The 144,179-nt window shown below is 43.3% G+C and overlaps 2 long non-coding RNA genes and 1 other non-coding gene across 4 annotated transcripts in view; all 3 read left to right on the forward strand.

Annotated features, from left to right (window-relative positions):
- LOC134347571 (uncharacterized) overlaps positions 1–1,737 on the forward strand; it is a 1,763-nt gene extending 26 nt beyond the window's left edge. Inside the window, exons 1-3 of the long non-coding RNA XR_010018197.1 lie at positions 1–130; positions 698–838; positions 1,247–1,737. The exon at positions 1–130 is cut by the window's left edge and continues 26 nt beyond it. This is a non-coding gene — a long non-coding RNA (uncharacterized LOC134347571). The remainder of the gene's footprint in view (positions 131–697; positions 839–1,246) is intronic.
- A 23,320-nt stretch (positions 1,738–25,057) lies between these two features.
- Positions 25,058–94,496, forward strand: LOC134347572 (uncharacterized). 2 transcript variants are annotated; one of them, XR_010018199.1, is made up of 4 exons: positions 25,058–25,142; positions 26,119–26,237; positions 40,702–40,796; positions 94,061–94,496. It is a non-coding gene; the product is annotated as an uncharacterized LOC134347572 (long non-coding RNA). The 2 variants fall into 2 exon arrangements; XR_010018198.1 differs by lacking the exon at positions 94,061–94,496 and adding an exon at positions 61,929–62,029.
- Positions 94,497–124,824: 30,328 nt separating this feature from the next.
- Positions 124,825–124,926, forward strand: LOC134348812 (U6 spliceosomal RNA). Its single transcript, XR_010018488.1, has one exon. It is a non-coding gene; the product is annotated as a U6 spliceosomal RNA (small nuclear RNA).
- Positions 124,927–144,179: the final 19,253 nt, after the last annotated feature.

A 144,179-nucleotide genomic window follows, 5' to 3' on the forward strand; every position in this document is an offset into this window, starting at 1 on the left:
GGCGGTGTTGAGGCTGAAGCTGATTTGCATAAACCCCAATATAACAGCGTGGCCTCAAGGCGATAGTCGTCAGTCTTCCGTGGAGAGAGTTACCGGCTTTTTTTTTCCAAAAAGGGAATATTGCCGTTTGGTAAGAGGTTATCAGCAATTTGTCGTTTTTTTTTGTTTGGTTTACTAATTTAACTTGTAGAATATTACTCAGATTTGCAGTTTCATTTTTCACCGGCATGTTCTTTGTCCAGCCAGCTGGCGCGAATGATAGTTTAGCAATTCGCAACGCGTCGGTTCTTTTGCATTGTGTTGCATTTTTGCAGATAGTGTTGGATTCTTTAGCAAGCGGTTTTTTTAAAAAAAATAACTTCAATAGATTTATTTTTATGAAAAAGATGTGGGATAAGGCTTGCGGGTGGGTATTAAAGGGATAAGTAACACGGGAATGAAATATTAAGAAGGGAAAGAGTTGGGCCAACAAAATCTTGTATTGGAGAGTGGTGGTGGTACTTGTAGAGGAAACTGCTTGTATTCCTATCGACAATGAGTGGTGACCGCCTTGCCCACATAGCCGCTGTGACTGCCATCTGAGCCAGGAAGTGGCCGGACGCGTGGGCTTGCAGCGCTGCATACCCGTTAGGAGACGCCGTGCGCCCTCGAACTGCCACAGAACGCCCCTCAGGTTAACGCTTATGTTCTGGTGCAGGTCGCCAGCCCTCCGAGATGGCAGACGAGGAACCCAAGCACACAATCGGTAGCGATCTGCAACAGGAGATCACTGGCTTCAACAAGGAGAAACTCCAACAAATTAAGACGGAGGAAAAGCTGAATTTGCCTGATGCAGCCAGTGAGTGGAACTAATGCAGAACCCCCTTAATGGGAATTTTTTTTCAGGGGTAGTGAGCAATTTTTTTTTTAAAAAAGCATTATATGCATACTTAAGTTTCTTTTGTCATGCCTAGACTTTCACAAGCCTATAGTTAATAAGTGGTTTACTCAGAACAATGAGCACTAACTGAATTTTGGGAGGGCGTTTTGCCGTTAATTTTTAGCTAAATGGGCTTTGGGGGAGGAGCGGATAACATGGACCTTGCCAGACGCGGTGATGTAATGGCATGGCCCTATCATCTAACTTCTCTAATCTCTTTATCACATTGTGGTTGCACCCCCTTCCAAGAATGTTCCTTCCCCTGGATTTTACTGGGTGGGGTGCCCAGGTTGGATGTAAAATTAACCCTTCTCTGCTCTCTTTCAGCAATCGAAGCAGAAAAGAAAGCAGCGAAAGAAGCGTCAGGACAATGAGACGGCTTTCTAATTCGTGCTGTACATTCCACAAGCATTGCCTTCTAGCTATATATCTTTGTAAAAGGAAAAAAAAACCCCTTTTGGATGCGGTGTGATGGGATTAAGTGAAATGGCTGACTCTTTCCCCTTCCCACTTCCCCTTTCATTGTTTCTTCCCCGCCCTCATTTTGTTTCTTCCTGGCCTTGTTTTTTTTAAAAAAAAAACACGAATTGGAACTACTGACCATCTGACTTGGCTTGTCTTCTGATGGCACTAAAGAGCTTGCATGTCAAGAGGAGCCTGGAAAACGACTGCAGGAATCTTAACCAAATGTCTGTGAATGGAGCAAAGCTGCCAAGGGCCTGTGTTCTGTTAAATCGAATGTAGAGTGCCATTTTTGTTAGGTTCCTTGGGTTGCAGAGTAACTGTTTTTGATATGCAAATAAACATTCAAAATTGAATTGAGTTGTGCTTTGTTTTTAATTTATCTTTATGGTTACTTGATGCAGTTAGATGAGTAATGATTGATCAAACTTCCAGTGTTTAATAATGCTGTACCAGAAGTAACTTGATGCTGTGTAAGTAAACATCCTCTAAAGTTAAAGTTGTAAATTCAGATGATTACAGAACTTTGAAGTCAGAAAGCACGTGTTACAAACTAGCCTTCGATTTTCTTTCTTTCTTTCCCCTTCCATGATTGCCTCTGTGGGAGCAGTGAGTCATAAAACAGGTCAAACTGCTGTCATCTGTTGCTTTGGTCAATGCTGTAAAATAGAACTTTATTCTTCCTAGTGCCAAATGGAAGGTGGTAGTAAATGGGTTGATTTAGAATTTTTAATTGGCACTCATTGGTTTATTCAGTTTATTATTTTGTAAGTCTAGTATTTCTAACTAGAGCATTTTATGCAGATGTTACTGATGGAGAAATTAAATAATGTGGCAACTGAATTTAATGCATGCATGATACAGTTCTAAACTGTGACTTAATGACAGAATATTTTCATTTATTTACTGCCTGTAATTCGGCTATCTGAAAGCTCCATGGGGGGTTTTTGATGGTGGTATCTAGTTTATAAATTGTATGCTTTAGGATTAGGCTAAGTAAGTACACCTCTTCCAATCACAGTGGTGTCTTGCCTTAATTCCAACAAGGGCGTGCATTAGTGGGTAGGTGCTCAATGGCGAAAAGGAGTACTCAAAATGGATGGTGGGGATGGCTTCCTTAACCGAAATTGAATTCAGTCTGGTGGCAACCACTTAACTCTCCGGAGTCTGGATATCACACTTCCTGTGAGGATTTAAAAGTGTTTCTGCTTCTCAATTCTGCCTGAGGAAATCTTGGTGATGGATATCATGACAGAAGTCCCTCTTGAAAAGAGTGCATTGTCTACATGAGCTTTGCATACTAGACTGAGAAGAATGCATTTCCCAATGTGAAGACTTGTGTTACCTGTTGCAGTAATCAGCTCCATCTGCAGCAGCAAAGTTCCTATGCTCCTTGTGTGTCCATTTAAAAAGTCTAAAATGGCAGATGTGTGTTACAAGGTGCTCTGAAATTACTACAGTGAGCAGGTAATTGATACCTTTTGGAATTTACTCTAAAGCCCTGCAGGTGCTGTCATGAAAAATATTAAAGGAGGTGATTAATTTCTGGATTATGTGGGGATATTTGGTTATGGGAGGGTCAAGTGTGAAAGTAGAGCTGAGGCCAATGGTCAGATATGTCTGATACTGTTTGGCATAGCAGGTCCTAGTGGCTATGTGAGTCTTGTTTGATCATATTCTGATTGATCCCGAATAATAAATAATGCATATATGGAATGCTCTGCCCCAGAAGGCTGTGGAGGTCAAGTCTGGATGCTTTCAAGAAAGAGATGGATAGAGCTCTTAAAGATAGTGGAATCAAAGGTTATGGGGATAAGGCAGGAACCGGATACTGATTGTGGATGATCAGCCATGATCACAGTGAATGGCTCGATGGGCTAAATGGCCTACTCCTGCATCTATTGCCTATAACCTTCCATTCCTACATAGAGGCAACAAAACCAGGATAAGGCTTTGAATTATTCATTGCTGATTTCCTAAAGTTTTTCAGGAGGAAGCCATGTGCTAGTTCTTGCAGATGACTTCACTACCTTCTCGAGTTGCAAGGGCTTCCATTTCCTTAAAAGCAGATGAGTGTATGATTCCCAGCAGGACTTGATGCAGCACCATGTGTGCATCCCCTGCAATTGCACAATGTTTTTAATGTTGTGCCAGTCTTCCATCTCTCGTTTTGCTATGATAGATTAAGTACGCATACTGATGGCTTGGAAACAAGGATGAGCCCCAGTAAGTTCATAGCTCCTCTGAGAAATCAATGTTACGTAGTCTACACTCAACGCAATGGATGCTCTACCTTTGAATCTGGATTAAGTCTGCATTTTATTAACAGTTTTGGTTGCACACGCTTTCTTACAGTGTGAAGCTAATTGTGAACTGATGATTTTGTCGTCTTATCAATCCCATAGTCAAAATGTGGTAGTAGAATAAAGCCCTGAAGTCCACAAGATTGTAGGCTTCCCCAAAGACCAGTGGCCAGCAGAAAGCTCATCTTCTGGGTTTACTTAATCAGCATTTTGTTTTTGGTTTCTTTCCTGCCATTGGTGCTACTTGACTTTCTGAGTTCTTACAGGGGATTGTGTGTTGTTCCAGATTCCAGCATTTGTGGTTTCTTGTGTCTCGTGTTATTTGGCAACATTAAAGAGATTGTGACAGAGCATTTTCATTCCTCTTTCATCAAGCTATCCTGCTGTTACCTTCCCAATTTGTAACCTTTAAATAAGCAGTTTGGTGAAGAGGAGCCCTGAACTTTTAACGAGACAATACTAGATACATTTGTTTAACAGCTCAGTCCACAGGTACTGCAGTTGACCATAACAATGATCCTCATCATCTTCACTAGACTGAGATATCGGCTTGCCCAGAAAAGAATATGAATTGAATCTTGTATCTACTCCCAGGATACATTGAGCAGTTCAGGGAGTGTGTGTAACTAAATCAGTTTAATAGCAAAGCTAGACATTTTGTAGCACAGTTGCCACTATCAGAGGGATGAGAAATAAATACTCAAGAGTTTGCAGCTTTGCTGGTAGGCTGAGGAAGGCACAGTATGAGCTTCTCAATTCTGAAGTTTCTGTTAAATTATCAGCTTCTGTAAAACGACAGCATGTAAAGGATTGCAGAAGAGGATGCTAATCACAAGGTGCTTGCAAATTTCAGTTATTTTGGTTCATTGATGTCCTTTTGATAAAATACCACTTCCTCAACAACTCCATTTCCTTAGCAACTAAAAGAAAAAAAGAAAATTTAGCTGCTATGTCAAAGGAACTTCTACTGGTTTAGCAATCAACTGAGTCACTTGCAGAAACCAGTATGCTGGTTGAGAAGAATTGCTTCTGTGCACTGAATACATGTTTTAGAATGTCCTACACCAACCACAAAAATCTACTTCCTTATTTGGTTGTATGATAGTATTTGGCAGAATAAATTGGACTGCAATAATTTTTAAAATTTATTTCTATGTAGTCATTGAAGAAAAGGTATACAATCATATAATGGTGTTGGTTATGTTTGATTTAAGTGCCATTCTTTGCTTTATTTTAAGAGCTACAAATTTTTGTGAAAACTTGGTGTCTTGACATAAATGGCTTATGGTATTTTAAACCATAAGGTTTCTGTACCGGAATAGAAGTTATAAAGAGTTAAGTTTTTTTTAAGCTGGCCTCTTTTTCTATGGACAAAAAGGCAAGCATCTACTTCCTGAGTTTGATGTGTGGTGTCGTAGTTAAGCAGGAATAAGCATGTAGTTGACAATTGCTGGATGTATGGATTGTTGCCAAGTGGAGATATAAAATGGACAATAGGTGTTTTTTGAAGAAAAGGGTCAGAATTGATGATGAAGTAACAGGGCAGAATGAGAGGAAATTCTCTTCTTGCTCAACAGATGGCCAGAGTTGAGGGTGACCTTGTTTCCACTAAACTTCTAAGGTTTCTGAGCTGGTTGATGAAGCCAATGTGGGGCCTGCGACTCGGGGCAAGTGGGCAGTGGGAGAGGGGATACTGTTCTCAGTAGGATTTTGTGTGCTCCTGATGATGGGTCTCAATGCCTAGAATCCGATAGCAGCTGCACTGGTTTAATGAGTTCTGTCCCATGCATGTTGCATACCTCACCTGTATAACTCAGCAAAAAAAGCTTGGCATTACTGCTTAATACATATCTGAGGAAAGGAATTCCTGTTGACGATGGGGTGACCTGTTGTGGAGTGGAGTCACAAAGGCACAAATGTAAAGAGATATAATGCGTTTGTAAGCTTGAGTATGCAGTGATGTTTAGGTAATATTCCTACCTGAAACAATAGGCAATATTATACATTATACCTGAAACATTAAGGCAGTGAATTTGCCATTTTGCATGCCACAACCCTGAAGAGACCCCACCACCCCTCCACCCCCGGACTGTATAGAGGGAGAAAGAGTTTAAAAGGAGTGAGTGGGGGCAGTTGGTATATTTTGCATGCCACAGTCCCAAGGAGAACCAGATTGCATACAGGGAGAGGGTGCTTAAAAGAAGCAAACAGGGACAGCACATTTTGCGTTGTTGTAATTCCTGAGGAGACATTGGATTAAGCATAATTAAGCACTTGGCAAACATCAATAAAGAGAGGTAGTTTTTAAGCAAAGTGGCTATTGTGTGAGTAAGCCAGTGTTGGAGTCGGGAGTTAAGGAGAGGCCTAGGCCATAAGTAGATTATATTTTATTATTTCTTCATTTCTTTCTTATTTCACATTTAAGCAGTGAGGATGCTAGAGAGGATAGTGCAATGCTCCTCTTGCGGGATGTGGGAAGGCAGGGAGACCTCCAGTGTCCCTGGCAGCTATAACTGTAAGAACAGCATCCAGCTGCATCTTCTAACAGACCATGTTAAAGAGTTGGAGCTGGAACTGGATGAGCTCTGGATCATTCAGGAGGCTGAAGTGTTGATCGTTGATAGACAGGACATACAAGGATGCAGTTACACTCAAGGTGCAGGATACATGTAACTGTTATGATTCTGTGGTTCTATGGTATGACTGTCAGGAGGGGGAAAGGGGATAGACAGCCAGTGCAGAGTACCCCTGTGGCTGTTCTTCTCAACAACAGGTATACTGCTTTGGATACTGTGGGGGATGAGGGGGTTTGGTTTGACCTAGTGGTCATAGTGGTCAGTTCTCCGGCACTGAGTCTGGCTCTGTGGCTCAGAAGGAAAGGGGGAGAATTGGCAAGCTATTGCCTATAGGGGATATATTTGATAGGGTAACAGAAAAAAGGTTCTGTGGACAAGAACAATATTCCCAGATGGCTTGTTGGCTCACAGGCGCCAGGGTCAGGGACATCTCGGATCAAGTCGACAGCATTCTTAAGTGGGTGGGTGAGCAGTCAGAGGTCATGGTCCATGTCAGTACCAATGACAGGGGCAGGTGTGGTGATGAGGTCCTGCAAAGTGAGTTCAGGATGTTAGATACAGTCGATGTTTCGGGTCGTCTTCCCATAGATGCTGCCTGGCCTGCTGCATTCCACCAGCATTTTGTGTGTGTGTTGCTTGAATTTCCAGCACCTGCAGATTTTCTCGTGTTCAGGAAGTTAGGTGTTCAGTTAAAGGACAGGACCTCCAGGGCTGTGATCTCAGGGTTGCTATCCGTGCTATATGTTAGAGAGGCCAGAAGTAGGAAGATCATACAGTTTAACACTTGGCTAAGGAGTTGGTGCAGGAGGGAGGGCTTCAGATTTTTCGATCAATGGGCTGTTTTCCAGGGAGGTTGAGACCTGTACAGAAGGGAGAGTTCAGACATGAAGTGGAGGAGCCTAATAACTAAGCAGGAATGTTTGCTTGAGTTGCATAGGGGGCTGGGCATTGAAACTAGAGTTGCAGGGGATGGGAACCAGGATGCCAGAACAGAAGTGGAGTTGTTGCAGAGAAAGATGTTGCTAAACCTACATGCGATTTCAGGAATCAAAAGGTCAAGCTTGGTGGGACTAATGTCCTGAGCTTCATATACCGTATTTCAATGCAAGAAGTATTGTAGGAAAGGTGGATGAGCTTAGGGCATGGATTAGCATGTGAAATTATGATATTGTAACTGGGAGTTAGCGAGACTTGGCCGCAGGAGGAGCAGGACTGGCAGCTCAATGTTCTGGAGTTCCTTTGTTTTAGACGTGATCGAGTAGGAGGGGTTTAAGGAGGAGGGCAATAATGACAGATGGAAATTAATGCAGACAAGTGTGAGGTGTTGCACGTTGGGAGGACCAGCCGTGGTAGGTCTTACACAGTGAGCGGTGTGGCACTGTGGGGTGCGTAGAACACATGTGTCTGGAAATGCAGATCTTAGGTACATGGATGGAAAGGGTATAGAGGGTTATTGTCCAGGTGCAGGTCAATGGAACTAGGCAGATCAATGCTTCAGCGTGGATTGGATGGGCCGAAGGACCTGTTCCTGTGTCGTAGTGTTCTACGACTCTGTGACTAGAATGTTTACAATAATCCCATGGTAGTGGAGCGGTTAGCACAGCGCTATCACAGCTCAGGGTGTAAAGTTCAGTGTTTCATCCCAATGTCCTCTGTAAGGAGTTGTATGTCCTCCCCACGGAATGCATGAGTTTTCTCCAGGTACTCCGGATTCCTCCCACAGTTCCAAGACTTAGAGGTTAGTAGGTTAATTGGTTATTGCAAATTGGTCCATGATTAGGGTAGGGTTAAATCGGGGGTTGCTGTGCGGCATGGTTCGAAGACCTGGAAGGGCCTATTCCACGATGCATCGCTAAATTCTAAAAGGATTCCAATTTTATGGGTTTGCAACCTCCAAGCGTGTTGAAAAAATGTGAAATGATTACAAGTACCCTTCCTGAGTTGTTCACCACCATACCCATGGTGAACAAGTGGTTCATCTCTCTAATCAAGTAAAATCAGACTCATTAATATACGAGCAACACACATCAAAGTTGCTGGTGAACGCAGCAGGCCAGGCAGCACCTCTAGGAAGAGGTGCAGTCGACATTTCAGGCCGAGACCCTTCGTCAGGACTAACTGAAGGAAGAGTGAGTAAGGGATTTGAAAGTTGGAGGGGGAGGGGGAGATCCAAAATGATAGGAGAAGACAGGAGGGGGAGGGATGGAGCCAAGAGCTGGACAGGTGATTGGCAAAAGGGATAAGAGATGATAATGGGACAGGAGGTCCGGGAAGAGAGACAAGGGGGACGGGGGACCCAGAGGATGGGCAAGGGGTATATTCAGAGGGACAGAGGGAGAAAAAGGAGAGTGAGAGAAAGAATGTGTGTATAAAAATAAGTAACAGATGGGGTACGAGGCGGAGGTGGGGCATTAGCGGAAGTTAGAGAAGTCGATGTTCATGCCATCAGGTTGGAGGCTACCCAGACAGAATATAAGGTGTTGTTCCTCCAACCTGAGTGTGGCTTCATCTTTACAGTAGAGGAGGCCGTGGATAGACATGTCAGAATGGGAATGGGATGTGGAATTATAATGTGTGGCCACTGGGAGATCCTGCTTTCTCTGGTGGACAGAGCGTAGATGTTCAGCAAAGCGGTCTCCCAGTCTGCGTTGGGTCTCGCCAATATATAAAAGGCCACATCGGGAGCACCGGATGCAGTATATCACCCCAGCCGACTCACAGGTGAAGTGTTGCCTCACCTGGAAGGACTGTTTGGGGCCCTGAATGGTGGTAAGGGAGGAAGTGTAAGGGCATGTGTAGCACTTGTTCCGCTTACACGGATAAGTGCCAGGAGGGAGATCAGTGGGGAGGGATGGGGGGGACGAATGGACAAGGGAGTTGCGTAGGGAGCGATCCCTGCAGAATGCAGAGGGGGGGGAGGGAAAGATGTGCTTAGTGGTGGGATACCGTTGGAGGTGGCGGAAGTTATGGAGAATAATATGTTGGACCCGGAGGCTGGTGGGGTGGTAGGTGAGGACCAGGGGAACCCTATTCCTAGTGGGGTGGCGGGAGGATGGAGTGAGAGCAGATGTACGTGAAATGGTGCTCCCGATGTGGCCTTTTATATATTGGCGAGACCCGATGCAGACTGGGAGACCGCTTTGCTGAACATCTACGCTCTGTCCACCAGAAAAAGCAGGATCTCCCAGTGGCCACACATTTTAATTCCACATCCCATTCCCATTCTGACATGTCTATCCACGGCCTCCTCTACTGTAAAGATGAAGCCACACTCAGGTTGGAGGAACAACACCTTGTATTCCGTCTGGGTAGCCTCCAACCTGATGGCATGAACATCGACTTCTCTAACTTCCGCTAATGCCTCACCTCCCCCTCGTACCCCATCTGTTACTTATTTTTATACACACATTCTTTCTATCACTCTCCTTTTTCTCCCTCTGTCCCTCTGAATATACCCCTTGCCCATCCTCTGGGTCCCTCCCCCACCCCCCGTCTTTCTTCCCGGACCTACTGTTCCATGATCCTCTCTTATCCCTTTTGCCTATCACCTGTCCAGCTCTTGGCTCCATCCCTCCCCCTCCTGTCTTCTCCTATCACTTTGGATCTCCCCCTCCCCCTCCAACTTTCAAATCCCTTACTCATTCTTCCTTCAGTTAGGCCTGACGAAGGGTCTCGGCCTGAAACGTCGACTGCACCCCTTCCTAGAGATGCTGCCTGGCCTGCTGCGTTCACCAGCAACTTCTATGTGTGTTGCTTGAATTTCCAGCATCTGCAGAATTCCTGTTGTTTGTCATTAATATACCAATCAGTGAGACTTAATGGCAGCTTTACCTACTCGGATGTCACAGCCATCATCGTCGTCATTGTGGCTATCCCTCGAGGCCGAGGATGATGGTCTTCGTTCTGAAGAATTGGCCTACAGAGCGCACACACCTGTGTGTGTATTTGTTTAACGTGTACTTAATGTTGCACTCCAAGAAGCACACAATACTTCACAAATCAACCAACTGACTCCAATGACATGGAAACCACGACGATTGGAGCTGATGGATTTGTTGCAGCCTTCATCTGCCTTCACAGCCGTTGAGTTCGAAGTAACTTCATCCGCTTGTTCCACCATTGAGGTCTTGGTTGGATTGTTCTTTGTCAGGGACGTCACCCTCGACTTTACCGCCATGGGTGACCCTACCAGGAGCATAGCTCCAGACGGCATTGCTCTCGGGATCACAGGACCACACAAGCTCCTCCACCATGACAAGGTGACAATCCATGTCACAGCCATACCTCTCGTTGACTACAAAGACATTCGCAATCATTGTCAATGAGTGACAATCAAAAAAGAAAACACCCAACACAAATGCAGTGAGACCATCACTGGTATCCAAAACAGATCTTCAAATTAGATCAGTTAACCACACTCAGTACGAGAGCATAGATCCAAATGACTAGATGTGATCTGGATCACATCACTTCCCACTGGACATTTCAGAGTATTCAGTACATGATCAAAGGATTAGCCAGGCTTCTACAGAGAAAGAGAAATCACTGAATGTAATTGTTTTCATAGACACATTTTTCAAACTAGAGCATATTGTTAAGAACTAAAGAACAAAATGTGATGGAAACACTGAGCCTGTCAGGTAGCATCTGTGGAAAGGGGAACAGTGAATATTTTGCACTGAAGACCAAACAGCATAATATTTTTACTAAATTACAAGTTTTCCACAATGTCTCACATTCTCCTGATTGCCAGTGCCCAGCACGATGACCACTCCACTGCAACTTAGGAAATCCTGGGCAGCCTCTACTCAAACTTCCAACCAGTAAAATGTGAAAATGTTGAAAACACCTATAGCTGGGTAAGTTACGACCTTTTCCTGTTAGACTGTTCGAGGAAACCTATTTTTAATTCTTTCTTACTTCTCCTAGTATTTATATATTTGTACATCTGTGCACTTGAAATGCTCCTGTGAAATGTAAATTCCTTTGGGATCAATAAAGTATCTATCCAACTTAACGTGATTTAGCTATGCCATGATTTAGCTATGCCAGTTTCTGTTCAATTCCATATATCAATTTATTCCATTTTAAAGATCTATCACTCCACAAGTAAACATATCCGCTGTAGTTACACTGATTATTTTTCCATTCAGGGAGTGGGGCAAGGAAAAATAAATAAACTGAAACAGCATTAAACAGTCGTCTTTAATTGCTCTTTACTCTTGTTTGTTTGCCCATTTCAGAGTAAGTTGAAAGAGGCAGTTGTAAGTCAACTATATTGTTTTATGGGTCTGCAATCAAACATAAGTTAGTCCAAGTAAGGATGGCAGAATTACTTCCATAAAAAGAACAAATGAATTAGCTGGATTTTGTAATTTGATATCTTAAATCACAATTATCAGTGTAGCTTGTGGTTGTGGGAGGGGCTGATAGCACTGTAAAATAATGATGTTCAGGTAACTCATATGTTTTGTTTCAGGCTGCTTCCAGGGTATTTCAGAGACTCTTCTGTTTGAATTGTGTGCACACGAGGAGACCATTCAGCCTTTGGGTTCCATTTCTTGATATGCTGCACTCTCTCACTCAATATCTGTCACTCCTGTTTTGATTCCTGTTTCCACTAACCGGCAATAGCCACTTAACCTACAAGCGCACCTTTGAGAAACAAGTGCACCCAAAGGAAATCCTTTGGGTGATCTCAAATGAATGCAGTGTGAATACTGAGGTTTTGTGTAACATATTCACCTGGGAACCTTCATCTCCAAGATACTGAAGCTAAAATAATAATGGAAAGTTTATTGATTTGTTTGTTTGCATGTACCAGAAACTCCAAAGGGATTCGGCAAAGGGAAAAATGGAAAACTTGGTACAGCAGTATGAATAGATTCTGCTTATTTGCTGTCAAGTTGAAGTCACAGTGTTTATTTACATTGGAATAATAAGATCCACATATGAAAGTGGTCAAAGTGGTAAGCAAACATTTTTGTTTCATTTTCATAACATTTTATTGGTTTAACTTAAATAAGGCAAGAATGCCTAAAGATGAAGGTATCGTGGACCATGTCTAAATGTTTGAGTTCAACCTCTTGGGTTTTTTCCACGTGAACATAGGTAATATTTAAATACAAAGAGTGGTTTCTCTTCTGAAGATTGACAGAATTGATGAAAGGAGTTCTTAAAGGCATATGGACAATATCTTTTACACATGCATGCCTTCTGGGGAACTTGTGGTCATGTTGCGGTGCAGATCTTGATCTCATCCCATACTGGATGGAATCCAGAGATACCCTAACAAGAAGATATCATTTCCCTCAGTGACTATAAAGTGAGCAGTATATGGCAGAGTTAAAACCTTGCATTTAGCTTAAACATTGAGTGTTATCATTTCCACAGTCACCAGACATGCCAAGTACTTTGGTGAGATACTTTTCTTTTTATTCGTTAATGGGACACCAGATTCAGGTAAGGCCAGCATTAAACAGTTACCCCTAATTGCCGTAACTTTCGTGTTTGTTTGCCTATTTCAGAGTAATTTGAAAGAGGCAGTTGTAAGTCAATTATATTGTTATATGGGTCTGCAATCAAACATAAGTTAGTACAAGTAAGGATGGCAGAATTACTTCCTTACAAAGCACAAATTAATTAGCTGGATTTTTTATAATCTGATATCTTAAAGCAGGAGTACCCAACTCTTTTTATGCCAATGAGCCTTATTATTAACCGAGGGGTTTTTGGATCCTTTGTTGGGAACCTGTGCCTTAAGGTCACAATTATCAATGTAGCTTTTGGTTGTGTGAGGGGCTGACAGACCTGCAAAAATAATAACTGTTCAGGTAACTCTTTATGTTTGGCTTCAGGCTACTTCCAGGGTATTTCAGAGACTCTTCTGTTTGAATTGTGTGCACATGAGGAGACCATTCAGCCCTTTGGGTTCCATTTCCTGATTTTGTTGCAATCTCTCACTCATGCCTGTCACTCCTCTTTTGATTCTTGTTGCCATTAACCCACAGTAGCTGCTTAACCTACCAGCACACCTTGGAGATCGGGACAGAAACAGGAGCACCCGAAGGAAATCCAAGAGATCAGAAGGAGAACATCTGAACATTGCCTGGATGGCACCTGAGGTCAGGATGGAATCTAAGTCCCTGAAGCTATGATCACGGCAGCAGCATTAACTATTGTGCAACTGTGCCAACAGATTCATAAATAAGAGCAGCATCGGGTTTAGGTTGCAACATATTGTGCTTTATTTCTGATCATTGATGAGGTGACCGACCTCATCTGAAGTAATTGTAGTTCATTACAGTTCGGTGTATTAAGGAGGAGGGTGGGCGGAGATAGTACTAGTTAGCGCTCAAGCCCCTCTCTACTAACCACTGGCTGACTGGAAAGTGCAGACGCTGAGAGCAAATGGGGACACAATAAGGCTGGGCATTGCTGCAGAATATGTTGAATATTTTACTGGTACTCACTAAGCAGTGAGGAATGGACACTTGGGTGAGAAGCTGAATGGGTGGGTACTGTCGGTGAAATAGCATATCAGTTCAAATCAATTTCTTCAGAGGTGACAGAGGGAGATAAGCATATCCAATATTTCAGGCTCCGAAAAGTAGAGGAATTAGATCAAACTTTTGTTACATTCTTCTTTACTGACTTCTGGTTGTTTCCACAGGAAAGCAGTCTCTAATCTTTGCAAGAAAATTTTACTCACGAAATGCTTCCATTTAATGAATATGTAGGTTGCCTCTCTTATCTGGTAATCAGCAAAGTGATTCATTTGTAAACTACAGCCCTTACTATGCATCATCAGGGTGAGTATGTTCCTATTATGTCTCATCACTGCCTGGCTGCGTTCGTTGTACAGTTGGTAGAGATTCACAGTGAGAGCTCCTGTTGAGTTCCAAGATCAACAGAGGACCAGGCCAGAAATCACCTCAGGTGCCCTTTATTTTCACCACTGATCAGTACAAAATGCAAAAGAAGACAGGAAGGAGGGATATTATTATATGTACAACCTCCTAATGTTATTAAGAAGCACATCCTGTGATACCTCACAAACTATGTTACGAAAGTAAATTAAAAATAATTTAAAATCATGACTGAAGGGCGTCAATGGTAAGCAACACACATAAAAAATGCTGGTGAACGCAGCAGGCCAGGCAGCATCTCTAGGAAGAGGTACGGTCGATGTTTCGGGCCGAGACCTTTCGTCAGGACTAACTGAAAGAAGAGATGGTAAGAGATTTGAAAGTGGGAGGGGGAGGGGGAGATCCAAAATAATAGGAGAAGACAGGAGGGGGAGGGATGGAGCCAAGAGCTGGACAGGTGATTGGCAAAAAGGATATGAGAGGAACATGGGGCGGACAGGATGCCAAGGGAGAAAGAAAGGGGGAGGGGGAAGCCCAGAGGATGGGCAAAGAGTTATAGTGAGAGGGACAGAGGGAGAAAAAGGTGAGAGAGAAAAAAAATATAATAATAAAAGATAAATAAATAACGGATGGGGTACAAAGGGGAGGTGGGGCATTAACGGAAGTTAGAGAAGTCAATGTTCAGGCCATCAGGTTGGAGGCTACCCAGACGGAATATAAGGTGTTGTTCCTCCAAACTGAGTGTGGCTTCAAACAACAGGAATTCTGCAGATGCTGGAAATTCAAGCAACACACATCAAAGTTGCTGGTGAACGCAACAGGCCAAGCAGCATCTGAAGGAAGAGGTGCAGTCGACGTTTCAGGCCGAGACCCTTCGTCAGGACTAACTGAAGGAAGAATGAGTAAGGGATTTGAAAGTTGGAGGGGGAGGGGGAGATCCAAAATGATAGGAGAAGACAGGAGGGGGAGGGATGGAGCCAAGAGCTGGACAGGTGATAGGCAAAAGGGGATACGAGAGGATCATGGGACAGGAGGTCCAGGAAGAAAGACAAGGAGAGGGGGGGGACCAGAGGATGGGCAAGGGGTATATTCAGAGGGACAGAGGGAGAAAAAGGAGAGTGAGAGAAAGAATGTGTGCATAAAAATGAGTAACAGATGGGGTACGAGGGGGAGGTGGGGCCTTAGCAGAAGTTAGAGAAGTCGATGTTCATGCCATCAGGTTGGAGGCTACCCAGACGGAATATAAGGTGTTGTTCCTCCAACCTGAGTGTGGCTTCATCTTTACAGTAGAGGAGGCCGTGGATAGACATGTCAGAATGGGAATGGGATGTGGAGTTAAAATGTGTGGCCACTGGGAGATCCTGCTTTCTCTGGCGGACAGAGCATAGATGTTCAGCAAAGCGGTCTCCCAGTCTGCGTCGGGTCTTGCCAATATATAAAAGGCCACATCAGGAGCACCGGACGCAGTATATCACCACAGTCGACTCACAGGTGAAGTGTTGCCTCACCTGGAAGGACTGTTTGGGGCCCTGAATGGTGGTAAGGGAGGAAGTGTAAGGGCACGTGTAGCACTTGTTCCGCTTACACGGATAAATGCCAGGAGGGAGATCAGTGGGGAGGGATGGGGGGGACGAATGGACAAAGGAGTTGTGTATAGACATATCAGAATGGGAATGAGACATGGAATTAAAATGTGTGGCCACTGGGAGATCCTGCTTTCTCTGGCGGACAGAGTGTAGGTGTTCAGCGAAATGGTCTCCCAGCCTGCGTCGGGTCTCGCCAATATATAGAAGGCCGCGCGGGAGCACTGGACGCAGTATATCACCCCAGCCAGCTCACAGGTGAAGTGTCGCCTCACTTGGAAGGACTGTCTGGGGCCCTGCATGGTCGTGAGGGAGGAAGTGTAAGGAGATGTGTAGCACTTGTTCTGCTTACAAGGATAAGTGCTGGGAGGGAGATCAGTGGGAAGGGATTGGGGGGGACGAATAGACAAGGGGGTCGCGTAGGGAGCGATCCCCGCAGAAAGTGGGGGGGGGGGTGGAAGATGTGCTTAGTGGTGGGATCCCGTTGGAGGTGGCGGAAGTTAGGAAGAATAATATGTTGGACCCGGAGGCTGGTGGGGTGGTAGGTGAGGACAAGGGGAACCCTATTCCTAGTGGGGTGACGGGAGGATGGTGTGAGAGCAGATGTATGTGAAATGGGGGAGATGTGTTTGAGAGCAGAGTTGATGGTGGAGGAAGGGAAGCCCCTTTCTTTAAAAAACAAGAACATCTCCTTCGTCCTGGAATGAAAAGCTTCATCCTGAGAGCAGATGCGGTGGAGACGGAGGAATTGTGATAAGGGGATGGCATTTTTGCAAGAGACAGGGTGAGAAGCGGAATAGTCCAGGTAGCTGTGAGAGTCAGTAGGCTTATAGTAGACATCAGTGGATAAGCTGTCTCCAGAGACAGAGACAGAAAGATCTAGAAAGGGGAGGGAGTTGTCGGAAATGGACCAGGTAAACTTGAGGGCAGGGTGAAAGTTGGAGGCAAAGTTAATGAAGTCAACAAGCTCAGCATGCATGCAGGAAGTAGCGCCAATGCAGTCGTCGATGTAGTGAAGGAAAAGTGGGGGACAGACAATAGACAATAGGTGCAGGAGTAGGCCATTTGACACTTCGAGCCAGCACAGCCATTCACTGTGATCATGGCTGATCATCCACAATCAGTATCCATTTCCTGCCTTATCCCCATAACCTTTGATTCCGCTATCTTTAAGAGTTCTATACATCTCTTTCTTGAAAGCATCCAGAGACTTGGCCTCCACAGCCTTCTGGGGCAGAGCATTCCATACATCCACCACTCTCTGGGTGAAAAAGTTTATTCTCAACTCAGTTCTAAATGGCCTACCCCTTATTCTTAAACTGTGGCCTCTGGTTCTGGACTCACCCATCAGCGGAAACATGCTTCCTGCCTCCAGCATGTCCAATCCCTCAATAATCTTATATGTTTCAATAAGATCCCCTCTCAGCCTTCTAAATTCCAGAGTATACAAGCCCAGTCGCTCCAATCTTTCGACATATGACAGTCCTGCCATCCCGGGAATTAACCTTGTGAACCTACGCTGCACTCCCTCAATAGCAAGAATATTATTGAGATGTTATCAAGAATGACAGATACCAGTATAGGCTTGGAACATGGATTGTTCTACAAAGCCAACAAAAAGGCAGGCATAGCTGGGACCCATACGGGTGCCCATAGCTACACCTTTAGTTTGGAGGAAGTGGGAGGAGTCAAAGGAGAAATTATTAAGAGTAAGGATTAATTCCACTAGACGGAGCAGAGTGGTGGAAGGGGGGAACTGGTTAGGTCTGGAATCCAAAAAGAAGCGGAGAGCTTTGAGACTTTCCTGGTGGGGGATGGAAGTATACAGGGATGGGACATCGATGGTGAAAATAAAGCGGTGTGGGCCTGGGAACTTAAAATCATCGAAAAGGTTCAGAGCGTGAGAAGTGTCATGAACATAGGTAGGAAGGGATTGAACAAGGGGAGATAAAACAGTGTTGAGGTATGCAGAAATGAGTTTGGTGGGGCAGGAGCAAGCTGAGACAATGGGTCTACCTGGACAGGCAGGTTTGTGGATCTTGGGTAGGAGGTAGAAACGGGAAGTGCGGGGTGTGGGAACTATAAGGTTGGTAGCAGTGGATGGGAGATCCCCTGAGTGGATAAATTTGGTGATGGTGTGAGAGACAATGGCCTGGTGCTCCTTAGTGGGGTCATGATTGAGGGGTAAATAAGAGGTATCCGCGAGTTGTCGCTGTGCCTCAGCAAGGTGGAGGTCAGTACGCCAGACTACAACAGCACTCCCCTTATCGGTGGGTTTTATAGTAAGGTTAGAATTAGTGCGGAGGGAGTGGAGAGCAGAGCGTTCGGAAGGAGTGAAGTTGGAAGTGGAACAAGATGTGGTGAAGTCGAGACGGTTGATGTCCTGTTGGCAGTTAGCAATAAAGAGATCCAGAGCAGGCAGAAGACCAGAGCGGGTTGTCCATGAAGAGGAGGAGGGTTGAAGATGGGAGAAGGGGTTATCGGTGGGAGTGGGAGAGTCCTTGCCGAAGAAATAGGGTAAAGACGGAGCTGGCAGAATAGAGTTCAGCATCATTATGAACGCGGAACTCGCTGAGGTGTGGGCGAAGGGGGACAAAGGTAAGGCCCTTACTGAGGACAGAGTGCTCTGCCTCAGGGAGTTGAAGGTCGGAGGGTATGGTAAAGACCCAGCATGGATGAGAAGTGGGATCAGAGGGGAGAGGGGAAGGGAGGCTGGTGGTGTCAGTGGAGAGGGGAATGTTGGGGTGAGAGGAAGAAGGAGCCTCCGAGGGCCCAGGAGTAGACGATGGAATGTGAGGGAGACGGGGTTGCAGAGTGGTGGTGGGGGAAAAGGAGACGGGAGTCACAATAGCAGCACGTGAAGACCCGGCCTGGAGTTCAAGGCTGGAGTCTTGAGAGCTAGGATCAGAGGGGGGAGGGAGGTTGGTAGTGTCAGTGGAGGGGGGAGGGAGGTTGGTAGTGTCAGTGGAGAGGGGAGGGTTGGGGTGAGAGGAAGATGGAGATTCTGAGGGTCCTGGAGCTGACAGTGGGATCTGAGGGAGGCGGGATTGCAGAGTATTGGTGGGGGAAGGGGAGACGGGTGTCACAATAACAGCACATAAAGACCCGGCCTGGAGTTCAAGGCTGGCGTCGCAGTTGGTGGTTGCGCAATCGCTTTGAAGGTGTCCATGGTCGTTGCTGGAGTCCGGGATTTGAATATGCCCTGGGGCGCTAACACTGGAGTTGTAGTAGAGAGGACCAATTATTTTTTTGGCATTGCATTTTCTTTTTTTGACTATCTATGGGTTATCACACTGTACTTGAACCAAATTTCAGCAATGTTCATCAGTTTCTTCACTCAGTGTCCTTGTAAATAAACTGCAGGAACATATCAGAATTCTTGAAGTGATTCCTTATTAGGATTATCAAATCTATTAAGTTAAATTGTTTCATAATCTTTTAGGGTTTTACCCAAAAGGTCACTTCTCAATACTCTATTTATGCTGCTACCAACAGGAAGAAGGTATAGGATCCTCAAGGCTTGCACTACCAGTTTAGGAAAAGTTATTACCCCTCGACCATTGGCTCTTGAATCAGAGGGGATAACTTCACTCAACTTCATTTAACCCATCACTGAACTGTTCCCATAACCTACGGACTCACTTTCAAGGACTCTTTGTCTCATGTTCTCGATATGTATTGTTTGTTTGTTACTTTTTCGTATTTACAAAGTTCATGGCTTTTCCTCACACATTTGTTGTTGTCCATCCTGTTGGGTGTCGTCTTTCAATGATTCTTTTGTTTTTCTTGTGTTTACTGTGATTGCCTGCAAGAAAATGAAGCTTTGTGTTATGTCTTGTAACCTCAGAAACTAAATGTAAGAAAAACAAGGGAGCCAGAGATAAATGTGTCTACTTCATTTTCACTCTGGTAGGGCACACACTTACGACATGGTGATGTAATGATGTATCCCCTTCACGTACATTTTACATATAATCCATAATGAATTATGTAAACAACAAAGAATGCTTAATCAAAAAATATATTTACAATATTACTCAAATACTACTGAAATATTACATACACAACACTCCTCCTTGCTTAGTGATAAATTCCAACACAATATAGAATACATCTCAACTCATGCAATGCATAGTAAATTTTATATTGTCCCATTCAGGCTTAAAAATTGAGTTGCTGAGCAATATTTCTTACATTCGTGGGATAAAATCTTTCCTGACCAGGGGGTGGGCAGTCACTTTTGTTGGCAGGTGAGTCTTGTGGCTGTGAAACAATCTCAGGCTCTGGGGCCTCCTCTGTGGTGGTTGTAGGAGTTGACTCTGGGACTGCAGGAAGTGGTTCTGACAGCTCTGGACACCTTTCTTCTCTAACAATTGACTCTGCTCTCCTCAACAATTCAATGTGTCATTTCCAGATAACATCAGACACGTAGGAGAGTGGTCCAGTTCTGTCCTTAATTTTTCCAAATGTCCATTTTTGATCACCTTTGTAGTCAGTCTCTCGCCAGGACTGCTTGTCCAGGACTGAAACATTGAACCTCCTTGTTTGAGAAGCCCTCAATTTGTCTCAGCTGTTTGCCTGCGTACTCCTTCTGAGACAGGGTTTGAAGAGATCCAAGTGTGAGTGCACGGGACAACCCAGGAAGAGCAGAGCTGTTGGTTGTGGAGTGTGCTGCATTGCAATATGGAAGCAGGAAATTGGTGAGCTTGTGATTCAGTGTTGGTGTAGTGTTTTCTGCTAACAGTGTTCACAGTGCGTTCTTCAGACTGGACAAACATTTCTGCCAAGCCATTTGTAGCTGGGTGGTACAGTGTAGATGTAATAAGTCTTATTCCATTCATTTTCAGGAATGACTGAAGCTGTTCTGCAACGAACTGCTGTCCATTGTCACCAACTTGTGTTCTGGAACACAAGTCCTTGAGAAGAGGCTTCTCAACACATCAGAAGTGTGTGAGGCTGCGGTGCCGGCTAATGGGAACATGTCTGGCCATTTGGCAGCTGCATCCACTGCTACCAAGAAATTTGAGTGGTCCAGTAAAATCCACACGGATCCTCCGGCAGGGCATTGCAGGCCATTCCCAGCAATGGGGAGGCACTGTCCTTGGCATCCTGAGCAGTGCTTGGCAAGCTGCTCGATCTGCTGATCTTTCCTCAAGTTTCAATTTCCTGCACAGTCCTTATATCCTCTAATTATTTTCATGCCTCAGGGATTTGAAACCATTGGACAGCTGGCCATTCCCCTGATTTTTTACTCCTAGTTCCTGATTCCTCAAACTAGGAAACAGTTATGTCTCAATGAAGTCACCACCCCCTTCTAATATTTGTCTAGATTACTGAACTGTTCCTCATGGGGCACGATTCTGCATTCTGTTACTGTTTTACCTTGTACTTTCTCATTGCACTGTGTAATGATCTGATCTGCATGAACAGAAGGCAAGACAAGCTTCCCTGTACTTCATTACATGTGATGGTAATAATAACCCAATTCCAATTCTAATTCCATTTCCAAAATGTTTAATGTCGCTGGTGTTTAGGGCAGCAAGGAGATCCTCCACCCCTGGTAGTGTTCAGGTCTTCCTTCATCATGTCAATAGCCTCCTCTCAGTTTTCTCTCTGTCACTCATGCAAATCCCGGGAGGAGACTCAGTAATGCCACCGCACTCAGACGTAGGATGATTCCTCATTGCTGCTTCCATGACAATTTTGTTTTACCAGTCAGGGTTGTTAGCCCTGATCTGAACCCCTGAACCTGGAGGACCCGAGGACCACTTTTAGTCTGGCCTCTACCCTTTGACCTGTTTGGCATGGGTGACCCTATCAAGAGCCAAAGCCTCAAAACTTGACTCCAGTCAACACACCGCTCCAGGTCACTGAGGCGTATAAGCCTCCAAACCCAGTGACAAGGTTGTGGTCCTCTTGGAGGCCATTCCCAAAAAATGACAGAGTAGCTTCAAGAACAGTGAAGAAAACCTTTGGTACAAGAAATCAAACCAGCAGCTAGAGTCATCATGCTATACAGAATACAAGAAGGCCTTTCAGCCCGCAGAATTCATGCTGATCATCCCACGTTAATCCTCATCGTTATTCTCATCACCTCCATCCAAATGTTTCGACTCCCCTGCACACTGGGGTCAATTTACAGTAGTCGGTTAATCTGTCAACCCACAAGTCTTTGGAATATGAGAGGAAACCATGTAAAGAATCAATAAGGAGTCTGTACATTCTTTCCGTGCCCAAGTGGCTTTCCTCCATGTGCTCCAGTTTCCGCCCATATTCCAAAGATGTAAGGATTATTTGGTCAATTGGTCACAGGGGTGTAATTGGGGAGCATGGGCTCGTTTAGTTTGAAGGAGCTGGTACCATGCTGTGTGGCTAATTTTTTTTTTAATAACAGTGCACCCAGAGAAAACCCACATGGTCAGGGGGACAACGTTCAAACTCCATACAGCTGCAGAATTCAGCCTAGGTCACTGGCACTGTGAAGCACTGGTGTTCTGCTGTGTCTTAAAACAAAAAGGTTGATGCATGTATTTAAGACAGGTACATCAATTCCATCATTATATTTACTCAGTTCGGATTATTACATGACAATCTGTGTCCAGGACACATTCCAGCTACTGTAACACCCAGCAGTCCTGGAAGGCCTCCAAAGCGCAATCAGACTCGATATGCTTCTTCTCCAGGGACACCCAATGACAGACATACTCTTAGAAGAGCAGCAGCCGGTTAGCCCTCAATGCCCCATTGCCTGGCCACCTTGAGTGGTCCAGGTGGCCGACTCATCGAATACCGAAAAATTAGGAGATCGTGGGGCTGAACTACAAGCAGATCTCGAGGAACAGCCCCTTTGAGTGTGTCAGGAGAGGCTGCCACTCCAATTCTGGCTGCACTTCACCCATGCGTGTCCTCCTCCAGGCCGCAGAAATGGCAGCTGAAGCAAGGAGTGTGCGAACAAGCATAAAAAAACCTTTTGCATGGCGCTGCCCTGTGTACACCTCTCTACCCCAGGAATCCCATGTAAAGGGGGAGGCTTTTCACATGGAGAAACCCTCTTCTGTGACCCACTCCCCACTTAGGTATAGCATAGTACTACCACCACAGCAGACAAAAGCAAAATAGTGCAGGTGCAGCCCAATGGGAAGTGCCTCCATGTGGCGTGGAAAGGCATGGAGGGTGCTTCCGAGAAACAATTCATGTTTGGTGGGACTGACTTTCAAGGAGGTTTTTGTGCTTTGGACCCATGAGCAATTCACATCATCTGACACTTACAAACCTTCTCATCATTGATTGTGATGGGATGGCGAGAGGCTTTCCTCATGAGCCCCAGTGCCATGGTGTTTGTTTCCTGCTCTTCACCAGGCCTCACTGGTAGTGAAATTACCTTCACTCATCAGCGAGGAACTCCTGCTCCCTGACGGAAGGTGACCATGTCGCAGACTCCGAAAAGGTCCTGGTGGAAGACAGGCAACTCCTGCAGAACAGAGCTGCCGCTGCCGCTTGCCGATGGGTGCAGCATATCATGCTGAGTGTCCACAGCAGAAGAAATAAATCACAAGCCCACATCGTCATGGAGGATGCTCGTTGCACAGGTGGGGAGACACTACCTAGGTTCAGACACACGCCAGTGTCTGACTGACCCTCCTTGACCAGGAGACTCAAAAGTGTGGCAAAGGCTCAGCGGAAACCCAACAACTTTTTCTTGGTCTTGGCAGCAAAGGCATGGCGCAGGACTAAAGTGATCAACTGGTACCAAGGCATGGCTGTTACCAGTTGGTTTACAGCTGACTCTCAGCCCCTGGACGAATCGGAGCAGTCCTAGCCCAGTGGTGACTCTCACTTCTACCTGCTACTGACCAACCTCGAGTCTGTATCATTTCTCCAATTGTGATCCATTTGATCTTATTGGTGGGAGTTCAGGAAATCTGCAGCCCCACACTTAAAGTCATGCTACAATTGAGACATTAACAATTGAAATGTGGATTGCTCAGTTACAGTCCAACGCACTGCAGATAAATGCAGAAATTAGCAGACGGGGAGTGTGTTAGCTCCTGATGTGATGGAAAATCAACCCCATACCCCCACCACTACTGCTATTCACTCCAAATTCTTACATGTCTGGACATTAAAATGTCTCCCTCCTCATCTGCTCAATTCCCTGGAGCTAATCCTTGGAGCAACACCATGATTAGAAACAAGAGCTGAACAAAGTGAAGAGGCCAGAGGCAAACAAAAGGAAGTTTGCTCCTGCCACGGATCTGTCCCCTAAGGTCTTGTGGCTTCACAAAGCAACAAAAGACACGGGCTTTGAAACGGATTCACAACATGCATGGGATTTGGAGCATGTTTCAGAATGTGGGTTCCGTACATCTTCTAACTTATCAGGCAGGGAAATGGTTACTCTTTTCTGGGAGGCTCTGCTCCAGTAGATGAATACGCCAGCTATACATTTACTTCACAGTTCCTCAGCCAAAATTCTTCCATCCACATTACAAATAGATCCTGTCAGTGTTTCTTACTGTCTAATTTTGGCTGTAGTATTTGTAAATGTGTATATATCTTCTCTTCAAGTTTATCTGCTCATAACAATGTTACCAGAAAAGCAGCCAGATAATCAAATTGTGTAGCCTAACCAATTATCTAGCTTTGTCTGTACAATTTTTGTTTAAAAAATATATACATTAATCAATTTGACCTTCTGCATTCAATACTGCATGTATTCAAATGTATTCTTATCATAAGATCAAGGAAGGTTACAGAAACATTGTTTCATTCAGAACTCCTGTCTTTTTTCAAACTTTTGTCACATTGAAGAGAAATTTGGATACACTTGGAAGTCTGTATGGATAAGAGGTGTTTGAATGCTTGTAGTCTGCGTGCAATAGATAGGACTAGGCAGAAGACCATGTCCATATGGACTAATTGGGCCAAATGGCATGTTTCTGAGTTGTAGTGCTCTATGACTCTTATTACTTATCGTTATAATTATTATTTATTATGAGTATTATTATTATTATAAACCAACTACCTAGTCTCTGCCAGTCTGCTGCACAACTAAAGGCAGATGCTAATCCTAGGTGCACTCAAACTAATGTTTGTGCCATTTTAAGGAATAGGCTATGTTTACTTTGAGCAGAGAACAGGAGCATTTATTCAGCGAAGGTCTGAACTGTCACAACCCCAAACGCCCACTTATTGTTCAGTGAGGTTAGTGAAGGGTTTAACATTTAGAGTTCAATATTCGCAGCTGTGGTTGCAAATGGGTCAGCTGCACCCCGCAGGAGCACATTGTTCTGTGACATGCCATCGAATTACTTGGGCAACACACACAAAATGCTGGTGGAACGCAGCAGGCCAGGCAGCATCTATAGGAAGAAGTACAGTCAATGTGTCGGGTCGAGACCCTTCATCAGGACTAACGGAAAAAAGACACGGTAAGAGATTTGAAAGCAGGAGGGGGAGGGGGAGACCCGAAACGTCAACTGTACTCCCTTTCGACGCTTCCTGGCCTGCTGCGTTCCACCAGCATTTTGTGCATGTTGCTTGAATTTCCAGCATCTGCAGATTTTCTCATGTTTGCATTAGAATTACTTGGGTGCCTGTTCTCCCAGACATTAGTCTTAAATGTGCAGATGGTGGGCTGATAAGCAGCACTGAGGCAGACTTAACCCATTATGACCCAATCCAGGTCCAGTCATTGGGCATAGGGTGCATTGTGAGGACTATTGTGCTGTTCACATACCTTATGTGCATGGGTGGTGTCTCTACCAAGCAACAGGAGAATCAAGTGAGAGAATTTTGTCAAAATTCAAAGTGCAAAGTACATTTATTATTAAAGTATGTATACATTATGCATACTTGAGATTCATCTCCTTACAGGCAGCCACAAAACAAAGAAACCCCAAAGAACCCGTTAAAAAAACACTGTCAAAGACCTAATATGCAGAGAGAGAGGAAAAATCAAATTGTGCAAACACTAAAAATCAGCAAATAGCATTTATATTGTAAGAGGGTTCTCAGACATAAAGCCTGGAACAGCCAGAGCAGATCACCGCCTCAGCCTCAGTGCAGTGCAGACTGAGGGAAATATTGTGGAGCAGTCAGCAGGACCAGACCCACCCTTGCAAGGGGAATTAAATTCAAAATACAGAGGTTATGTTTCAGTAATGTAGGATTCTGCTTCAGTAATAAAGGGTGCTGATGAGGGTCATGAACTGTTAATCCGTAGGTGATGCCTGACATGCAGAGGTCCTCCAGCATTTTGTGTGTGTTGTTAAAAAGTTGGGGAATCATTACCAATTCAGGCTTGGAACAGGGACTGGTTCGTGTCATCAGCAACATGGCAGGCGTAACTATCCTGACCAAGGGTCCCAGTCCAGATGTACTGTAACTGTTCATTTCCCTCCATAGATGCTGCCTGACCTGCTGAGTTCCTCCAGCATTTTGTGTGTGTTGGTCAAGATTTCCAGCTTCCGCACAATCTCTTGTGTCTCCAAAATTACAGAGCAGATATTGAGATGACTTCACTGGTAGGAGGAACTTAAATTAAGGGGGTGGATAAGGGAGGTAGTTACTTCCAATTGAGGTGTGGAGGAAATTCTGCTCAGAGGGTGGTGATGTTTGTAATTCTTTATCTTTCAGGTTGCAGATGTTTGAGGCTTTTAAGGAAGAGATGTGCTTTAAGATTAGGGGTCTTTAGGCTCTGTGGAATGGGTGCTCTAGAGTTGAAGCTGGGGGAAAAATGCTATGATACTGTTGAAGAGCAGAGTAGGCAGCCTTCTTCTGCAGAATCAGAATCAGGTTTAATATCATCGACATATATCGTGAAATTTGTTAACTTTACGGCAGCAGTATAATGCAATACATAATAATAGAAGAATACAATGGTGTCTAGTGCTCATGATAGAGCTGGCTAAATTCACAACTCTCCGCAGCTTACTCTTATGTGCCAACCTTTCTGCCTTTTAAGCACCCAATTCCTCACCCCTGTCAGAGTAAGCAGCTCCCACAGTGTCCTCCTCAGCAATGATGGACTGAAGGCTCGTTCTGGCCCCAAGAGACTAGTCTAAGGAGGAGGAGGAGGAGGAGGCAATGGAGATGACTAATAACAATGTCATGACATTGGCTCTTGCACAGTGGCAGGGCCTTGCTATTGCACATGAACAACTAGTGGTCCCAATGACAACCAAACAGGCTCTTAATCTTCAATCAGGCACTAAAACTGGGGAAGGAGAAAGTTTCAGAATTCACAAATGGAGTATTACATAAATTATAAATTGTGACATGCATAGAGCGTTCATTACAAGACATCTGATTTTAAAAAAGGATTGATTTATGATTTGCATTGCTCTGCTGAAAAGAAAATAAAACATCTCAAATGGTAACAGACTTTGAATAAAACCCAGTGTCAATCAGCAAAGTCTGAAAGGAATTTCCTTTGGAAGACTTATTCACAGCTTTTGAGCACATGAGCATCCCGTCACACTGACACTGGGAGCTCCCAAAGCCTTCAGCTGCTGCTGGCATTCCTCTCTGTCAAAACGACTACTGTTTGAGGAGGTGAAAGGCAGGTTTTGAATGGAGTATTGTTTCTAAGACAAATACAAGTCTGATCAGTTTACTCAGGCACAGGCAGTTCCCTGGATTCTGGGGCTGGAGAAGATGAGAGAGGCATCAAAGGCAAGATCCGTGAAAGAATGGGCTTTCAATGATGTGTCTGAGAGACTCCGCTGTATCTGTGTACTCAATGTGATACACATTAAGGATGTCTTTGCACATTATCCCTGTTCATTTTCTCCACGCAAGCTGTAAGACCACAAGACATAGTTGCAGTATTAGGCCATTTGGCCCATCAAGTCTGCTCCATCATTCCATCACGGCTGATTTATTATCCCTCTCAATCCCATTCTCCAGGCTTCTCCCCATAACCTTTGATGCCCTGACTGATCAACCTTCACTCTAGATATACCCTATGAATGGCCACCACAGCTGTTTATAGCAATGAATTCCACATATTCAACTGCCTCTGGCTAAAGAAATACCACCTTAGCTCTGTCCTAAAAGGACGCCCTTCTATTCTGAGGCGGTGCCCTCTGGTCCCAGGCTCCCCCACTATTCGAAATATCCACTCCACTTCCACTCTATCTAGGCCTTTCAGTACTTGATAGGTTTCAATGAGATCCCCTTCTCATCCTTTTAAACTCCAGTGAGTATAGACCCAGAGCCATTAAAATGCTCATTATACATCTCCCAGTAGCCACCCATTTTAATTCCATTTCCTATTCCCACTCCCATTCTGATATGTCCATCCATGTCCTCCTCCACTGTCTTGATGAGGCCACACTTAGGTTGGAGCAATAACACCTTATGTTCTGTTTGAGTAGCCTCCAATCTGATGGCATGAACATTGATTTCTCAAACTTCCGGTGATGCCCCCAACCCTCCCCCTCACCTTCACTATTCCCCATTCCCTTTTCCCTCTCTCACCTTATCTCCTTGTGTGCCATTCACCACCCTTTTGTGCTCTTTACCATTTTCTTCCTTCCATGGCATTCAACTTCCCAGCTCCTAACTTCCCTCCCTCTCCAGGTTTCACCTCTCACCTGGGGTTTCTCTCTCCCCTTCCCCCACCTTTCAAATCTACTCCTCAGCTTTTGTCCTCCAGTACTCCCAAAGGGTCTCAGCCCAAAACGTCGACTGTACTCTTTTCCATAGATGCTTCCTGCCCTGCTGAATTCCTCCAGCATTTTGTGTGAGTAGCTCCTAATACATTAACTCTTTCATTCCCAGGATTGTTCTTGTGAACCTTCTCTGATGCCAGTACATCTTTTTTTAGATAAAGGGCACATACAGATATGTACACACATAGACTGCCACACATACACACACACAGACACTAAGACACACATATAAATCAGAAATGGTTACGTGGATCTTCATACAATCTGAGGATAGAGAGGTTACAATCGGTTTCAAGGTAAGTTCAGGGGGACACATTAAGCTGGTCTGACTTTATAACAGAGGGGCCTTAACAAAAATAATAATTATCTTTAGAAAATCAGGCTTTTCGCCTTTGGTTTACTTTAAATAAACCTCCATCTCCCTGAGAACATTAGTCATTTTATACAATGGGTCTGGTAACACAAACCAGGACACCCTGGGCTCAGCTAACATAGCCATTGATGAAATGGCAGGTCAGGGAATTTGCCTCAGTATCCCGGTATCAAGACAGAGAAAAGCAGTCATTCATCAGACAGCCTGGATGGAAAGTGAAGATGTGTCCTTGCCAGATGAGGACCCGATCAGGCCTAGCTCTGACGCCCTTCACAGTCGAATACTCTGCCAGCTCTCATTAGCCAGACTCACCCGTGATGGAGTTATTGAATTGTTGGCCAGCTTTGTGCTTTGTGGAGGCGAGAGGATTGGACAAGCTGCTGCAGAAGAGAAAAGAGTAAATAATATTGGCCACCAGCCTGTTTCCATTGAACTAATCAACCATGCACAGCACAGCCACGATCAATTGTCAGTCTCTGCTCTGCCTTCGTTTTCCGATGAGTTCTCAGACTGTTTTGGAGGACTGTCCATGTATCACCAATGGCTTCTTTGGATATGTTGAAAATTAGTCAGTGACAGACAGTGAAGGAAAAAAATAGAGAAAACCATTGCAAATTTCTAACACAAAGTAATCTTCTTTGGGAATGATTCTGAAGCACGCCTGTTGCTATTAAAAAACAATGACTGCTGAGCAAGAAGTGAGAAGTCTGAACAAACTCGTTGGAGTTTATTAGGATTTGTAGATAATGGGTTGAGTTTAGGACAGTGAAGAACATATCTTCAACTGCAGTAATTGATCAAGTGGCAGCTGAGATATTACAGAGGTCCTCCAACTCACCCCACTCTTAAAAGCTGCCACTGGAATCATCTTTGTGCCACATCCTCTGTTAAATAGTAGCTTTACATTTTGAGCTGGTCCTGTCTCAGAGCTGTAGCCAATGCCTGCAACAAAGAACCGCTACCCAATTATTTCCAATTGAGTAAAGTCACCTATGGCATTCAAATGTGATTCAGAATTCTTGCCACAACTTGTATAATTCTAAGCAGTATTACTGTGTAAGCTGGTTTATTATTGCCACATATACCAGAATACTGTAAAAATCTTGTTTTGTCTATATCCATACAGATAATTCCATCACAACAGCGTATTGAGGTAGTATAGTGGAAAACAGAATGCAGAATAATGTGTTACAGTTACAGAGAAAGTGCAGTGCAGGCAGAGAATAAAGTGCAAGATCATTATGAGGTAAATTATAAGGATGAGAACCCATCTTATCTCACTGGTAGACTGATCAATTGTCTTATAACAGTGATACAGAAGCTGTCCTCGAGCCTGGTGGTACCTGCTTTCAAGGTTTTGTAACTTCTGCTCATTGGGAGGGGTGAAAGAGAGAATGTCTGGGATGGCTGGAGTTATGGATTATGTTCACAGCTTTAATGGTGCAGTGTGAAGTATAAGCAGAGTCCACGGATGGGAGGTTGCTTTCCCTGATGTGCTGATCTGTGTTTTACAAAATCTAGGGACCAAAAAGCTGGGAAACAGAGTTAATTGATGACTTGTTGACCAAAAGTGTTTTTTTTGCAATTTGTGCCTCAGGGTACAGAGAGTGGAAATATCAAAGGAGACTGTAGTGCTCAGAGTTACAATTAGACAAAAAACTCATTAGAACTTTCAAATCCCTTACTCACTCTTCCTTCAGTTAGTCCTGACGAAGGGTCTCGGCCTGAAGCGTCGACTGCACCTCTTCCTATAGATGCTGCTTGGCCTGCTGCGTTCACCAGCAACTTTGATGTATGTTGTTAGAATAGAAAGTTGTGAATAGTGTAGAGTGGGTAATTGCAATTATCCATCTTAACTCTATGTTCAACGTTCATTCTAAGTGAAGTGAGAGCAGGGTGTTGTGAACTAATAGCTGTTCTGAGATCACTCATTTTGCACTACTACATGTAGTTGAAAATTTCTCCACTGAAACGCAGGATAATTGGCTAATCTGTCATGTCAGCTTGATGAAATATTACACCAGCAAATCAATAGGAAGAATGGCCCAGAAACAATTGGAACTCAATCTACTTTCTGAATAGTTTTTCACTTCTCACTCAATGAGCTCTCCATCTCAGGAATCAGACTTTTCATCTTTGCTGCATCATCTCTCAGGCAAGTATATCCTCAGACACAGAGACCAAAGCTGCCTTCCAAGAGCTGTCTCCATGATGCCTTGATAAATTTTAACTAGACTTTCTTCTCTTGAAGAAGTCTTTCCAAGTCCGAAGCACCTCTTGTTTTCCTGCACGTTGACTTCTTATATTTCCAATGCTGCACGCACAATCCTTCTATTCACCACCATTCCCACAACAAATGCCATGAGACTTGGCAACAATTTGACACTAATGTCCTAGAAATTTGACCAGAGAGAATCCAGTACATTTCTGAGACTAATGTCTAACTAACAATGGGAAAAATTGTCAGGTACATTTTAGACTCAAGAAATCAAAGCAAGTTCAAAGCATAGGGCACTCCTGCCTCTGGTGAATGGAATACTGTACTCGTTGAGTAATGAGATATAATTTGTGATCAGTTTGCTGTTGCAAAGGTTTCAGGGATACAAGCTGAGCTGTTCAGAAGCCCTCAGGCTGCTGCACGCCAGCAAATTGCTCTGTTACCTGAACAGGAAGTTACCAAGTGTGAGCAAGCCACTCACTAACAGGAGCAGAGAAATTGTCTTCTCTTTCTTACAGGAGCCGTGACCTACTAATATGACTCCTCCCAACTTGCTCATTCTTGTCTCCCTCCCCTTCCATCGGGTGGAAGACAGAAAAGCTTGTGAGCACATACCACTAGGTTCAAGAACAGCTTCTTACTGTATAAGACTCTTCAGCAGACATCTTATATGGTAAAGAACGGCACCTTTTCTGACCACCTGCACTCCACTTTCTTTGAGTGTAAGATTCTACTTTCCATTTGGTTATTTTTTTTCCTTTTGTACTACCTCTTACTACATGCAAATGAAACCTTTCCCTGTATATCTGTATATGTGAAAATAGTAAACCAAATATTCATTCTTGCCTGAAAGAATTGGTTGATTTTACAATCCAAGGATTCTCAATCCAGGAGGAGACTATTTGAGTCACATCTTGCAGGTTTTTGTAATGGAACCCTGTAAAAACATTCCTTTCCCTCTCCCATTGTATGAGCACTGAAATATCTATCCCTTTAAATTGTGGAGCTCTTTCTCTTACTTCTGCAGTCTTCTCTCCTCTGTGTCAATATGACATGTGCTGCAGATGTATTATCTGTTGCCTGGGGTGAAGACACATGGTGGAGTGGGGGGGGGCTGCCTTTAAGAGATGATACCAAGATGTTGACAGTATTGTCAAGCTGAATGTAACCCAGCTAGGAACCAGGTACTGTAGATCTGATTGTAACTCATTATTCTGGATGAAAACACTGGAAATGCCATTTTGGCCACTGTCATGTTTTTCAGCTTGAATCTCACTGTAGTAACGATACTGTGCAAAATACTGTAGTAGTTTTGAACACTGAAAGAGGGTGAGATCCAGACTCAAAACTTCTGATTCATAGCACAGTGCCTATAATGCGAATGCTTATGCTTAAGAAATAAAACCTATATTTACAATATTAGAAGGCTTTTTTTAAAAGCCCAGGGAAATGCGACGTTTTGCAGAATGCATGCACAGGAAGTGTTTGGCTGCAATAAATTTAGCAACTCAAATGACAAGGTAGTGTGTGGGAAGTTTGAGCAGCGGAATGTGGCCAGTTCTGCACTGCAAAGTGAAATAGTTGTCATACCTAAACCAAACAGTTCAATGTGATATCTTAATGCAGGAATGAGGAAGCACTGAGTCTTGCAGAAGTGAGAAGGTTGCTCATTGAAGTCAGATGCTGTGTGTGACAGTGAATACGTGTTGTACATTGAAGAATGAAAGCCAAGCCATCTGCAGATCCAGAACTTTTATTTTCTGGCTGTCATACACTTGTTAACAACAGCAATTACTGGCCTTCACAATGTTCCTTAAATACAGAATAACATCCAAAGCATTTAAAATTATTACAACGTTTTGCCTTCCTCTTTTCCCCAAAGTTGGTGAATCCCTGGACTTCTCTACCCCGGAGGGTTGTGGTGGCTGGATCATTGAGGGAATAAAGAGGAAGTAGATACCTTTTAGAAAGATCAGAGAACTGAGGGCTATGGAGATCTGGCCCAGAGGAAGAGCAGAGACATGGGACAAAACAACTATCACAGTTATAGAGTATTACCACATAGAAAAAGGTCTTTCAGCCCATCTAGCCAATGACAAACTCTTATTCTCCCTAGTCCCATCAACCCACACCTGGACGATAGCCCTCAATACTCCCCCCATCCATGTATCTAAACAAATCTCTCTTAAATCTTTTAATATAACCTGCATCTACCACATATGCTGGCAGCTCATTTCATACCCCAACATCTTCTGAGTGAAGAAGTTTCCATTCAGGTTCACCTTAAATATTTCCCTTTCATCCTTAACCTATGATCTCTAATTCTACTCTCACCAAACCTCAGTGGAAATAGTCTGCCAGCATTTACCCTATCTATACCCCTCATAATTTTATTAAATCTTCCTTCATTCTCCAATTCACAAGGAAGTTAAGCCCTAACCTATTTAACCTTTCTCTCTAACTCAGGTCCTCAAGTCCTGGCGGCATGCTTGTAAGTTGTCTCTGTACTCTTTCAATCTTATTGATATAATTCCCTATAAGTAGGTGACCAGAATTGCACATAGTACTTCAAATTAAGCCTCACCAATGTCTTATGCAACTTCAACATAACATCCCAACTCTTGTACTCAGTAGTTTGATTTATGAAGGCCAATGTATCAAAACCTTTCTTTATGACCCTATCTACACGTGATGCCACTTTCAAGATATTATGGACCTGTATTCCCAGATCCCTTTGTTCTACTGTATTCCTCAGTGCTCTACCGTTCACTGTGTAAGTCCAACAATAGTTTGTCCTCTCAAACTGTTACACTTCATGCTCGTCTAACATTAAATTCCATCTGCCATTTTTCAGCCCATTTTTCCAGATGGTCCAGATCCTACTGCAAGATTTGATGGCCTTCCTTATTGTCCACTATGCCCCCAATCTTGGTGTTCTCCACAAATTTCCTGATCCGGTTAACCACATTAATTTTGATAATAAACAAAAACAGACCTAGCATCAGTCTCTGCAGCACCCAACTAGTCACAGACCTCCAGTTAGAGAGGCAACTATCTACTACCATTCTACCATCTACTAGCTCAGAACTATAGACTCTAACGAGTAAATGCAAATACATAGAAATTTATCTTCGATCTCCCTCGTCTCTCTGACCTCCATGCACAGATGACCACACTGACCTTCAGTGTGGTCATCTGTGCGAATTCTGTCCACCACTAACCATTTGCTCTTAATGTATTTGTTGAAGCCTTTGGGATTCTTCTTCACCTTGTCTGCCAGAGCAACCTCATGCCTTCTTTTAGCCCTCCTGATTACCCTCTGAAGTGTTTTTTTGCATTTCTTATACTGCTCAGGTAATTCATTTGTTCTTTGGTGCCTGTACCGGCTATGCACTTCCTTCTTCTTAACCAGGACCTCAATGTCTGTCAAAATCCAAGGCTCCCTAAGCGTATTAGCCGTGCCTTTTATTCCGACAGGAATGTACAAACACTGTACTCTCAGTATTTCACTTTTGAAAGCCTCCTATGCACCAAGCGACTCTTTGCCAGAAAACAATCAATCCCAATCCACATTTGGCAAATCCTATTTGATGCCATCAAAATTGGCCTTTCTCCAATTTAGGATCTCAACCCAACAACAAGCCCTATCCTTCTCTATAATTGTCTCGAAACTAATGGTATTGTGAGCACTAGTTCCAAAGTGTTCTCCTCTGCTCACTTCTGTCGTCTACCCTGGCTTGTTGCCTAATAGGAGATCCAATATCCCACTCTCTCTAATTGGGATCTCTATATATTGATTAAGGAAACTTTCCTGAACACATTTGACAAATTCTATCCCATCCAGTTTGTTTACAGTAAGGGAGTCCCAGTCAATATGTGGAAAGTTAAAATTATCTACTATCACAGCCTTATTTCTGTTATCTCCCTTCAAGTATGTACCTCTAAATCCTGCTGGCTATCAGGAGATCTATAATATAGTGTCATCTATTAACATTGTCATCCCTTTCTTATTCCTCACTTCCACCCACCAGTAGATGAACCCTTTAGTCTGTCATGTCTCTTGTGACATTTTCCCTGACTTGTAAAGCCATCCCTCCCTTTTAATGTCTCCAACAACAGAGCCCAATATATAGATCTGCCAATCATGTCCCTACAGCAGCCAAGTCCCTCTAATGGCTACAATAGTATGATTCTACACTCCACGCTCTAAGCTCATCTGCCTTACCTACAGTACTTGCACCAAAATAGACACAGCACAAACACTAGTCCCACCTTGATCAACCTTTTGTTTCCTGGCTTTGTATGTGGGATTAACATCTACATTCCCCACAACCAGTACACTATCTGCCCGGTCACTCTGGTTCCCATCCCCGTGCAACTCTAATTTAAACCCTACCCCTCCCAGAGCTGTACCGTCAAACCTTCCTAGATCAACATCCCGCTCCAGTCAAGGTGCAAATTCTCCCACTTGTACAGGTCCCACCTTCCCTGGAAAAGAGTCCAATGATTCAAAAATCTGAAGCCCTCTCTCCTGCACCATCACCTCAGCAACACGTTAAACTCTATGATCTTCCTATTTCTGTCCTCACTACATGCGGCATAGGTAGCAATCCTGAAATGACCACCCTGGTGGTCCTGTCCTTTAACATAGCACCTAACTTCCTGAACTCACTTTGCAGGACCGCATTGCACATCCTACTCAGGTCATTGGTGCCAACATGGACCACAATCTCTGGCTTCAAAGCTTCCAAATTGGGAATGCAATGTACTCAATACAACATGTCCCTGACCATGACACCTGGGAGGCAACATACCATCCAGAATCTTGTTCTTGTCCACAGAAGCTCCTGTCTGTTCCACTAACTAATAAATTGCCTATTATTACTGTTCACTTCTTCTCCCCTCTCTTCCCTTTTGAGTTACAGAGCCAAACTCTCTGCCAGAGTCCTGACTGCTGTGGCTTTCCTCTGCTAGGGTGTCCCCACTCAACCACTATCTAAAGTGGTAAACTTGTCATTAAGGGGAATGGCAGCAGGGGTACCTTTCATTACCTGCCTATTCCCTTTCTCTCTCCTGACAATCACCCAGCTACCTGCTTCCTGGGACTTAGGTATGACTACTTCCATGTAGCACTTACATATCACTGCTCATTCTCCTGAATGATCTCTAGGTCATCCAGCCGCAGCTACCTTTCCCTAACAGAGTCTGCCAGGACTTGCACCCAAATGCATTTCTCGTAGATGTAGCAATCATGGAGATTGGCAGAGCGCACCACTGACCTAGGATCCATTCTCACTACTCTAGCTTGGCCCTAATAAATAAAGAAATAAAAACTTGATGAAAACCTCAACTTAACTTCAGTCTCTCTTTGCTGAAGCCTCTTGAGCCCAAGCCTGGCCCATCTGCCTGAGCGACTGGTTTTAAGGCACCCGTACCCACCTTTGCCCTTTTTCCTGTCAGTAGAAACAGTTCCTCCAGGCTTAGCTAAGCCACACATGAAGGTCAGGAGCTGGACTTGGTTATCAGAGGCTATTTGACACGCACACCATTTGGAGCATTTAATAGGTAATGGGAGTTTATCTCCACAATGACAATCTTAAGGAACCATTCCATACTACAAGCACTGAAAACATACAGAGAATTGTATGTAGTTTGGTTTTGATTGAAAAGTTCTGTATGTTATTGAAAGTGAAATTTACCTTTGTTCACCAGTGCTAAACATATGTGAAATTACAGGATTCCAGTTGGACACACTTTCCACACATTCAGTTGCACTGAAGTCAATAGAACTGAATGTGTATGAGATACGTTGGCCAGTATTTTGGCCAATGACAGCTCACAAGGACTTATCGGCAAGCAGCCAATGAAAATCTCCCCCAAAATACTGTAGGAAAAACAGTAAGAGTGGCCACTTTTAGTTACAGTATGTAAGAAATATTTCTCCAGTCAACGGACAACAGATTCCACTCTAACTCCGAAATTCACAGTTGTTGAAGACAATGGAATGAACAGAGCACATACTGTATGTGTTTATTATTTAGCACTGCAAACTGCAGATGAATTTCTAGGCACTGACGCATTAAAAATAGTTAAAAAAAAAGACGTGCAATATCAGGAAAACTTGATGCTACATAATTGCTAAGAGAATGGAAGTAGAGTCAAGGAACTTCATTTTGAAAGCGATTTCACCTCATCTAAAATGTATTACAAGACATCTTACGACTTGATTAGATTGTAACCTGATCTGAGAATGCTGTCTCTTCTTGAAATTGCCAAAGTTCGCAACTGCAGTTTTACTTTTTTGCAGCGTTCCCAAGGTAAAAGAGCAAAACAGAAGCAAGGTCAAAATATAATTGCTGACCTGATAGGGAAATAAAGAGAGTGATAGTAATTGGGCCTTTGAAGTTTGTACATTGTAGGAGGTACAAACCTCATTCAAGTCTTCATTGCAGATCTATAGATCAGAACCTTGCAATTGGAAGGGTTAAGAGTTGAGACTTTGTGATGTGGATTCACTATGGATGACTAACTATACACACTCCGCTTGGAATTTCTGTAATTTCCAAATTTTGATATATTTTTTCAGGAATTTTTGATACCCCATATAATTTCCTGAATATCACACACCTGTGACTGGATTTTCAATGGGCGGGCATGGTAAACTGTACAGTGTTTTCTTCAAAAGCTTGGTGTCAGATAAGTGCTAGGAGTGGAATGGGAAATCTGCCCAGACACTCGGAGAGAGTAACATGGAGCTGCTGTCAACAATCGACCATTTGTTGCATTGTGATAGTGGCTGTGGAAAAGACTGCCGAATCAGGACACTGTGAGGAAAATGTGTGACCTTACTGATTGCACACGGTGATCCAAGAAATTCAGTTCTTGAAAGTACGAAAGTTGTCCTATTGTCCTGTTGGCCTATTGGCCAAGCAGCATGTAATCTCAGCAGAGAATGGCAACAAGCTAACAGATCAAACTGATTTAACAAGAACAACAGGAATTCTGCAGATGCTGGAAATTCAAGAAACATACATCAAAGTTGCTGGTGAACGCAGTAGGCCAGGCAGCATCTGTAGGAAGAGGCGCAGTCGACGTTTCAGGCCGAGACCCTTCGTCAGGACTAACTGAAGGAAGAGTGAGTAAGGGATTTGAAAGTTGGAGGGGGAGGGGGAGATCCAAAATGATAGGAGAAGACAGGAGGGGGAGGGATAGAGCCGAGAGCTGGACAGGTGATAGGCAAAAGGGGATACGAGAGGATCATGGGACAGGAGGTCCGGGAAGAAAGACAAGGGGGGGAGGTGACCCAGAGGATGGGCAAGAGGTATATTCAGAGGGACAGAGGGAGAAAAAGGAGAGTGAGAGAAAGAATGTGTGCATAAAAATGAGTAACAGATGGGGTACGAGGGGGAGGTGGGGCCTTAGCGGAAGTTAGAGAAGTCGATGTTCATGTTAGCGAATGGTCATGTCTGCAGCATTTTAAAGGAAGTGGCTCATCATTACCTTATTAATGGGAATTTTCAAAATTAGATTCAGATTCAGGTTTATTTATCATATGTACATCGAAGCATACAGTGAAATGCATCATTTGCATGAACAAACAACACACCCTAGGATGCGCTGGGGCAGCCCACTAGTGTTGCCACAAATTCTGGCTCCAACATAGCATTGCAGAATGCATGGTAGAACAACGGAGAACACAATGAAATAGAACATACCAAACAACAAAGCAAGAACAGTACAACAAACTCTTGTTCCTCTGTCCCATTCACCCACATGCATACACAGTCCTCCAACCCCAGGAGAGGTCATCTTTGGCCTCCAGCCTCCAACGGACTCATAGATTGACAGATATTGGGCCTTTGACCTCCCCAGCAGATGCAGAGAGATTTGCAGATTTAAGGCTCTGTCCATCAGACCTTAATTCTGGACCTTTGATCAACCTTTAGGCTTTGGTCTGGACTTACATTCAACCAACAGGTCTGAAGCTTCAGTATCGACACAGGGCTCACTGAGGATGAAAAATGAGGACCGTGGAGGAGGTCCCGAACTCCAGGCCTCTAATGCCAGACCTACCAATGAGAGACCCAAACACTAGGGTTTGAAACCTGGTCTCGCCGCTTTACATATCTAGAGGGTCACCATCAATCCTGCTTCCTGCATGCATGGAACTCCAAATGACCTGCTGACCTGGGGAGGTCTTCCAGCCCTTGTCTTCGCTGGCCTGTAGTCCCAATATCTGACCACCTCCATGTCGCTGGCCTTTGAACTTGGAACAGAAGCTTAGACTCCTGCCAGTCCTTTAATTCCCTCACATCCCTGTCCCTAAACCATAACCTGCTTCCTAACTCCAATCCCTGTCCCAAAAGCCATCCCAATAAAAGACAACTAAATCTGAGCTGTAACCTCGACAGTATCTGTAGCTAGGTGCCATCTTGACTGGACTTACGTTATTAGGTTGCAGGAATTACGGTACATTACAAACCGCCCACACTCGTGATGCTAATTTACCAAGAATTAAAGAAATGCTTGCAGCGAGTGGTGAAAAATATATTACTAAAAACTTTAGAAAAGTTTTCAAACATTATGCTACTAAATACATGGCTCCAAATTCTGTATACTGACGTTTAGCTATGGCTATGGAACAGAACTGAGACATGATTAATACAATAAGGATGTTGGTTACGGTGTTTAGGCTGGTTCCTCAAGGACAAAATGAGCCGAGTCATAAGTGCTATGCACAGGAGCAAGCAAATGTTTTACAAATAATGACGAGCAATTTCTTGCAGCTCCATTGGTTCACTCCACACCAATAGGCTTGTGTTTTTTTTGTCTGGTTTGATCTGTCAGGAGCAGTGATTGCTTAATATCAACAGCTCTCATACACTACTTGGGGGCTGTTACCCTCTAATACCTTCGTTAAGTTTCTTATCCACATGTGGGTCTGACAATATCAGCAGGCTATCTGCTGGTCATCCATTCTTCAGCCAACATCTTTTCCAGAACAGGTCACTGACTAAAAGCCCAAAATAGTGTTGCCCCTGACAATTTCCCCCACCTAACTAAGAATGCCTTGCGTAATGTACTGCTTCTTCCACTGCCCTGATTGTCAACTCCATTATAACTGATTCAAATTTTGGATCTGGTTTGCAGGTACATATTAAGTTACCCACAAAAGCATTACACAAAAAAATCATATTCTGGGAAAAATGCACAAAAAGACAAAATGTTGATACCTGCAGGCATGGTGCATCTGAAGATAACATAGACACACATCAAAATTACTTTGTATAAATGAGCTGGAAGCAGCTCGTTCCCGGTAGTTGTAACAAAATGCACAGCCTTGGAAGGAAGTCTAATTATATAAATTATGCATCAGAGAGCAAGAGAAACATTTTTACTTGCTGACTTCTGAGCTTAACAGGCTATTGCTCAAAATTGGATTGAGCAGATGAGAGAGATAATGGATAAATGGATAAGAGGCATTGTGGGTAAATGTTCCCTCAGGTATGGCTAAATGTGACTGTGTCTGTACCTTTCGGTGTTAGATAGTGTCATTATGATCGGAGCCTTATATACAGGAATATGCGACTATAATAGTGTCATTCAGACTGTCACCTTTAGGTACATGCAAATATAATTTTACCTGTAACCTCTGATCCAGGCAAAGGTAATTATAACTGTACCTTCACATGAACTAAATGTGGTTCTAATTGTACCCTCAGGTGGAGGTACATATCGTTATGGTGGATCAGGGTTACATGTAATTATGGCTGTACCCATAGATGGAAGGTGTACATGCATTGTGACTGTTACACAGGTAAGGTTAAATATAATTCTTACTGTATGCTCAATTGATGATGAATGTGGTTAAGACTGGGCTGTCAATTAGTGCCAGATGTTAATATGATTTTTGGTATTAGTTTATTATAATCACGTACTGCGATACAGTGAAAATCTTTTCTTTGCATGCTATCCAGGTGGATAAAATATTAGTTTTATACATTGAGGTAGTACAAAGGGAAAAAAATACAGAATGTAGAATAAATTGTTGCAGTTATAGAGAAAGTTCAGTGCAGGTAGGCCAATAAAATGCAAGGGCCATGAAGTCGTAGATTGAGGGATCAAAAGTTTATCTTTTTCATTCACGATACCTGTTCAAGAGTCTTATAACAGCAGGATTGAAGATGTCTTGGTGGTATGTGTTCTTAAGAGAATGACTGAGTTTGGGAAATGTCCTTGATTATGTTGGTTGCTTTCCTGAGGCAGCAACCAGCGTGGACAGAATCAGTGAAGGACAGGTTGGTTTCCATTATAGATTGGGCTGTGTTTATAACTTTCTGCAATTTTTTGTGATCTTGGGTAGGGCGTTTGCCATGATAAGCTGTGATGCATCTGAATAGGATATCTTCTATAATTCATCTATAAAAACTGCCTAGGATCATCAGGCAAATTTCTGAGCCTCAGAGGAAGCTGAGGTGTTGCAAAGCTTCTGGAAGCAAAACTATATCCTTAATGGACTGGTTGGACCTAGTTATAATCTCTGTAAATGTAACAGGAGAAGAGTGAATATGGGGTCAAGTGGGACTAAAACCAAATGATAGGCTGAGGCTGCAGAGAGGAATAATCCCTCTATAAAGGCAAGTGTTCAGTGACTGAGTAGAGTACAGGGTACAGGCAGATTTGGGAAAAACAACTGGTCTCAAGGCTAATATCTTTTTTCTGAATTCTAGCCAATGGGTATAAGTAAAATTCTACAGTAATTGTTTGAGAACAACAACAACTCACACATATAAACCCAAGAAAGTCTGCAGATGCTGTAATTCCAAAGCAACACAGACAAGATGCTGGAAGAACTCAGCAGGTCAGGCAGCATCTGTGGAAATGAATAAACAGTCAATGTGTCAGGCTGAGGTCCTTCTCCAGGACTGAAATTGCACATCAATGGCATCTTTGATGTAGGAAAGTGCACCAATATATTTTGTGCAGTGAGTCACATAAAGAGATATTGGGATCGAAAGAATCAATAGGGTAAGCTTTAAGGACAATATTAGAGCAGGAACGAAAAGTCAGGGTGAGGTAGGAGGCATGAGGTAGGAGCCCTTCATCAGAAATGGAATGGAGAGAAAAGAAGCTTGTTAAACAACAGAGGGGATTGGGGAGGAACTGTCTCTGACCGTGTAAAGGCAAGGTGACCATGGGGACAAGCTGTAAATAAGATTCTCTGGTCAATGAATGAGAGATTAAGAAGGTAGACAAAATACTGAAGGAATTGCAAAACGTTACATCCTTTTTACCAATATTGTCTAAGATGGGAAAAGATGAGAAGTGCTTGCTTGATTGCTTATTGATCGAGTGTTTTCTTTGTCTATATATGTTCATAAGTATTCACTTTCTCCTGATTGATTGCTCTGGCAAATGCTGAATCATTTTTGCTCCTATTCATGCACTGTGAGGTGTGGACAGAAATTGTTTCCATACAATGCTTGTTTACAACTGTAATGGAAAGAAAATGAGGAACAACATGGAAAGGAAAACAAAGCACAGGGTCACCCAGCAAGAAGCAGATGCTCTTCCCACCAAATGTCTCATTGTGGTGGAAGAATGTCCTCCACTCAGTTCAGTGCAGGATCGAAACGATTCTCCTCAATTGTGCAAAGTAAAATATACCAGACAAAAATTGTGAATTGAGATACACAATTTACTCATAGATGGTTCAGATTTAAGAGGCAGCAAGAAGTTTGGATGTGGACACTTATTAATCTCACCATTGGATTGTCCTCCAGCCATCAATCCGAAGCTCCTGTCTGTCTATGCTCAATGTCGTAGCACAGTATTATTCAACTGAGCACTGTGCACTTGTGCAACATTATACACAATGGTGACCAGGCACAAGTTCAACTATTGGAGGTAGGGACATGCATAGGAACCTGCTGGCTTCTAGAAGAAACCATGCACGTCATTTAATTTTAATGGGGTGAATGTGCCCATAACCTGGTAATGAATATTCCTTACAGTTGCATATTGAGAGAGGGGAAACATTTGAACCTGTTTGCCAAATCCCCCTTTCAACAAATGTGACCATATACATTAGCCTAGGGCTTGAAGGCAGAGGTACAGCTCCTCCCATATCATCACCAGTAGAAATGTGCAACACTAGGTGAAGGTTACTATTGTAATCCACCAACCACTTAGAACTGTTATGGACATATCTACATACCCCTCCAAAGGCCGTCAGATTTAAATTCCCAAGGATGACTCTGCTAAGCCTATTGTAATAGATGCACCTTCAAAAGTTGTTGATGAATTCATCCAATCAAGCCCTCCTCATGTATTGTTGTGTTGGCTTCCCTAATTTGGAGGATCATTGTGTTCAATCGTAACCTTTAACTGCAGGATGCAATAGGAAACTATTAGGAAATGGTTGTTTTAGAGCCTCAGCAAGAAGGAGAGCAGAGAAGCCTTTGGAAGGAGTTTCTATCTTGGACTGATATAACCGAAAACACAGCAGATAAAAAAAACCAAGGCGCTGGAAATAAAAACTTGGTACATAATGGTTCCCTGGATGTGAACCAAGAATAATGCAATCTGCATGATTATGCAACTATCTTTGGAGTCTGTGCAGATGTTTCCCAAAACAGCAACTTCCAAATTTTACCAATATTATTCTTTTAGTAAGACATGAGTATAAGTCCTTAATATTATGGGCAAATGTGTTCATTTATTTTTCTTGTCTGATTATTGGGAGGAGAAGGGAATATATAACCCTGCTTGCTAAACCAACCCTGCCTCTGTCCACAACTCAACATCACCCTGTCCAAGGGGGCGGAAGCAGTGGCCAGTTCCTTCCCCTCCAAAAGCCAGCTGCAAAGTACGCTGCTAATGCAGGACTATAATGGTCCATGCACACACCCACCCCTGATAACATTATGGGCGCACGTGTGTTCCCATCCAAAAGCAATAAAATTTAAATTCCCAATCCCAGGAGGTTTGTGTAATGGAATCATGGAATAATTCACCCAGCTCAGCTGTATAAAAATGTGAATCAATGCTGTTTCTAATTATCTAAACACACCATTGATCAGTAGCTTGAATATACTGCTGAATATCCTATGGCACAAAGCATACACAGTATATTGGAGGGAGCAATCTATGTAATGGATACTTTCGTTTATCTCCTAAAATATCTTGTGCTTTTTACTCTTTCCTCCTTTTCCTTGTTCCCAAATCTAAACATCTCCAAGTATGAATTTGGAATTGATTATCAGAGATTGCAGAAAGCAGGAGAAACTGAAATAAAAATACGATATATTTTAGCCTTTTGTTTTAATATTCAGGACAGTTTAGAACATATTTAACCATATACTTATAATACATATCTGTTTTAACAAACGATGTGATAATGCACAGCTTAATCCAACAAAACTGAAATAAAAGGCAACAAAACAAACCCAACAGGATGTTATATAAATCATGCCTTGGCTCAAAGGCCAGGGACATTTTACTAATTGGGGGAGGGGTGGAAAAAATGACATTTCAGGCCTTCTCTTCCCACAGGAGAGATGCATCATTTTCCATTGGGGGAGAGAGGTTACAATGAGCAGCTAACCTCCAGAGCAAAAAATGCCAGGCTTTTTTTGTATTTCTTTGAATATGTACTCTGTGATTGGATGAACTTGCTGGTCTAACTGATATAAATTGCCAAATAATGATCCTCTCTGTGGTCACCGACTTCTTCTTCTTTCACTGTGAGAGACATTTTTCTTTTAATATGATAACAATAATTACTTAAGAGCTCCAGTAACATTTGGCTGTTGCTTTACCAAGCTAATATCAATTTTAAAAAATTACATTGACATTTTCCAATCCATCAGCATGGGCCAAGTAAACATTTAGTATTTTTCATTTGTGTTAATGTGAAAAGTTTCCTGAGTGCCGTCTCTGAGCAGAGCTTCCTGTCTCTGAGCAGAGCTTCCTGGCAAGCTTCATTCCTGCAAGTGACCTACATTTATAATTTCTGCTCTTCAGGCTTGTCCTGATCCAACAGGGCTTCTTCTGGACTGACTCCTGATATCAATGACCAGAGTTCTAAGAAATTGCATTTCCTGACGTGTTCTGCTGTCAAGAGTTAATCTAAGTTTTTCTAACTTTTCCAGTCTTTCAGAGCAACTTTATTTATGCTTACTTTAAAAGAAACTCACTGCATGACAATTCACCCAGAAAGATACAGAGTAATTTCTTCCAAGTTTATGAGCATGTGCTTGACCTTTACTTTTTATTTTCATAGTCTAACTAGTCGCAGTTTAACGTATTTCAGGTTTACACTACTTTATGATGGGCTTGGGGGGAAGGGGGGGTTTTGTGATGGAGACATTAAACATTTCACATAGTTTGGGGATTTGACAACGAGGCCGAATGTCTTTTCCAATCATCTGCCCTTTCTAAATACGTTACGCTCAGATGCAGATGAGCTGAGCAGTCTAAAGGATTTGGGAAATGACAAAACTGAACAGCAATTACAAAGCTGTAAAACAAGCTGATGAGATGTCGTCCTAGAATGTCAAGTGAAAGATCAGGGAGATACGGTATCATAACAGGAATGGTCTCAGTGTTGAATCTTTTCTGTCAAGCGGTTGTTCTCTCAGGGATTCATTTGGACTATTTTAAAATTATGTGCAATGTTCCAACAGCTCACCGCTCAAGCTGCTTCCAGCAGAGCAAGTCGTTGCGTTGTCTTACCAGCCCCAAGTGTTTCACAATTCTCGATGTCTACACCCACACCTCAATGGGCTGGATGGATTTTGCTAAAAAAAACTCAAGCACCCATACTTTCTGGGAGCCACTATGAAAACTTTAGAAAAACTCAGCAGATCAGGCAGCAGGTGTGGGAAGAAGAAAAGCCAATGTTTCAGGCCTGTGGCCTTGCCTCAGTGGTTTTTAGACAGCCAGAGTCACCCCACTTTCTGCAGAATACATCCAATTTAAATCCCATTGCAACAGATGCAATGAAAACCAAATAGGTTCTGCAATTGTCAGACCAGATTCTCACTGTATAATATGCACAAGAAGAGACCAAAACTAAAGTCTTCTCTGCAGCTCAAATATAACACCCTTATTACCACTGAATCAGATTTCCAGTCAGAGATCCAAGGTTCACAGCACAAAGTAGAGTGAATTTCAGTGCCAAGACACACAGCTTATTTGCACATCAATATACTTAAGTTGTGGGGGTGAATTTCTATTGGGCTCCTGACGAGGTTGAGCAGAAGGTTATGTGGCCCTCTATGGGGATGGGGAGGAGAATGAGTAATTTCTGCAGAAAGTTTGCTGTATAGCTTGATTAGGAAACTATAATTATGTAGGTTGCCTTATGATCTTAGGACAACTTCAACCTTTATTAATACTTATTGAAGAGCAGTTGCTATTTTAAAATAGGACTACTTAAACCTAGCAATTTTCCAAAAACAGCAATGTGACAATGAGCTAGTAATTTATTTTTAGTAAGATTGCTTGACTGATAACTATTGTCAAGACACCAAGAAGACTTTCATTTTGCTTCTTCAAGTGGGGGTCATACGATCTCGTAAGGGAACAGATGGAGACTTACATATACACTGCCCCATTTGAAGGATGGGATATTTGATACTGCAGCACATTCTCTCAATACTACATCAAGGTGTCATCCTAGATCATGCACCCAAGTCTCTGAAGTGGAACTTGAACCAATGCTTTTATGACTCAGAAGCAAAATCATTACTTTGAGTCATGGCGGGCATCTAACTAATGTCAGGCATCTTTCACTCACAATGAGAGAGGCATAATGGAATAAAGGGAAAAGCTTGAAATGGAGAATTCCATTATGTCCCAAATACATTAAAAGACATTAAAAATGAAGTCCATTCTATGCACTGGGAATGATGGATATTGAGTGATATTTTTGGACTGGTGGCACAGTGAGATCAGCACCGGGTTCGAGAATGGAGGTTCCTGAGTTCGATCCAGTGACAGACCACCCCCGTGCATGCTCTCCATCCGCGCCAGGTTGATGTCGAGCTCGCAACTCGGCCTCGTAAAATAATACTGCGAAATGTCTGTGTGAGGAGTGGTGCCCCACACAGCCTTCCGAACTGCGCCTTGTAAGGCATGAAAATGCCCGACACTGGCCTCTCAGGTCTAAGTCGACGTCATCATCATTTGGACAGAGAGGTATTATGTGGGAAGGACGTTGTCCTTTGCAATTATACGCCAAGCACTGTGCTTATCAAAATTACACTCATTTGACACCAAGTAAATGCAGTTTTTATTGTAATAGTGAGCCATACAGTTTAAAAGCATTCTGCATTCACTTCCTGGCCTGTGGGATGGAGAAGATAAAAGCACAGCCAAAGCACCTCGCCTTTCTCTGTATGTCTGTGCTCATAGAAAGTGAATGAACAGGGTTAAGCGGCCTGGAACTAAAACAAAAATTCTCCCCTCTTTGAAAAAGTTCTGAGGATTTCTTTCAAAATTCTCCAACTATCTGCTGTGGAGGAAAATGTATTTATTAAATAGCAAGCTGCTAATAAAGCTGTCGATGTTGGTCAGGCCTTAACTGTTTGATTTTCAGTCACAAGCTGCATATCTAAGCATTCCATTTATGCTGTAATTGCAACTGTTCCTGGAAAAACAAGGAAGGTTTATTAAGCAGCATTACAATATTATCTTCATCTTTTTCTTCATGTTCTTTTATGCATTCTTTTCTCTTTCCTACTTTTTTCTTTCTCTTGCTCCTCTCTTTACAGCTCGCATGGGAGATTTCCAAGTGCTTTTCTTCGTAGCCATGGAGATAGCCTGCCCCAGTATTCATAGCTAAAGTAAGACTACCCTTTTGAAACTATTGACACAGCTCCAAAAGGCATGCCAAGAACTACAATTGGACTTGTGAGATTGCTGAGGCATGGGAGAGTTAATCAGAATCTCACAATGAAATCGCGAGGTGAATATTGGCATAAATGCTGCTGTATCCTTAAAAGAAATGTATTTTACAAACTTTCCACATATCTACATCTGGCAAGTTATATTTTATATGGTAAACAATGTCCTATTAAGTTACCATAGTTAATAATTAATGGAATATCAACAAGCTCTCCTGTAATATTTCAGACAGACAAAAAGGGGTCATTTCAATTCATGTCTGCCCTGTTACACTCCTTCCTGTTTTCTGTGTTATATTCCTGCCTTTCACCACAGCTTCATGCCTTCTTTCTGCATGCATCTCTCCCTTATCTGTTTTTGTCCAGGGTGCCCCTTTCCATGATCTGTCTGTGTGTTGTCTCTTTTTTCCATTTGTCCAGCCACACAAATCCAGGCAAGTGTGAAGTGTTGCATGTTGGGATCTCAGACATAAAGGGAAGGTACACATTAAAGGTGGTGTTGATGTACAGAGGGACATTGGGGCCCAAGTCTCTAGCTCCCTAAAAGTAGCCGCAGAAGTTGATAGGGTTGTAAAGAAAGTGAATATCAGGTTTGACTTTATGAGCCAAGCAGTGAGTTGAGGAGTCAGGAAATTATGTTGCAATCTTACAATACTCTGGTTAGGCCACATCGAGAGTACTGCATTGAATTCCGGTTGCCCCATTGAAGGAAGGATGTGGAGGCTTTGGAAAGTGTGCACAAAGGCTTTACCGGGACGTTTCCTGCATTAGAGGGCACATGCTTTAAGGAGAGGTCAGATGAACTTGGGTTGTTTTCTCTGAAACAGCGGAAGCTGAGGGAAACCTGGCAGAAGCTTATAAAGTGATAAGACAGCAGTTTTATACGACAGGCATAGCTAGAGTAGATAGCTTGTATCTTTTCCTCAGAGTCATAATGTCAAATATTAGAGAGTACGCATGTAAGGAGAGTGGGGGAGTATTCAAAGGAGACATACAGTGCATGCTTTTGTTTTACGCAGAGAATGGTGGATGTCTGGAATATACTGCCAGGGGTGATGAGGGTTCAGGTATGATAGGGGTTTTTAAAAGGCTCTTAGATTATGCAGAGAATAATTCTGCTCCTATATCTTATGGTTTTGCGTATATGCAGGCAGAAAGGATTAGTTTAGTTAGTTTGGACAGCATCATTGGCTGAAGTGCCTTTCCTGTGCTGTACTCTTCTCTGTCCTATGTTCACACACTGCTGGACTAATCTTATCAGATTTGGAGATAGCAAGTCGTGTACTACAAGCAGACAGTTGTAATCTAGATCTAAATAACTCTGCTTGTTTATTATTTTTGCTATTAATTAAACAGAAAATACTAACTGTATTTTACTTAAGGGGAAGTCAGAAGGAAGTCACACAATGAAGAATAGTGACTACATCTACAAACCACAAAAAGAGCCTTTCACTAACAGAGTATAAAATATTGATTCGCCGGCGACAGCGTTTTGTTTCAAGTTATTCTGGTTTACGTCACTCGTGGTTGCTTGGCGTGGGGGGGGGGGCGCTCCGCAATACCAGAATGAGAAGTTAAACCACTGGCGATACACAGGCATTGCTTTGGGACCTGGTTGACCTTGGGGGGTGCCATCTTCTGCCATTCTTATTTTTACTTTAATCTTCAACTGGCTAGCAATTAGCAGTTTCCATTTTGAGGTCTTTAATGCCAGATTTGTAACAGCTAACACTGGGTCTGAGATTGGGAGAGCTCCTGATTATCATAGTAGAGAAAAAGTCAGTTTAACTTCTGTGATTTCATATACGTGCCAGTAAAGGGTTCCTGTTCAAGGAGAACAGCAGGAACTGAGTGCTTGGATGATGCACTTTTTTGTGTAAGGACAGATTAAGCAAGCTGGACGTGTCCTGTCTTGCGTTTAGAGGAATGAGAGGTGTGCTGCGGCTTTGCGATTCTATGCTGGTGTTGGTCACTGAGGCATCGCAGGAGAAAACAGAATATCATGATAAGCGGATGGTTGGAGGTCTCTACTTGGACACCCCCCCCCCCCAATGGCTTGGGAGAGTTTGCTGCCGATTCTTGAGTTGGAGAACTTGGGGGAAAAAAAAGCGAAGTGGCAGACTTTAAATTCGCAATCAACGAGTTGTTTTTCTTTTGTTTTGTTTTGTCTCTGGGGTTTTGCTATTGCTTACTTGGTGAGTGGAAGGTGCTGAGGCTTGTTGTTGTAGTAGGCGGGGAAGGGGGAGGGTTGACGCTTGCAGCTGCTTGTCAGTGGGAAGGAGGAATGGGGAGCTTCGGGGTTGTAACGCTTTGACTGTCACCCATTCTTTGAGGTACCCTTCTGTTTTTGTGGATGTCTGCAAGAAGCAAGAATTTCAGGATGTATATTGTATGCATTCTCAGATACTAAATGGAACTATTGAACTAAATTTATTGAAACATGCAACATTCCTTTGGGACACAGCCAGTGGATGGAAGCAGGGATAACTTTTCCCCTGTCTCATTCCAGAAGGCTAATCAATTCCTTGTTTACTGGCAGGAGGCAAGCACAAATTAAGTCCTGACCAGGTGATGAAACATACACAATTTGTCAGAGCCATAACAGGATCAATATGGAGCTGATGTTTTCCTTGGCTGCTGTGTTTAGACCCAAGGGTCACAGTCTCGAAACAAGGAGTTAACCATTCAAAACGAAAATTGTGAGAAATTTCTACACCCAGAGAGATGTAAGTGTTTGGAATTATCTACACCAGGAGGTTGATAAGGCTCAGACACTTGGGAGATTATGTATCAAGTGAAATCAATGGTCAGAGGGGTAATGCAGGAAACTGGGTGCTGAAGCTAAAGATTGTCCTTGATTGTGTAGAGTGCCAGAGCAGCTTTAGTGGCTTACTGCTGCTTATGTTTCTTGTATTCTAAGTTATATTCTTAAGAAACAGCAAAATTGTTGCTATTGAGGACCTTAATGAGAGCTCAACGCAATAGTGGCCATATTAATTTTGTAAACAGGAAATATATCTTTCAGTTCAATGTCACACATCGACTTGAGCTGATTTGTTACCTTGTGACTGGTGCCAGCTATGCAAAGAAAAATCCTCTTTTAATTCAAGGGGTACTATCTTGATGGCACCAACTATTGGCATGAGTTCTCACCCCCAAATCTATCGGAAGCAAACAACTACGCAAAAGCCCAGGTGATTGGCATCTTCACCACCAAGTCCCAGAAGGAAAGGAGAATAATGTCCAGAATGCGATGACGATCATCAGCAAAAATACAATTCATCAAACATTAGGTTCCGATTGATCATTAATGAGGTGGTTATAATTACAAAGGGCACTTACTGCATCAGCAAATCTGCTCTTCACTATTGGGAATCTATGGTTGATTACTATAGCCAAAAGCTTTTGCGAACTTATTCAGGGCTTAATATCAGGGCATCTACAGGTCCTTGACTTTGTGAAGACTGAAATTCCACCTTCATCAAATCAACTCACCGTCATGAGAGGAACCGGGGAAAGTCGTATCTTAATGCCCAGATTAGAACACTCCGGGCAGCTCACTGGCACCTGATACCCGAGCTGAGACTCGGCTAATTAACTTAATGCATGGATGGACTGACTACCACCAAGAGTCTTAAGCCTCAACATGCCCATGACTTTTGAAAATAAAAACAAAGTTTTGAGGGGGAAACAAGTGAGTTCATTCTGGAAAAGGCCTGAGAATCCCTGCTCCCACTTCTCCCATCAACATCTACTTCCCAGTGACCATAGACAGCTAAAACTCTCCTCTGTCAATAGTTACAGAGAATTGATACACTACCTCAGTCGAATAAGGCTCTAACTTGCCTGGGGCATGTTGGAGAACTCACTGGCTTTAGTTACAGATTCATAGGTACAGTATATAATCTAAGCTGAGCTATTAATTCCCAGCAGCAATGGCACAATCTTGGAGTGCCGAAACGGCTCTCACCGGTTGATCAGATGTATGTTCAGGCACCACTTCAGAGAGCTTTACCCATAGCCGGGCTGATAGTCCAGTACAATGCTGAGGGACCACTGCTCTAGTCATGGTGCTTTGATTCACAAGGAAAGTTACGCCAAGGCCTCAACGGCCTCAAAAACAGAAAATGTCAGAAGCACATCAGGCGGCATCTACGGAGAGGGAAACGGTTAATGCATCCTTCATCAGAACTGGGGAAAATATAATGAACATGTGTTTCAAGCCTCCTAGGGAGGAGTGGTGGAAAGAAAAACTATAATTTCCACTGAGGTTGGGTGGGACTACAGCTGGGTGTCATGGGTTAAGGGTGAAAGGTGAAAAGTTTATGGGGAGCATGAGGGGAAGGTTCTTCACTCAGAGGGTGGAACATGAGGGGAAACTTCTTCACTCAGTGTGAAACAAGCTGCCAGCACAAGTAAAACATATGAGCTTGATTTAAATGTTTAAGATAAATTTGGAGAGGTACATCGATGGTAGGGGTATGGAGGACTATCGTCCCAGTGCAAGTCAATATGGGTAGGCAGTTTAAATGGTTTGGCACAGACTAGATGGGCCAAAGGGTCTGCTTCTGTGCTGTACCTTTCCATGACTCTATGATTCTATGATAGGGTGGAGATCCTTGGTTCTGGATGGAGGGAACAGAAACAAGCAGGCATGTTAGAAGAACAAATACAGAATGAAACTAATATTACAGTTTCTGACCCTCCCTTTCTCTGCATCTTCAAAGTACATTTATTTGCTCAGCTTTTAGATCTAATGAAAAGCCATTGAATCCTTCTCTCTTGCTCTCTCTATAGATGCTATTTGATGTGCTAAATCTTAATAGTGATTTGTACATTCATTTCCGATTTGTAGTATCTGCGTCCTTTTAACTCCAAAGACTTGTCTGCTTTCTCAAAGAGATGTAGAAGATGCCATTTCAATATCACAAAGATGAAATTCATGGTGCCCTGGTGGGCATTATTTGTTCTCCATTTGCACATTGTTGTTTCTAAAGTCAGACTGCTCAGTTCATATTGGTTGCTACATAGAAGAATTTTACTGCCCTTTGAGGCTCTAATTTAAGGATATTAATGAAAGTCTATTAATATGCAACCTGTTTCACCTTTTTTACAAAATCTTAACCTAGCTGCTTGTAATTCAAAAAAGGCCACTAGCCAGCTGACAGAGTCAAAAAAATCTACTCATTAAGTGAAGAGTAAATGTTCAGCAGGGCAGTTAGGGGCTGTGGAGAGAGACAAAGAGTTGACATTTCATGTCCATTACCTTCCGTTAGAACTGGGAAATATTAGACGTAAAACATATTTTCAGGTACAGAGCAGGGTTGAGCTTGAGACTGAGGGGAGGGGAATGGGCTCGGGAAGATTAGATTAGTAGAAGAGTAGAGGAGAGATTTTATAGACAAATGGGCAATAGTGTAAATTGCAGAAATTGATAAGAGATTAGGAAATTATAAAAGTTAAATCTGGAGAAGGTGTAAACGCAAGAAGATGAATAATAATCTTAAATTACCATAAGAATAAACCTTTAAACCGAAGTGTTTGATGGCCCTTGGCCTGTCTTCACTGGAATTCAGAAGAATGAGGGGGATCTCATTGAAACTTATCAAATGTTATAAAGGCCTTGATATAATAGATACAGAGAGGGTGCTTCCCATGCTGGAGGGATCTAAAAGCAGAGGGTACAGTCTCGGAATAGAGGGACGTCTATTTAGAATGGAGATGAGGAGGAAATTCTTCAGCCTGAAGTGGTGAATCTGTGGAATTTGTTGCCATGGGCAGCTGTGGAGACTAAGTCATTGATTATATATAAGGCAGTGGTTGATAGATTTTTGATTAGTCGGGGCATGAAGGGATATGGGGAGAAGGCAGGAGATTGGTCTGAGTGGGAAATGGATCAGCCACGATGAAATGGCGGAGCAGACTCGATGGGCCAAATGGCCTAATTCTGCTCCAATATCTTATGGTGTTACGGTCTTATATATGCTGAAACATGAACTTTGAAAGAACATAGGGATTGGGAGCAGGGATCAGCCTCAAGGTTGCTCATTTGGAATTGCTAAATATCTGGGATTGTTGAGTTCAATATTAAGTCTCACTCAACAGGGAAAGACATCTCCTTGCACAGTGACAAAGGATGATTTTTGACCCGACCAGGCAATGATGATCTCATTGCACATGTACCAATTTTATGTGGCTTGATAGGTAAATGTGGAGATGATATTCCCCAGAGCTGGAATCCCTAGAAGCACGGGTAAATCTCTCAAAACAAGGGGCTGATATTTAGCACTGAGGTGAGAAGAAGCTCCTTCATCCAATGGATCTTTGGAGTTCTCCACCTAAGAGGGTTGTAGAGACTCAGTAGCTGAGTCTTTTCAAGACCAGAATTGATGGATTTTAGATGTTAAGTAACTGAAGGGATATGGGCTTCATGTAGGAAAGTGCCACTGAGGTAGATGGATTTGGATTCCACTGAAATGCAGAACAGGCACGGGGGACCAAATGGTTTACCCTTGCTTCTATTTCTTCTGTTCTTACCAAGACGTGGTATCAGGACTTTCACTGGCTGTGAAAATGCCATATCACAGTAATTATCCTTCAGACATATTTCCTACCCAAATAAGTTGGAACACGATCCATATAGGCGTAGGGAGTGAGGAGAAGTGACAGTCTCACTGAAGTCTGAGAGACAAATTTCTGAAAAACTCTTTTGATGCAGATAGAAAGGTATCTCATGATAGACAGCAAACAAAAAAAACTCAGCTGAGAAGTGACTCTGGAGTTTAGTTTATTAGACTTTGATGTCATGTGGAAAAGGGTTGACTTGGTGAAGTTTATGTAGATTTATTACAGATACAAAGTGGTCATGATTCTTCTGGAACTATGGACTTTGACAATGCTTTGGCAGATACTTTGGTTTGTGCACACTCTACATTTCTTCAAGGAGGGAGTTCAACTGGAGCAGAGATTAAATAATGTAGACAGGAATGAACTTTTGAAATAACTTCTGGCACGTATAATCTTCTCGGCTGGTTTGAGCCAATTTGGATTATTTGAGAGCATTTTCTGTTTTATTGCCTAATTTTTCTGCCTTTCTTGGGACTTATAGGATTTAGGAAAAGGGTGTAGGGTATGAGGGGAGAGTGGGAATTATCTGGTCAGACAGTTTGATCAAAAGTCTAAATTAAGCTTTCTACTTCATACATGACTGATACCCAGAGAATTCTTCAGAGAAATATTTTTATTTAAGATGATAAATTTTGGGGTATTTTAAACAAGCGTATTTTACTATTGAAGGATATTAGATTAATAAACTGTACCATTTGGATTTTCAGTAGATTAATCATCATCACTTCCTCTGACAGCATTTTTTGTGCAGTGATGTAACTTCTAAAACTTTGGCATGGCGTTAATTGTACTACTATCCAGAAATTCAATTCTTCCACTTGAGGATATTAAATAGTTTCCAGCAAAGCACAATTCTTTTAAAAATATTGGATCAATTCAGCTCAATTCTAAACGGCCAAAGGAACCTTTTTGGAGTCAGGGTTCTGAGATTTGAATTGTGATCAAAAGCGATATCCTGCAGACGGCTCACGAAATTACTACTACTTCTTCTTTTCAATATGCTTCTTCTCCTGAAGTGCGACCCATTGCAGTCTGTAACTTCCATTTTGATGACGTATTTTTGAGCTGACTGAACACTCTGTGACTTTTGCATCTCTTGGGGAGTTTGGCAAGGATTAGAGTGAGTGTGCAGCCTAAGCTGTCACTTCTGGGCCATTTTCGGGGAATCTACAGTTTGATGTTTAGTATTCTGTGTGTTAATTGTTTGCTCTTTGCACAACTTGTTGGTTTTCTGGGCATTGGGTATTTGATACTTTCTTTTTATAGGCTCCATGGTGTTTCTTTGTTTCGTGGCTGCCTGTGGGGGGATGTATTGTACATACTTTGATGATAACTGTACTTTGAACCTTTGAACCTTTTGAGCAGCTGAAGGCCCTAACTACACAGCTGTTGGAGCACTGCAGTAGCTTTTTGTTTCTTTTTAAACACTTGTAAAACCACAGAAGAATGGACATTGTTGCTGAAGGTAAACATTCCAGGGATTCCTTCCATTGTGAGTTCCATGCTGAGTTCTGCTTATGATGCACTTCTTTACCCACTTTTGAAAAAATACCTATACACTCACAGGACTGTTACAGGTAATAGAACAACGCATGCCAGATTTTAAGTAACTTTTGCTAGATATTTTGGAGCAAGCTAGCTGGGGGCAGACACCAATGTCCACTTCATCATTGTCCTTCAACTGAAATCTTCAACAATAACTAAAGCCCAAGACCTCCAGCACAGCTCCCTGGGCATTGCATATTTTTAAGCACTGTGGAAATGTCACCTTACACTCTTTTGAGATTGACCTATGTTGTGCCTGAGGGAATTGGTATCTTTGCTATCTGTTCATCTATAATATTTTCAATATGATAAAATATATCATTTTGTGTTAAAAAAGAAAAGAAAAATTCGGAGTGGTTCAGTGCATAGGATGCAGCTGGCCGTCTATATTTTTGCACATTATGTCATTAGTTACTTTGTCAGTCTCCTACATTCAAAGACATCTGCAAGAGACAACTGTGTTACACAGCAGTATAATAAAGCCTCTCCCTTTCCCCTCTCCATATGAGCAACAAATTCAATATGATAATCTCACATATATCCTCCTGAAGGTTTCTCCAATAGGCCGAGAAGAATTCTCTGTTCGGAGGAGGTGAATGAAAATTAACAATATGGATATACAGTGTGCAATGAGAGCTCAGCTTCTGTTTAAATGAAGAAAAATTTGAATGATCCACATTATTTTGCCTTTTCTGGCATTCCTTCCTGTATTTGCCATTTTGCATGCAATTTTCTGCAAGAATTTGATGGTCTGTTTGTGAACTTTCTGTGACATCTTTAATCACATTGACTACTGTGCCCTTCATTCAAGAACAACTCCACCAGTCTGACTCCATCTGTTTGAGTCAGACAACACAGAAAACAGAACAGTACAGCCCAGAAACAGGCCTTTTGGCCTACAATGTTGTGCCAAACCCAATAACAAGTAAATCAGAAACCTCCCAAAATCAAATCCTTCTTACCTATGCAAGAGGGATTATCCCTCCATCTTCCTCACATCCATGTGCCTATCTAAACGTCTCTTAAAAGCCTCCAGTGTATTTGCCTCTACCACCATACCAGGCAGTGCAGTCCAGGCATCCACCGCACTCTGAGTGAAAAACAAACCTCTCACATCCCCCTTGAACCTACCCCCTCTCACCTTCAATGCATGGTCTCCAGTATTAGACAATTCTACCCTGGGAAACAGATAATCCCTGTCTACTCCATTTATGCCTCTCATAATCTTGTAAATCTCTCTCAGATCTCCCCTCAGCCAGAGAGAACAATTTAAGCTTGTCCAACCACTCTTGATAGCGCATGCCCTCTAGACCAGGTAGCATCCTACCGCATTCAAATGGATGGAGCTGTACGAAACCAGTGGGCATGACTGGTGACGAATATCAAACTTCACTGATTGTCTGAAAACAAACACAGCCTCTCAAATCCTAATCCACACCTGGCAGCCTTACTTCTTTGCCAAAGAAGAGATAAACGAAGGACATAAAAGTACAGCTCAGGAACAGGCCCTTTGGCCCACAATGACAATGCTGGCCAAGTTAAGTCAAATCCCTTCTGGCTGTACATGGTCCAAATCCCTCGAATCCCTACGTATTCATGTGGCTCTCCAGGCATCAAAGCCTGCAAGGCAAAAGTCTTCCTGACTGGGGAGTTTCACTGAAGTGTTCCCTCAGCATTCAATGTGCTGCTAAAGATGCCATCAGCTGCATTCTCCTCTGTCTCCACCAAAGTGTAACCTAATATCTTTCACAAGACATTGTGGAAGACCACAATGGTAAAACCTCACGCATGCTAAGCTCGTTGACTTCATAAACATTGCCTCCAATTTTCACCCTGCCCTCAAGTTTACCTGGTCCATTTCCGACACCTCCCTCCCCTTTCTTGATCTTTCTGTCTCTATCTCTGGAGTCAGCTTATCTACTGATATCTACTATAAGCCTACTGACTCTCACAGCTACCTGGACTATTCCTCTTCTCACCCTGTCTCTTGCAAAAATGCTATCCCCTTCTCGCAATTCCTCCGTCTCTGCCGTATCTGCTTTCAGGATGAGGCTTTTCATTCCAGGACAAAGGAGATGTTCTCCTTTTTTAAAGAAAGGGGCTTCCCTTCCTCCACCATCAACTCTGCTCTCAAATGCATCTCTCTCACTTCACGCACATCTGCTCTCACCCCATCCTCCCGCCACCCCACTAGGGATAGGGTTCCCCTTGTCCTCACCTACCACCCCACCAGCCTCCAGGTCCAACATATTATTCTCCGTAACTTCCGCCACCTCCAACGGGATCCCACCACCAAGCACATCTTTCCCTCCCCTCCCCCCTTTCTGCATTCCGCAGGGATCGCTCCCTACACAACTCCCTTGTCCATTCGTCCCCCCCATCCCTTTCCACCGATCTCCCTCCCGGCACTTATCCTTGTAAGTGGAACAAGTGTTACACATGCCCTTACACTTCCTCCCTCACCACCATTCAGGGCCCCAGATAGTCCTTCCAGGTGAGGCAACACTTCACCTGTGAGTCGGCTGGGGTGATATACTACATCTGGTGCTCCCAGTGCGGCCTTCTATATATTGGCGAGACCCAACACAGGCTGGGAGACCGTTTCACTGAACACCTACGCTCTGTCCGCCAGAGAAAGCAGGATCTCCCAGTGGCCACACATTTTAATTCCACATCCCATTCCCATTCTGATATGTCTATCCACGGCCTCCTCTACTGTCAAGATGAAGCCGCACTCAGGTTGGAGAAACAACACCTTATATTCTGTCTCGGTAGCCTCCAACCTGATGGCATGAATATTGACTTCTCTAACTTCCGTTAATGTCCCTCTTCCCCTTCTTACCCCATCCCTTATTTATTTATTTATTTATTTGTTTGTTTGTTTGTTTTTTTATTTATGTATTTATTTATTATTTTCCCTTTTTTCTCTCTCTGTCCCTCTCACAATAACTCCTTGCCTGCTCTCACTATATCCTCCTCTGGTGCTCCCTCCCCCTTTCTTTCTCCCTAGGCCTCCCGTCCCATGATCCCCTCCGTTCTCCAGCCTTGAATCCCTTTTGCAATCAACTTTCCAGCTCTTAGCTCTATCCCTCCGCCTCCTGTCGTTTCTTGTCATTTCGGATCTCCCTCTCCCCCTCCCACTTTCAAATTTCTTACTATCTCTCCTTTCAGTTAGTCCTGATGAAGGGTCTCAGCCCAAAACATCAACTGTGCTTCTTCCTATAGATGCTGCCTGGCCTGCTGCGTTCCACCAGCTTTTTGTGTGTGCTGCTTGAATTTCCAGCATCTGCAGATTTCCTCATGAATGGTAAAACCTGTTGGATTCTATTCAGGAATAATCCAGTCTGTTCTCTGTTCATCCATCACTGTCTGGTTTGGATCAGCTACCAAACAAGACAAGAATAGATTCCAAAGAACCGTCAGGGCTGCGGAAAGGATTATTGGTGTGAAGCTGCCCTCGATCCAGGACTTGTATGCATCTAGAGTCAGGAAGCGAGCAAGCAGCATCATTGTAGACCCATCACACCCTGGACATCACCTGTTCCAACTCCTTCCTTCTGGTAGGCGCTTTAGATCACTGTATGCCAGGACAAATAGGTACAAGAACAGTTTCTTTCCGTATGCCATCAGTCTTATGAACGCTTGAATTTTAGTCTATTATAAACCAAGTCCACCTGTACATACACAGGTATACATCATTGTATGTAGTTCACGATTATTTGCACTATTGTTTGCTTTTTGATTCTCTACAGCGAGAGCTCAGGGAAACCGGCAACAAATTCGTTGTATGTCCACATACTTGGCGAAAATAAAGGATTCTGATTCTGATTCTGATTCTGATTCTGATTTAAACAAACATTATGTACTCAACAGTGTCACTGTAGGGCAGACTATATAATGCATGCATGTAATCCCACAAAACAACACTTAATATACTGTAAAGCACAGACATGACAAAGTCTGCAGATGCCGGAAATCAAAATAACATGCACAAAATTGCTGGAGGAACTCAGCAGGTCAGGCAGCATCTATGGAACAGTCAACATCTCGGTCTGAGAGCCTTCATCAGGACTGAGACGGAAGGGGGGAGATGTCTGAATTAAAAGGTGGGGGATGGAGGAAGGAGGCTAGCTGGAAGGTGATAGGTGAAGCCAGGTGGGTGAGGACAGGGTCAAGGGCTGGAGAAGAAAGAATCTGATTGGAGAGGAGAGAGGACAATAGGACAATAGACAATAGACAATAGGTGCAGGAGTAGGCCATTCGGCCCTTCGAGCCAGCACCGCCATTTACTGTGATCACGGCTGATCATCCACAATCAGTATCCAGTTCCTGCCTTATCCCCATAACCTTTGATCCCGCTATCTTTAAGAGCTCTATACATCTCTTTCTTGAAAGCATCCGGAGACTTGGCCTCCACAGCCTTCTGGGGCAGAGCATTCCATACATCCACCACTCTCTGGGTGAAAAAGTTTTTCCTCAACTCTGTTCTAAATGGCCTACCCTTATTCTTGTCTCTGGTTCTGGACTCACCCATCAGCGGGAACATGCTTCCTGTCTCCAAGCGTGTCCAATCCCTTAATAATCTTATATGTTTCAATAAGATCCCCTCTCAGCCTTCTAAATTCCAGAGTATACAAGCCCAGTGGCTCCAATCTTTCGACATATGACAGTCCTGCCATCCCGGGAATTAACCTTGTGAACCTACGCTGCACTCCCTCAATAGCAAGAATGTCCTTCATCAAATTTAGAGACCAAAAATGCACACAGTATTCCAGGTGTGGTCTCACCAGGGCCCTGTACAACTGCAGAAGGACCTCTTTGCTCTTATACTCAATTCCCCTTGTTATGAAGGCCAGCATACTATTAGCTTTCTTCACTGCCTGCTTTACTTGCATGCTTGCTTTCAGTGACTGATGTACAAGAACACCTAGATCTCGTTGTGCTTCCCCTTTTCCTAACATGACTCTATTTAGATAATAATCTGCCTTCCCGTTCTTACCACCAAAGTGGATAACCTCACATTTATCTACATTAAACTGCATCTGCCCACTCACCCAGCCTGTCCAAGTCACTCTGCATTCTCATAACATCCTCTTCACATTTCACACTACCACCCAGCTTTGTGTCATTGGCAAATTTGCTAATGTTACCTTTAATTCCCTCATCTAAATTATTAATATATATTGTAAACAGCTGTGGTCCCAGCACTGAACCCTATGGTACCCCACTGGTCACCGCCTGCCATTCCAAAAGGGACCCGTTAATCGTTACTCTTTGTTTTCCGTCAGCCAGCCAATTTTCAATCCATATCAGTACTCTGCCTCCAATACCATGTGCCCTAATTTTGCCCACTAATCTCCTATGTGGGACTTTATCATAGGCTTTCTGAAAGTCCAGGTACACTACGTCCACTGGCTCTCCCTTGTCCATTTTCATAATTACATCATCAAAAAATTCCAGAAAATTAGTCAAACATGATTTCCCCTTCATAAATCCATGCTGACTCAGACCGATCCTGTTACTGCTATCCATGTGTGTCGTAATTTCATCTTTTATAATAGACTCCAGCATCTTTCCCACCACCGACGTCAGGCTAACCGGTCTATAATTCCCTGTTTTCTCTCTTCCTCCCTTCTTGAAGAGAGGGGCAACATTAGCCACCCTCCAATCCACAGGAACTGATCCTGAATCTATAGAACTTTGGAAAATGATTACCAATGCATCCATGATTTCTAAAGCCACCTCCTTAAGTACCCCAGGATGCAGACCATCACGTCCTGGGGACTTATCAGCCTTCAGACCCAACAGTCTATCCAACACCATTTCCTGCCTAATATAAATTTCCTTCGGTTCATCCATTACCCTAGGTCCTTTGGCCACTATTATATCTGGGAACACACATCAAAGTTGCTGGTGAACGCAGCAGGCCAGGCAGCATCTATAGGAAGAGGCGCAGTCGACGTTTCAGGCCGAGACCCTTCGTCAGGACTAACTGAAGGAAGAGTGAGTAAGGGATTTGAAAGCTGGAGGGGGAGGGGGAGATCCAAAATGATAGGAGAAGACAGGAGGGGGAGGGATGGAGCCGAGAGCTGGACAGGTGATAGGCAGAAGGGGATACGAGAGGATCATGGGACAGGAGGTCCGGGAAGAAAGACGGGGGGGGGTGACCCAGAGGATGGGCAAGAGGTATATTCAGAGGGACAGAGGGAGAAAAAGGAGAGTGAGACAAAGAATGTGTGCATAAAAAAGAGTAACAGATGGGGTACGAGGGGGAGGTGGGGCCTAGCGGAAGTTAGAGAAGTCAATGTTCATGCCATCAGGTTGGAGGCTACCCATACGGAATATAAGGTGTTGTTCCTCCAACCTGAGTGTGGCTTCATCTTTACAGTAGAGGAGGCTGTGGATAGACATGTCAGAATAGGAATGGGATGTGGAATTAAAATGTGTGGCCACTGGGAGATCCTGCTTTCTCTGGCGGACAGAGCGTAGATGTTCAGCGAAGCGGTCTCCCAGTCTGCGTCGGGTCTCACCAATATATAAAAGGCCACATCGGGAGCACCGGACGCAGTATATCACCCCAGTCGATTCACAGGTGAAGTGATGCCTCACCTGGAAGGACTGTTTGGGGCCCTGAATGGTGGTAAGGGAGGAAGTGTAAGGGCATGTGTAGCACTTGTTCCGCTTACACGGATAAGTGCCAGGAGGGAGATCAGTGGGGAGGGATGGGGGGGACGAATGGACAAGGGAGTTGTGTAGGGAGCGATCCCTGCGGAATGCAGAGGGGGGGGGAGGGAAAGATATGTTTAGTGGTGGGATCCCGTTGGAGATGGCGGAAGTTACGGAGAATAATATGTTGGACCCGGAGGCTGGTGGGGTGGTAGGTGAGGACCAGGGGAACCCTATTCCTAGTGGGGTGGCGGGAGGATGGAGTGAGAGCAGATGTACGTGAAATGGGGGAGATGCGTTTAAGAGCAGAGTTGATAGTGGAGGAAGGGAAGCCCCTTTCTTTAAAAAATGAAGACATCTCCCTCGTCCTAGAATGAAAAGCCTCATCCTGAGAGCAGATGCGGCGGAGACGGAGGAATTGCGAGAAGGGGATGGCGTTTTTGCAAGAGACAGGGTGAGAAGAGGAATAGTCCAGATAGCTGTGAGAGTCAGTAGGCTTATAGTAGACATCAGTGGATAAGCTGTCTCCAGAGACAGAGACAGAAAGATCTAGAAAGGGGAGGGAGGTGTCGGAAATGGACCAGGTAAACTTGAGGGCAGGGTGAAAGTTGGAGGCAAAGTTAATAAAGTCAACGAGTTCTGCATGCGTGCAGGAAGCAGCGCCAATGCAGTCGTCGATGTAGCGAAGGAAAAGTGGGGGACAGATACCAGAATAGGCACGGAACATAGATTGTTCCACAAACCCAACAAAAAGGCAGGCATAGCTAGGACCTATACGGGTGCCCATAGCTACACCTTTAGTTTGGAGGAAATGGGAGGAGCAAAAGGAGAAATTATTAAGAGTAAGGACTAATTCTGCTAGACGGAGCAGAGTGGTGGTAGAGGAGAACTGATTAGGTCTGGAATCCAAAAAGAAGCGTAGAGCTTTGAGACCTTCCTGATGGGGGATGGAAGTATATAGGGACTGGACATCCATGGTGAAAATAAAGCGGTGTGGGCCAGGGAACTTAAAATCATCGAAAAGTTTAAGAGCGTGAGAAGTGTCACGAACATAGGTCGGAAGGGATTGAACAAGGAGTGATAAAACAGTGTCGAGGTATGCAGAAACGAGTTCGGTGGGGCAGGAGCAAGCTGAGACAATAGGTCGGCCAGGACAGGCAGGTTTGTGGATCTTGGGTAGGAGGTAGAAACGGGAAGTGCGGGGTGTGGGAACTATAAGGTTGGTAGCAGTGGATGGGAGATCCCCTGAGCGGATAAAGTCGTTGATAGTGTGGGAGACAATGGCCTGGTGCTCCTTAGTGGGGTCACGATCGAGGGGTAAATAAGAGGAGGTATCCGCGAGTTGTCGCTGTGCCTCGGCAAGGTAGAGGTCAGTACGCCAGACTACAACAGCACCCCCTTTATCAGCGGGTTTAATAATAATGTTAGGATTAGTGCGGAGGGAGTGGAGAGCAGAGCGTTCCGAAGGAGTGAGGTTGGAATGGGGACAAGGTGCGGTGAAGTCGAGACGGTTGATGTCCCGTCGGCAGTTGGCAATAAAGAGATCCAGAGCAGGCAGAAGACCAGAGCGGGGTGTCCATGAAGAAGAAGAGGGTTGAAGACGGGAGAAGGGGTCATCGGTGGGGGTGGAAGAGTCCTTGCCGAAGAAGTAGGCTCGGAGACGGAGACGGCGGAAGAAAAGTTCCGCATCGTGGCGAACACGGAACTCGCTGAGGTGTGGGCGAAGGGGGACAAACGTGAGGCCCTTACTGAGAACAGAGCGTTCTGCCTCCGACAGTTGAAGGTCGGAGGGGATGGTAAAGACCCGGCACGGATGAGAGCTGGGATCAGAGGGGGGAGGGGGGAGGCTGGGTGTGTCAATGGAGAGGGGAGGGTTGGGGTGAGAGGAAGATGGAGCCTCTGAGGGCCCAGGAGTTGACGGTGGGATCTGAGGAAGACGGGGCTGCGGAGTGGTGGTGGGGGAAGGGGAGACGGGAGTCACAACAGCAGCACATAAAGACCCGGCCTGGAGTTCAAGGCTGGAGTCGCAGTTGGTGGTTGCGCGATCGCTTTGAATGTGTCCATGGTCGTTGCTGGAGTCCGGGTTTTGAATATGTCCTGAGGTGTTGGAGCCGCCGAGATCAACGGCAGGGGCCGCAACCGAAAGTTCATGCCTGCTAGCGTCGGGGCCGGCAGGCTCTGGAGTCCGTAGATGTAAGATCTTGCGATCTTTGCCTAACATGACAAAGTCAAAGAAACGGCGATTGCAGGCGTGGATCCGACGGAGGATGAAATAGCGGGTAGGACCATTACAGACGGCGAAGAAAGTGTCCCGAAGGTGTGGAAGGGTCTGGGATAGGGACACCAAGTACCTCCTCATGGCGGAGAGCGTCGCCTTCAGAGCTTGACGGGAGAAGCGGCGAGAGGCAGAGTCAATGAAATGTGAGTACCTGGGATCCTCAGAAGGTCCAAATTGAGAGGCTTGGAAACGAATCCTAAAGCCAACTGGAGTAAGTTAGCGACGGAGGCACGTTCCAAGAAAGGATACATGGCTGTGATAGCGAGTTTGAGTCAAAGTCTGGTCGAAAAGTTGAAGAGCTGAAGAAATCACAGATGGGGAGCAGTGAGAGATGGTTTCACTGAACTCCCGTCGAAGAGAGGATCTAAACTTCTTCGGTGTAGGCATCACCGGAAGAGGCTTCGCAGTAGTGAATTTAAACGCAAACAACAGGAATTCCGCAGATGCTGGAAATTCAAGCAACACACATCAAAGTTGCTGGTGAACGCAGCAGGCCAGGCAGCATCTATAGGAAGAGGCGCAGTCGACGTTTCAGGCCGAGACCCTTCGTCAGGACTAACTGAAGGAAGAGTGAGTAAGGGATTTGAAAGCTGGAGGGGGAGGGGGAGATCCAAAATGATAGGAGAATCTGGGAGATTGTTTGTGTCTTCCCTAGTGAAGACAGATCAAAAGTACCTGTTCAAATCGTCTGCCATTTCCTTGTTCCCCATAATAAATTCACCCATTTCTGTCTTCAAGGGCCCAGTTTTGGTCTTAACTATTTTTTTTCTTTTTCACATACCTAAAGAAGCTTTTACTATCCTCCTTTATATTCTTGGATAGTTTACCTTCGTACCTCATTTTTTCTCTGTGTATTGCCTTTTTAGTTAACTTCTGTTGCTCTTTAAAAGTTTCCCAATCCTCCGGCTTCCCACTCGTCTTTGCTATGTTATACTTCTTCTCTTTTATTTTTATACTGTCCGTTACTTCCCTTGTCAGCCACAGCCTCCCCTTACTCCCCTTAGGATCTTTCTTCCTCTTTGGAACGAACTGATCCTGCACCTTCTGCATTATTCCCAGAAACACTTGCCATTGCTGTTCCACTGTCATCCCTGCTAGGGTATTGTTCCATTGAACTTTGGCCAGCTCCTCCCTCATAGCACCATAGTTCCCTTTGTTCAACTGTAATACTGACACTTCCGAGTTTCCCTTCTCCCTCTCAAATTGTAGATTAAAACTTATCATATTATGGTCACTACCTCCTAATGGCTCATTTACCTCGAGGTCCCTGATCAAATCCGGTTCATTGCACAACACTAAATCTAGAGTTGCGTTCTCTCTGGTAGGCTCCAGTATAAGCTGTTCTAAGAATCCATCTCGGAGGGACTCCACAAACTCCCTTTCTTAGGGTCCGGTATCAACCTGATTCCTCCAGTCTACCTGCATGTTGAAGTCCCCCATAACAACTGTAGCATTACCTTTGCGACATGCCAATTTTAACTCTTGATTCAACTTACACCCTACGTCCAGACTACTGTTTGGGGGCCTGTAGATAACTCCCATTAGGGTCTTTCTACCCTTAGAATTTCTCAGTTCTATCCATACTGATTCTACGTCTCCTGATTCTAGGTCCCCCCTCGCAAGGGACTGAATATCATTCCTCACCAACAGAGCCACCCCACCCCCTCAGTTTGTCCTTTTGATAGGACGTATATCCTTGAATATTCATTTCCCAGGCCCTGTCCTGGAGAACGGGAAGAAAGATGGGCACAAAAAGGGAAAGTAATAGGTAGGTGAGAAGAAATGAAAGGTCAGTGTGAGGAATAGAGGGGTGGAGGAATTTTGTTCACTGGTAGAAGTTGATATTCATGCAATCAGGTTGGAGGGTACCCAGATGGAATATAAGGTGTTGGTCCTCCATCCTGAAGGTGACCACAACATGGTGCAATCAAAACCTAAGGCCTAAGTAGATCTGAAGTAGATTAATTGCTGAAATGAAATGTAATGTAAATGAATGACAGATGACACTTGAAGATAGTTATCTCATATACCAACATAGCTGAAAAGTAATTCTGCTTCATCCATATTCAGTGAGATGTACTTACTTTACACATTCTTTTTAGGGGCTTTCGTTTAAGATAGTGATGAAATCAATGCTCACACTGCAAAATTTGTTTAATTCCACTTGCATTTATGTGGAAGAGATACAAATTCTAAGAAGCACCCCTTTGCAGTTTTTAAAATAAATGATGTCAGTGAGTGCGATTCACAAAACTGCAATCAGTGGCAGTTTGTTTACTGGCTTCTCGGAATTTTGGCAGAGATACTGTTCAGTTACAGAGAAAAATAAACACTATAGTGTGATGCAATTACTTTAAAATAATTTTACTCTCTGTAGAACGGGATAACCATGGTGGGTGGGATTGCATTGGTAGTGTTCATTAGACTAGTACTAATTATGACTTGTTTGTATTTCTTGGAAGGATGTGGTACAGTTCTTCCTTTCCATAACTCTTGGTACACGTAGTATCATTGGAATTCAGTACCCAGGAGGACATTGCAGGGGTTAGTATATCTATGGATATGAAAGGAAAATGAGGTTTGGGTTGGGAAATCAGTCACACTATTATGGAATAAAAAAGGTTCAAGGGGCTAAGTAGTCTATTCATGTTTCTATTTCTTATAGGTGTGTATGATACATAAAAAGCTAATGTTACTTAGCAGTGTGCAGAAATTCACATGTCCACAAATTTCTTTTTATTCAGTACAGTTGTATCTGTGCTACTTAAAGAAGGCAGAGGATGTGTATATTACTAAATTCCCATTCGTGCTTTCTTTCAAAGCCTGAGGATTCTATCCATGCCTTTAAGCCATGTGAAATTGTAACCTTTCAGCACCTTGAGGGTGTCATAATTAGTTGACTCAACCTTTCCCACCTCTTGTAAGCAACAGAAGAACTCTGGTCCAAAGGGCAAGAGTGCCAGTTCACAAGGTCCACATTGGTAGCAGTTTGCAGATGGGGAGCAGTAGAAACATTTCTTTGCCCTCAATACATTGCCTGATAATAAACAGTTCTCTCCCTGCTAAATACAGAACCAGGCAGCTTGTGAGATGGGAGTTGCTAGGAAGATGGTATCAAGAAGTACAGTTATAAAGATGAAATTTTGTCATCAAACTCAAAGGATATCCAAATCAGAATCAGAATCAGGTTTAAAATCATTGGTAAGTGTTGTCTTAGCAGCAGCAGTACAATGTAATACATGATAATAGAGAAACAAAACGAATTACAGTATATATAAAATACTTGAATAAGTGGTGCAAAAATGGAAGTAAAGGAGTAGTGAGGTAGTGTTCATGGGTTCAATGTCCATTTAGAAATTGGATGGCAGAGAAGTAGTTGAGAAAAAGGCATGACCTGGGTGATGGGGATATTTAATGTTGGATGCCCTCTTTTTGAGACATCGCACCTTGAAGATGTCCCGGATACTACGAGGCTAGTGCCCAAGATGGAGCTGACTAAAGCCCAATTTATACTTCTGTGTCAAATATACACCGTAGGTACCACATACCCTACGCCGTAGGGTGACGTGCACCTCCCCAAAAAAAACTCACGTGTTGTGGCGACGCAGACCACAACGACTGTGATTGGTCCACTTGGTAGCATCGCATTTCCGGTTGCTTTTCTCCGCCATGTCTGCACACTGATGCGAAATAAATGGTTGGAGACAATGAACCAAATTGTCGAATCTACCTGCCGACATCCGAAAATATTTGAAATGCATCTCCTCGTCCATGTCGCTCACGAAGAAACTCAACACAGTGACATAGAAACCCCACCACCAACTAACGTTTTGGCGGTGAAATGCAGAGCGACACAGACACAACTACGCATGCTCGCTACGGCATAGGGCTACGTAAAAGTATAAATCAGGCCTATGGCGTAGGTTATGGCGTAGCCCGTACGCACAAGTATAAATCAGCCTTAAGTTTACAACTCTCTGCAGCTTACTCTGATCCTGTGCAGTAGCACTGCATACCAGATAGCGATGCAGTCTGACATTAGTAAATTAGTGAACATTAGTAAATTACTGACATTAGTAAATGCTATGTTTTTATGCTTTTAGTTCAGTTTTAGTATCTTGTTTTGCACACAAGCCCTTCTCAAGGAAAACTCTCTCTTCATTAAAATACTATTTACTATTCATGAATCACAGTCAGGATAGTGATACTGCTGTGTACATTGTCGGGCAGTTCAAATCCATGGTACTGTGAATGTGTTTAAGAACGTCACTTGGAATCTTTGCACTATTATAATGATGTACACTAAACAAAAACATTAACTGTGCCACAAGTAGAGATAACACCGGGTGGCTACAAATTCTGGCAAATTATTTATCCATTGCTGCCAAAATCACTCTCAAATACAGTTCATTTTGAGTTGCATAGGAACTGTGGGAACTCTACTCAATGGCAAAGACGTGCTAATCTTGTCAAACCCAGTCATGAGGTCAAGGGTCACATTAAGGAAGGGCAAGGGGTCTGACCGTTTGTCAAGGGTGTAACGGGGGCTGGAAGGCTGGGGAGGGATGTCAGAGTCATGATCAAAAGCATTAGGGAGGGTTGGGATCCAGTGGATGTGTGGAAGGTGTAGAGACACGGTTACAATTTGTCCTGGGGTCTGTGAAGGGGGAGCCCAAGGAAAAGCACAGCTGAAGGAAGGAAGTAGAGAGTAGCTATGTAAATGCATAACGCAAAGCCCAGCCACCTGAATATGGTTTCAAACACCAAGACCTTGGAAGTAACATGCAGGGCCCTTTCAGTGACATCCAAATGGGAATTGAATGCCATTAGTACCCTGTCCATGTTCAGGCACTGTTGTGAGTTGGAATTCCTCCATTATAAAGGAACTACAATGCCCTACCTAAAACGTATGGTAAGAACTTGATCAGCGTGCTAATTAAATTTGATACTGGAGAACACTTAAGCATGGAGTGATTGGATTTCCATCCCAGAGTACAATAAATCACTCTTGTGCCCTCACTTGTGCAACAATGTTAACTCAGAGCTACAAGATATATAACTCTGGCATGGAAAATCAGGGACGTGTCAGCTCACTAAAGGTAGACACTGCATCTCTACAAGACGCAGACAGGTAATAATTAAAAGCCAAGCACAAGGAGGCAGGGCCTTGTTTTGTGTGAGTTTTCACATCCTTCTCAACAGGAATTACTCTGTGGACTAACACACATCAATATAACTAAAGTAACATGCACAAAATGCTGGAGGAACTCAGCAGGTCAGGCAGCACCTATGGAAATGAATAAACAGTTGATGTTTCGGGAAGGGTCTTCGCCCAAAACATAGACTGTTTATTCATTTCCATAGATGCTGACCGACCTGCTGAGTTCCTCCAGCATTTTGTGTGTTTTGCTTTGGATTTCCAGCATCTGCAGTCTTTCTCATGTTTATCAAATGTAACTAACATTTCTTGGACCTAAAGGGAGTTAACGTTGCTTTTGGATTCCTGCTGAAGTCGATATTGTGCCTAATATTTTTATAGAAAATGCGTTTCATGTTCTGTAGCCGATCCCATTCACCTTGCAAAAATATATGTGGCAACTTCATCACTGCATGCAATTCTACATAATAAATTGACTTGTATTTTGACCATTTAGTGTAACAACCATCAGGATGAGATTACCTACTTATTCATTTAATTTATTCATGGCGGGACACATTACAGGTCTTTATCACAATGGAGTATCCAAATAGCTCAGTGTGGTCAGATAGCAGCTTATAAAATGTCTTCAAAAAGGGGCACTACATATGCTTTTCCATAGGCCAGGAGTTTGGCAGTGTGAGAGAGGAGGAGAATAATCAGTTTCACATGGCTATATGGCTTCATGAACACATGAATAGAGCAGCAACAGGAGACCACCAGGCCACTTTACACAGCTAGAGTAGTATCAACTGATCTTCTGTGCTGGTTCTCTATAACATTTTTAATTCCCTAATCTTTCAAAAACCTATCCACCTTCCCTTTCAATATCCAAGTGACAAAGGAACTTCTTCTCCAATGCAGACAACTTAAGGGTTGAGGGACCAATTATGCTTGAGGAAAACTTTCTCATTACATTTGCCTCTCCCCAGAAGGGTGTCCACCTTGAAAGATGGATGTTCTGCATGAAAACCGGTGCCTCTTAGAAAAGAAGAAACAAAATGGAGCCTAGTAACCACAACCAGCTCTTTGTTAGGGGGCTGATCACTATGGAAGTCTTCTGGCTGCTGCTTTTGCAGAATGTCCATTATTCACCCTGCTTCCCTACTCCCCAAGCCGGAGATGCTGTAGTTGACTCTGGCCTACAACAGCATTTGGAGTTGTGTATGTGCCCTGAGGTGACAGGCTTGTGCTGTGGGAGCATCCGGCCTTGGCTAAGGAGCCTGACGACCACCAGGAATCCTGGTAGATGTCAGGCCATATCAGACAGTTCACAATCCATCTGACTAATGCCCGCTCAAGAGGAGGAGAGGAAAGCCTTGATCTAAGAATTACGTATGTAGTACATTCACTAAACAATTCTAAGTGTGACAAGAATTATTTTCATAGCTTTGATTTGAATGTCTACAGCTTTGAGCTTCTGCAACTAAGTCGTTCCATTCTCAGTTTTCAAAGATTATACATTCAATCATTAATTGGATCCAGTGAACCATGAATATCTTTGGGATGACGCGTGTGCATTGAGCGCCAAGCCCAGAGAGCTGGCAAATCTCAATCCGCTAGCAGGAATGGTTACATTATCTAGTCCCTAATGCACTGCTGTTTTGTTCCTATTTACGCCCCTGGTGATCTCTAGCTGTTGCTTCGAGTGAGCCTCCTCAGTAAGAAAAGTGTAGATATCCCCAGTCAGCATGCCATGTGCCACTTTAAAATGTTGCTGAAAACCAGGACTAACGAAGTGCAGGGTGCGGTGGAGGACAACATTTCATCCGAAGCTGACTACGAGGTTGGGCTGATGCTGATTTTATTCAATGCAATAGCTTTGAGTGGACCATTAACCCATTCTTCAAGCAGAAAAAAGCTGAAGGGACCAGGTACAAGACTGTTTGGTTGAGGGCAAGATGACACAGCTACTCCCCTGATTCCTCAGATTCAATGTACCTGTGTCATTTCTTAATGGTACATCTCCTCAGACATACACCGAAGTGGTGAAAAACTAGCCATAGATTTAATCAACATTACTGCTAAGCATTATTTGGCTGGAGCTGCTCACACTTTAGTTGTCCTGAAGCTGGTAATAGTGTCCTCTCACCATCAGCACAGGTGCACCACAAGGCTGCATGCTTAATTCCCTAGGTTACTCACTTCATACCTATGATTCTACAGCTAAGTACAGCTTTAATGCTGTATTTAAGTTTGTTGATGGCATCAACTGTTGTTGGCCAAATAAAAGGTGGTGTCAAATTGGTATATCGGAGGGAGACTGAAAGTCTGGCTGCATGGTGACACACCAACCTCTTACTCAATGCCAGCAAAACCAAAGAACTGATTATTGATGTTATGTTTTGTAACTCCAAAAACGAATCAAAGTAAAAACACGTGAGCTGGGGATACTCAAGTTCTTCATTTTTCTTCTTCTGGTGAGGCGCTCGCCTAAGACATGGTGGCTTAATGACTCATGCTGTTCATGCACTTCTTACATACAACCTGTAATGAATTATGTAAACAAACAAAGTATGCTTAATCAGATAATATTAATCAAATATTGAATAAACTATACTTCTCCCTGCTTAGCTATAAACTCCAACTCAATATAGAACAAACCTCTGTAGTATGATTTTATGGAGTGGTGTACGTTAGTCAGGTTTGGCAGGAACCTGTTATAGTAATTGACAGATCCTAAAAAGGACCACATCTGTAACACACCCCTTAGCCTTGGGGCATCCAGCTGTGCTTGAATTATCTCAGTACACTTGTGTAATTCTTGTGAATCAATCGTGTGACCATAATAAGTGATGTTTGCTTAAGGAATTCACACTTGTGTTGTGCTCTGAGCCCACAAAATTCTAATCATTTTAATGCTCTCTTGAGGTTTGAGAGATGTTCCTTGTCATACTCACTGGTAAAAATGATGTCATTCAGGTAACACTGAGTGCCTGGGCTGTCACAAGGGGTGCAGGGAACGGACCCAAATTCGAGACACAGACACTGAAGTACAAGGAACAGGACTTGACCAGAGTAGGGATGTGACAGGATTCAGGCAAGGAGCAGGGACAAGAACGCAGAGTAGGGCTAGGGAAAGCGGGACCAGGACTAGGAACCATGGACTAGGAACCATGGACTAGGAGATAAGGCCTGGACTCCAAGCCCGAGACTGGACAAGAACCCAGAACCAGGGTCTTGCCTTGGGCTCGGACCCCGGAACCAGGCAGGGACATGACATGGTTTCAGGATAGGACGTGGCTGGAGTTTAGAGGCCTGAGCTTGGAGAGAAGACAAGGCTCAAACTCCGAGCCTGAGACTGGACAAGGACCTAGAACCTGGGTATTGCCTCGGGCTCAGACCCCAGAACCAGGCAAGGACATGACATGGCTTGAGGCTGGGGTCTTGAGCTTGGCTTGGGATCCTCAAGGTTTGGGTTCTTGGAGCTTGGCTTGGGATCCTCGAGGCTTGGGGTCTTGGGTCTTGAGCTTGGCCTGGGATCCTCGAAGCTTGGGGTCTTGGGTCTCGAGCTTGGCCTGGGATCCTCGAAGCTTGAGGTCTTGGGTCTCGAGCTTGGCCTGGGATCCTCGAAGCTTGGGGTCTTGGGTCTCGAGCTTGGCCTGGGATCCTCGAAGCTTGGCCTGGGATCCTCGAAGCTTGGGGTCTTGGGTCTCGAGCTTGGCCTGGGATCCTCGAAGCTTGGGGTCTTGGGTCTCGAGCTTGGCCTGGGATCCTCGAAGCTTGGGGTCTTGGGTCTCGAGCTTGGCCTGGGATCCTCGAAGCTTGGGGTCTTGGGTCTCGAGCTTGGCCTGGGATCCTCGAAGCTTGGGGTCTTGGGTCTCGAGCTTGGCCTGGGATCCTCGAAGCTTGGGGTCTTGGGTCTCGAGCTTGGCCTGGGATCCTCGAAGCTTGGGGTCTTGGGTCTCGAGTTTGGCCTGGGATCCTCGAGGCTTGGGTTCTTGAAGCTTGGCTCGGGATCCTCAAGGCTTGGGGTCTTGGGTCTTGAGCTTGCCTCGGGATCCTCGAGGCTTGGGGTCTTGGGTCTTGAGCTTGTCTCGGGAGCCTCGAGGCTTGGGGTCTTGGGTCTTGAGCTTGCCTCGGGAGCCTCGAGGCTTGGGGTCTTGGGTCTTGAGCTTGCCTCGGGAGCCTCGAGGCTTGGGGTCTTGGGTCTTGAGCTTGCCTCGGGAGCCTCGAGGCTTGGGGTCTTGGGTCTTGAGCTTGGCTCGGGAGCCTCGAGGCTTGGGGTCTTGGGTCTTGAGCTTGGCTCGGGAGCCTCGAGGCTTGGGGTCTTGGGTCTTGAGCTTGGCTCGGGAGCCTCGAGGCTTGGGGTCTTGGGTCTTGAGCTTGGCTCGGGAGCCTCGAGGCTTGGGGTCTTGGGTCTTGAGCTTGGCTCGGGATCCTCGAGGCTTGGGGTCTTGGGTCTTGAGCTTGGTTCGGAATCCTCGAGGCTTGGGTTCTTGAAGCTTGGCTTGGGATCCTCGAGGCTTGGGTTCTTGAAGCTTGGCTTGGGATCCTCGAGGCTTGGGTTCTTGAAGCTTGGCTTGGGATCCTCGAGGCTTGGGTTCTTGAAGCTTGGCTTGGGATCCTCGAGGCTTGGGTTCTTCGTCTAGAAATGTGGAGGCTGATGACTCAGAGACTGGAGCTGAGAGACAGACTGGGAACTGAACATCAACATAGAGACGGGACTTATCCTTCGACAAGCCAGGACTCATCTTTAACACAACACAGACATGAGACAGGACAGACCATAGACAAAGAGCCAGGACTTATCCTACAACAAGCCAGGTCTCAACTTCATCTCCACACCAAAGTGGGACAAGTCTCTCCATCAGGTAACGGCAGAATGGCCAGACTTGCCCAACAGAGGCAAGGACAAGACAAGACAAGACAGGTCACCCCACAGGGCAACAGAAAAACAGCCTGGCTTACCCCACAGAGGCAAGGACAAGAAGAGACAAACACCAAAGAACATCACCAAACATCAGACAGTTCCATCTCTGCTCCGGGGAAGCTCCGAGTCTCAGTTCAGCCAGCAACCTCAGCTGGCTAAGGAAATAGCCAGATCCCTACCTAGCTTGGAGTGGCTGGCAGCCACTCAGCTGTCCCAGGAAACAGCCAAATCCATACCGCAAAGACTACTCCAACAAGTGGCAACAAGGCTCCATGAAACAGTGGTACTCCAGCCAGGCCTAGAGATCACAAATGGTTTCACTAGCCTTCCATCAGCAGGTTGCTCCAAGGGGGACTGACAAGACAAACCAGCAGCCCACACTCAACCCCAAGCCTACTTATATTGCAAGCCCAAAGATGGGAATCAGGTGCCAATGATTAACTTAAACGAGGGACAGCTGGAAGACCCGGAGTCCTGAGACCATGGACCGGACCGTGAACCGGAATGCAGACTTCACGGACCAGACCATGACATGGGCAGCCTTGCAGCCCCTGGTCAATAGCTTTCTGCCAGAGTGCAGGTACAAATGCTACTCCAAAAATAAGCCTATTATAGCGATAAGACCCTTCTTTAGTATTTATGGTGAGAAACACTACTGATTCCTCTTCCATCTCCATCTGTAGGTAGGTCTAAGACAACTTGCTACTGTGTTTCCCTCTAGGAAGGTTTGCAAAGATATCCACTATCCTGGGTATTGATCAACTTTCAATACTGGGTTGATCGTGACCTTAAAATCACCACAGATCCTGACAAGCTCATTCTTCCTGGCTACTGAGACCACTGGTGTTGCCCATGGGCTTCAGTCAACCTTGGAAAAAATTCCTTCATTCGATCCAGTTCATTGGCTAATTTATCACAATTGGTATCAGGAATCAGACAGACTTTGTAAAACTTGGGTATGGCATTTTCATTTAACACTATTTTACCCTTGATATCTTTCAGTTTTCCCATGCCATCATTGTTAGAGTGGATTTCTTTTTGGGTAGATGATTTGTTAACACCTAAAATGACTTTGGCCACCAGACTTCTATTTTAACTGTTTGACAAAGGATTGTGGATTGAGTCCACCACAATGGGCTTCCTAAAAGGTGTAAATACCAGATGCTTCTGGTGCCTGATGCTGTAGTTTCAAAAGACAGTATTATCTATACATTATAAATATTAATTGTCTTCTATGTTAACACGTAAAATGCCAAATAAATGTATTGTGGATTGAACTAAAGGCTGTGGATACCAACCCAGACATGTTGGTGTCAGAAGGAAAGGATGAAATCTGAAGGTCTGATGTTTGTATGTAACTTCAAAAAGAAGCATTGTCTATACATTGTCTGTAACTTTTTAAGTAGCGATTGCCTTTGTGTTTAGCATATAAATATCGAGCCCACATTTAGCTAGCAGACCTATCTGTGGAAAGCGTCTCCATCCATAAGATGCCTACTGTACCTTGCTGTGTCGAATAAAGAAGCTGCTTTGTATCTACCAGTGACTCTGTCTCTTCGGTAATTTCATCCATGCTACAACAATCATGAGCATTGTTGTGACATTATCCAGTACCTTTCTTAATTTGCTTTCAGTTTATTCTATTGCAGGGGATGTGGCATGCAAATTGTGTTGGATCTCCAATAAGCTTTAGGTGTATCAACCAATCACAGTCCTAAGTTGCAGGTCCTCCATTTTCTTTAACAAGGCCAACGTGGCTTATTGAAGGTTGTATTTCACTCTTACATATGTCATTCCCACATCTTTTCTCCAGGATAAGTTCTTAGTTGGATGTATTTTAGAAGAATACATGGGGATCTCAATGAAACCTACCGAATGTTGAAAGGACTAGATAAGGTGGATTTGGAGAGGATACTTCCTCTGGTAGGGCTATCCAGAGTTAGAGAGCACTGCCTCAAAATTGAGGGGTGACCTTTTAGAACAGAAGTAAGGAGGAATGTTGTTAGCCAAGGAGTGGTGAATCTGTGGAATGCAGTGCCACAGACTGTAGTGGAGGCCAGGTCCGTGGGTGTAGTCAAAGCAGAAGTTGATAGATTCCTGATTGGTGGGGACATCAAGGGATATGGTGAGAGGAAAGGTGTTTGGGATTGAATAGGATCTGGGATCTGCCGTGATGAAATGGCAGAGTGGACTCGATGGGTTGAAAGGCCCAATTCTACTCCTATGTCTTATGGTCTTATAGTCTATATGTAGGCTACAGTTCAGTATCTTTGAAAAGCTGTTCAAAGTCATTTTGTGGAATGACTGTAGCAGTGGAACCAGTGCTTAATTCCAATTTAATTAATTTCCCATTTACTTCTGGTGTAAGGCATATTGCTTGCCTCCTTTTAGCTTTCACATTGTAAATCTTAAGGCTATCCAGTCCTATGTTACTCTCATCATTAACAGATTTTTCATCAACAGCATGCAGATTAGTGCTCTTTTTGAAACTGGCAACTTGGCTTTTTATCTTTGTTTCCCTACACAGTCCATTTATATTTGTCTGCCTGACATGCTCTTTGTATGTGTCCTACTTCATTGCATTTTCTGCAAGTTTCACCTTTAAACCTGTATTGGTCTGGTGTATGTGAGCCCCCTGCCACAACAGCAACACAATTTGTTCAGCCAGGCTGGTTTCTATTTAGACATTGCAGTTTTGTTCATGCTCGCTTTCCCTCCTGACTGCAGCTCAATTCAAGTTCAAGTTTAATTGTTATTGAACCAAAAATGAATACCCATAAACACAGCCAAACAAAACAGCATTATTCCTGGGCCAAGCTGCAAAACACAGCACCAACTGTCGCACACAGCACAGGACACAGAGACCACATATGAGATAGGAAGCACATATAAGATTGCAGTAAAATACAGTCAAGCAAGAAACTATACAATCTAGAATCCTGAGTCTCTCAGTCCCCAAGGACATCCTCACAAATCTAAAAAAAACAATGAAAGAATTAAGCAATTAAAAACCAACAAAATCTGAATGCCTCAGTGGATATGAGTTCAGATTCCAGGAGAGGCTGTTTTCACTTGCAGAAACTTTGGTGAATGGACAGCACAGGTACAATATAATCATCAAAAGAGCCATAGGGGGTATGAGGATGCTCAGTGGTATCTTGGAACACGGGACATGAAATGGTTTCATCACGGCTTGGTATGGAAACACCAATGCAAAGGAATGGAAAAGTCTACAGGAAGCGGTGGACACAGCCCAGTCTATCACAGGGAAGTACTCCACACTATGTCTCCCCTCTCACCGTGAAATGGGGACACCTCTTTTTCCCTTATTAGTGAGAGAGAAAGAGCCTGTGGTATGTTGAATTACTGGGTGAACGAGTAGTCTTTGTGGTACTGCAAGCCTCTGTCTTTATTGACATTTGCTGCATGCATGAGTTCTCTATGGAAGGCACCAATGCGTTTTTGCTGGTGGGGTGGGAGTGTGTCATTGCCTTGCTGCTGTTTGTGTGTGGGGGGCTTTGGGGCTCTTCCGTTTAACTATCATTCATTCTTTGGGGCACTCATCTGTTTTCCTGGATGTCAGTGAAGAAAAAGAATTTCAGGATGTATATTGTATACATTTCTCTGACATTAAATATATCTATTGAAAACTATTGAAACCATTGAGTACATTTACATGGAGCGCTGCCACAAGGAAGCAGCATCCATCATCAAAGACACCCACCATCCAGTAAATTCTCTCTTCTTGCTTCTACCATCAGGCAAGTTAAGGAAAAGAGGAAAAATTATTACCCAGCAACCATCAGGCTCCTGAACTGCTGTCGATAACCTTATTGACCACAGCTTGGAACAGATTCCTCGACCTACAGATTCACTTTCAAGGACTCTTTTACAACTCATTTTCTCAGGGGTTTTTTTGCACACTTTACCTTCTTTTGCACCTTGGTTGTTTGTCAGTTTTTGTTTATGTATAATTTTTCAATGATTCTGTTACATTTCTTTATTGTTGCTGTAATTGCTTACAAAAATAATTAATCTCAAGGAGGTATATGGTAATAATTACTATTATAATAAGTTTACTTTGTTCTTTAAACTTTGAATGTATTTTACCTTTTGATATTTGTTTAGTTCAGATTGCAGGAGAAGCTGTTTTCACTTGCAGAGACTCTGGCACAGATACAGTACAATTGGCAAAAGAGTCAAACGGTAAATGAGGATGCTATTTGTTTTAACTCTGCAAGCTCATATGAAATACCTGTTAATGAGCTGAAGGACTTCATTCAATTGGAGGTTTCAGAAGAAAACCTGATGAATACTTGAGAAGGAAATATTTGCAAGGCATTGGAGTAAGAAAGGAACTTCCATAAAAAAACTTGTTCAAAAAATAGCACAGACACAATAGGCTGAAGTTTCTGCTTTGTTTGATACTGTCAGTGCTCAGATTCTGGCTTTCTGTCTCTGCCAACAACAGAATTATAGAGCTGCGTTTTCCATAGGGCAATGTCTCTACTACAACAATACTACAATGATTTTATTTTGAACGGAAGCACATTAAGTGGCCTCATTTTTCCACAATCCGCACAAAGTGAGTGACATTGTGTAGAAAAAAAGCTATTCTCTTTCAGCTGTGGTGGCTCATGTTACAGTTGAGTTTCCAGTTTTCCTTTATCTATTCCCAAGGGCATTGACATCTGTTGGGGTTAAATTCATAAGATGATACCAAGGCGACAGTATTCTTGGATGTGAGATATGAAGTATGCAAACATTTATTTACTAAGACTGTGGCTAACATAGTATTCTCTACCATGGCCCATTGTTAGATAGACTTCATGTATATAGTTATATCTTAATTGCTTACAAAAGCAGAGTATCGAGGAACTCAGTGCAAATAAGTTGAAAATATATTAGACACCTCAGCCAATGGTGTGGGCTGATGGTTTTGAACATATGCAGAGAAAGACCAGTAGGTTCATCACTCACTGAAGTATCACAGCTCAGATTTCAGATTTGTAGTCCCCAGGGATGGCGATAAAGCACGTAAAAGCTCAAGTCAAACAAAAGGAAACAAAAAATCTGTTTCAGGTTTTGGAAGCCCAGCCATCAGGATCACATGCACTTTGTATATGTTAGCTCTCAATTTTGTAAAATACTACAACTGTAAGCAAATATTTTCCATCTCCTGGGTAGGGGAAAGCAGGGGGTGTTGTGTGTGGGTAGGGTGTAAGGTTCATTGCTGACTTTAATTCTGGGCAAGAACCAATGTGCTCGAGGGATTTGGCAGGTTAATTAGTGTCTGTGAATGAACGGAGCTGGCGGCGTTTTGGGGTGAGCCCCCATTCTCAGTCCCGATGTAGAGTTTCAACCCAAAAGATCAATACTTTCTTTCCCCTGACAGGTCCTGCTGAGTTCCTCCAGTAGACTGCTTGTTGCTGCAGATTCCAGCACTTGTGATCTTTTGTGTCTCTGTTTTGACTTTAATTCTTTCCTGATTGGACGAAAACATTAATGCATACATTCTTGACCGGCATCAGAATCAGATTTATGATCATTGACATGTGTCGCGAAATTTGTTCCTTCATGTGTTCCTTGTTAGTCAGCTTCTACACAGCCCTAGGTGCAATTCTCTCATTGCCCCAGACTAACAGACTAACAGCTGTACCACCCAGATGCTTCCCTGGGTGACATGAGGTCACACAGTACTGACTCCTGCGTAAAATGATCAGAGTTGCTTTACTGAACATTCAGTGTCACAGTGGGTCAGCTGTTTACCTATTCAGTCAATAGCTAAGCACTGAGCTGCCATTTTTTCCAGGTAATCTTTAGACTTGTTGAGGTGATGGATATTAATGGTGAGTGAATAAAGTACTTTTTATTTTCATTAGATGTAACAGTTGAACATCCCTAAATCAAATGACCATATATCTGAAGTTAATGAAAATTCCTTTGCAGTTCATTTCTTGGAAGCAAAATAAGAAAAAAAATGGGGCACACATTATTTTTTGACTCAGTGAAATCACATCTAAGTGATATGAATTTGGCAAGTCATGTCAATGCATTTTGTAAGAGGTCTCTGTGAAGATTCTGCCTATTTAATCACAGCTCAGTTCATTGTGCAGAAATAACAAAACCATCGTGGATTTATACCAAGAGCCTGAGTCTGGAATCCATCCCGTTTTTAACACAAGACAGACTCTATAGCACCAGGCCAAAAATAAAACCCACTTATTACCTTTACATTAGTTCTACGACCACAACATGCTAATCTGAAAATTGTTGTGCTAATCTTCATTTCCTGTATTTAAATCAACACACCCCTCCCTCTTTCATTCTACTGATTAATTCCATAAATCTGAATCATTGAAATTTATTCCATACACCTTTGCCACAACTCTCATCTTTAAAAATCCAGTACATATCTATGAGGAGTGATTGATAAGTTTGTGGCCTAAGTTAGAAAAAGTCAATTTTAGAAACCTAGCACATTTATTTTTCCTACATTTACACACGTAGTCCAGCGGTCATGGAGCATACGGATCCCTTCTTTTTAGAAGTCAGCGTCTTGGACCTCCAGAAGTGGTCCACAGCAGGGCTGATTGATAAGTTCGTGGCCTAAGGTAGAAGGAGATGAGTTATTAACTTCAAACTTTCTGCATTTTTGCTCAAAGAGTTGTACTGCGCATGCATGTAACAAGAGCTGTATAACTCATCCCCTTCTACCTAAGGCCACAAACTTACCAATCACCCCTGCTGTGGACCACCTGGAGGTCCAAGACGCTCTCATTACATGCACATGCAAGTCAACTCTTTGAGTGATAAGCAGAAAGTTTGAACTTAATAAATCACCTCCTTCTACCTTAGGCCATGAACTTATCAATCACCCATCTGTGGACACTTTCTGGAGGTCCAAGATCCTTATGCTCCATGACCACTGGACTAAGTGTGTACATGTAGGAGGGGACTATGTTGAAAAATAAATGTGCTCGGTTTTCTAAAATTGACTCCTTCTACCTTAGGCCAGGAACTTATCAATCACCCCTCGTATTTGATTAAGTTTGGAGTCACCTGAAATTCCTTTCTTAAACTGCCACACATTCCCAGCTTTAAAAATCCAACAAAACAACCACTTGAGCTTTGAATCAGATCTTCCAGTTGCTCTTTTCTTTGTGTACCATGCCAATTCCCAATGCAAAACTCATTGAGATGTTTTCTAAAAGTGGTGAAGGAGTGATATACTGTTTAAGCACAAGAGATGCAGCAATTCCAGAAATCCAGAGGAGCAAACATAAAATGCTGGAGGAACTCAGCAGATCAGGCAGCGACCATGCAGATGAACTGTCAACTTCATCAGGGCTGGAAAGGAAGGGGGAAGAGGTCAGAACACAAGGCGGGAAGAGGAGAAGGGGCGATATAAGACCATAGGCCATAAGACATAGGAACAGAATTAGGCCTCTCGACCCATCAGGACTGCTTTGCCACTCCATCATGGCTGGTTTATTTGGCCTCTCAACCCCATTCACCTACCTTCTCCCCGAAACCTTTGACACCCTGACTAATCAAGAACCTATCAACCCCCATTTCAAATATACTCAATGACTTTCCCTCCACACCTGCCTTTGGCAATGAATCCCACACATTCACTACCCTCTGGCTAAAGAAATTCCTCCTCTTCCCTGTTCTAAATGGATGTCGCTCCAGTCTGATGCTGTGCCCTCTGGTCCTAGACTAATCCACTATCAGAAGTATCCTCCCCACATCCACTCTATCCAGACATTTCAATATTTGATAGGTTTCAGTGAGATTCCTTCTCTTCTTCTAAGGGGAGGGAGCGTCGACTCAGACCATGAGAGGCCTGCGTCAGGCATTTTCATGCCTTACAAGGCGCAGATTGGAAGTCTATGTGGGGCGCCACTCCTCGCACAGTTACTAGGTAATGTCTGATTAAGTGCCTTGCTCAAGGGCACAAACACACTGCTACAGCTGAGGCTCAAACTAGCGACCTTGAGATAACTAGAAGAACGCCTTAACTACTTGGCCACGTGCCCAACACAACTTCTTCTAAACTTCAGTGAATACAGGCCCAGAGCCATCAAACACTGCTCGTATGTTCCTTTCATTCCTGGAATCAATCTTATAAGCCTCCTCTGGAGCCCTCCAATGCCAGCACAACCTTTCTTAAATGAGAGCCCCGAATCTGCTCACATTACTTCCAAATGCAGTCAGACCACTGCCTTATAAAGCCTCAGCATTACATCCTTGCTCTTATATTCTTGTCTTCTTGAAACGAATGCTAAAATTACATTTGCCTTCCTTACCACTAACTCATCCTGCAAGTTAACCTTTTGGGAATCCTGCACAAGGACTCCCAGGTACCATTGCACCTCAATTTTTGTATTTTCTCTCCATTAACAAAATAATCTATGCCTTTGTTCCTCCCAGCAAAGTGCACGGCCCTGCACTTCACTACGTTATAGTCCACCTGCCTCTTCTGTTTGCTCGTTCTCCCAACCTGCAGACTCCTTGCTTCCTCACCACTACTTGCTTCTCCACCTGACCTTGTATCATCAGCCAGCATGGCCACAAAGCTATCAATTCCATCATCCAGATCATTGACATGTAAAGTGAAAAGAAGTATTTCCCAACACCGACCCCTGTGGAACACTACTGATTCCTGGTAGCCAACCAGGAAAGGCCTCCTTCATTCCCACTCTTTGACTCCTACCAGTCAGCCAATCTTCTATCCATTCCAATATCATTCCTGTAATGCCATGGGTTCAGCAGCCTCATGTGCAGAACCCTGTCAAAGGCCTTCTGAAAATCCAAGTGAACAAGATCCACTGGCTCTCCTTTGTCCACCTTGCCTGTTATTGCCTCAGGGAATTTCAAAAGAATTTTCAAACAAGATTTCCACAAGTGTAACCATGCTGACTTTGGCCTATTTTTTCATTTGCCTCCAAGTACCCCGAAAACTCATCCTTAATAATGAATGCCAACATCTTCCCAACCACCAGAGTCAGGCTAATTGACTGATAATCTCCTTTCTTCTGCCTCCCTCCCTTCTTAAATAGTGGAGTGACATTTGCAATTTTCTAATCCTCCGGAACCATTCCAGAATCAAGTGATTCATGAAAGATCATTACTGATGCCTCCACAATCTCTTCAGCTACCTCCTTCATAACCCTGGGGTGTACTCTATCTGGTCCTGGTGACTTATCTACCTTCAGACTTTTCAGCTTCCCAGGAACCTGGGATATTAATTGTAATCTCAAATAAAATTAGAACAACATGCTATCTTTACTGAGGGAAGTGCCTGCACTATCCTTTCACCTACCATATGCCACAGTAGGGTGTGTGGGACTGATTACAGAAGCAGATTACAGAGATAAGGGACAATATGAATACTAGAGCTTGGTGTGAGTTGGGAGATCAGCAACAGAATCTTACATGAGACAAGGCTTATAGAAAGTACTTACAGAGAAACAAACAGGCAGGCAGGGTAATGTATGGATTCAGGCTCAAAATCAGCGAAGAGATAGTTGATAATTAACAGAGAAGGCGAAGAATGCTTGGATCAGACTCTGCAGAGAGACATTAAGGAGGATACTGTTGGCAAAGCTATGGGTGAAAATACAAAATCTGGAGAAATAGTCGAGGCACATAACGTTGCTGAAGTGAGAATGTCGGAAGGATTGCAGTGAGCTTTTATTTGGTAACGTAATTTGCTACATTTCAAGGACAAGCATTGACTTTTACTTCAATAATTCCCAGTGTATCAATGAAGCTATAGGTTGTTTCTCTAGCCCTGTTACCTCATTGCATTTTGCAATGGAAGATTGTGTGCTTTTGGATCTTAAGTAAAATAAAAGTTAATTGTAAAATAAAAACTGCAGTGAGAATACAGTTCTCTATTTCATGCCACCTGCCCTGCATATCCAGAAAGGTCTCACACTTCCATGGTTGGTATCACAAGGGACAGACTTCTGAGGCAGTTCCCCTGCATTTCAAAGAATCAGAGAACCAAAAGAGGTTATTCAGTCCACTGCCATTGCTTCAGATGTCTGTAGGAGCTATCAATAAGTTCTATTTCCCCATACTTAACCCACAGTGAGTTTTTTGTTCTTTTTAGATAGATCTACAGTTCCTATTTGAAAGTTACTGCTAAAACAGCTTTCAGCCAATGTATTCCAGATCCTAACCATTTGCTGAGTAGAAGTATTTCTCATCTTCCTCCTTTTAACCAATTATTTTAAAACTCTGCTGAAACGCCCCTCAATTTTCTTCCCTCAAAGCTGTCAGGGAATACAGGCTGTAAGATCCAACAAAGTACGCATCTACTGGAAAGGTCAACAAAAGCACTGGAGATATCATTTGAAAAAGTACTTAAGAAATTTGTTTTTGATGCTACATTCTCCACTGGACAGCTCAGCTGGTCTAAACTACTGTGCCATTTTATACCGCATTATCTCACTCTACAAGCAGCAAACTTGATCTGAAACTAGGCAGGCTGTGGAGCTAGTCTTTAAGATTACAGTGATACCTAAACTGCCGTCACATCTTCTGTTCAAGCCTGCATAACTAAACTATGAGTAGAATCATAAAGCCATGCAGTAAGCAAACAGGTCATTTGGTTCATTGGGCCTTGACAGACAATCAAGTACTCATCTACACTAATGGCATTTTTATTCCTTTAACATTCCCATCATTTCCCTCCCTTATTCTATCATCAGGGGCAATTTGTAATGGCCAATTACTGTTCCAAAACTCTACACAGACAGCACTGGGAGGTCAGGTCTGTTTCTGGGTTACCGCATCTGTGAAGTTGTGGCTGTACCTGCTGCACCACTGTGTGACCCAAACCATTAGATGTAATGTTTCCCATCAAAGCTGTCTGCCAGTCTTCAAAATAACAGCAGTATGTGAATGTTGGGGATTGATCTGTAGTTATGTGAATATAGCAGATATTAATTCATGCAAGAGCTAGTCTTCAGTTTTTATTGTAAATTGTAAATTGCAAGCAATAAACAATCTGAAGTTCAAAGGACAGCTTTGCAAACAAACAGCATAGCCTATAGAACACAGGCTGCTGACCAACAGCAGGGGACTGGCTGCTAAGAGATATGGTTTACAAAGTGAAGTGACCATGAGACATTCTCATCTACATCTGTCAAACATAAGACAACGTGGTTCAACCAGGAAACATGGCTGAGGTATTTGCACCATTGTAGCTGAGTTCAAACTGGCAGACAAGACTGATGTTGTCTCTTAGCATATCAAATATGGACATAGGTATCATTAATCAATCAAATATTTGTGTACTCAGACCCAGCCCCTCTGTCCCCAAAAGCCTTTAGGCCACCTGTGTGAATTACTTTGTCCCAGCAAAGATGCTTGAACATTCAGAGGTGTCTCCCACTGCGGATATTTAATTCAAAGGAAGCATTATCAACCTAAAATATTGAAACATACAAACATAGAAAACCTACAGCACAATACAGGCCCTTCGGCCCACAAAGCTGTGCCGAACATGTCCTTACCTCAGAACTACCTAGGCTTACCCATAACCCTCTATTTTTCTAAGCTCCATGTAACCATCCAGGAGTCTCTTAAAAGACTCTATTGTTTCCGCCTCCACCACCGCTGCCAGCAGCCCATTCCACGCACTCACCACTCTCCGCGTAAAAATCTTACCCCTGACATCTCCTCAGTACCTACTTCCCAGCACCTTAAAACTATGCCCTCTCATGCACACCATATGTGACTGGCCTCCATGCAGAATATAACACATCTACAACCACTCTTTGCCTTCTGTGGGCTAGCCAGTTCTGGATCCACAAAGCCATTTCCCCCTGAATCCCATGCCTCCTTACTTTCTCAATAAGCTTTGCATGGAGCATCTTGTCAAATGCCTTGCCGAAATCCATGTATACTACATCTTCTGCTCTACCATCATCAATGTATTTAGTCGCATCCTCAAAAAATTTGATCAGGCTCATAAGGCAAGACCTGCCTTTGACAAAGCCATGCTAACTATTCCTAATCATATTATGCCTCTCCAAATATTCATAAATCCTGCCTCTCAGGATCTTCTCCATCAGCTTACCAACCACTGAAGTAAGACTCACTGTTCTATCATTTTCTGGGTTATCTCTACTCCCTTTCTTGAATAATGGAACAACAGCCACAACCCTCCAATCCTCCGGAACCTCTCCCGTCCCCAGATGCTCAGCAATCTCCTCCCTCGCCTCCCACAGTAGCCTGGGGTACATCTCATTCAGCCCCAGTGACTTATCCAACTTGAAGCTTTCCAAAAGCTCCTGTACATCCTCTTTCTTAATATCTGCATGTTCAAGCTTTTCAGTTCGACTTACTTTCATGATTTTGTTGAAGAATAAGTATTGGCCAAGTCAAGTTCCACAGATTGTTGAAATATTTGCCCTTATACATCCCTCCCAGAAATCAGACAGCTCAAGACTGTATTAATTATTTCTATAGGAGACAACACCTTCATCAGTGCAGCATTCACCCAGTACTGCAGTGGACATGAGACTTGACATCACGAATGGTACAATATCCTGCTGCCCTATGACAGAGGTGGAATAATTCATGTCTAGTACTTCTGCTTAGCATTATGGAGTTACTAGTTTTATAATAGTTCTGAAAGAGCTTTACTAATAAAAAAATATTACTGAATATGTGGGTAAGCCTATAAAGAATGTACTTCTGTGGGGATCTCCTACTTATCTACAATGAACTCAGTGGGAAGTCACAAAAATTCTGGAAACCTACACAAGTCGTGATATTATTGTCTTGTCTAGACTGAAAGTGGAAGAGTCCCTATGGAAATTTATTTGCATTCTGATGAGAAGTAAGTCCTAAATTTGTTCAAAAACATTATTTTTCAATCCATACAGTCTGTTACACTTATTAGAAAGCACGTAAGAACCTGGTTGGCCAATCAACACCTCAGACGTCTGATGGCATTGCGGCCAAGTCTGAAGATAATTAGAGAGACCAGGAGGATCATGGAAGCAGAGAGTCTAGAACAAGACTCATACAGACTGGGAGAGTGGGCAAAGAATACAACAGGACGAAGTGTGGAGTTGTGCACTTAAAGTCAGTAGGAAGAAGAAGGTATGGATGATTTTCTAATGGGACAGAATCTGGAAATTCGATTAGATTAGATTAGATTAGATTCAACTTTATTGTCATTGTGCCGAGTACAGATACAAAGCCAATGAAATGCAGTTAGCATCTGATCAGAAATGCAAAGAATAGTGTTATTTACAAAATAACTGCGAATAAAAATAAGTGCTACAGCACACAAATATAAAAGTACTGAGACAGTACAATATGGGTGCAATACTGCTTAGCGCTGTGATGTGAGGTCAGCAGGGTCACAGAAACAGGGAAGAAGTTCTTCCTGTACCTGCTGGTCTGGGAGCGGAGGCTCCTGTAGCGCCTACTGGATGGGAGGAGAGTAAAAAGTCCATAGTTAGGGTGAGATGCATCCTTGATCATGCTTTTCACCCTGCCTAGGCAGCATTTATGGTTGATGTTCTCAATGGTGGGCAATTGGGTGCCGATAATCCGCTGAGCAGTTTTCACCATGTGCTGAAGTGCTTTGCGGTCCGATGCAGGACAATTGCCATACCACACTGAGATGCAGTTGGTGAGTATGCTCTCAGTGGTACAGCAGTAAAAGTCCATCAGTATCCTGGGACAGAGGTGAGCTTTCTTGACACTCTGCAGGAAATAAAGGTGCTGTTGTGCCTTTTTGATCTGGGTGGAGGAGTTCAGGGACCAGATGAGATCCATGGAAATATGGACATCAAGGAATTTGAAGCTTGAAAGAAGACTTCAGGGTCCACATGTAGGATTTCCTAAGGTTAACTTGCAGGATGAGTTGGTAGTAAGGAATCCAAATGCAGTGTTAGTATTCATTTCAAGCGGACAGCACGCAAAGTCAGGGTTGAACCCAGGACACTGGAACTGTAAGTCAGCAGCCCTACTCAAATCTAATCAATAAGCTCCAAGACTTGGACCTCAATACCTCCCTATACAACTGGATCCTTGATTACCTCACTTACAGTGCCTAGTCAGTACAAACTGGCAACAACACTAGTTTCACGCAGGTGAGAAACTGCTAGAAAGTTCAGCAGTTTGATGAACAAGGAGGCAATTAAAAGAGAGAGAGAGTATGGCGTGAGCTGAGACACGAGCTGGGAAGTCACCATGGTAACAGCTCAGAGCAGTTGAGCTAACGGATGCTGGAATTTTGGATGGATTATAAAAAGTTGATCCTTCGGTCTGATAACGGCAGAGGAGACACGACACGAGAGAACTGCGGAAGATACCCGAGAAACCACTGGTGGAGTTTAAGACCACCACGAGGGTAGAGGCGACGGACCAATTAATTTCGACCCGTGATTACCAGTGCGGGTAAGAGCTTGCCTGTGGGTGTCTGCTGTTGGTGAACCCGTGCCGTGGGTTAGTAGACCGTTCCCTAGAAGGGGCTCTGTCCATCTGTGTCTGTGTGGGGGTCACACGAAGTGACTCTGAAGACTTCAGAAGCAAGAACAAATAAAGCTGCCAACTTGAACATCAACTCAATTATCTCTCTCTCTCTCTCCATCAATTCAACTTGACGCAACACAAAGTGAACTGAACTGCTTAAGACTGATACCTGACATCGTAAGACTGATATCTACCTCCTGGTCTATTATTTTTTGTATCCACACACACATTTATGGATATATAATAGTTTGTAACCTGTATTGTATTATTCGGTTTAATGATATTAATTCGTAGAGTAATAAATATAGTCTTAATTTATAGTAAACCAGACTCCAGGTGTGTTCCATTTCTCCTGGTCCTTTTCAACCCATCACGGGGTTCGTGACACTAGAACTAGGGGAGTTTCAGGGGAGTAGGTTTAGGACGGAGATGAAAAGGAACTGCTTTTCCCAAAGGGTGGTGAATCTGTGGAATTCTCTGCCCAATGAAGTAGTGGAGGCTACCTCAGTAAATATATTTACAACAAGGTTGAATAGATTTTTGCATAGTAGGGGAAGTAAGTGTTATGGGGAAAAGGCAGTTGGATGAGTCCATGGCCAGATCAGCCATGACCTTATTGAATAGCTGAGCAGGTTCAATGGGCCAGATAGCCTACTCCTGCTCCCTTTTCTTATGTTCTTATGTGAAAGTTCTAACATCTCCTCCACAATCACTATTAGCACAGGTGCACCACAAGGCTGTGTGCTTAGACCCCTGCATTCCTTGCTTTATATCTATCATTGTATAGCTACTATAAGTACCGTTCCAGTTCCATATTTAGGTTCGCTGATAACATCACTGTTGTCAGCTGAATCAAAGGGGGTGGCAAATCGGCATGGAGAAGGGAAGTGGAAAATCTGGTTGAATGGTGCCACAACAACAACCTTTCACTCTGCCTCATCAAAACCAACTAGGTGATTATTGACGACAGGATTGAGAAGCTGGAGGTCCGTGAGCCAGTCCTGACTAGGGGATCGAAGGAGGCGAGTGTCGGTAATTTAAAATGCTATGCTGATCACATGTCAAAGGGTCTGATCTTGGATCAGCACTTAAGTGCCATCACAGAGTCTTAGAGTCATAGAAAACTACAGCACAGAAATAGGCCCTTAGGCCCATCTAGCCCATTCTGAACCATTCAAACGGCCTCGTCCTATCAACCTTCATCAGGACCATCCCTTCAAACCCCTCCCATCCATGTACCTATCCAAACTTCTGTTAAACACTGAAATCAGAATTGAATCCACCACTTGTGCAGGCCATTCATTCTACACTCTCACCATCCTCTGAGTGAAGAAGTTTCCCCTTATGGTCCCCTTAAACAGTTCACCTTTCACCCTTAACCCATGATCTCTAGTTGTAGTCTCACCCAACCACCATAGAAAAAACTTACCTGCATGTATCCTATTTAGATCCCCTCATAATTTTGTATACCTCTATCAAATCTCCCCTCAATCTTCTATGTTCTAGAGAATAAAGTTCTAACCTATTCAGTCTTTCCTTGTGACTCATATCCTCCAGTTCTGGCAACATCCTTATTAAATTACTGTTCTCTTTCAACCTTATTACATCCCTCCTCTAGGTAGATGACCAGAACTGCACATAACACTCCAAATTGAGCCCTACCAGCAATTTCAACATAACATCCCAACTCCTGTACTTAATACCTTAATTATGAAGGCCAATGTGCCAAAAACTTTCTTAATGATCCTATCTACCTGTGACACCACTTTCAATGAATTATGGGCCTGTATTTCCAATCACTTTGTTCTACCACACTCCTCAGTGCTGCACCGCTCACTGTGCACCCTACCCTGGTTGGTCCTCCCACAGTGCAACACCCCACTCATTAAAGTCTATTTGCCATTTCTCAGCCCATTTTTCCAGCTGGTCCAGATCCCGCTGCAAGCTTTGATAATCTTCCTCACTGTCCACTACACCCCCAATCTTGGTATCATCCACAAATTTGCTTTCTGAAGGCACTTTCTGAGAAGTTTGCGTAAATTCAGCATGTCACCTAAAACATTGACAAACTTCTATAGATGCCTGTTGGAGAGTGTCCTGACTGGTTGCAACTTGACCTGGAATGGAAACATTTACAGAGATGGTGGACACAGCTCAGCCCATCACAGGCAAAACCCTTCCCATCATTGAGCACAGCTACATGGAGCGCTGCCACAAGAAAGCAGCATCCATCATCAAGGACCCCACCATCCAGGCCATACTCTCCTCTCGCTACTACCATCGGGCAGGAGGTACAAGAGCTTTAGGTCTCACACTGCCAGGCTCAGGAACAGTTATCACCCTTCAACCAGCAGGCTCTTGAATCGGTGTGGATAACTTCACTCACCACAACTCTGAACTCATTCCACAATCTACAGACTCACTTTCAAGGACCCTATAACTGATGTTCTCAGTATTATTTATTTTTTATTTGTATTATTTGTCTTATTTTTGCATATTGGTTGTTCGTCATTAGTTTTTTCTCATAAATTCTATGTATTTCTCTATTTTTCTGTAAATGCCTGCAAGAACCGAATCTCAACATAGTATAAGGTGAACATACTATACATAATTTGATAATAAATTTACTTTGATTTTAACTTGGACTTTCACTACTAGCTGCACCACTCTGTTGCTCAGTGTTCAGGTCATCTACTATTCAAAATTAACATGGTTGAGTATCACACCTTAACTGAATATCAGTCGAACTACTATTGGAATTGTGGAGATAGAAGAAGAACTGCAATATGAAATGTAGTGAAGGAATGTATTTTTTAAAATTTATTCTTTCAAGGAGTGGGGGTATTGCTGGCGACTTCAACATCACTGCCCATCCTTTCTTCTGAGCAAGATGGTTTACTCTGCTATTTCAAAGGGCTGCAAAAATATCAGACAGGCACATTTCCATCCTTGAAAGACAAATGGCGTAACAGCCCTGTATTTATCGGAGTGCAGTAAGGTTACACAGGATACACAGTGATATTTGTCCAGCTTCCCCTCGAATGCACTTACACATATCAAACCCTCCTTGTGATGCGAGTTTCACATCTGCCCCACTCTTTGGACAAAACTTTCCCTATCAGTCATCACTGCTGACAAGTTTCAGAATTTAAGTAACAGGAAGTTAAAATCCCCTGGACACACTGTTCAATTTGAACTCGTATTCATATCAAGTTTCCATACCCATTGAATACAACAGCACAATGCTTTACAGAACAGGCGACCTGAGTTCAATTCCCACCGCTGCCTGTAAGGAGTTTGTGTGTTCACCCCGTGAGTGCCTGGGTTTCCTCTGGGTGCTCCAGATTCCAGGTTAATTGGTCATTGTAAATTATCGAACGATTAGGCTAGGGTTAAATCGGGGGTTTGCTGGAAGGACCTATTCCGTGCTGTATCTCAATAAGTAAATTTAATCACAATGCCACTGTGCCCTCATTAAAGGACTAAAGTGCAGCGAGCAGCATATAAACTCTGAATCCTGAATGTACACTTGTTTCTTGCAGGAAGCCTCCTTGTGTTTCAGTATCTTTTGCTTTAAACCATAAACTCTCACCGCTGCTGAAAAGTAGGAACCCACTGCCCATTTAAGCCAGTCTGTTATCCTTTATGTGTGGTGGAGAGTAATTGTGCCCTGAGGGAAGCAATCGTCAGCAGAGTAATTAAAACCAGTGAGAATGAAGTAAAAGGAGCTTCTCAGTTCATGGTGAACAAACCCTGACCCCAGTGTGCACAGGAGAGGGATGGTGGGGGCTGGGATGGAGGTAGAGCTGTAGAGTGTGACTCATACCAATTGCCTCTAACGTTGCTGGGATGGGAACAAATGTGGACTAAAGGCCAGCTGGCCTGCATCAACAGTTAGTGGAACTTATCCAGATTTAGAGTAAGACGATGGAAGTATAATTAGATGAGCAAATTCAAGCCAGTTGTTTTCTGGGGAAAGAATCTATGGCTTGATTTACACATTGCCTTCCTATTTACACCCCTCCCTCAGACATGCCTTTTGTATTTGTTTACCTCCCTCTGAAATAAAGACATAAAGTGCAGCAGGTCAGGCAGTACATGTGGAAAGAAAAAGAGAATGAATGCCTCAGATTGGAGACTTGAATAGTCAGGGCATGGAAGACTGCACCCCATCCCTGGATTACTAACGCATAACTTGCGGACACTCCTATATACCAATGAACTCCGAGGATATTATTAAATTTACCTCCAATGTAGATACATATGAACAGCAGAAATAGTTTCCTCTCTCCATCCATATTGAGTAACTGTTGTTTCTTAGTAGTCTTACATGGTTTTGATGCTATTCATTATTATACTGTGGTTATCACACGTAACTTAGGAGAAGACAATGGCACCTAATGGCGACTCCTTCGCTTGCATCTTCAGAAACAGCTCTACTTCCATCTTTAATATCTCTATTTTTCCCTTTCAGGGTTCTTTTGAAGACTCTGACCTGGAGTTACACACTGACTTCGGTTCTTTGTGGGAATGTGCCCAGCTCTCGTAGTTTCACAACTGGCCGTTATTTGATATGCCAAGGATGCAGCCTAAGAGATTAGCTCTCCTTCGGATTTCCGGGATCTCGTGGCTCTGGAAACGGGCAGACCAAAGGTCGGTGACCCAGCAGGAAATCAGTGTGTCGTGGGAGACAGAAGATTTCTGGCTATCAGATCTTTGGGTACAGAGCTTGGAAAAAGCCATGGACTTTTAACATCGTAAATCAGCAAGTTGTTTGTTATGTCTCCCCTCTCGCTGTGAAACAGAGTCACCTCTTTCTCCCTTATTAGGGAGAGAGAGAGTCTGTGGTGTATCAAATACTGGGTGAACGAGTAGTCTTTGGGTACTGCAAGTCTGTGTCTTTGCTGTTGTTTTGCTGCACGCTTGAGTGCTCAGTGGTGGGTGCTCAAGCTCTTTTTTTGCTGGTGGGGAGGGGGGATTGTTGCTTTGCTGCTGCTTATGTGTGGGAGGGGGGAGCTGGGAGTCTGTGGAGTTCTAACACTTAACTGTCATTCATTCTTTAGGGGCACTCCTCTGTTTTCATGGATGGTTGCAAAGAAAAAGCATTTCAGGATGTATATTGTATACATTTCTCTGACATTAAATGTACCTTTGAAACCTTTGAAGTGAATTTTGTGTGTTTTTTGATTTATGGACAAAATTGTGTTATGGATATTCTGTAAAAATGGAACCAAGCCTGTATGCGCCAAGTACTGGTTAATGGGATTGATGAATGTGATGGCCATCATGGACGTAATTGACTAATGGGCATGATCAACGTTCAAAGTACATATATGTCACCAATCATTTTCCTGCGGGCATACTCAGTAAATCCAAGAATCAGAATAGAATCAGTGAAAGACTGCACCCAACAGGGTAGACAAACTATTGTTCTTGAACCTGCTGGTGTAGGTCCTAAGGCTCCTGTACCTTCTTCCTGATGGCAGTAGCAGGAAGAGAGCATGACCTGTGTGGTGAGGATCCCTGATGATGGATGCTGCTTTCCTATAACAGCATTTCATGTAGATGTGCTCAGTGGAGGGGAAGGCTTTAGCCATGATAACTGGGCCATTTCCAATATTTTTGTAGGATTTTCTGTTCAAGGGCATTGGTGTTCCCATACCAAGATGTGTTGCAGCCTGTCAATATACTGTCCATCACACACCTACAGAAGTTTTTCAAAGTAATAGAGGTCATGCTGGATATTCATGCAAACTTCTAAGCAAGTAGAGGTGCTTGTTGCTTTCTTCGTAATTGCATTTACATGCTGGGCCCAGGACAGGTCCTCTGAAATGATAACACTGAGGAATTTATACTTCCTGACCCTCTCCACCTTTGATCCCCTGATGTGGACTGGCACATGGACATCTAGACCTTGGTCTTGCTGACATTGAATGAGAAATTTTTGTTGTGGCACCACTCAGCCAGATTTTGAAACCGCCATCTATATGCCAACAACAGTCGGCAAACTTGAGTATGGCATTGGAGTTGTGCTCAGCCTCACAGTCATAGGTGTGAAGTGAGTAGAGCGGCGGGCTAAGCACACAGCCTTGTGGTGCAACTGTGCCGATAGAGATCATGGAGGAGCTGTTGTTGCCAATCAAAACTGACTGGAGTCTGCAAGTGAAGAAATTGAGGATTGAATTGTACAAGGAGGAATTGAGGCCAAGATCTTGAAGCTCACTGACTGATCTTGAAGCTTTTGAACTGTATGAAACTATGACTCCATGTCCCTCTCACAGAATGTCAGATCATTCTCAGATGGCACCTCCACCATTTGTGTGATACAGTTTCTCCTTCTCGCTATCCTATCACAAGCATTCATATTTGCTCTCTCTGCCCCTCTCCATTTCCCCTGCAAACTGCTCTATTGCATTGCTGACTTCTGATGGAAATCTACTTGGATTTCTCTTTCTATAGACATGGTCTGAGTTGCTGAGTGATTTCACGTTTTCTATTTTGTTTAACTTCCCATATTGTCAGCCTTGGATGACAAACAAAAACAAATCTTTAAAAAACAACTGGTTTATTTGGGAGTCTTTGATAATCACTGATCTAAGTCATTGGAGACACTGAAGCTGGTAATACAGAAATTTCTGTTCATCACAACAAGTAGGCATTCTCCCAGAGACTCTCTCAGTAGAGTTTCCAAGCTCCAAGTACATCACATTTTATATCCTTAAGATCAAAATTAGGTGATTCAATACAATTTCAATAGTTAAAATGATATCATTTAAACTAGAATTGCTGGGGGTTGGGAACAGAATTGAAGTGACAGAGAAAAGGGAGGTTGACTCACAAATAGAGAAAGCTTGGAGACACTGCGAAATAGAGGATGGGCAGGTGATAGAGAAGGGATACGCTCGGACTAATGGTTTGAGATGTGTCTATTTTAATGTGAGGAGTATTATGCGTGGATCAGCACTTGGAGCTATGATGTTGTGGCCATTACAGAGACTTGGATGGTGCAGGGGCAGGAATGGCTACTTCAAGTGCCAGGCTTTAGATGTTTCAGAAAGGACAGGGAGGGAGGCAAAAGAGGTAGGTGTGTGGCCATGTTGATCAGAGATAGTGTTGTGGCTGCAGAAAAGGAAGAAGTCATGGAGGGGTAGTCTACTGAGTCTCTGTGGGTGGAAGTTAGGAAGAGGAAGGGGTCAATAACTCTACTGGGTGTTTTTCATAGATCACCCAATAGTAACAGGGACATTGAGGAGCAGATAGGGAGACAGATTCTGGAAAGGAGTAATAATAACAGGGTTGTCGTGGTGGGAGATTTTAATTTCCCAAATATTGATTGGCATCTTCCTAGAGCGAGGGGTTTAGATAGGGTGGAGTTTGTTAGGTGTGTTCGGAAAGGTTTCTTGACACAATACAGTATGTAGATAAGCCTACAAGAGGAGAGGCTGTACTTGATCTGGTATTGGGAAATGAACCTGGTCAGGTGTCAGATCTCTCAGTGGGAGAGCATTTTGGAGATAGTGATCACAATTCTATTTCCTTTACCGTAGCGTTTGAGAGAGATAAGTATAGACAAGTTAGGGAAATTTTTAATTGAAGTAAATGGAAATATGAGGCTATCAGGTAGGAACTTGGTAGCATAAATTGGAAACAGATGTTCTCAGGGAAATGTATGGCATAAATGTGGCAAATGTTCAGGAGATATTTGCGTGGGGTTCTGCATAAGTGCTTTCCAATGAGACAGGGAAAGAATGGGAGGGTACAGGAACCGTGGTGTACAAAGGTTGCTGTAAATCTAGTCAAGACGATAAGAAGAACTTACAAAAGGTTCAAAAAACTAGGTAATGATAGAGATCTAGAGATCATAAAGCTAGCAGGAAGGAGTTTAAGAATGAAATTAGGAGAGCCAGAAGGGGCCATGAGAAGGCCTTGGCGGACAGAATTAAGAAAAACCCCAAGGCATTCTACAAGTGTGTGCAGAGCACGAGGATAAGACGTGACAGAATAGGACCAATCAAGTGTGACAGTGGAAAGCTGTGCATGGAACCGGAGGAGATGGCAGAGGTAATTAATGAATACTTTGCTTCAGTGTTCACCACGGAAAAGGATCTTGGCGATTGAGGGATGACTTGCAGCAGACTGAAAAGCTTGAGAATATAGATATTAAGAAAGAGGATGTGCTGGAACTTTTGGAAAGCATCAAGTTGGATAAGTCACCGGGACTGGACAAGATGTACCTCAGGCTACTCTGGGAGGTGAGGGAGGAGATTGCTGAGCCTCTGGTGATGAACTCTGCATCATCAATGAGGACAGGAGAGGGTCCAGAGGATTGGAGGGTTGCGGATGTTGTTCCCTTATTCAAGAAAGGGAGTAGAGATGGCCCAGGACATTATAGACCAGTGAGTCTTATTTCAATGGTTGGTAAATTGATGGAGAAGATCCTGAGAGGCAGGATTTATGAATATTTGGTGAGGAATAATATGATTAGGAATAGTCAGCATGGCTTTGACAAAGGCAGGTTGTGCCTTATGAGACTGATTGAATTTTTTGAGGATGTGACTAAACACATTGATGAAGGTAGAGCCGTAGATGTAGTGTATAAGGATTTTAGCAAGGCATTTGATAAGGTACCCCATTGCAAGGCTTATTGAGAAAGTAAGGAGGTATGGGATCCAAGGGGACATTGCTTTGTGGATCCAGAACTGGCTTGCCCACAGAAGACAAAGAGTGGTTGTAGACGGGTCATATTCTGCATGGAGGCCGGTGACCAGTGGTGTGTCTCAGGGATCTGTTCTGGGACTCCTACTCTTTGTGATTTTTATAAATGACCTGGATGAGGAAGTGGAGGGATGCGTTAGTAAATTTGCTGATGACACAAAGGTTGGGGGTGTTGTGGATAGTGTGGAGTGCTGTCAGAGGTTACGACGGGACATTGATATGATGCAAAACTGGGCTGAGAAGTGGTAGATGGAGTTCAACCCAGATAAGTGTCAGGTGGTTCATTTTGGTAGGTCAAATATGATGACAGAATATACTATTAATGGTAAAACTCTTGGCATTGTGGAGGATCAGAAGTATCTTGGGGTTCGAGTCCATAGGACACTCAAAGCTGCTGTGCAAGTTGACTCTGGGGTTAAGAAGGCATACAGTGCATTGGCCTTCATCAATCGTAGAATTAAATTTAGGAGCCGAGAGGTAATGTTGAAGGACCCTGGTCAGACCCCATTTGGACTACTGTGTTCAGTTCTGGTCGCCTCACTACAGGAAGGTTCTGGAAGCCATAGAAAGGGTGCAGAGGAGATTTACAAGGATGTTGCCTGGATGGGGGAGCATGCCTTATGAGAATAGGTTGAGTGAACTTGGTCTTTTTTCCTTGGTGCGACGAAGGATGAGAGGTGACCTGACAGAGGTGTATAAGATGATGAGAGGCATTGATCGTGTAGATAGTCAGAGGCTTTTTCTCAGTGCCAAAATAGCTAGCACAAGAGGGCACAGTTTTAAGGTGCTTGGAAGTAGGTACAGAGGAGATACCTGGAGTAAGTTTTTTATGCAGAGAGTGGTGAGTGTGTGGAATGGGCTGCCGGCAACAGTGATGGAGACGGATACGATAGTGTCTTTTAAGAGACTCCTGGACAGGTACATGGAGCTCAGAAAAATAGAGGGCTATGGGTAATCCTAGGTAATTTCTCAGTTAAGGACATGTTCAGCACAGCTTTGTGGGCCGAAGGGCCTGTACATGCTGTAGGTTTTCTATGTTTCTATTATCTTGGTGCTGTCTGTGAGTCCCTGTTTTGCACAGCTGGCTGCTATGGTTGTACACTGCAATATTAACTAGAGTTCAGATACACTTTTATTGACAGTAAGGAGTATTTTTTTTCGGAATCAGAATCAGGTTTATTATCACTGGCATGTGACATGAAATTTGTTAACTTAGCAGCAGCAGTTCAATGCAATGCATAATCTAGCAGAGAGAGAGAGAAAAAATAATAAATAAAATAAAATGTAATGAATAAACAAGTAAATCTATTACGTATATTGAATAGATTATAAAAAATGTGCAAAAACAGAAATACTGTATATTAAAAAAGTGAGGTAGTGTCCAAAGCTTCAAAGTCCACTTAGGAATCGGATAGCAGAGGGGAAGAAGTTGTTCCTGAATCGCTGAGTGTGTGCCTTCAGGCTTCTGTATCTCCTCCCTTATGGTAACAGTGAGAAAAGGGCATGCCCTGGGTGCTGGAGGTCTTTAATAATGGACGCTGCCTTTCTGAGACACCGCTTCCTAAAGATGTCCTGGGTACTTTGTAGGCTAGTACCCAAGATGGAGCTGACTAGATTTACAAACTTCTGTAGCTTCTTTCGGTCTTGTGCAGTAGCCCCCCGCATACCAGACAGTGATGCAGCCTGCTAGGATGCTCTCCACGCGGCAACTATAGAAGTTTTTGAGCGTATTTGTTGACATGCCAAATCGCTTCAAGCTCCTAATAAAGTACAGCCGCTGCCTTGCCTTCTTTATGACTACATCAATATGCTGGGACCAGGTTAGATCCTCAGAGATCTTGACACCCAGGAACATGAAGCTGCTCACTCTCTCTACTTCTGATCAGTCTATGAGGATTGATACATGTTCCTTTGTCTCACCTTTCCTAAAGTCCACAATTAGCACTTTCGTCTTACTGACGTTGAGTGCCAGGTTGTTGCTGTGGCACCATTCCACTAGTTGGCATATCTCACTCCTGTACACCCTCTCATCACCACCTGAGATTCTACCAACAATGGTTGTATCATCAGCAAATTTGTAGATGGTGTTTGAGCTATGCCTAGCCACACAGTCATGAAATTTAATTTTGCATCATGCTCAGCACAGACATTGTGATCTGAAGGGCATTTTCCTGTGCCGCACCATTCTACGTGTCTTTCAGGTTACTGATAACCCCACGTTTCAGACACTGATTGATCTAAACCACTTCATATCTGGGCAAATTTCACGGCAGCCTCGTGTACAATCAGAGTGGTGAAGGAGCAATGTGGAAGATGTTCCATCAGTGCTATATTTTTGGCTGCAGTTGGCAGTAAAATTGCTAATTTCTTGTTTACATGACAAAAAGTTATATTTCTAAAAAATCATATTTTTATATTTAATCTCTAGCTTCATTAATCAAAAAGACGATCTCATGCCATTATAGTACAATGTGTAACCGTGACAGAATTGAAAGTTTCTCCTTTGGTGTGAAAGGTTATAAAGAACTCACAGAGTAACATTGTTGTATGTTGCACTTGTTGCATCCCTCATGATGGAGGAGTCTTCTAATAACTATGAACATACACTGGTGTTAATAGTGCAGCCACCTCAGACAAACCATTGGTGAGTAGGTGTGTGCGCACACACACACACACACACACACACACACACACACACACACACTCACACACACTCACACTCACACATAAATAGTTCACAATTTGCATCATGGAGACATGATTCTCTTGCAGCTGGGAGAGTCCAATTATTTCACAACTGGAAATAAATATTTTAGTGAATAGATCGGTGATGGTATGGAAGTGGTGAGAAGTATTAGCTGTTTCATGAACACACATGTATAAGAAATATGCATGGGTCATTCAGCCCCTCAAGTTTCATCCCACAATTAATTAGGTGGTGTTTGTTCTGTTTCATAATTCGAACTCTACGTTCTCACTTTTGCTGCAGATGAGAAGTAATTTATGAGAAGGATAGAAGGATGTTATGAACAGAGTTAGATAGGCTTATTGAGTGGACTGCGATCTGGAAAATGTAATATTATGTGGACAAATATGTATTGCCGGTTTGGAACCAAACTTAAAAAATGCATATTATCTAAATTATCAGAGACTACAGAGCACAGACGCTAAGATGAATGCTGAAACTTAAGTGAAAATAAGATTTAACATGAAGGAGGATACTTAATTAGACAGTTGAGGGGAGGGTTTGAAGTTTAGACTCTAGCCTCTTGTGGATATGTTTGCGTTAGGAAGTATTTTGGAGTTATGTGATTATAGCAGGTATTAATTCAAACAAGAATCAGTCCTCAGTTCTTAATGTGGATTTTAAATTGCAATCAATAAATTGAAGTTAAAAGCGCACCTTTGCAAATAAGCAGGCTGGCCCACAAAGTAAGAAATTGCATATGCATCAACTAAACACTAAGACAGTGGGGTTGTTTTAAATAGCCTGCATGAAACCAGGCCATATGGGGTAAGTTATTTGCACAATTGTGACTTGAGTATCAGACTAGACAGGTGTTGTCACTTAGCATATCACACATGGTCACAAGTATAGGCAACTAATAGTTTTTGTGTACTTGGGATATTTGTGTACTCAGAGACAGCCCTGACAACATTAATGTTGGGTATCTGGCTCTCTGTCTTCAGAAACTTTTAGACAATTTGTGTGAATTACTTAGTGACAAGAGTGTTTGAACTTTCAGAACTTATAGATATGTAATTCAAAAGAAGCATTGTCAACCCAAAATATTGAAGTAAATTATGTCATTGTACCTATTAAAATTGTATTGAATCAGCTTTGATCTTAAGAGTATGAAAATATGTTGTACTTCTGGGTTTGCAAACTTCTACTGAGAGTGTCTCCATGAGAATATCTGCTTGTTGAGATGATCCTGTATCATCATCTTCAGAGTCTCTCCAGTGGATTCTCAGTGCTCCCTTTTTGTTAATGTAAAGATTGTTCTGAACAGAGATACGAGTACCCAGTTGGCAAATTAGATACACTGTGTTTGAATATACTCACCTTCCTTTGCCAGGTTAGATCATTAATTTCATCTACTTTTCTAAATGTTTTAACAGTTCATTAGAGAAAAAAAATTAGAGAAGTTAATTTATCAACTTTCATATGGCTCTCTTATGTCTTTATGCTTACAACAGTCTGTGTATATATAAAGATTTAAATGTAAATCTTTATGTCTTTATATTTACAAGAACTATTGGAAATAAGGCATCAAACACACTTTAAAAATAGTTGAAGAATGCTATAGATGGCATGATATACATGACAGGTATATGAATCATAATAAGGTTACATAATATCTATACATTGGCACAATGTCATGCACTAGCCCTAGTGATTGGCCTCTTTAACATCATATGATAAAACCACTTTTATTTTAATGTGGGTCAGAGTGCAGGAATAAAAGATTGTCTGCTGCCCACAGGTATCTAATAAGTCTCAACTACATCCCTGGTGCCTGGGTCCTGCAGCACAGTACAGTAGGTGGAAGGTGAGGGAAATGGGGTACAGCTGGGTGAGCACAGTGGATTGGAGTTGGATCACACTGATACAGCAAAGGAAGGGGAACTTGTGCAATTGCGTCCTTGATTTCCTCATTTGCAAGCCCTAGTCAGTCCAGCTTGGCAACAACATTTCCTCTGCAATCTCCACCAGCAAAGGTGCACCACAAAGCTGTGTGTTTAGCTCTCTGCTTTACTTGTTTTACACTGACGACTGCATAGTTAAGCATAGCTCCAAGCCCATATTTAAGTTTGCTATTGACATTACTGTTGTAGGCCAAATCAAAGGTGATGACAAGTTAGCATACAGAAGGGAGAATGAAAATCTGGCTGAGTGGTGCCACAACACCAACCTCTCACTTAATGTCAGCAGGACCGAGGAGCTGACTATTGAGTTCAGAAGGAGGAACCCAGAGGTCCATGAGCCAGTCCTCATTGGGGGATCAGAGGTGGAGAGAGCCAGCAACTTTAAATTCTTTGGTGTTGTTATTTCAGAGGACGTGTCCCGGGACCAGCAAATAAATCCAATTATGAAGAAAGCGCAGTGAGCCTCTATGTCCCTAGGGGTTTGTGAAGATTCAGAATGTCATCTCAATCTTTGACAAAACTCTATAGATGTATGATGGAGAGTATACTGAATGGTGGCATCATGGCCTGGTTTGGAAACACCAATGCCCTTGAACAGAAAATCCATCAAACAGTATTGGATACGGCCCAGTTCATCAGCATTGAGTATAATGAGCTCTTCAGGCTTGTGCAGGGAATGAGACAGTGTTGGGCTCTGAGGCTTTTAGAGCACCTGAATTGGCTAAATGTTGTTTAACGAGAGTCGTTACTCGTTTCGAGTTCCTTGTGATTTTTTTCTCAAACAACTTGCTCTTTGTAATGGGGTCTCCTGATGCTTTCTGTTTAAACTTGTTAAGTTTATTTTGATGGCCTCAGGAATTCCATGCCACTTGTATTATTTAAGCAGACGCCTGATTAGCACTAATTGCTTGGTTCTTGTTTTGAGAATGTTACGTCTTGTGGTTTCACTTGGCCGAGCCACCAATGTTCAGTTGGAATTCTTATGAATAAACTCTCTTGTAGTCTTTACATTTGAGTCTGTCCTTCCTCCGCACTTGGGTTCCAACATTGCTGGCATACACTGTTACAACTGAGCACATCTACTCAGAGCACTGTCACAGGAAAGCAGCAGCCATCATCAAGGACCTCCGCCATCAGGGCCACGCTCTCTTTTCAGGAAGACGGTGCAGGAGCATCAGGACTCATATCACCAGGTTACCCCTCAACCATCAGACTCCTGAACCAGGGGGGATAACTTCACTCAATGTCACTCACCCCATCACTGAACTGTTTCCACAACCTATGGACTCACTTGCAAGGACTCTTCACCTCATCTTCTCAATATTCATTGCTTAGTTTTACTTTTGTTTCTGTGCATTTTGTTGTCTTATGCACATTGTTTGTTCGTCCGTCCAGTAGGGTGCCGTTTTCCAATAGTTCTATTGTGTTTCTTGGATTTGCTGCGAAACCCCGCAAGAAAACAAATCTCACAGTTGTATATGGCGACATATATGTACTTTGATAATAAATTTACTTTGGCCTTTGAGGTGCCCAGACAATGTGATTGTAATGGCAGCTGCCTCATCACCTGATGATTTGCTTGTCAACTATTCAGCTTTGGACAACGGCAGCTGCAACAACTGGCTGCAATGAGTCTGCCTGTAACACTGCCAGCAGATTCTGATTCAGAAACCAACATTTAATTAATTCTCTGGATGCTTTGCTACAGCCCTCCAATAGCTTTCCTAACAACACTGCCAACAATCGTTCTTCTGATCTACCATCAACACCATCTAGACTTCCACTGCATTGTATGTGAAGAAGTGTCTCCTGGCATCAACCTTGAACACTCTGTCCCAAACTTCCCTGTTATGAGCCCTTGCTCTGAAAATAGTTCTTAATCTAACCTATCAAAACCTTCAATAATCAAAAGTATTCTGATTAGACACTAAAGAAACTCCAAGAATATAAACCTAGCCTACATCACCTGCTTTCAAAATGGAACCGTGTTAGCCCTGCTACCATGTTGCCAGTGGGAGACAATGCCAAGTTGGCTGATGTGACCTAGTTTGCCCAGCAACTGATGAACAATCCAACACCTATCTCCATCAGTAGATTTACATGTGGATAGCTAATAACCGAGTTCTGTGTGCGTCCACTGGGGTTTGCCTCAACCTCAGCTCACCTCAGATGCTCCGAAGTGCACTGCTCATCGTCCAGGATGCTTGCATGTTGAGTGATGATGAACTCAGATGGATGCCACGGTCTGAGAACGCTCGGTGATGCTTGCTACCTACCTTTGTAAATAATGTGTTGCCACGGTACCTAGTGACAGTAAGTAGCAACAGTACCTGCTTCTAATGGACAGATGACTAACAGTCATCAGCTTCAGGACAGGAAGTGGGGAAAGGTGAAGGAAAAATATCTGTTCACTAACCCTTTCAGTATCCTGACTTTAAGTTCAGTGGTACATGTGCAGTGGGGGAGGAGAGAGCACGATGAGTAGCAAGCTCCTACCCCTATTTTGGTCTTTGAGGCATCTCCTCCCCAAATTGAGCGGAAAACACCATTCAGGCAGAAAACTGAGAGGAAGATTTCTGCCTCCGGACTCTCAATTGGGAGGTGAGGTTGGATGTGGGAATGCGGACAGGGGAGGGGCCAAGGATCAGGGCAGAGATGCACCAGATTCCTTTTACATCTCACACTAAAACAGGAGTCTGAAAATGTCTACAGGATCATTGAGAAGTGACACTCTCCAAGGTCTTTTCTGACCCTGAAGCAATGTGTCTGAAACTTCTATGGTAGCTCTGCTCTTTGCCAACCCGTACATTAAATTTGTTGGATAATCTCAGATAAGATCCCTTGGCATCTGAACAGAGACTCTTATGATGAACAACCAGCACTCATTCATCTGCCTGAGAGTTAAAAGGATAGTAAACCAAGAACAACACCTTAGGTAAATACTCTGCTTCATTGTCTGTTTTTGTGACAAGTATCAGCCTTTGTTTGTATTTAGTGTTCCAAAAATACAATGAGAGGCAGCACTGTTTTGACATTAAATAATTAAGTAACATAATTAGTGTATATAATTCCAAGCCTCAAACAATGTCTCCACACTTCTCTCCAGAGCACCGGCAGAACATTTGTCGCCTTTGATTATTACCTGCACTGTGGATACAGTCTCACGCAGTGTTTTTTTATATATATATAAATTCACTGTCTCTTCCTTTGCCTGTTCCCTTCACCCCTCCCCCCATCATATGATTCTGCTTTCAAAGTATTTTCGAAAATAAATACAGCACAGCAGTCCCCCAGAATCTCCTTTCAAGACAATATCAAAGGGGCTGGGTCAGCTTAAACAATAGAGGCTCTTTATTCTTGTGAAACTTTAGAAATAGCCTTTGTATATAAAGGATAGAACATAATGATTCTATTATGGGTTTTCTGGCATCCTTTGTATCCACATGGGAGCATAGCTTCCAAATTTAATGCTGAAACCAGAGGGTGACTTTACAGACTTAAGTTCATCAGTGTTTTCATTTCTTGGATGATACGATGTCCTTATATTTATCCTCTACAGGGGGTGTCCACCAAAGATCTGAATGCTTAGCATCAGGCAGGCAGGTCAACTGCCTCCACAGATGCTTCAATTACATGGGCTTTGCATGATTTTTTTCCTTTCGACTTAATTAAGTGAGTTCTTTGGAAGTGGTCTCGGCTTGCCTATTTCTATGTGTTCAATTACTGTGGCAGACCTGAGCAAACGTTTTCACCTAGTTAAAGGAAGTCCAGCCAACACTGTGGAAGTTCAGGAGAAACAGAGCTTGTTTCCCGAGTTCCCGGGATACCCAACAGCTTAGGTATGATCCGAACCGCACTATCACAGTGCCGAAGAACAAAAGCAAAAGAGTTGTGTTAGATTTTCTCCCCTCTCTTCACTTTAATGAGCGTGAATAATTTAATTTCAAAAGGGTTCTCTGACTGAGTGAGAAAAGAATGCTGTCAGTAATTTCTCTGCGCTCCATATGCAGCTTTCAATGACTTCCTCACTGTAATTCTGTGCAAAATGAAGATAAGTAAGGATAAGACAAAAATAAGAATCAAATGCTGATCCTTTTTTTCTCCTTCCATTTTCATCTCTTGCCTTGAAGGCACTGTTGTGTGAGTTGTTGCAGTTTGTTACTGCTGGGCACTGTCCAGTACCTCTCCCCACCCGACAAAGTGGCTGATCCATCAAGGAGGGAAAGCAGTTCGGCAGACCTGCGTTCAGTTGGCTGCAAGAGCTCATGGATCAACCCACCACATAGCAAGTAGGAGAACAATGCTCAGCATGAAATAAATGTATTTGTGAGTTCAAAGGAGGCACTTGACAGGAGATGCCCAATGGGAGAAGAGTTCCTTGCCCCATGCCATCCAACTCCTCAAAACAATTAAGGCTACGCTTACACTGATTTATCCAAAGTCTGGTCACAGATCCTGGTGAATTTAGAAGGATGGCTTAGTCACCTCCATTCACAGCACACATGAAAGTAACAAATAGATTTAGCCGATATCATCAAAGTCTATTCTGCCCATTTGAAGTGGAATGATGTCATCACTGGGTGCCCACATTGTCTTTAATTGGAGATTATGCAGTGACAACATGGTTGGTGAAATTCCAGCAGTGTTGGTTTTTATTAGCCAATATTTGAACAGATGGTGATCTGCCCTTCACGTCCCTCTGGTTTCCCACCTTCTTCCCTTTTTTCAAAGGTGCACTGTTCTGTCCAAGCAGATTCCTCCTTTTTCAGCCTTTTATCTCATCCATCTATCACCTCTTGGTTTCCCACATCATCTCCCCTTCCAACCTTCCTCTTACCTGATCTCATCTATCATCTGCCAACTTGTGCTCCTTCCCCCTCTGCACTTTTTTATTCTGGCTTCTGCCCCTTTTCTTTTCAGTCCTAGCGAAGGGTCTTGGCCTGAAACATCCTCTGTTTTTGACCACTTTGTCAAGCACACTCACACTATCTGCCACAAGCAGAGCTTCCCAGTGGCCTAACATTCGAATTCTGATTCCTACTCCCCTTCCAACTTGTTGGTCCATGGTCTCCTCCTGTGCCAAGATGAAGCCACCCTCAGGATGGAGGAGAAACACTTTATATTCCATACGGGTAGCCTCCAACCTGATGGCATGAATAACGATTTCTCCTTCTGGTGAACAAATTCCCCCCTCCCCTCTTCTTCTATTCCTCACTCTGGCCATTTACCTCTTCTCACCAGCCTATCTCCTCCCCCGGGTCCCTTCCTCCTATGGTTCATTCCCATCTACTATCAGTTCCCTTCTTCTCCAGTCACTGACCTTTCCCCCTTGCCTGGCTTCATCTAACACCTTCCAGCTAGCCTCTTTCTCCTCCTTCCAACTATTTATTCTGGCATCACTCCACTTCTTTCTCAGTCCCGAAGAAGGGTCCCGGCCCAAAATGTCGACTGTTTATTCATTTCCACAGATGCTGCCTGACCTGCTGATTTCCTCAAGCATTTTGTGTGTGTTGCTTTGGATTTTCAGTATCTGGAGGCTTCCTTGTGTTTATTATATGCTACCTGACCTGCTGAGCACCCTCAGCTTTTTGTGTGGGTGTTTCTCAATCCCAGCTTTTGCAGATACTCTTGAATCTCTGATGTCCAGAAGGTCATGTGGAAAGACCCACTTGATAAAAATTGAAATGGCAGTGTCTGGCTTCACAGCCATCTTTACTCCCTCTTAACCAGCCACCAATAGTTTGATCGGCTCAAGCATAATAACCTTCCAGTCAATTTCAACTACACTTCCACATATCTCTGCCAGGCAAGATGAATTACAATTGCCCTCTGAATATAAGTAGCTTAGTCACTATTAAATCCAACTCCAGATTATCAGCACCCAATTGCCCACCATTGAGAACATCTACCATAAACGCTGCCTGGGCAGGGCGAAAAGCATTATCAGGGATGCATCTCACCCTAACCATGGACTTTTTACTCTCCTCCTATCCGGTAGGCGCTACAGGAGCCTCCGGTCCTGCACCAGCAGGCACAGGAAGAGCTTCTTCCCTGAGGCTGTGACACTGCTGAACCTCTCATCACAGCGCTAAGCAGTATTGCACCCATATTGTACTGTCTCAGTACTTTTATATTTGTGTGCTGTAGCACTTACTTTTTATTCACAGTTATTTTGTAAATAACACTATTCTTTGCATTTCTGGTCAGATGCTAAATGCATTTCATTGGCTTTGTATTTGTACTCGACATAATGACAATAAAGTTGAATCTAATCTAATCTAAATGGTATAAGGTTATAAGATTATGAGAGTCATAGATAGGGTAGACTTTCAGAACCATTTTCCCAGGTTGAAAGTGTCAAGTACTAGTGGACACGTATTTAAGGTGAAAGAGAAAGTTGGTTCAAAGGAGATGTGTGAGGCAGATATTATTACACAGGGGTGCCTGAAGCAGGTTGCTGGTGTACTGATGGAAATAATTACAATAGTGAAGTTTATGAGGCTGTTATATCGACATATGAATATGTGGGGCACAAAAGGATCATGATCATGTGGAGGTAGGAGAAATTTATTTTAACTTGACATCTTGTTCAATGCAGACATTGTGAGCCAAGGGGCCTGTCCCTTTGCTGTTCTGTTCAAACATGCTCTAACATTCTCAGATATCCACTTTCTTGCAAGGATTGTGGATTTTACTCTTAGAGCATCATTCCCCTGGCTGTGCTTGGATAATTCAGTGCAGAGCAGGAATTCATCCTTAGCATTCATGACCTGATGGACAGAGATTTTTTTTACTGAACATATGTGCCAATTTACCAAATGAAATCTTGGAACAGATGGTATTCTTTTTTATAAAATTAAACTGGTGGAAACAGATGCTCAGGGCAGAATACATTCACTAGATTTATTAAATCCAGAGCTGATATTATTCTATGCTTATTTATTAGAAGTTTTTAAATTGAGTTTGTGAACTTCTAGTTAGATATTCTCTCTATTCAAACTTCCTAAAGCACAAATCCTGCAGTTATAGTTATTCAATTACTGTTTATTCATCATATATTTTTAAATAATTGAATATCATGTAGTTTTGTAACCAGCCAGTGTTAGAAAGATGAATGTTTTTGAATTTTCATTTTAAAACAGATAGGTTCCCAGTATTTCCACCGTTGAGGGAACTCCAGTGCTGGGGTTTTAATTGAGGGAAGCTAAGTGTAAGGTGCTGATTAGGAGAAATATTTCCATCTCCCTTCTGACACCCTCACCTTCCTTTCTTTGAAAAGTGTTTTGCTGTGATGAGAAAACAATGCAAGAGTTTGAGCCATTAAATAGCAGAAGGATGGTGAGGATGTCAGAAGGGAGATGGCAGCTGCAGTGCCTCGCAAAGCACTGTTTTGTTTTCCTCAATTCATGAAATCACAAGTAGTACAAAAAGAGCAGTCCATGTAAAGCTGTTGGTTTCTGCTTTGAAACTGAGAGGACTCTGTCAACCATAGACAGTTTGAGTGGAACGGCTCGATTATAGCAGAGACATTGCTCTTCTGTTGAATGATGAATCAGTCTTGTAGTCCTGGCCCCATACATGAAAATGCTCAGAGCTGAGTTTCGCAAAAGCTGCCTCAGCTGAAAAGAATGTATTTACCAAGGGGGCTGCACTTTGACCTTATTTCATTACTTTTCCCTTGTGTGACCTCAGACAGTCAAATACATGCTTTCAGTCTCTGTATGATAAAAAAAAGCACAACTCCTCTGGAATAGACACACTTCTTTCCCAAATGCATTCTGTGGGGTGTGGCAGAATAACACACAGTAATCTCAGAAATGCTGTTGTATACTTGTTTGCAGCTATTTTCTAATGCAGCTGATAAATTACAGGCAGGATTTGGTTCTGTAGTTTCTTGGGCCTGCTCTGTCATTCAATAAGATCTTGACTAGTCAGCCTGCAGCCTCAACTCTACATTCCCATCACATCTGGTAAATTTCCAAATCTTTGCTTATCAAGAATTTCAAAAAATCTTTGCCAAAGGCTCACAGTTTTGTGTGTGAGAGGAAAAAATGCCTTACCTACACTATAATTGGGTGACCCCATATTTTTAAGCAATGAATCTTGGTTCTAAGTTCTTTCACAAAAGGAAACACCCTCTCCACATCCACCCTGTCAAATCTCATCAAAATCTTTTATATTTCTATTAAGTTTCCTCTTGCTCTTCTAAACTCCAATAACAAAAAGCCTATTCTATCCAACTCTTTGTCATAAGGCTCTTGGCCCATTCCAGATATTGATCCAGTAGCCTTCCCTCAACTGCTTCTGGCATTTTTCTTAAGGAGAACAGTACTGTGCACAGTATTCTAGACATGGTCTCAACAATGTCATATATAAATGATACACTGCAAGATTCAGACAAGATAAGGCATGGGAAATCACTGATTCTTTTCCAGTGATGGGTATTCTACGCCACAATGGGGTTCCTCAGCGTGACCAACAGGCCTCACAGTCTCCTGTTGTACAAGTTAGAAGCCCAAGTTTGGTCACTGATCTGCTATATTCATATTTTCTAACAACATAGGAGGATGCCACTTCATCCATTGAGATTAAGCCAGTTGTCAGAGAATTCCCATCTGCCACAAGACTCTCTTGATTTCCCTGTGACCTACTCCCTCTCAAAATCCCACAAACTCAATCCTCTGCCCTGAATCTTTTCCCACCCACCTACTGAAGGGTAATTTTCAGTCACCAATTTACCTACCAACCAGAGCAGGACATGAAAGTCAACCAATGCCCCCAGAGGAACTCTTGGCACCACAGAGAGAATGTGAAAACTCTGCACACACACAACTCCTGGAGTTAGGATCGAAACTGGGTCTCTGCAGCTGTGCACCAGCAGCACTACCTGTTGTGTCTCTGTGCTCTCCCGTTCTGATCCTCTGCTCAGTCAATCAGGCTCGGATAAGAATACAACTATAGGCACCTTCAACCAGAGCAGAATAGAATTGCGCAGATACTAAAAAATCCAAGATAAAAACAGTAGACCAGGCAGCATCTGTGCAAAACGAAGAAAACCAAGATGTAGAAATGCATCTATGGTAGGGCTAGTACAGCAAGTGGTTAGTGCACAGCGAACAAGTACAACAAAATATTTGCTGTTGTCAGCAATCTGGACCACAGAATTGATAGCCTTGTGGACTAAGATAATACAAAGATAGGTGGAGGGACAGGTAGTGTTTAGGAAGCATGGAGTCTGCAAAAGGACTTGGACATATTGGGAGAATGGGCAAAGAAGTGGCATATGGAATATAGTGTAGGTAAGAGTATAGTCATGCACTTTGGTCGAAGGAATAAAGGTGTAGACTATTTTCTAAACAGGGAGAAAATTCAAAAATCAGAGGTGGAAAGAGTCTTGGGAGTCCTGCATGTTGAGTTGGTGGTAAGGAAGGCAAATGAATTATTCGCATTCATTTTGAGAGGACTACAATATAAGAGCATGGATGTGAAGCTGAGACTTTATTAGGCATTGGTGACACCGCACTTGGAGTATTGTGAGCAGTTTTGGGCCTATTATCTAAGAAAGGATGTGTTGGCATTGAAGGGGTCTGGAGGAGGTTCAAGGGAATGATTCCAGGAGTGAAAGTGTTAACATATGAAGAGCATTTGATGGGTCTGGGCCTGTAGTTGCTGAAGTTTAGGAGAATAAGGGGGACTGTCATTGAAACCTATTGAATATTGAAAGACCAAGATAGAGTGGATGTGAAGAGGATGTTTCCTATAGTGGGTGAGTCTAGGACCAAAGGGTACAGCCTCAGAATAGAGGAATGTCAATTTAGAACAGAGATGCAAAGAAACTTCTTTAGTCAGTGGTGGCGAATCTGTGGAATTCATTTCCATGAATGGCTGTGAAGGCCAAGGTCGTTGAGTATATTTAAAGCAGAGGTTGATAGGTTCATGGTTAGTCAGGGTGTCAATGGTTACAGGAAGAAGGCAGGAGAATGGGTTTGAGAGGGATAATAAATCAACCATGTTGGAATGGCAGAGCAGACTCAATGGGCCGAGTGGCCTAATTCTGTTCCTTAGAGTCTTAGCAATGGTACTAATAGCTTAGGAGGGGCACCGTGGTAGCATAGTGTTTAGTGTGATGCTATTGCAGCTTGGGCCTTCAGAGTTCAGAGTTCAACTCTGATGCTGTCTGTCAGAAGTTTGTACATCCTTCCTGTGAGCGCATGGGTTTCCTTGGGGTGCTCCAGTCTCCTCCCACATTCCAAAGATGTACTGACTGGTAGGTTAATTGCTCATTGTGAATTGTCCCGTGATTGGGCTAGGTTTGCTGGGTGGTGTGGCTCGTTGGGCAGAAGGACTTGCTCGGTGCTGCATCTCTAAATAAATAAACCAATAACTCCTGCAGCTCCTCCCAAGGGAATTTTGCACAGGGAATAACGCTTCTATTAATTTGTATATCTTGAAAATCCCATCATCAACACGAGTAGTTTGCAGACAGTGATGTCTAATGGGATTTTCAGATTGGGATGATCCAACCTACAACTCAATTTGTGCAGTGTGGATAAAACGTAACAGAACAGGGTTGAATTTTTAGAACACAATGTTTCAGACCAATGACCTTTAGTTAGAACAGACTCGAAAAGCTAATCTTCTTTCCCTTCACAGATGCTGCTTGAACCACTGTAAAACATGTGGGATTTAGAGGTACACAAAATGATGAGGGGTGTAGATGGGGTAAATGCAAGCAGGCTTTTTCCACTGCGGTTGGGTGAGACTACAACTAGAGGTCATAGGTTAAGAGTGAAAGGTGAAAAGTTTAAGGGAAACATGAGGGGAAACTTCTTCATTAAACATCACTGTTTACAAATTACTCTTGTGTTGATGGGATTTTCATGATATACAAATTAATAAAAGCATTATTCCCCATGCAAAATTCCCTTGACTGGAGCTGCAGGAGTTAGTTATTTATTCTTCAAAGGGTGGTGAGAGTGTGGGATGAGCTGCCAAAGCAAGTGGTGCGTGCGAGCTCGATTTCAAAGTTTAAGAGAAGTTTGGATAGGTACATGGATGGCAGTGGTATGAGGGCTATGATCCCAGTGCAGGTCGATGGGAGTAGGCAGTTTAAATGGTTCAGCATAAACTAGATGGACTGAAGGGCTTTTGTCTGTGCTGTACTTTACTATGACTATGTGTATTGGGTTGAGCTTGTAACTATACACTGAGATATAACACATAGAGTATACATTGTTACTGGGGCAGCCAACACTTGAAGCTGGACTGAAGCAGCGTACTGTACATACAATGTTACTGAAGGATGAGGAATGGGTAATTTAATAACAGCAACTCCCCATCCTGAAGTGAAAGTCTCTCATAACAGCTGCAAGTGTGCAGAAACGCACACACATACACTAACTCACACAGCAGTACACATTCTAAGCATTTTCTGTTCGCGCCCCCCCCCCCCGACCCCGACACCTGCTCAATTGCAGAGGGAGTATCATTCTTACTCTTGTTTGTAATCCAGTCCTCCTTTGCTGGATACATACAATGGCCACTTTATTAGGTATACCTGCTTGATAATGCAAATATCTAATCAGCCAATCACGTGCAGCTACTCAAGGCATAAAAGCACACAGTCATGGTCAGTTGTTGTTCAGATCAAACATCAGAAGGAGGTTCTCAGATCTCCCGGGATTTTTACGTACAGCAGTGTCTGGAGATTACACAGAATGGTGTGAAAAGCAAAAATCATCCAGTGAACAGCGGTTTTGTGAGCAGAAATGCCTTGTTAACAAGAGAGGTCTGAGGAGAATGGTCAGACTGGTTCAAGCTGTCTGGAAGGCAACAGTAAGTCAAATAACCACGTGTTACAACAGTGATGTGCAGAGGAGCATCCCTGAATGCACAATGCGTCGAACCTAGAAGTGGATGGGTTACAGCAGCAGAACAGCACAACCATATACTCGGTGGCCACTTTATTAGCTACAGGAGGTAGACACTATGAGTTGAGACCACCTGCTGACAGACATAGTACACAATTAACCAAGGGTAAAAGCCCTGCTGGTCAGCAGATTTGGAATTCGAAGTACATTCCGGGCACCTATGCACAGGCATATTAGCTGTAGCCCCTTTTACTTGACTGAGGGAATGATTTATTAACAGATGAGTTATCTTTTGGGCAATACTTTGTATCATGCCCCTCTCTATCTCTAGTTGTAAAAGATCCAACTGCATACTCTTGCAAAAATAGGAATGTTTATCTTTTGTCCTGGCCAATACTTATCTTTCATTTACCTAAAGCAGCTTGCCCAGTCATCATTCATCGTTGTTTCGAAGGGCTGTTGAAAAGAAAAGACAGGCAACATTGGAAGAATTACTAATTCACTGATCTGAGGTTACTTTGGGAATTTCTGAAAGGGATGGGTATGTGAAATACGTGTGTGGAACAATTCCTCAGTGAAGAATTAAATTGATTGAGGAAAAAAACAACAGAGAAAAAAATAGTGAATCCAAAGATTAACTGTCTGACAGTCGGGAGCAAGTCTGTTGTGGAGCCCCTATATTCTCTAAAGCTAGGGTCAGTGAAATCAGGACAGACCATATAAGCTGAAGCCACTTTTACTCTACTTGAGAAAGTAAGGAGGCATAGGATCCAAGGGGACATTGCTTTGTGGATCCAGACTGGCTTGCCCACAGAAGGCAAAGAGTGGTTGTAGATGGGTCATATTCTGCATGGAGGCCGGTGACCAGTGGTGTGTCTCAGGGTGTTCTGTGACCCCTACTCTTCGTGATTTTTATAAATGACCTGGATGAGGAAGTGGAGGGATGGGTTAGTAAATTTGCTGATGACACAAAGGTTGGGGGTGTTGTGGATAGTGTGGAGGGCTATCAGAGGTTACAGTGGGACATTGATAGGATGCAAAACTGGGCTGAGAAGTGGCAGATGGAGTTCAACCCAGATAAGTGTGAGGCGGCTCATTTTGGTAAGTCAAATATGATGACAGAATATAGTACTAATGGTAAGACTCTTGGCAGTGTGGAGGATCAGAGGGATCTTGGGGTCCAAGTCCATAGGACACTCAAAGCTGCTGTGCAGGTTGACTCTGTGGTTAAGAAGGCATACGGTGCCTTGGCCTTCATCAATCGTGGGATTGAGTTTAGGAGCTGAGAGGTAATGTTGCAGCTGTATAGGACCCTGGTCAGACCCCACTTGGAGTACTGTGCTCAGTTCCAATTGCCTCACTACAGGAAGGATGTGGAAACCATAGAAATGGTGCAGGGAGATTTACAAGGATGTTGCCTGGATTGGGGAGCATGTGTTTTGAGAATAGGTTGAGTGAACTCAGGCTTTTTTCCTTGGAGCAACAGAGAATGAGAGGTGACCTAATAGAGGTGTATAAGATGATGAAAGGCATTGATCACGTGGATAGTCAGAAGCTTTTTCCCAGGACCGAGATGGCTAGCATGAGAGGGCATAGTTTTAAGGTGCTTGGAAATAGGTACAGAGGAGATGTCAGGGGTAAGTTTTTTATGCAGAGAGAGGTGAGTGCATGGAATGGGCTGCCAGCGACTGTGGTGGAGGCGGAAATGATGGGGTCTTTTAAGAGACTCCTGGATAGGTACCTGGAGCTTAGAAAAATAGAGGACTATGGGTAACCCTAGGTAGCTCTAAGGTAAGGACAGACACGAGGAAATCTGCAGATGCTGGAAATTCAAGCAACACACAAAAAAATTGCTGGTGGACACAGCAGGCCAGGCAGCATCTATAGGAAGAGGTACAGTCAACGTTTCAGGCCGGGACCCTTCGTCAGGAATATCTGAAAGAAGAGATCGTAAGAGATTTGAAAGTGGGAGGGGGAGGGGGAGATCAGAAATGATTGAAGAAGACAAGAGGGAAGGGGTGGATCTAAGAGCTGGAAAGTTGATTGGCAAAAGGGATACCAGGCTGGAAAAGGGAGAGGATCATGGGACGGGAAGCCTGGGGAGAAAGAGAAGCGGGGAGGGGAGCCCGGAGGGTGCAGAGCAGGCAAGGAGTTATAGTCAGAGGGACAGAGGGAGAAAAAGGAGAGAGAGAGAAAAGAAGGGGGAAAAAATAAAAAATATTCAAAAAAATATTAAATATACAAATAAGGGATGGGGTGTGAAGGGGAGGAGGGGCATTAATGGAAGTTAAAGAAGTCAATATTCATGCCATCAGGTTGGAGGCTACCCAGACGGAATTTAAGGTGTTGTTCCTCCAACCTGTGTGGCTTCATCTTGACAGTAGAGGAGGCCATGGATAGACATATCAGAATGGGAATGGGACTGGGACGTGGGATTAAAATGTGTGGCCACTGGGAGATCTTGCTTTCTCTGGCAGACGGAGCGTAGGTGTTCAGTGAAACAGTTTCCCAGCCTGCGTCGGGTCTCGCCAATATATAGGTAAAGACATGTTTGGCGTAGCTTTGTGGGCCAAAGGGCCTGTATTGTGCTGTAGGTTTTCTATGTTTCTAGACCATGTAGTGGTGATCAGCAGGAACCTCTCACTACTCACCTTAAACACAAATGCTTTGGCAGTTTAGCTGGAGAAATTTACAACACTGAATTCTCGGAACTTAATTCATAATGGCTCAGCTTGCTTCCTTCCTGTAGTATGCAGTTAGTGACCCTAATGGCGCAGGCCTGAATTGTCCTACAGTTGTCCAATGTTACAAAAAAAATGCTCCCACCACTGACTAATTGTGGAAGCATTCTGACTGTAGAATTTGGGAGTAGGGGACAATCTAATGCCCTTACTCTTAAACAGCTAAGAGTAAGCTGGAATCAACTAGATGGATACATGACAGAAACAAACTTAGGCTGCATCTAAGGCTGGATTTCATCTCAATGGGGGAGTGTGGCAACATGACATCCTTCTCCTTTCCCTTTGACCCCACCTACTGTTGGCCTATTTCGCTAGGCCGCAGTTCAGGCACCTGTGGCTATTCCTGTCTCTATGAGGCCGAGTAATTTCATTGGTAGAGTGGTGGACCATTGCTGCAGCATCAGAAAGGGTGTGTGGCATTTAAAGGAGGGTAATAATATATTGTGCAGCTTCTATTAACCTTGGAAGAGAATCGACATAAAAGTTGAGACAGAAAGGAGATCTCCACCACTTCCCAACAACAAATGGTATTGATTTAGATTGTCACATGTATGGAGGTACAGTGGGAAGCTTTCTGCTCTATGTGTCCTACTGAAGTGTTTTGGCTTGAAACGTCATCTGTACTCTTTTCCATAGATACTGCCTGGCCTTCTGAGTTCCTCCAACATTTTGTACATGTTGCTTTTTCTCTATGCGGATGGATTGTGCCACACTTATGTATATAAGGTAACACCAGCACCATACAACCAGTTTCTTCAGTTGTGGCTTTGAGTCTTAGGTCAAGTTGCTGGCTAAGTGGCAGCAGCCAGCAGGCAACACTGAGAGAGTGTTATTCCATATCTTAAAGAGAAATAGCATCTTCATTTCAAAAGAAACACCACCTGGAAGGCTGATCCAAAAAGATAGAGTCCATGGGATAAAAGGCAAATTGACAAACTGGTTGCAAACCAGGCAGAGATGCTTTTCTATTGCAGGCCTATGACCAGTAGTGTACCCTTTCCATTTATCATACAGTCCTTAGCAACTTAGATGTGAATGTAGGTTTTACGATTGATTAGTTTTCTGATAACACAAAAACTGGTGGTGTTGTGGATATTGAGGGCAGATGTTAGATTTTGGTGATAGAATGATACAGATAGGCTGCTAAATTGGGCAGAGTGTTCGCAGATGTAGCTTCATCTTGATGTGTGAGGTGACACATTTTGCGAAGCCCCAGGGAACACTGAGTACTAAAGGTCCTCAAGGTTCAAGTCCAAAGATCATGACAGTGGCAGCACAGGTAGTAAACAAGGCAGACAGGGATCCAGGCTATGGAATATAAGAAAAGGAAGGTCTAGGTAAAACTTTATAGAACATTGGATAGATAAGAACAGATATAATATTTTACAGACTGAGTGCTAGCAAATGGGATTATTATAGCTATGTACTTGATGGCCAGCATGTTCACAATGGGCTGAAGGGCATGTTTTTGTACTATATGGTTCTGTGCCTCATCTCCAACAAGCTTCCAGCTCTCCAATTAGCATGAAGCTCATCTGCAGGCAAACTGAGAAACTGTTCCACCTCATTTGCTTGCTCTCCAGATAAAAGGTTGCCCCTTACATTGCAGCACATAGACAATGCTTGCAAGTACAGAGTCTGAGCTCTGGGCCATTGCTGACTCATTCAGTGAAGTGTGAGAGATATTGAGACAGACGTTTAACTATAAAATAAAGTCCTCGGTCAACCTGTTTCCCCTACACAACACTGCCCCACTCCCCAACAATAACTTTTGTCTTCAGTGCCCCATTGCAGGATCAGCCATATGAAGAAAAGTTGTTTGAAGATCAAGACTTCAGACCCAGCACAAAGGCCCATTGTCTGCTGGGCTGCAGTGATTCTGCGGTTCGGTGTCCTGTGGAGCCATTGATTACCTACAGTGGTTAATACAAGGCACTGCAGAGATACTACCAATATTGCCCCCATAAATCATACACTAGGATATGTGGCCTTTCAAAGGCCAGCATCCTCAGCATCAAAATTCTAGTTGTAGTCGGCCACCTCTGATGTGCAAGGCTCATAGTTTGAATGTTCAGCTCCTCTTTTTTCCCACAGTTCCTGTCATGGTGAGACTGTCCAGTGGGCAGATGAAACAGTACAAAAATATGCTCATAGCCTTCATGAGTGTGACATCTCCAAAAGCTCATGGGAATTCCTGGTCCATGACTGCTCAAAACGGAGTATTTGGGCTGCAAGTCACTGTTCCAACCTTTTCACCGTAGAAGCCCGCCACAAACTGTGGAAGAAATACATCATCTCTCGAACTATCCATCCCAGCTAGCAGTCCCTGGGACAGTCGTGGTCCCCACATCAGCATCACCAGTCCCCTCAGAAGCCACAGAATTGGAGTGGAAGCAAGTCATCTTCAATCTCAATGGACTGCTTGAGAAGGAGAGGAGTGAATGAGAAAACTCTGTCATTATTATTGGTTTACCTTGCTGATCCATATTTTGTCATTCAACAATGCTGTGGAACTCAAGTAGTTGGCCTTGTTTTTAGGGAATGAAGTGGACACAACTGAATTTGCTTGACCCTCCATTTTTCTCTGGAATGTGTAGATTCCATTCCTATCACCTTCGGGTCCTGAGTACCTGCCCAGACCTGGGGGAGATCTCAAAGTGTGTTACATGCAGATGGTGCCTAGCCACCTCTTGGCAACAGGTAGCATGGTCGCTCCATCGAGTACAGCAAGATCCCAGGATGAGGTGAAGATGAATAAGCAGTGTACTGTTTGAGTGAGAAATGTGGTGCAGGACATCTGATAGTCTTTGAGCTGTGTCCAGCCATCCTTGATATTCATGTCAGCAAGAGGTCAGGGTCCACTTGGCACCACATTCTGGTCACATACCCACCAGAATGTTGAGGCTTCCGGTTCCTCAACACATTGAATTTTAAATTTTAAAGTTTTTGACTCTTACCAAATGGAAACAGGCCTTTTCACCCACAAGTCAGCAGCTAAAACTCAAACACCCACATATACTAACCAAATGAATGCTCCCCACGTTCCCCAGACCTACACACCAGTAGCAACTTAAAGTGTCTGATTAGCCCGCCAGTCAGTGAGTCTAAACAGAGAAATTCTGAGATGAGGATTGATCATGGGTCACTGGGACTGAGAGGCTATAGCCTTGTCTGATATGTTTGCGGGTATGCCTTGTGCATTTACTTTCTTTGCAGCCTTCCCTGCTCTACCTCAGTAGGCTCCTTGTGGCCTGGAATCTCTCCCAGTTCCTATACCATGGCAATGCACTTCGCATAATCATTCAAACCTGCAGCAAGCCAAGAGATCCAGGCCAGAGTTTCCGTCTGTTCTGCCTGTATGTCACAGGTTCCTCACCACAGGACCCACACACTCACTAAACCCCAGCAGCTCTACAAGTTTTGAGAGTGGGAGGGGAAGAGGTTAGAGAGACAGAGGACTCTGGGCAGGATTTCTTTCTCTGGTCCCTTTAGCACATTGAGTGGACATTTTAATATAATTGTTAGTTTGGAACTCTTTGAACAATAGAAGTGCCACGCTGTTTCTCACTTGCTCCCCCCCACACACACAGATGCACAGACTGAGATCAGCAGGGCAGGATTGGTGAGAGCAGGTGACATGGATGATTGTTGGCACTCTAGATCAGTGTGCAATGAATGGGGAAACCCGGCAATTGTGGTTCAGCATTCTTCTCAGCTGCTGTGCCAGCCTTCCAAACAAGAAAGCTGGCTACTGGGTTTCATATACTAGCTTCAGAAGGTTGGGCCCAACTATCAGGAGGCCTGAATTACCTGCTGATTACAACAGAGTGACTAATACACTCACAAGCCCTCCTTTAAACACAGACAGCATCACCATCTAAACACACACAACATTAAGATTCCCTCCAAACATCTGGGTAGGCCGTAAATGCTGATGGATGTCAAAGGAAGGCACCTAGCAAACAACAGCTGGCTATCAACCTGACATTTACATTTACATTTTGGGGACTAGGAGAGGTTTATACCATCTTTATCCCATTTTCATTACACTCTGCCATTGATTCTACCATTAGTTGAGAGATGCTCAATACACAGGTAGGGCAGTGCAGTTGTAATTGGTTTATTATTGTCAAACATACCGAAATAGAGTGAAAAGTTTTATTCTGCATGCCTTTCAGAAAGATCATTTCAAGACAGAAATACTTTGGGGTAGGACGAGGGAGAAGCAATAACAGAATACAGAGTATGGTATTACAGATAATAAGAAAGCACAGGACAGGTGGACAGTAAAGTGCAAAGGCTATGGTGAGGGTGAGAGTCCATTCAATACTCTTACAACAGTAGGATAGAACCTGCACTTCAGCTTGGTGGTACATGTTTTCAAGCTTTTGCATTTTCTGCCTGATGAAACAAGTTGGGAAAGGTATTTAATTATATTGGCTTCTCTTTCAAGATGGCAGAAAGTGTAGACAGATTCCTTGACTGAGAGGCTGGTTTTCATGATGGTCTGAGCCATGTCCACAGCTAGCTACAATGATTGAGAGATCAAGAGGTCATTGTTATGCTACTTTGTGCAATGGTTCACAGCTGCCCGAACCTCCAGACCTGGGGGTTCATCCTTCACTTTGGCTGTCATGTCTGCAGAGTTTCCATGTTCTTTGTAGGTGTACTCCCACCTACAAAGGGGTTGGCGGGCTAATTGCCCAGTGTAACCAGTGTATGGAGGATGGTGAAGCAGGGAGGACACAATATAAGAAACGAAATTACTGTAGGCAAGTGTTGATGCTTGATGGTTTGAAGGTTGGTAAGGGGTGGGTTGCTGTAGAAGGGCCTCATGTTTTCCTTAAGGGAAATTGTTGCCTGATAAACCTGTTGCAATACTTTGAGGAGATTACAAGTAGGATAGATAAAGAGGATGCAGTGGATGTTGTATATTTGGACTTTTAAAAGACCTTTGACAAGGTACCACACATGAGTCTGCTTATCAAGTTAAGAGCCTATGGCATTGCAGTAAAGTTACTGGCATGGTTAGACCATTGGCTGATTGATAGGAGACAACGAGTGGGAATAAAAGGATCCCTTTCTGGTTGGCTGTCAGTGAGCAGTGGTGTTCTGCACGGGTTTGTATTGGGACTGTATCTTTTCATGCTGTATATCAGTGACTTAGATGATGGAATAGATGGCTTTGTTGCCAAGTTTGCAGATGATATGAAGATTAGTAAAGGAGCAGGTAGTGCAGAGGAACAAGTAGGCTGCAGAAGGACAGATTAGGAGAATGGATGAGAAAATTGCAAATGAAATACAATGTTGGGAAATGCATGGTCATGAACTTTAGTAGCAGAAATACATGTGCAGATTATTTTCTAAATGGGGAGAAAATGCAAAAATTTGAGATGCCAAGGGACTTGAGAGTCCTTGTGCACGACGCCCCAAAGGTTCACTTGCAGGCTGAGTCGGTGATGAGGAAGGCAAATGCAATGTTAGTATTCATTTCAAGAGGTCTAGAATACAATAGCAAGGATGTGATGTTGAGGCTTTATAAGTGTTACGTACCCCGGAACTGGATTGCCAAACCAGCAGAAATGGATCACTCAGTTGGAGTCTGGAGTACTAGAACTAAGAAAGTTTTATTAAAGAAATAATCAACACAGTAATCGAAAGGATAATAAATGCAACAGTTCAGCGGTGATAAACACACATGTGCACAGAATTAAGATAACAGCATCAATCAAGCTCTATCGTTGTCTAGGGGTAAATGACCAAATTTAAAAGTGACTCAAAGTTCAGTCCAGTTTAGTAGTTCATTTCGCAGTAATCGTTGCCCTGGCGATGGACAACGTGGGGGGGGGAAGAGAGAGATAGAACGGGAACAACTGATCATTCAGACACGGCTTCACTCACAGACCGGCGATAATTGCTCACAAGCAGCTTTTGGGCGGGTCCTTGGTGATGTCACCTGAGGTCACCGACTGTGACCCCTCCTCCAGATGCGGTCGATCCTCTGCAGTGAACCCGGCACCCAGGCAAGGGCGGACACACACCGGGTTCCCGCTGATCGTACCTTTCCACCCTGGTCGTTGTCTGATACTTCTCACCCACTCGTGAGAGGCGCACCGCTTCCAGGGTCTCGTTACCTCGGGTGGCGTGTGTGTCCTGCCCCAGCGAACCTGTCCCTTTTTATCCCCCTGCTGGGGCATCGCCTGTCCATCACTTCAAACAGTTCAAGGTTCAAAGGGGAGAGCCGCTCCAGACAGCTCTCTCTCTCCCCCGTTCCTTCATTACACATCTCCAGACGCTGCTCCATTGTTCCTTATCTCTCCTTCCCCTGAGGGCAGGTGGCAGACCACTTGCTGATGTCACTGATGCTAACCCAGGCCAGCAAACATCTTAAGTTTATGTGTATTCTCGTCACATAAGGCACTGGAGAGGCCTCACCTTGAGTATTGTGAACAGTTTTGGGCCCCTCATCTTGGAAAAGATGTGCTGGCATTGGAGAGGGTTCAGAGGAGGTTCACAAGGATGATTCCAGGAATGAAAGGGTTATCATACGAGGAACATTTGATGGCTCTGGGCCTGTTCTCACTGGAATTTAGAAGGCTGACGGGGGATCTCATTGAAACCTTTGAAATATTGGAAGGCCTAGACAGGGTAGATGTGGAAAGGATACTTCCCATGGTGGAAGAGTCTAGGACAAGAGGGCACAGCCTCAGGATAGAGGGGTGTCCATTTAAAACAAAGATGCAGAGAAACTTCTTTAGCACAGGGTGGTGAATTTGTGGAATTTTTTTACCACATGCAGCTGTGGAGGCCAGATCGTTGGGTGTATTTAAGACAGAGCTTGATAGGTTCTTGATTGGACATGGCATCAAAGGTTATGGGGAGAAGGCCAGGGAGTGGGGCTGAGAGGGGGAAGAGAGGATCAGCCATGATTGAATGGCAGAGCAGACTCAATGGGCCAAGTGGCCTAATTCTGCTCCTGTGTCTAGTGGTCTTATGACCTGGTTTCACCCCGTGTGACTGAATTCTTGGGAAACTCCCCTATGGAAGTTACTAATCCAGTTGTACGCTGAGCATCCAGTTTTTTGCTGATCTGTTTGATACTGTATAATGTCTATTCTTAATGTGATGGATGTCCTTCCAGAGACGCCACTTATTGATATCATAATCTATTGCCTGCAGCCCACTCAGTTTAGCATCCTTCTGCTCTGCTGAAGCACTTTCACATGACTCCAAAAGAGGAAATGTGAGCTTATTGTGTCAGCTTTCTTTAGCAGCACACATACTAAAATTGGAACGGCGTAGAGAAGATTAGCACTGTCTTGTGCAACGATGATACACAAATTCGTGAAGTGCTCCATTCTATTAAAAAAGAAGTGTGTGAACTCTGCAAAGTCTTGTTTCATTCTGAGCAAAATGTAGGTTCTGTTTTACACTAGAGTCTGTTTCTATAAAGAAATTTTAATTTGACATTGCAGTCCAATTATTATTACGGGGCCACTGGGATTTATTATTTAAATAAGAGTCACCTAAATTGCATTAGGTTCTCCCCTGACTAGTGAAACTCAATTAGAGCATAATGAAGCCGTGCTGAAGGACAGAGAGACACGATCACACTTTCCCCAGAGTCACAAATGTAACAAAGCAGAAGGCTTGTGGTTTTACACAAGTAGACCTGTGATTTCCGCATTCAGTTCAATTACAGGGAGAAAAGCATCATGGGACGTGGCTCTGAAGATGAGAAATTGGCGGGCACTCGTCAAGGGCAGAAAGCAGTGGCTTGCAGTGGGACATATCATTGTCCACGGCCCTGCCACTGAGGAATTTAGTACCACAGGTAGTCCGCTTTTAGATTCAATTCCTTCCCCATAAAAATTGGAGAATATGCAAAGGAAATGTTAAGTCCAGGGTCTCAGCCAGAATTTCAGGGCCATAGGGGAATCAGCTTTCATGATGAACTGAGCCATGTCCACAAATCACTGTGATGACTGAGATCAGGAGCTGATTGTTACCATACTTTGGGCAATGGTTTGTAGCCGCTTACAAGTACAGAGGGCAACTGGGTGTTGGTGTGGGCATGTGTCACCTGTCATGCATTGACGCTCAGCGGGTTACAATTTTTAATGACAAAAGTACGTTTTTTCTAACTAAATAATTCTTAAAAAAAAATCAATTTTAATTATAATTCTACAATACTATAACAAATACTCAGATAATAACAATGACCAATACAAGCTATGGGAAACTATGTCTCCATCCCAATCTAGAATGACATTTATCCCCCATGGTGCCTAGTAATCCAAGAACACTTCCATGGTAGCCATGGACTCTGCATGTTCTTTTCCTAGAGATATCCAGACACAGACATATCCCTGAAAAATTGCCAGTAGTCAGCCTGGGCACTGCTTGCCTCCAGGACCCATGGATAGACATCTTGGCCAGCTGCAGGAACAATGTTGCTAGAATAACCTGCCACTTCCTTGCCCCCCCCCCGCCTCCCCCCGCACTGAATGACCAAATATGTGGCCATGTTTGTGGATGATATGAAGATAGGTGGAGGGGCAGGTTGGTTGAGGAAACAGGGAGTCTGCAGAAGGACTTAGACAGATTAGGGGAATGAGCGATAAAGTGGCAGTTGGAATATAGTGTAGGGAAGTGTATGGTCATGAACTTTGGTAGAAGGAATAAAGGTGTAGACTATTTTCTAAATGGAGAGAACATTCAGAATTTAGTGGCGCAAAGGGACTTGGGAGACTTCATGCAGGATTCCTTAAGGTAAACTTGCAGGTTGAGTCAGTGGTAAGGAAGGCAAATGCAAATTTAGCATTCATTTTGAGAGGAATAGAATATAAAAGCTAGAATATAATGCTGAGGCTTAATAAGGAATTGATCAGACCACACTTGGAGTTTGTGAGCAATTTTAGGCCCCTTATCTAGGAAAGGATGTCCTCCTGTTGAAGAGGGTCCAGATGAGATTCACAAGAATGATTTAGGAATATAGGAATAAAGGTGTTAATGTATGAGGAGCTTTTGAATGCTGTAAGCCGGTACTCACTAGAGAACAGAAGAATAGGGGTGGGGGTGGGTGGTAGATTTCATTGAACTCATTGAAACCTATCAAATATTGAAAGACCTATATTGAGTGGACCTGGAGAGGATGCTTCTTATGGTGGTAGAGTCTAGGACCAGAGGGCATAGCCTCAGAATAGAAGGATGTCCCTTTAGAACAGTGATGAGGAGGATTTTTTTTAGCCAGTGGTTGGTGAATCTAGGCAATTGATTGCCACAAATGGCTGTGGAGGTTGATAGGTTCTTGATCAATAAAGGCGTCAAAGGTTACGGGGAGAAGGCAGGAGAGTGGAGTTGAGAGAAATAATAAATCAGCTATGGAGCAGACTAGATGGCCAAATGGCCTAATTCTGTTCCTGTGTCTTATGGTCGTGTTGTCTTATGGACAAAACCTTTGTGAGCATGTTCCTGAGAGTTGAGCGCCGAGGTGGGCCAGTGTTGTGATATGCCAGACTGACCAATGTACTGAACATGGGTTGTGTGAAATAAGAGTGGACATTAGCACGCGAGTTGTCAGCAGCAATATTTAATTTAAAAGGTTTAATGTATGATGGAGCAGGTGTCTGTGATGGTGGCGGGTGTAAGGTCAGTGATGGTTTGTGCTGGGTGTGTGATGGTGGGTGCAGAATATGAGGTGGTAGGTGCAGGGGTCTATGGTGGTGCAGGTGCAAGGTTTGGGACGTTGGGTGCTTTGCTTGTGGTAGTTGGTGCAGAAGTCTGTAGTGATGGGTGCCTGGTATGTGCTGGCAACTGAAAGGTCTGCAATGGTGGGTGCAAGGTTCTCCAGTGCTGGATTTAGATGTCACTGGTGGTGGTGGTGGATACAGGGTTCTGTGGTGGTGGGTGCAGGGAGTCTGTGGTGGTGGGTGCTGGCTTCTAAGGTGGTGGGTGCAGGGGTTCTGTAACATGAATAACTATATACGCTGTCAACATTTTAGTCCATCGGAGATCAAAGTGGTTTCTTTTTTTCTGTGAACCTACAAACTTAGCATCATGGAAACATCATGTTTCTTTTTAATGGTAGTTTGACATAAGTGTGTTCCATTTATCTGTGGAAGTTGGCTGGTGAGCAGCCTTATCACAAAAGTTATTGTAACAGAGTATTTGATCAGGGAGGAACAGCATCAGAGACATTGTATTAGTCATTCCCCATCTTGTATTTTACTTGCAATTTCTTCAAACATTGAATACAATTGTAACTTCTAGCAGCATGGTTGATATATCCCAATCTGTGGCTGATAAAAAAGTGTTCATGTAAAGGATGGAGGAGGGAGATCTGGTGTAAGTTTTTTAGGGGTCATAATGTTAAATTTGGATGAATGAGTTGATGTCAGTGGGGTTTGAAGGGGTAAGGGTGAGAACTCCTCACAACAAATTCAACATGATAGGCCAGCAGCGTAGACAGGGAGGTATGAGGCAGCAGTAAATGGACTTCAGGATCTTGGGGAGGTGGTGTGGAGAGTGAAAAGAGTGCACAGGGAATAATGTGAGTACAAGAATCAAGCAAGTTCGCCTTTGTGAGTTGGAGGACTGATAGGAGCTGGTGCACATCCTATGAGGTGGCACAATTACAGAGGCAGTTTACAATGGAGAAGGGTGAATCAATCAGTAGGATTTGATGCTATTCTTCCCCAGCTTTCCAGGTCAGAATCCTGTTATCTATCTAGGCTCAGACCTGCTTTCCTTGGAGAAGGAAGTGGGGAGGATGATTGTGCACTCAGGGAGCGACTACACTGAGAGATGGCAATAGTTTTACTAGGGACTAGGGTGTCAAGGCTCAAACCTGTTTTCCTCGGAGAAGTAAGTGGGGAGGAAGGTTGTGCACTTGGGGAATGACAAGACTGAGAGATGACTATAGATTTAATAGGGACAAGGGCATCAAGGAAAATATTGTGCAGTTGCAAAGATAATGCGACAAGTTGATGTTCACAAACAAAGCAGATGGGATTTGAAGATTGTAAAGGGTTTGGGGATACCTTTTCCTAGTAAGTGCGGACAATAAATGGGGTAGGCAGAGGGAGTGATGAGGTGGGTCGAGAGAGGTTGAAGAAGGGATCAGAAATGATTCTGTGGAAGCAGTGAGATCAAAGCAGAAATGTATTTAGCATCTGTGGAAAGAGAAACAGTTAACTTTTCAGGTCTGTGATGTGAAGATGGGATTTGAGGGATTGTGGAGGCTAGACAGAGAGTTAATGGCAGTGCAGTGGCACAGCAGGTGGAGCTTCCCCCACTGCCTAGTGGCACCAAGGAACCATGTTTGATCTTGACCTCTGGTGCAGTCAATGAGGAGTTTGTATGTTCTCCATAGATATCCTGTGAATGTTCCAGTTCCCTTCTATACCCCAAAGACTTGTTGGCTGATAGATTCATTGGTCACTGTAAATCATCACTGGTATAGGTTTGTGGTATGGGAATCAGAGGGAAGACAATGGGCATGTGAACGAATGTGACTGACAGAATTGCTCTAAACAGTGCTCTGGCCTATGGTTAGCTGAGTCACCCCCTTCAAGAGCAGTCACCACTCTCTACTGAGTTTCAAATGCCCCATTTTCTTCAAGTGGTTTGGATGTTAGAAGCACACAACCATACAGCAGACAGTAATTTCTCAGCCTTCAGCTTTTGCAACTTCACAGTGGCAAAACCACTACCTAATAATGCTACTAAATATGAGAATCCATTCAGAACAAATTAAGGTAATATTAGCAATGTATGGGGTGATACCTTTCATAACTAAAATAAGATATTAAATTGAGTAGGTTAGATTACTCCCTTTTGAGTCCTATTTTTAATCTAATTAAATGGATATCCTGCCCATTTCAGAGCTGACATTAACAACTGAGTGAGCACGTCATAAACATATTCATAAAGAATGAATTTCTGTCTCCTTACAGATTGCAAACCTCTGTCCACACACACAGACTGCAGTCTTCCGGTTGCCCATGCAGAATGCAGCCTTCTGTGCACTCAGGCTGCAATCTTCTGTCTCCATTCACAGACCTCCATATGGGTAAAATTTTGCTGCTCTGATATTAATTAAAATTTCATTGCAGGTTTTCATTATCCAGTGTCTAGAAGGAAAATATGATTGATCAAGTGCAAATCTCTCTTTGTCCTCAGTTTTTTTCCCCTCATTTCTTACTTGTTGGAACATTGGTCCAAAAGTTTACTTTAAAACACCTAGGGCATGTCTCATTGGCTGCCATCTGGCCTCAGTGGCTGGCATTACTCAATATTGTGTTTCAGCTTTGCAAGTGTTGGCTGAAATGTTAAACGTTTTCCACTTCGTAAGCAGAGAGTTCCGTCAAGTGCAGACTTGACAAATCTCTCCCACAAGGGCTTAATGTATCTCAGTACTTAAAAAAAACAATATTTTTTCCATTTTATAAGTTTCGGCATCTCCTGCTTGCACTTTCTGTAATTTTAAAACAATGTTCTGATTTGCAACAGAACAATCAGTTGAAGACTAAAAACTAAGGTGTAGCTGTTTTCCATCTAGCATGTAGAAATATTTTGGGATATCTGCAATAACATTTGTTTTGTTGGGCTGCCAAATGGATGCAGAAATTTTGGAAGCTGATATGAGTGTACGAGATTACATACCCTGATTCTCAATTCTTTAGAAGCCTTTCACTCAGTCAGAAAAACATGCACTTTGACATCAAGCTTTGTAGATGAGGTTAACATAAATAAGTTTTGCTGCACTTTCATCTGTAACTTGCTCCTTCCTTGTATGTGCACCAGGCAGATTTGACTTTGAGGCTTCAGATAACAATGTCAGCAACCTAGGCCATCGTGTACTGAAATTGCAACCCCCACCCCCTCATTCACCATTACCCCGTAACCAGGAATTAACGATTATATTTTCAATCCGGTAAATTGATACCGAATGTGCCAAATCACTAGCGTTCACCAGCAAACATAGTGAAGATTAGTATGTTCCCTGAACACTTGACTGCTTAACGAGGTGTTGGGTTTCTACACCTCTGAGCACTAAATGATGTTGAAGCAGCCTCCCCTTCTGTCAGAAACAGACTGTGGGTATGAATTTCTGTGCATTTCCAAAGCCGGATATTATAGCGACATGTATTAGAGAAGCAAGTCAAACCACAGTCCACTTCCTGATTTGTAGATCTTTTATCAAACAATGATTAATTAGACTTGGTATTTTGCTTAGACACTCACAATCTGGAGAGATGAGAATTCCTTCCTATTTCATGCCAGAACTACACATTATCCTAAATATTTCCTGTAAATGCTTGCTGAGTTATTTTGCCTTTTTAGGCTGACATAATCTAACCCAGGCAAAAATCTGCCAGCTATTTTGCTTGCCAACAGGAGCAAAGTTTTCTAAAGTCTTTCTACCATTTATTAGTGTTCTAAAAGTGTTGCTGCATTGAAGAGGTATTTTGTTAGATATTTAGGGCTGTGACATTTTAATATTTTTACTCTCTGCAGTAGAATGTCTGTCTTCACTGTTCTGCTGAACTGAATGCAGTGAAGGTCATCTTCAGGCAATACTTTAGAACTGGTACTAGCCTATTTTCACACTAGCCCACAATACCTACATGCTAAAAGACACACCAGGCCCTTGGATTTCTACGGAAGTGAAATGAGACTAACGGCCTCTTTATGTTTCCCTATCTGCAAAGCTGCATTTCTCTGATTGGATCCCTGCATTTCCCTGATTGGAAGGCTTGCATTTTTATGCAGTCAGTTGTCATGACCCAGTTGGACATCTCCATTTAATCTAATCCTATGACTTGGGTTTGTTGCTGTGACATCAGTATTCTTGGCTAGAAATGGGCAGTTCCACTGTCAATCAAACTCATCACCACCCTGCTGCAAGTCTCTAAGGTTACTTTGACTCACATAATTTGTATATGATTGCCCTTCACACACTGATCTCTGCTGAGGAAATCCTCCTGTTTTTATGGAACAGTTTTACTCTAGGTTCAGTCATGAATTCTGATCATTGACCTTCTGTTACTTGTTTTTTTGTTACTATTTGAACAGGCCATGTTCAATAAATAAACCTTTCTAAGGTACATAGGTTTGTTGTGACTCCTCGCTAAGTCCTGCACAACCTCCACAACCTCCAGTTCATTGGTTGGCGCTTTGATCAGCTTGCTGATCCAACACAGAATGGCTGGTTTGTGTTATGGGATCTCTCAACAATGTAAACAACATCACCTAGGAATGTGAAAATTTAATAGCTCACCTTATCCCGAGATCTTTGTGAATTGCAACATTACGAATGCAGAGAATTTAACAGACAAAAAGCCCCACTGGGCATTTCTACATTGGTCCACTGCAAAACCAACAAATATTTCCCTGCATTCCCTCCAAGGAGGCATCTTTCTCTGACAGAAAGCATATATTAATAAGGAGAATTGGGTGTTTTATATACAGAGACATTCTCCCTTCCTTTGTGGCATTCCCAGTAATTCAAATAGCCAACCTCACTTGAGCCAAGTTACCAATGATTCAATCACCATGGCTCTCATTCCCATATCCATGCACACAGGCTTTTCACATACTCATCACAAGATAGTCATCTGATGTTGTATTGCTGGGTGTTATATCTTTTACATCTACCTAGAACAGGGCGAACTGAAACCTACCGTTGTTCATGTCCCTTCTAGTGAGATCAAGCCATTCATTATAAAGTTCTAACGTCGAACTTTTGTGGTCTGGACAGCAAAGTGAAATATCAAGCATGCACTTAATGACAAATGTTGGATGTGTGAAATGAGTGCCAGCAGTTTGGAACAATTTAAGTCCTTCATGAGCAAGAGGCATTCATCCTCCTCTGAGTGAAGCTTCCTGCTTTGCAGGAACATGTCAAGCTGTCTGTCTCATCTGCGAGACAGAGCCAGCCAACTTCATGATGAAAGCTGAAATGATGCCTTCAAAAAATGTAACTGAATCTTGAAACTGTCGGATCGTCCTGGAAAGGAAGTGGACAGAGAACCAAAATCAAAGAAGTGAGAAGTTAAAGCATGCAAATAAGGAAGTAAGTTGCTTCTTACATCCACCAGCTATTAAAACTGTGCAACATTGATTTGAATTTGTTATAATATTCTGAACATTTATATAATCTGGCCTTGGTTGCAAAGCTGCACATAAATTAAAACAACTAGGCTTTTGAATTCCCTTCACCAGTTATTGTAAACTTGGATTTGTTTTAATTGTTCATACTTACTTTCTCTATCCAATATCAATGCAACATGAAACAGATTTTGCTTTATGTACTAAGGGGAAGAATAATTCTTTTCACCAAACTATAACAGGCCTCTCAAACTTAACAACGTAATATTTTCTTTACCTTTGCACTCATGACTCTTGTGCAAAGTATCTTATAAGCCAATGCTGTCCTGTGACAGGAAACACTGACTTCCTCTTCTTCACACCACTGGGGAAGAGTAGCCACCTACTGTCTAATCTGGTCTTCACTTCTGAAGCAAGAACCAATTTAATTGTGGACTTGATTTGCAACTCATTTGCAATTTTAAGTTCAAAACGTCTGAATTTATTTATGTTCTTTTGCCAGGAGGTATCTTTAAAGTCATGCTTGGATTGTGGAATGTCACAAGAAGAGCCCTGTAATGTGCAATATAGTAAAATAAAAGCTATTTTAAAATTTCTGCTTTGGGCAAATGTTGTTGCATTTAAGAGTTCCCAAACCAAGCCAATAAGGAAAGCACAAATCCAATTCATGAGAACTTATGTACAAATAGGTGAATTAGGATGTCCCAATTACACTTGGGTGTGATGTTTGGGATAAACTATAAGAAAGGTTGCTCCTTACCATCTCAGAAAATAGATATGCACCCTCTTGTGTTGCTAGTCAAGACATCCCTACTTGTCAGGCTCTTATTGTACAGAGATTTCTCTACACGAAGGACGAAGAACATCTTCAAGTAAAACATCATCAATCTTCTATCTATGCTAGTATCTTTCCCATAGTACTATGAGCTCTAATCTTGTTCAGTAGCCTCATGTAGAGCACCTTGTCAAAAGCCTTTTGAAAATACAAATAAACAACTACCATCACTAGCATTTTTTGTGTGTGTTGCTTGAATTTCCACGATCTGCAGATTTCCTTGTGTATTCACTGACTCTCCTTTGTCTATCCTGCCTGTTAGTTCCCCAAAGAATTCCAACAGATTTTTCAGACAGGTTATCTCCCAAAAGCAAACCATGCTAAGCTCAGTCTATTTTATTGTGAGCCCAAGTACCCCAAGACCTCATCCTTAATAAGGAACTCTAATGCCTTGTTAACCACTAGTCTAGTTAACTGGCTATAATTTCCTGACTTTTGCCTCCCCCCTGCCACTCCCCCAACTTCTTAAAGAGTGGAATGACACTTACAATTTTCCAGTCCTCCAGAACCATCTCAGACTCCAGTAGAATCTAGTGATTCTTGAAAGATCACTGCTAATGCCTCCACAATCTCTTAGTAATGACTACACTCACTTCTGCCCCAACCCTTGACATTCCCAAATTTCTAGCTTGCGGCTGGTATCTTCCACAGTGAAGTCTGATGCAAAATACTTATTCATTTCGCCGACTATTTCTTGTCCCCCATTACTACCTCTCCAGCGTCACTTTCCAGTAGTCCAATGCCCACTCTTGCCTTTCTTTTCTTGCTCTTTGTATTACCTGAGAAAACAATTCTGCTATTCTCTCATATCATTGGCTAGCTTAACTTCATATTTAATCTTTTTTTTTCTCCTTATTGCTGTAATGTGGATCCTGATTGATTGTCTCTGGTTCAATTTTGCATTTTGTCTCTTCTCACCTGAAATTGATTGCTAATAATTTCTTTGACTTGTGAACCTCTTAAACGCCTTAAAAAACATTTGCTGTGATCTCCAATTTTTTGATAATTCCCTTTCCTTTTTAGAAGCAGTTTTTTTGTTCAAGGGGATTTCACTTTGGGTCAGCAATGTACATCAATCTCGATGGGAAATTCCAGCATGAAAGTACTGGAAGTCCCTGAGTAGATTAGTAGTCAAATAAAGCAATAAGTTATTGATCAGCAAGATAAACAAGCTCATTTCCCCATTGGCTAGAATTTCCTATCATGCAATCTATCTTCAGATTTATGATGTAAATGCATATATCAACAGTTATAATATCAGGATCAAGGAGTAACTAAGTTGGTTGAAGTAGCTAATAAGTATTAGACAGCACGTCCAAATAAAGAAACAAAAATGGATTCATGGAAGGGACAGTATACATGAATGCTGCTACTTTTTTTGAAGTTTTATGAAGTGTCAGTACATCCTCTCCATGGAATGTGTGTGTTTTCTCCGGGTCCTCTGGTTTCCTCTGTGACGAGAATACACATAGATTAAGATGTAGCTGTCCTGTGTTGGCACCAGGGAGATCAGCAGTTGGTCTGCCACCTGTCTTCAGGAGAGAGAGAGATAAGGAAAACAATGGAAAAGTATTTGGAGATGTAAATGAGGGAAGGAGAGCTGTCAAGATCGGCTCCTCCTTTGAACCCTGAACTGTTTGAAGTGATGGATAGGCGATACCCCAGCAGGGGGATAAAAAGGAACAGGTTCACTAAGGCAGGACACACACGACACCCGAGGTAACAAGACCCTGGAAGCGGTGCGTCTCTCACAAGTCGGTGGGAAGTACTGGGCCATAGATGCACAGGGTGGAAAGGCACGATCGGCGGGAACCTGGTGTGTGTCCACCCCTGCCTGGGTGCTGGGTTCACCGCAGAGAAACGATCGTATCTGGAAACGGAGGGGTCACGGTCGGTGACCTCAGATGACATCACGAAGGACTCGCCCGAAAGCTGACTGCGAAGGTCTGTGTCTGGAAGCCGTTTTGAATATTCATTCGTTTTGATCTCTTTCTCCTTCCCCCCCACTGTCCATCGCCAAGGCAGCGATTACTGCGAACTGAACTGAACTAAATTGAACTGAACTTTGCGTCACTTTGAAACTGGTCATTTACCCCTAGACAACGATAGAGCTTGATTGATCCTGTTATCTGAATTCTGTGTACATGTATGTTTATCACTGCTGAACTGTTGCATTCATTATCCTTTTGATTAGAGTACTGTGTTGCTTGTTTCTTTAATAAAACTTTCTTAGTTCTAGTAATCCAGACTCCAACTGAGTGATCCATTTCTGCTGGTTTGGCAACCCAGTTACGGGGTATGTAACATAAGTGGGGTTCTCGTCCACGATTTTGAATGCCAAATTTGGGATGGAGTAAATTGATTGGGTCAAAATTCCCGAAAGAAAGAAAAGACAAACAGCAGAAATGGAGGCTGAGGAAATTATAAAGGTGCCGACCTTGGAGGCATTAGAGGATGCCAGGAAATTGGAATTGGTAGCTGTGGCCATACTGTTGAATCTTGCTAAGGGGAAGTCGACAATGAGGAGAGAGGAGATACACAGAGCTATCGTAGAGCACTATGTAGCTAAAGGTGTGTTTCCCCAAGGCGAGCTGGGGGTGGTGTCTATTGAAAAACCTGCTGGAGACGCGGTACAAGTGCAGCTTGAAAAACTGAGACTCGAGCACGAGTTCCGGGTAAGGCAGTTGGAGGGAGAGGGAGAGGGAGAGGGAGAGGGAGAGGGAGAGGGAGAGGGAGAGGGAGAGGGAGAGGGAGAGGGAGAGGGAGAGGGAGAGGGAGAGGGAGAGGGAGAGAGATATAAGGGCAGAGCAGCGGCCCGTGCCGAACCAAAGTGGAGGGTTCCGGGCGACCCAGGAGGTTAGGCTGGTTCCCCCATTTGACAATACTGACGTGGATTGGTACTTTCTCCATTTTGAAAAAGTTGCTACAAGTCAGGACTGGCCGAGGGATAAGTGGGCTGTGTTACTTCAGAGTGTACTGAAAGGGAAGGCCCAAGAAGCTTACTCAGCTTTGTCCACGGAAGATGCCCAGAGGTATGAGGTGGTGAAAGAGGCCATCCTCAGGATTTATGAGTTGGTCCCGGAGGCATACCGGCAGAGGTTCCGGAATGCGAGGAAGCAGTGGGACCGCACATATTTAGAGTTTGCCCATGAGATGCAGACATATTGTGAGCGTTGGTGCGCCTCGAAGGGGGTAGAGGGGGATTATGACAGACTGTTACAGCTGATCCTGATTGAGCAGTTTAAAGGTTGTGTCCCTGAGGGTATGAGACCCTACCTAGATGAGAAAGAGGCAGCCACGTTAGCCGCAACTGCTAAGTTAGCGGATGAGTATGCGTTGACGCATAAAATGAAGTTTTCCCCGAGTAAAGGCTACCAGAAGGGTAGTCAGGACGGTGGGGAGAGTCCGCCAGAAAAGTCAGAAAGTAAGCCGGGGACTAGTGAGAAGGATAAGGTAGACCGGGAGCAGTCTGGTAGGAAGTCTCCTGGGGTCGTCTGTTATAATTGCGGGAAAGTCGGACAATTTGCGTCCAGGTGCTTTGCCCCAAAGAAGGAGACGGGAAAAGGAAAAACGGCGATTTTGACTGGCTGTATCGAGCTGGTAAACGAACCGCTAGGACAGGACAGGTCTGCCAAAGTTCAGGAAGGGCGCGAGAGGTTTATCTCGGCTGGATTGGTGTCGGTGAAGGAGGAGTTAAAACCAGTTCCAGTGCGGATCTGGAGAGACACGGGAGTGTGTCAGTCACTAATACTGAAGAGTGTATTAGAGTTTAGCTCAGAGACCCAGACTGGGGAGGTAGAGGTCAAAGGTGTTGGGGAAGGGACAGAGTCAGTCCCTTTGCACCAGATACACTTACAAAGCAACCTGGTCTCTGGACTAGTCACGATCGGGGTGAGGTCTGAATTACCGATGAAAGGCGTGGAAGTCTTGCTCGGTAATGACCTCGCCGGGGGAATCGTGTTCAAAGCAGTGAGATTGACAGGTCATTGAGGCCCCGCCCATGGACTCACAGGTTCATCATGGGGCTGCAGTAGTAAATTTAGCTGAGACGTTTCTGCCAGCCTTGTACGAGACGGGGGTAGAAAGTGAAAAGAAGGAGTGTAGTGAGACAAGACGTAGTGAGGGAGCTGAGACAGACTTAGCATTAGCCAGGAAAGAATTTGTGCAGGCGCAGGAGCGAGATGAGGGGCTGATGGTTTTGGCAGAGACAGCTCTCTCTGACACAGACTTGACAAGGGAACTAGTAGGCTATTGTGTGGGGGAGGAAGTGCTAAGGAAGAAAGGGAAACCAAGTACCATACCTGCAGATGAGGAATGGGGGGTGGTGCAAAAGAGTTATGGTGATGAGATTTTTAACCTGGCCCACCAGGTACGCCCCGGTGGACATTTTGTGGTGCTGGAAGAAACAGTTGGTGGAATCATGAAAGAGGTTTACCGGCTGCCCAGGAGGAAGGATGTTATTGATTATGGCCAACGCGAACTGAGACCGTCACAGGCCTTTGATATGCTAACAAACCTAGTCGGTGTTAGCACAGAAATCAATGAAGCTAGGGTTCCCCTGATAAGAGAAAAAAAACATTTTGAAAAGATGAGTATGGTATCGACCAGATGGGACAAGGCTATTGTTTTGGCCAGCTCTGCTGATAAGGTCTCTCCCTTAATCCCCGAACAAAGCGACTCTTTAGGAGAAGTAATTAAACGACTCGCACACGCGTGTTTGATTGTCCCGAGGCAATGCAAAGAACTGGGATGTTGGGTGGTGTCTGTTACACTAGGCTAGCCTAGCGAGCACCACCCTATAGAATGAGTAATTCGGTGACTAAAGGGCTGACGAACGCAGAGGTGTGTATTGGCAATGTAATACGGCTGTCTGAAGCCAGCTTGATAGTGAACCTTGAAAAAAATTAGTTCAGCCACACGAAGGTCACTTACCTGGGAATTGTGGTGACACAGGGGCAGCTGGCAGCGATGCAAGCTACAGTGCAGGCTATCTCTGACATCCCAACCCCGACAGACAAGAGGGCCCTCAGAAGGCTCTTGGAGATGGTGGGGTACTGTAGGAAGTTTTGCAATAACTCTGTGGTCACTATCCCTCCCCCTCCTACTAAGCCCTTGCGAGAGAAAACTAAGTCGGAATGGGATGACCATTGTTATTGTGGTCCGGGACGAAACCAAATGAGAGGTTACATTGATCACAATTCATCAGTGTTTTTGGCCACTATGAAGTTTGCTAAGTTGGAGCCTGGTCTAAGGGATTATTAATAACATATAAAAGGAACAGGAAATGTGATGGCTGACTGTCTGTCAGGTGTTGATAACTTCAAATTCTCTGTATTAGCCAAATAGCTGATAAAGATGTGTATTTGTCTGTATCAAATAATGTATTCATGTTTGTAATTTTTACCCCCTGGTAAAAATCCTTAAAGGGGGGAAGTGTGTCAAGAATACACATAGATTAAGATGTAGCTGTCCTGTGCTGGCACCAGTGGGATCAGCAGTTGGTCTGCCACCTGTCTTCAGGAGAGAGAGAGATAAGGAAAATGATGGAGCAGCATTTGGAGATGTTAATGAGGGAAGGAGAGCTGTCAAGATCGGCTCCTCCTTTGAACCCTGAACTGTTTGAAGTGATGGACAGGCGATACCCCAGCAGGGGGATAAAAAGGGACAGGCTTGCTAAGGCAGGACACACACAACACCCAAGGTAACAAGAGACTGAAAGCGGTGCATCTCTCACAAGTCGGTGGGAAGTACTGGGCCATAGATGCACAAGGTGGAAAGGCACGATCGGCGGGAACCTGGTGTGTGTCCACCCTTGCCTGGGTGCTGGGTTCACTGCAGAGAAACGATCGTATCTGGAAACGGAGGGGTCACGGTCGGTGACCTCAGATGACATCACAAAGGACTCACCCAAAAGCTGACTGAGAAGGTCTGTGTCTGGAAGCCGTTTTGAATATTCATTTGTTTTGCTCTCTCTCTCCTTCCCCCCCACTGTTCATCTCCCACGGCAGCGATTACTGCGAACTGAACTGAACTAAATTGAACTGAACTTTGCGTCACTTTGAAACTGGTCATTTACCCCTAGACAACGATAGAGCTTGATTGATCCTGTTATCTGAATTCTATGTACATGTATGTGTATCATTGCTGAACTGTTGCATTCATTATCCTTTTGATTAGAGTACTGTGTTGCTTGTTTCTTTAATAAAACTTTCTTAGTTCTAGTAATCCAGACTCCAACTGAGTGATCCATTTCTGCTGGTTTGGCAACCCAGTTACGGGGTACGTAACACCTCCCACAGTCTGAAGATGTACCAGGTAGGATAGTTGGACACTGGGTTAGGTTAGGTTGAAATCGGGGTTGGCAGAGGTTGCTGGGTGGTGTGGCTTGAAGAACTGGAAGGGCCTATTCCACACTATAATAAATTAAATTTGTAAACAACTGAATAAATGAGGTCAAACTGTTTGAACTGTTGTCTTTGGACGTTTAGAAAGCATTTGGTAACATACCACAAATTAGGTCATTAAATGCTTTTGTGCTGGATACATTTGTATGGATTGTGGGCTGGTTATTAGACAGGGAACTGAGAATAAAGAGATAGTTTTTAAATTGGAGTCTGTGACTAGTGGAGTCTCATAGTGATTTGTTCACAGTCTATGTCAATGATTCTTAAAATAAAGTTGAGTTTATTGTAATACAGTATGCACAAGAACATGCATGCGCCAATGCACTGAAAAACTTATTTGCAGCAGCATCACAGACATGTAGCACCATGTAAGTGGCATTCTTATAAAAAAAGACACACAATTTAAACTACACACAATTTTTACAAGGAAATACAATTAGAACAAAAAAAAGTCTATTTTAGTACAAAGTAGTTGAAGTGTTATATTATTGCTAAACTGTAGTGATTAGGGTTTTGCCAGTTTTGCCAGTTGGTGTATCCAAGCTTACAGATGATATGAAGTTGAATGGTAATATGCAAAGCTGATTTGAGGAGTGAGCACAGAATAGATGGAGAATAAGGACATGATAAATGGAAAATAATGTGCAAACATGTGAAGCGTTTACTTTGTTAGAAAAATAGAAAAGGTGGGCATTATATGGTGAGAGATTGAAAGGTGTTGATGTTAGAAAAGACCTGGTGTTTCTTGTACATGGATCATAGAATGTTTACATTCTGGTAGAGTAAGAATTTAAGAAGGCAAACTAAATATAAGCTTTCCAGTAAGAGGAGCTGAGCAAAGAGTAATGATAGAAGACCAGCTGAGATCATGTTTGGAATATTATGTGCAAGTTCTCTTGCCCTAAAAAGTGATGTATCTCCAATAGAAGGACTACTGCAAAAAAATCCACAAGACCATAAAATATAGGAACAGAATTAGGCCATTTGGCCCATCAAGTCTGCTCCATCATTTCATCATGGCTGATCCATTTTCCTCTCAGCCCCAATCTCCTGCATTCTTCTCATAACCATTCATGCCCTGACTAACCAAGAACCTATCAACCTCTTCCTTAAACATACCCAATGACCTGACCTCCACTGCTGCCCATGGCAATGAATTCCACAGATTCACCACTCTCTGGCTAAAGAAATTACTTCTCATCTCTGTTCTAAATATGTTTGTAGATATTGTGAGGCTGTGTACTCTGGTCTTAGACTCCCCCACCACGGGAAACATCTTCTCCAAATCTACTCTTCCAAAGCCTTTCAATATTCAATAGGCTTCAATGAAATCCCCCTCATTTTTCTGAATTCCAGTCAGTACTGGGCCAGAGCCATCAAATGCTCCTCTTATAATATGCCTTTCATTCTTGGAATAATTTTCGTGAACATCTAGTGAATCTTCTCTTAGATAAGGCACCCAAAACTGCTCACAATACTCTAAGTGAGGCCTCACCAATGCCTTACAAAGCTTTAACATTACATCCTTGCTTTTATATTCTAGTCCTCTTTAAATGAATGCAAATATTTCATTTGCCTTCCTCACCCACCGACTCAACCTACAAATTAACCTTTAGGGAATACTGCGAGATGATTCTTCAGTCACTTTGCACCTTGGATTTTTGAATTTTCTCTCCATTTAGAAAGTAATCTATGCTCTTATTTCTTTTACTAAAGTGCATACACTTCTAGACACTATATTCCATCTTCCACTTTGTTGCCCATATTCCTAATCTGTCCAAGGCCCTCTGTAGCCTCTCTGCTTCCTCAACAACTAACTGCCCCTTCACCTATCTTCATATTGTCTGAAAATTTGGCCTCAAAGTTATCTATTCTGTCATAAAAATCATTAACATACAACGTAAAAAGAAGTGGTCCGAACACAGACACTTGGAGAACGCCACTAGTCACCGGCAGCCAATCTGAAAAGGGTCTCTTTATTTCCACTCTTTTCTCCAGCCAATCAGCCACTGCTTTTTTCATGCTAGCATCTTTCCTGTAATACCCTGGGCTCTTAAGTTGTTAAGCAGCCTCATGTATGGCACCTTGCCAAAGTCCTTCTGAAAACCCAAGTACACAACATCCACCACTTCTCCTTTGTCTATCTTACTTTCAATTTCCTCAACTCAATTCCAGTAGATTTGTCGGGCAAGATTTTCCCTTAGGGAAACCATATGGACTTCAGCTCATTTTATCATGTGCCTCCAAGTACTCCAAAACCAAATCCTTAACAATCGACTCTAACATCTTCAGTCAGACTAACTGGCATATAGTTTCCTTTCTTCTGCCTCTCTACCTTCTTGGAGAGTGGTGTGACATTTGCAATTTTCCAGTCCTCTGGAACCAAACCAGAATCCTTGTAGAATCATTACTAATGCCTCCACAACCTCTTCAGCTACCTCTTTCAGAACCCAAGGGTGTATATCATCTGGTCCAGGTGACTTATCTACCTTCAGACCTTTCAGTTTCCCAAGCACTTTCTCCCTAGTAATGGCAATTTCACTCACCTTAGCCCCTGATACTCTCAAACTTCTGGCATATGGCGAGTGTCTTCCAGAGTGAAGCCTGTTGCAAAACACTGATTCAGCTTGTCCACCATTTCCTTCTCCCCCATTACTACCTTTTCAACATCAATTTCCAGTGGTCTAATGTCTACTCTCACCTTTCTTTTACTCTTTCTATATCTGAAGAAACTTATGGTATCCTCGTTAATACTGTTGACTAGGTTACCTTTGTATTCGATCTTTTCCTTCTTTATTACTTTTTTAGTTGCATTCATTTGGTTTTTAAAAGCTTACCAATACTCTAACTTCCCACTAACTTTTTCTGTATTATACACCCTCCTTTTTTTGGCTCTTATGTTGGCTTTGACTTCCCTTATCAGCCACAGTTACATCATCCTGCCTTAAGAATACTTCTTCTTTGGAATGTATCTATCCTGTGCATTCTGGAGTGCTTTAAGAAATTCCAGACATTTCTGCTTTGCTGTCATCCCTGCTAATGTTCCCTTCAATCAATTTTGGCCAGTTCCCCTCTCATGCCTCTGTAATTCCCTTTACTCCATTGTAATACTGATACATCTGACTTTTGCTTCTCCTTCTCAAATTGCAGAGTGAATTCTATCATATTATGATCACCTCCCCAAAGGGTTCCTTTACCTTAAGCTCGCTAATCAATTCCAGTTCATTGCACAACACCCAATCCAGAATAATTGAACCCCTAGTCAGCTTAATCATGAGCTGCTCTAAAAAGCCATTTTGCAGGCTTGGAGTCTAGCACCAACCTGATTTTCCCAATCTACCTACATATTGAAATCCCCTATGACCACTGTAACATTGAAATTTTGACATGCAGCTTTTATTTCCTGTTCTAATTTGTAGCCCACAGCTTTACGACTGTTCAGAGGTCTATATATAACTCCCATCAGGGTCCTTTTACCCTTGCAGTTTCTTCCCCTACCCACAATGATTCTACTCCTTCCAATCCCATGTCACCTCTTCCTAAAGATTTGATTTCATTTTTTACCAATAGAGCCATACCACCCACTCTGCCTATTTTCCTGTCCTTTCAATACAATGTATATCCTTAGATGTTAAGCTCCCAGCTATAATCTTCATTCAGCCATGCCCACAACGTCATACATACCAATCTATAACTGTAACATAAGTTCATCTACCTTATTCTGTTTGCTGTGTGCATTCAAACATAACAGTTTCAGTCCTGTAACACACATCAAAGTTGCTGGTAAACGCAGCAGGCCAGGCAGCATCTATTGGAAAAGTTTCAGTCGACGTTTCAGGCCGAGACCCTTCGTCAGGGCAGTCCTGACGAAGGGTCTCGGCCTGAAACGTCGACTGAAACTCTTCCAATAGATGCTGCCTGGCCTGTTGCGTTTACCAGCAACTTTGATGTGTGTTGCTTGAATTTCCAGCATCTGTAGAATTCCCGTTGTTAAGTTTCAGTCTTGAGTTCATCGTCCTTTTTGATTTTATCCCTGTTTTACATTCCAGCTCATTCAGTTTCAGTCTTGAGTTCATCGTCCTTTTTGATTTTATCCCTGTTTTACATTCCAGCTCATTCAGTTGACTGCAGTTTTACCCTGTCCTTGCTAGCAGTCTCACTACACACCGTCCCATCCTCAGCCCTATCACTCCGATTCCTATCCCCTTGCTGAATTAGCAAATCTGTCCGCAAGGATATTGGTCCTCCTTGGATTAAGGTGTAA

Source organism: Mobula hypostoma, chromosome 6, assembly GCF_963921235.1.
Source record: "Mobula hypostoma chromosome 6, sMobHyp1.1, whole genome shotgun sequence".
Lineage (NCBI taxonomy): Eukaryota > Metazoa > Chordata > Chondrichthyes > Myliobatiformes > Myliobatidae > Mobula > Mobula hypostoma.